This window comes from Scyliorhinus canicula, chromosome 27, assembly GCF_902713615.1.
Source record: "Scyliorhinus canicula chromosome 27, sScyCan1.1, whole genome shotgun sequence".
In the NCBI taxonomy this organism is placed as follows: Eukaryota; Metazoa; Chordata; class Chondrichthyes; order Carcharhiniformes; family Scyliorhinidae; genus Scyliorhinus; species Scyliorhinus canicula.
In genome coordinates this window covers 21,841,414-21,961,773 of record NC_052172.1, presented here as the reverse complement: position 1 = coordinate 21,961,773, position 120,360 = coordinate 21,841,414, and the positions used below count along the sequence as shown (strand labels likewise).

General features: G+C 46.2%; 1 protein-coding gene across 2 annotated transcripts; it reads left to right on the top strand.

The window, feature by feature from the left end:
- Positions 1 to 10,622: 10,622 nt before the first annotated feature.
- LOC119957835 (protein Smaug homolog 1) lies at positions 10,623 to 82,864 on the top strand. Of its 2 annotated transcripts, XM_038785974.1 has the most exons (12): positions 10,623 to 11,004; positions 36,939 to 37,454; positions 51,364 to 51,630; positions 59,817 to 59,926; positions 63,312 to 63,398; positions 64,785 to 65,094; positions 66,146 to 66,231; positions 68,020 to 68,135; positions 72,422 to 72,623; positions 74,971 to 75,097; positions 76,498 to 76,581; positions 81,933 to 82,864. In XM_038785974.1, the coding sequence occupies exons 1-12, from the start codon at positions 10,809 to 10,811 to the stop codon at positions 81,959 to 81,961; spliced, it is 2,130 nt and encodes a 709-aa protein (XP_038641902.1). In that variant the 5' UTR covers positions 10,623 to 10,808; the 3' UTR covers positions 81,962 to 82,864. The 2 variants fall into 2 exon arrangements, with proteins under 2 accessions (XP_038641902.1, XP_038641904.1); XM_038785976.1 differs by lacking the exon at positions 51,364 to 51,630.
- Positions 82,865 to 120,360: the final 37,496 nt, after the last annotated feature.

Below are 120,360 nucleotides of genomic sequence, written 5' to 3'. Positions count from 1 at the left end.
TGGGATGATGAGCAGCATTTATGTGGCTGATTTCTTCATCGCCCCTCGGCGAGGGAAGCAAAGACTAGCTGTAGTGCCATTATTGTCGCCTCCCGTTGCAATGGGCCAAGAAGATAATAAGCTTGGACGTTCTGCTTCTGTACGGCTTAGTTGCACAACAGGGCAGATTGCTGTAGCAGTTGACCTGACTTGGTTGCTTTGTGGGGCATGTCAGTCACGTTGTTTGTAGGCGAGGAGGTACTTAAAGGAAGTCTGATGTTTTGCTTGGAAATATTTTAAATCTCCCATGACGGCAGAATGCAGAAATGCAACAGGTTGCATGAAGCTGGAGTCATTTTTTTTAGTGTTATCTGATTCTTAAAGTGTGGTGGTAACCTATGTATACCCTATGATTCATGCCACAGTGCTCGTGTCATGCGCTAGGCTGTGTGGACGTGAATGGTTTTATTTCTGACCTGTGGTGATAGTGGATTCACTCCGGTTGGGCTGGATACCTCTGGATCATAGGAAGGAAAATATAAATTAGGTTTTCTGCTCCTGATCGTGATGCAGGAACTAACCCTTGCTGCAAAATGTGTGGAAACGGGTATGCTGTTGGTCCTGAAAGGTTGTCCAGTCTCTTGACGCAGACTGTCGTGGCTGGACCTTGGGCGAGGTTCCAGAGCTTGTTGGTGCTAGCGATTGTATTGCAGAAGAAAGAAAGACTTGCATTTGTAGAACACCTTTCACTACCGCCGGTCGCGTCAAAACTCTTTATGGTGTACTTTTGAAATGTAGTCACTCTTTAATGTAGGAAGCATGGCAGTTAAATTGTGGACAGCAAGCTCCTACCAAGAACAATGTGACCATCATCACGTAATCTTAATTTCAGCGATGTTGGTTGAGAGATAAATATTGACCAGGATTCAGCTCTTCTGAGGGTCAGTCTTTCTTCTCACCTGAGCATCTTATCTGAAATGTGGTACCCGAGTTAGTGCATTACCCCCTGGCATCGTACTGGGTGTGTGTCTGGATTTGGTCTCCAGTGTTGGGAGTGAAACTTGAATCTGCAACAACCCTCCGATTCAGAGAGTGTTACCCGCAGCTGAACTAGGAGTTGAATGGTATCATTGATGGTGAGAAACTGATTGTGGTTTGGTTTCCCTTGGTTAATAATCCAGGTTTGTAGACAGGCTGAAAAGGGACTGCAGTGGGGCAGATGAGGAAATTCCCGTTTCTAATTAGGGGTTCCAGAAAAGTATTTTGAAGTTAATTTAGCTGAAGGTGGTACTCATCCCATCTGATCTTGTGCACCTGGAACACCGATGCTATCATCTTCCCACCGTAAGCATCCAAATTGAGCCCGTAGGCCGAACCTGACCCTATGCCAGCTGTTAGTCACCCACGGCATGAAGAGCTACCAGGTGGCCTGTTTAAGATTTGCCCTATGTAAATGTGAAGTTGTGTCCTGCAGAGAGCAAACAGGGCCTCAGCACTAACCCCTAGCTTAGCCCACTCCGTGCTTCTTCCTCACACTCTTATGTAATTACATCTCCGCCTTGTGCAGTTGAAGGGTCTGAGTGAATTAGGGTATTACCACTATCTTGAAAACAAAAATGCTGGAAATGCAGCAGGTCAGTCGGCAGCTGCAGAGGACAGATCAATTAATGTTTTAGGTGTGTAGTCTACTTTGTTTTGAAGTAGATTTCACACCTGAAATATGAACTTCTCAGCCTTCTCCATTGATGCTGAGTGATCTTCTGTTTGTTTCAGGTTTTCATGTCTGCAGTATTTTGGACTTTTTCCACATTTATTCGCTGGCTTCCAGGAAGCGTTTAAGAACCCAATGAGGACCATTGCTGGTGCTTTCCCTCTCACAGGAGCACAACAGAGATTAGCAATTCAGTTGTGTTAACACTTTTACTTCGAGAAGGAGAGGCTCCAAGAGAAAATTGAAAGGGTTGCAGCTTCGTGAGCATCAGCAGCCCTGCGTCATCTAAGTGACCATTCTTGATCAGTATTGATGGTGAATGTTCGGCAGGAATAATGCTCACTCCTGCATTGTAACATCGGTCTCCCAAGGATCTTTTGTTGGCCCACCCTATTTTCTCAACCTTCTGCAGTCCTCGACGACAGCATCCAAAATCATGGCGTCAATTTCCGTATATATGCTGATGGCACCCGGCTCTGCCTGCTCTCCATCTCTCTTGACCTTCTGCTTCTGAATTGTCTGGCTGCTTGGGTGAGCAGAAATTTCCTCTGAACAAATATCAAGAAGACTGAGGCCCCCATCGTAAACTCCATTCCTTTAACTACTAATTCCATCGCTCCCCCTGACAGCTGCCTGAGACTGTTTGTAAACTTGGTGGGGTTTTTTTTTTGCCCCAAGATTTAAAAAAAAATTAGAGTACCCAATTCATTTTTTCCAATTAAGGGGTAATTTAGCGTGGCCAATCCACCTACCCTGCACATCTTTGGGTTGTGGGGGTGAGACCCACGCAGACACTGGGAGAATGTGCAAACTCCACACGGACAGTGACCCAGAGCCGGGATCGAACCCGGGTCCTCGGCGCTGTGAGGCAGCAATGCTCACCACTGTGCCACCGTTCCCCAAGATGAGCATTCTCTTGCACACCTAAACCATCACCAGAATACTTTTTTCTAGCTCTATAACATCGCTTGACTTTGCCTCGGCCTTTTAAAAAAAATAATCTTTATTAGTGTCACAAGTAGGCTTACATAGAACATAGAACAGTACAGCACAGAACAGGCCCTTCGGCCCTCAATGTTGTGCCGAGCCATGATCACCCTACTCAAACCCACGTATCCACCCTATACCCGTAACCCAACAACCCCCCCTTAACCTTACTTTTATTAGGACACTACGGGCAATTTAGCATGGCCAATCCACCTAACCCGCACATATTTGGACTGTGGGAGGAAACCGGAGCACCCGGAGGAAACCCACGCACACAGGGGGAGGACGTGCAGACTCCACACAGACAGTTACCCAGCCGGGAATCGAACCTGGGACCCTGGAGCTGTGAAGCATTTATGCTAACCACCATGCTACCCTGCTGCTTACATTAATTAATGCTGCAATTAAGTTACTGTGAAAATCCCCGAGTTGTCACATTCCGGTGCCTCCGGTACACTGAGGGAAAATTCAGAATGTCTAATTCACCTAACGAGCACATCTTTCGGGATTTGCGGGAGGAAACCAGAGCACCCGGAGGAAACCCACGCAGACACCCACGGAGAGCTTGCAGATAGTGACCCAAGCAGGAATCGAGCCCAGGTCCCTGGTGCTGTGAGGCAACAGTGCTAACCACTGTGATCCCATGCCGTTATGGAGCAGGCTGAATGGGCTGTATGGTCGTCTCCTATTTCTTGTCTGCTACTGAAATTCTCATTTATGCCGTTGTTACCTCCACCCTTCACTGTTCGAATGTACTAGCTTCTATCCTCTGTCTACTTGAGGTCATTCTAAACTCTGCTGCCTACATCCTAACTTGCACCAAGTCTCACTAACCATTTCCCTATGCTCGCTGATTTACATTGGCTCCTAGTCAAGCCACGCCTCGATTTTTCAAATTCCGATCTGACCTTTTCCCTTCCCTTTCTCTGGAATTATGTTCAGTCTTGCAACCAGCCTAGATCTCTGGGCTCCTTTGGGTCTGGCCTCTGGGGCAACCTGATTTTTGATTCCCTGCTTGGGTCACTCTGCGAAGTCTGCGTGGGTTTCCTCCCAGTGCTCTTGTTACCTCACACATGTACCGAAAGACATGCTTGTTAGGTGAATTGGACATTCTGAATTCTCCCTCAGTGTACCTGAGCAGGCGCCAGAGTATGGTGACTAGGGGTTTTTCACATTAACTGCAGCGTTAATGTAAGCCTGAAGATTATTACTATTTTAATTGCTCCACCATTGACAACTATGAGTTGAGCTGCCTCGACCCGAAACTCTGCAATTTCCACCTTGTATCTCCCTGCCTCTTCCTTTCTTATCTCCTTTAAGATACTTCTAAAAATATCCCTTTGACCAAACTATTGTTTTTCCGCCTTTCGATGTCTTTAAGCAGCTGTGTCACTTGTTAATATCATAGATTATCATAGAATTTACAGTGCAGAATATGTATGTATATATAATGCCTCTGCAGTATTTTGGGAGATTTTATTCTGTTATAGGTAAATGTGAATAGTTGTTATACGTATTCAGTGATGATTTAGATATTCTGCAAGTTCTGATATTGTTTTGTAGCTAATGAAACAAGTGACTTGTCTTTCAGTAAAAGGATTTTAACTGTCAATACTCTCCTCACCCCTCCTGAAAATGGTGACTTTTAGGGTCCGGTTTGCTCCTACTCACCCAAGTGCTAATTTACATATGAACCCAAGTGACAACAGGGTATTTAATCTTGGAGGACTTTATGCAGGAATCTTATCATCGCCTAATATCCACACCTTTTCCAAAAGGTGTTACTGGACCAAAAGGAGGAACTGTTTGGAATTTTCTCTCTTCTCTAGCCTATGGTCACTTGAGGTCATTTGTAGTGCTTCTTCCTCCATTCCCTGCTCAGACCAGGATCTAATGTCCAGCTGATCTGTGATTTAGTACCATACTTTGTGGTGCCATTGCCCATTGAACAATGAAGGTGACAGCCTACAGAGATCTATTAGGACTAATTGTATATTAAACGCTGTGAAATCATAGAATCTCTACAGTGCAGAAGGAGGCCCATCGAATCTGCACCGACCCTCCGAAAGAGCACCCTCCGAAAGAGCACCCCACCTCGGCCGACACCCCCGCTCAATCCCCGCAACCCCACCCAACATTTGGGGCAGTTTAGCACGCCCATCTACCTAACCTGCACATGTTCGGACTGTTTGTCATTTAGGTTGAGATGGAGGTTTTTGGTATTTTCTTTGTTTTGTTATCCTATAGAAATGTTTGAGCGTTTCTTGCCATTACTCCGACTTCTCTCCACCTATCACCGTCCATTAGCTGAGGGGGCAGGTAGACAGCATCCTTCCAGGTCCCTGCCATTCTCAATTTGGCCTTTTTTAGTACAGTTGAGCTTCACATCATAGTTCTGTGGGCCCTTAAGATCCCTAGTTAGAATTGTTGGTGGAGAGGTGTGTGTGGAAACGTTGAAGTCCTGAAATGGTTTCCTTGTCTCCTTTTTCAGTTTTGAAATGAGATACTTTGCAAAGCATCCTGCCATCCATGGTCCATGAAATAGGAGTGTTGAATGCCTTGGAGTTTCTTTTTTAAACTGTTTCTGTAAATTGACCAGGGGGAGGTATGCCCAAGTGTTTTTGGATAGTATCTCTCCTCGTGTGATTGAAATCTTGAGGTTGTATCGAAGCTATTCCATGGTTTGTCATTCTAATTTTTAATCCCTCCTTCCGTAAGGTCCTGTTGCATTGGTACCAGATATTCTCTTAATACTTTGATAGGTTTCTCTGCTTTCATGTATCCCCCTGCAGAGTCAGTAGGTTGCTTGACTGCAGGAGAAAATCGTAGCTGGGCCTAACCCTGTCTTTATTCCTTCTTGCCAGAAGGGTCATGATCAAGAATGGAAGACTTGACTTGCTGTCTTTGTCACGCCACCCTGCTCTCAGACAATGAAACCAATCATTGCACAGTGCTCTGATTGTGACCAGTGGCTTGGCATAGACCAAGGATCAAGCGTTGAATCTTTTGCTCAGTGGAACGCTGCTTGCCACCTTCACCATCTGAACCCTTGTGGATTATTTAGTTTTTTAAATCTATTTTAAAATTCACTTGGAAGTCCTAATTACAGCGAAATATACTCTAAAATTAAGCCAGGCACTTTCTCCTTCCAGTCAGATCTCTGAATGGCGAAAGTCCTGTTTCCTTTCAAGGCAACACTGTGGGCACGTAATTTGCAATGTGATTTTATACAGATTTCTCCCTCTCTCTGTATCCAGTGTGTGCCAACACTGAGTTGTACTCTTTGAATGCTAATGAATGCCAGATGTAGGTAGCTGAAAGAATGATGTCATATGCTGATGGAAGTTAACTTTTGGCTTAATAGCTGCTCCAGATGGGGGCTGGGGAGGGGGTAGGTGTGAGGTGGGGTGGGTGAAAAAATATTGTTTCATGGAAGAATTCTGTCTGCTGGCAGTTGTGTACACTCATTCAGGGGCGATTCACTGAGTTTGTTTTCTGTTGTCTTCCGTGTATATTCCTAAAGCTTGTTAACTCAACTGTTCAAAATTATTGATATGCTTGACACTGTATCTACACAGCTGATTCCTATTTATATAGAGCATTTTTTTTGCTTCGGTGCATTTTGTTATACCTAGATCTCTTTCTTGCATTGGGCCGCACGATAGCGTAGTGGTTATCACGTTTTCTTCACAGCTCCAGGGTCCCTGGTTTGATTCCCAGCTTGGGTCTGCACGTTCTCCCAGTGTCTGTGTAGGTTTCCTCCCACAGTCCAAAGATGTGCAGGTTAAGTGGATCAGACATACTAAATTGCCCATAATGTTCAAAAAGTTTAGGTGGGGTTACTGGGTTGTGGGGATAGGGTGGAGGTGTGGGCTTTGGTGGGTTGGTCTTTCTGGTGTGGACTCGATGGGCCAAATGGCCTTGTTCTGCACTGTAAATTCTAACATCCCCTTCACCACCCTCCGCCCCACCACCATCTCCCCTCAACAGACATGCTTCCTATTCTTGTTGAGGCCTTTGCTTAGTTGCACCCTATGATGTCCTGGGTGCAATGAAAAAAATTGTCATAAAGGGAATCGGTGATATAAATTGAAACCATCCAGGTTGCTCCCATTTTTTTTCAGTGGTATGTTGGATGTAATTATAGTTACAGTTGCAAAAAAATGGGCAATGCGTATTTTTGCGAGTAAGCGAGTAAAGTTCCAAATGCCTGAAAAGTCATGCTGACATTTCTACCAGTGTCAGTGGTGAAGTAAAGTATGGCTGCACCTGTGCCCATCCAGGTAGTGAACTGTGAATTTATGCCCACAATTCTCCGCGCAGCTGCTGCTGTCTATGTTAATACATGTTGTTATTGCAGGGCTGGTACCAGCAGAGTATGGGGAGTTATAAAAGCAAAACACAGTGATATTCAGCACATCAGTGAGTGGGCAACAAGATGACAGATGAGTATAATGTAGGGAGGTGTGAGGTTATTCACTTCGGTCGTAAGAATAGAAATACAGACTATTTTTAAAAAGGTGTAGACCTTGTAAGCGCTGATGTTCAAAGAGTCTTGGGTGTGCTTGCATGAGGAATGCAGGAAGTTGGCATCCAGGTGCAGCAAGCTATTAGCAAGGTAACTAGCTGGGCCTTCATTGTAAAGGGTTGGAGTGACAAGAAGACTGAAGTCTTTGCTTCAATTGTACAGGGTTTTGGTGAGACCACATCTGGAATATTGTTTGCAGTCTTGGCCTCCGTATTTAGAGTTCATTACTAAAGATGAGTTTGCGGAGTACTTGGAAGTGCATGATAAAATAGGACTGAGTCAGCACGGCTTTGTCAAGGGGAGGTCATGTCTGACGAAGCTGTTAAGAGTTCTTTGAGGAGGTAACAAGGAAGCTAGACAAAAGAGAACCAGTGGACGTGATTTCTTTTGATTACCAGACACCTTTGACAAGTGCCGCATAAGAGACTGTTAAATAAGTTAAGAGCCCATGGTGTTAAGGGTAAGATACTGACGTGGATAGAGGATTGGCTGACTGGCAGAAGACAGAGAGTGGGGATAAAGGATGGCAGCTGGTGACAAATGGTGTGACTCGGTCTGTGCAGGGACCACAACTTTTCACAATATACATTCGATCTGGGAGAAGTTTGCAGATGATACAAAGATATACAGAGGATAGGTAGTATTGACGAAGCAGGGGGGCTGCAGAAGGACTTGGACAGGCTAGGAGAGTGAGCAAAGAAGTGGCAGATGGAATACAATGTGGAAAAATGTGAGGTTATGCACTTTGGAAGGCGGAATGGAGACATAGACAATTTTCTAAATGGAAAAGGGCTAGGAAATCGGAAACACAAAGGGACAGAGGAGCCCTTGTTCAAGATTCTCTTAAGGTTAACGTGCAGGTCCAGTCGGCAGCTAGGAAAGCAAATGCAATGTTAGCATTCACGTCAAGAGGGCGAGAATACAAGAGCAGGGATGTACTTCTGAGGCTATATAAGGCTCTGGTCAGATCCCATTTGGAGTATTGTGAGCAGTTTTGGGCCCCGTATCTAAAGAAATGTGTTGGTCTTGGAAAGGGCCCAGAAGAGGTTCACAAGAATGATCCCTGGAATGAAGAGCTTGTCATATGAGGAGCGGTTGAGGATTCTGGATCTGTTTCAAGTTTAGAAGGATGAGGGGGGGATCTTTTGTTTTAAATATATTTTATTCTCCTTTTTCACATTTTCTCCCAAGTTTACACCCAACAATAAACAATAATAAGTAATGTAATGTCAATCCCCATATCAATAACAACGATCCCATCCTCCCACTAAACCCCAGACATTAGTCCGCATGATGAGAGGGGATCTTATTGAAACTTACAGCATGCTGCGAGGCCTAGATAGAGTGGATGTGGAGGATGTTTCCTCTTTTAGGAAAAACTAGAACCAGGGGACTCAATCTCTGACTAAAGGCATGATCCTTTAAAACAGAGATGAGGAGTAATTTCTTCAGCCAGAGGGCGGTGAATCTGTGGAACCCTTTGTCGCAGACGTCTGTGGAGGCAAAATCAGAGTGTCTTTAAGACAGAGATAGATAGGATATTGATTAATAAGGCGATCCGGGATTATGGGGAGAAGGCAGGAGAATGGGGATGAGAAACATATCAGCCATGATTGAATGGCAGAGCAGACTCGATGGGCTGAATTACATAATTCTGCTCCTATGTCTTATGGTCTTGTATTTAAGAAAGAGGAAATTTGCATTGGAGGTAGTGCAACACAGATCCCTGGGATGAAGGGGTTGTCCTATGATGAGAGGCTAAGTAAATTGGGTTTATAATCTCTGGAGTTTAGAAGAACGAGAGGGGATTTCATTGAATGCAACAAAATTCTAAAGGGGCTTGATGGGGTAGGTGCTGAGATTTCTTCCCCCGCAGGTCAGAGAGTATAAATCACGGGGGGCAGAGTCTCAGTACAAGGGGGCGATTATTTAGGATCAAGGAGGAGGAGAAATTGCATGACTCACAAGGATTATGAATCTTTGGAATTCTCAACCCCAGAGGGTTGTTGATGCTGCATCATTGAGAGGCTGAGATGGACAGACAGATCTCTGAGGAATTAAGAGATATGGGGAGCAGGCGGGAAAATGGAGTTGGTCAGCCATGTTTGTATTGAATCACGGAGCAGGGTAGGCGGGCTGAATGGGCTGCTCCTATTAAAAAAATTTAGGGTACCCAATTCTTTTGTTTCAATTCAGAGGCAATTTAGCGTGGCGGCCAATCCACCTACCCTGCACATCTTTAGGTTGTGGGGGTGACAAGGGGAGAATGTCTGTGTGGAGTTTGCACATTCTACGTTCATAGAGCGAGAAATGGTTAACATTTCAGATCGATGACCTTTCATGATGACTGAGAATAGTTAGAAATGTTTAAGTTTTAAACGAGTGAAAACGGGGGGTGGGGGTAAAAGAGAAAGGGAAGGCCGGTGATAGGTCAGTAGGACTGAAGAGATTAAATGAAAAAGGGTCCACAGCCAAAGGGAATGGTAAGTGACCCAAGGAAAGAAACAAAGATTGTCTAGAGGAGGTGTTGAATGGCAGACTGATGTACTGATGTCTTCTGAGAGCACAAACAAACGTTTGAGAGCAAGGTAGGGAATTAAACTGATCGGTGACTGGAAACCCCGGGTCATGTTTGTGGGCTGAAAGGAGTTGCTCCACAAAACGGCCATTCTTGTTTTGCTATTATGTGGTTAATCCCTGACTTTTCTTGGACTTTATTTCGTGATCTGCTGAGCATGTCCAACATGATCTGAATTTAATAAACTGGGGCGATGGTTTAGCACAGTGGGCTAAATAGCTGGCTTGTTATGCAGAACAATGCCAGCAGTGCGGGTTCAATTCCGTACCGGCCTCCCCGGAATGTGGCGACTAGGGGTTTTTCACAGTAATTTCATTGAAGCCTACTTGTGACAATAAGCGGTTATTATTATTAGTATTATTATTGTATGTGGGAAGTTGGTGGGCAAGAGGAAGCATGAGAGAAAGTGTTGGGAGGGACATCCAAATGTTCTCACTTTGTTGGTTTCCAATTTTAGTTGCAACACTTTAGGAAACGAGTAATTCTCAATTTATTGCTACATGGCTTATTCAGACCAGTTTCGGCAGGGACCCAAGAGTGGGGTGCACAGTACACTCTGTGGGCAAGAAGATGGGATTAAAGTGAATTGTAGAAAACTAGCTCAAAGGACTTCTTAGGAAATGTGTATTTTGTATATTCATATTTTAATAATTTTCTTGTTTTGTTTTCAACAGTGACGACATGAAACCCGAACTACAAGAAGAAAGGAAAATGAGCAAGTTCTGAGCTTTTAATAACCGATTGTCAGAAGTTGCTTGGTGTTGTTTCTCCCATTCAGTTGACAGTGTTTCTCCTGGACTGCTGTATCTGGGGGGGTGTGGGGGGGGGGGGGGGGGGGGGGAGGGGGGTGTTGGTGGAGGAAAAGGGAAAGGAGATATTGTATCACCCCAAAATGTTTGGACAGAAAAGACACCGGCTCTTGCAAAGTCGATAATCTTGCCACCCAGGCTGAAAACATGTGACGCTCTTCTGTCGTTCTGGAGCTCGAGGGAAAGAGGGACAGATAATCGTGCAGGCTTGCGATCATGATGTTTCGGGATCAAGTTGGCGTGCTAGCTGGGTGGTTTAAAGGGTGGAATGAATGTGAGCAAACGGTGGCCCTATTATCTCTGCTGAAGAGGGTCAGTCGGACCCAGGCTCGCTTCCTTCAGATCTGCTTAGAGCATTCGCTGGCCGACTGCACTGACATCCACATACTCGAGGGAGAAGCCAATGATGCTGGTGAGTCAGTTCACCCAACTTGGGCCTCAATCTTATGAAATTTATGATAATTAAAATAGTTGTCCTTTGATGTTTTAATGAGAGTTGGGTGTTTTGTGCCCTTGCATTTTGCAGCAGGATTACTGGGTAACAATTGGCAGTGGAAACTGCTCTAATCTGAGGACGTGGAGGCTCTGATTACCATATTCCCACTGGTGGTTCAGTGGGGAGCAGCTAGCCTAACACATTCTGTTCATCGAGCCTGGGACTTTCCTAAACCTGCTGACTCTGTTCCTCCTGGCTAGTGCATTTACTAGCTGAGTTGTTTGGAGCCGAGACTGCGTATTCGCATACCTTGACCTTTCCGTGTTTGTAGTTGAAAATGCATGCATTCTTTCGGTGCAGTGGGTTTTCACAACCCACCGCACCCCCCCAACCTCTGAGCTAGAAGTTCCAGGTTCAAGTCCCACTCCAGGCCTTGATGGCCAAGGAAGGTGTGACCATAATGCGGCCACTCGGGTTGAGTATCAACTTGTAAATCCGTCTGACACATGCCATGGCAGGTGGTAAAGCGGCCATCTATTAGAGGGAAAATTGGAGCCTTTTCCACCACCAAACATAACTCAGTTGGCTGGTTGGCTGCTGTGGGTCAGTTTGGTGCCTGGGGTGGATTAGGGACCTGCCTACTTGCCCTACCTGTGATGGAGGTGGCGCAATGTGGTTCAGACCTGCCTTCGGGCAGAGAACTGAAGAAGTCAAATACGCTGTTTAGCAGTAGTAACATGAAGATTTCAGACAATGGATTCTGGATTGAGTAGTGTTGTTAATTGTAGAATGTCTAATACAGAACAGAAATAACTTTAAAGAGCATGTGAAGTAGACAGTTGACACATTTGTGACTGAGCGTTAGTAATGAATACCGTGTATAGAAAATAGGAGCAGGAGGAGGCCATTTAGCCCTTCGAGCCTGCTCCATCATTCATTCTGATCATGGCTGATCATCCAACTCCATAATCCAGTCCTGTTTCTCTCTCTCTCTCTCTCTCTCTTCCCCCCCCCCCCCCCAAATCCTTTGATCCCTTCAGCCTCGAGATATATCTAACTCCTCGAAAGCGTACAATGTTTTGGCCTCAACTGCCCCCCCCCCCCCCCCCCCCAAACCATCGGGAACATCCTTCCTGCATCTACTGTGTCTAGTCCTGTTAGAATTTTATAGGTTTCTATGAAATCCCCCCCCCCCCCAGCAAATATATCCTAACTGACTCATACTTCAGTCCCGCCATCCCAGGAATTAAATCTTCCCTGCACTCTATAGCAAGAACCTCCTTCCTCCAATAAGGAGACCAAAACTGCACACTATCCCAGGTGTGGTCTTACCAAGGCCCGTTATAATTACAGCAAGACATCCCTGCTCCTGTAGTCTAAGCCTCTCTCTATGAAGGCCAACGCACCATTTGCCTTCCTTGCTGTCTACTGTACCTGCTCTTTCATTGACTGGTGTACAAGGACGCCCAAATCTCGTTGCACAATCCCTTTTCTCAATCTATAGCCATTCAGATAATCTGCCCTCCTGTTTTTGCCACCAAAGTATATGACCCCGCATTGATCCACATTATACTACATCCGCCATGCACTTGCCCACTCACTCAACTTGTCCAAACCACACAGAAGCATCTCTACATCCTCCTCACAGCTCACCCTCCCACCCAGCTTTAAATCATCTGCAAATTTGGAGATATTACATTTTGTTCCCTCATCTAAATCTCTGTCTCTCTCTTTCCCCCAACCCCACCCCACAAACCAACTGGGGCATCCAGGCTATCAAAAAACTTCCTCACGCCCTCATTCCCCACCGGAGGCTCTGAACTATACAGTCCCTGATAAAAGGCTTCAAGTACCCCATTCACTTCCACTGCCCCAGTGATCACCTCACACCCCTGAATCTTTCATCCACCCATCTCTGTTGCTGCGTAAGCATCCTGCTGGATTTTCCCCAATACTCATACATTGGCCCACAGCAGTTGCCCCACCGCCTTCCACGTAGACATCAACTCAAACTCCATTTGGGGCTTCTGCCTCTCCTTCAGCAACCCCTTCTGCGGCGGCGCCAGCTACCTCGGGTCCACCTCCAGAATGGCCTCCACCAATCTTTGTCTTTCTTCCCGCTCCACGTTCTCCCTGTGCGCCCTGGTTGAAATAAATTCTCCCCTGACTTCCCACAGCGAGACTTCATCACTCTTATTGTGCTTCAAATTGTTGCATATAGCCACCCCAATCTTTTCACAGACCACTTTATGGACCAACAACCCCACATCCAATCTCCACTGCGGCGCTGGGAACCCCCCTTTTCACATGAAGGTCCATCAGGTGCGATGCGTGATCCAACACATTTGCCAAATATTCCGTCCCAACAATCCCTGCCAGCAATTTCTATCCAGGACAAAAATATCGATCCGGGAATACATCTGGTGCACTTCCCAAAGTAAAAGAAAATTCCTTTGCCCTCGGCCTACCAAACCTCTACAGGCCCAACCCTCTCATCCACTCCATAACCCCAACAACTCTCTCGCCATCACTGACACCTTCAGAAACTTTGGACACGACCGATCCACCATAGGATCAAGAATCGTATTGAAGCCACCCCAAATAATCAGCTGGTGTGTGTCCAAGTCCGAGACCTCCACCAGCACCCTCTTCATGAAATCTGCATTGTCCCAATTGGGGACATATATATTCACCAGCACCATGGGTGCACCCGGCAAACCTCCCACTCACCGTTATGTATCCATAACCTCGGGGGAATGCCGGAGGTGATGAAGATTATCAGGGACTTTGGGGACTTCTCAGGGTATAAGCTCAACCTGGGTAAGAGCGAGCTGTTCATCGTGCACCCGGGGGACCAGGAGGAGGGGATTGGTAGGCTCCCACTAAAAAGGGTGGGGAGGAGCTTTAGGTAACTGGGAGTCCAGGTAGCCACGAGCTGGGGGGCCCTACACAAACTTAACCTTACAAGGCTGGTGGAGCAAATGGAGGAGGAGTTTAAAAGATGGGACATGTTGTCGCTGGCGGGCAGGGTGCAGTCAGTCAAGATGATGGTGCTCCCGAGGTTTTTGTTCCTGTTCCAGTGCCTCCCCCATCCTTATCCTGAAGGCCTTTTTTAGGAGGGTCAACAGGAGTATTACGGGATTTGTATGGGCGCACGGGACCCCGAGGGTGAGAAGGGTATTTTTGGAACGGGGCAGGGATAGGGGGGGGCTGGCGCTGCCCAACCTCTGTGGGTACTATTGGGCTGCCAACACAGCGATGGTGCATAAGTGGGTAATGGACGGGGAAGGGGCAGCATGGAAGAGGATGGAGATGGCGTCCTGTGTGGACACGAGCTTGGAGGCGCTTGTAACGGCGCCGTGGCCGCTCCCTCCAACGAGGTATACCACGAGCCCGGTGGTGGCGGCTATCCTCAAATTTTGGGGGCAATGGAGACGGCACAGGGGGGAGGTGGGGGTCTCGATGGGGTCCCCGATACGGGGGAACCACCAGTTTGTTCCAGGGAGAATCGATGGCGGGTTCCTGAGTTGGCACAGGGAAGGTGTTAGGAGGTTGAGGGACCTGTTTGTAGATGGGAAGTTTGTGAGCCTAGGTGAGTTAGAGGAGAATTTCGGGCTCCCCCCGGGGAACATTTTTAGGTATATGCAGGTAAGGGCGTTTGCCACGCGGCAGGTGGTGGGGTCCAGGACAGGGTGCTTTCGGGGGTGTGGGTTGGAGGGGGCAGGATTTCGGATATCTACCAAGTGATGCAGGAGGTAGACGAGGCCTCGGTGGAGGAGCTGAAGGGTAAATGGGAATAGGAGCTGGGTGAGGAGATTGAGGAGGGGACGTGGGCGGATGCTCTGGAAAGAGTGAACTCCTTCTCTTCATGTGCGAGGCTTAGCCTCATACAGTTCAAGGTGCTACATAGGGCTCATATGACCGGGACGAGGATGAGTAGGTTCTTTGGGGGCGAAGACAGGTGTACTAGGTGCTCGGGGAGCCCAGCGAACCATGCCCATATGTTCTGGGCATGCCCAGCGCTGGGGGAATTTTGGAAGGGGGTAGCAAGCACGGTGTCGAGGGTGGTAGGATCCAGGGGTCAAGCCAGGCTGGGGACCCGCAATATTTGGGGTTGCAGTGGAGCCGGGAGTGCAGGAGGCGAAAGAGGCCGGTGTTCTGGCCTTTGCGTCCCTAGTAGCCCGGTGGAGGATTCTTCTTCAGTGGAAGGATGCGAGGCCCCCAAGCGTGGAGGCCTGGATCAACGATATGGCGGGGTTCATCAAATTGCAGAGGGTGAAATTTGCCCTGAGAGGATCAGTACAGGGGTTTTGCAGGTGGTGGCAGCCTTTCCTGGATTTCCTGGCAGAACGGTAGGGAAAAAAAAGAGGCCAGCAGCAGCCCGGGGGTCGTTTCGGTGGGTTGGGTTGTTTCTTAATTGTTAATATTTTCTGTTATTGATATTTTGTGAAAATCTGAATAAAATTTATTTAAAAGAAATATATATATCCATAACCTCTGCCCACCATCACCCCCACACTTTAATGCCTCTCCAACAGTGCTCCCAATGCTGAGAGGGCAAAACCCCACAAAAAATTCCACTTTAGCACAAAAAAGCTAAATAGTGGATAATATACACAAAGCCAAACAATATATGTCTACGCCCACATATCTCCAATCTGCTTCACGGTGAATCTCCCCAAAATTCAATGTCCTCACAAGTCCCCCCAGTCTATGGTCTCTCCAGCGCTTACTCGTCTCCTCCAGCATATCGGTGGTGTAGGACTTGCTCCACCAAAAGCCATAAATGGTAGCTCAATTATTTCCTAGATAAGGATAGTGAGAGATATTCAGCCACGGTAGGTGAATGGAGTTAGGATACAGATCGGCCACATATCACTGAATGGTAGACCAGGTTAAAGGGTTGAATGGTCTTTCCTTGTGTATGCACCCAAAACAGTGGCCATTGTATCAATCGAGTCAAAACTGGCTGTACTATATAATTCACAAATAAAATCAACAAAGCATGATAGAAACCTAGTGTGATTATATAAATGAAGGGTGCATTGAGATCTAACGTTATGTATATATTTTATAGAGATAGATGTATTTTTAAAAGGTAATTGGATTGGATTTGTTTATTGTCACGTGTACCGAGGTACAGTGAAAAGTATTTTTCTGCGACCAGCTCAAACAGATCGTTTAGTACATGAAAAAAAAAACATAATAGGGCAACACCAGGTCCACAATGTAAATACCTAGACACCGGCATCGGGTGACGCGTGCAGTAGTGTAGTATTAATCAGATCAGTCCATAAGAGGGCCGTTTAGGAGTCTGGTAACAGCGAGGAAGAAGCTGTTCTTGAATCTGTTTGTACGTGTTTTCAGACTTTTGTATCTCTTGCCCTATGGAAGAAGTTGGAGAGTGAATAAGCTGGGTGGGAGGGGTCTTTGATTCTGCTGCCTGCTTTCCCCAGGCAGCGGGAGGTGTAGATAGAGTCAATGGATGGGAGGCGATCATGTGATGGCCTGGGCGCTGTTCATGACTCTCTGTAGTTTCTTTCGGTCTTGGGTCGAGCAGTTGCCATACCAGGCTGCGATGCAGCCAGATAGGATGCTTTCTATGGTGCACCTGTAAAAGTTTGTACATCAATATGGACATGCCAAATTTCCATAGTTTCTTGAGGAAGTATTAGGAGCTGTTGTGCTTTCTTGGTGGTAGCATCGATGTGGGTGGACCAGGACAGATTTTTGGTGATGTGCACACCTAGGAATTTGAAGCTGTCGACCATTTCCACCTCGGCCCCGTTGATGCAGACAGGGGTTGTGTACAGGGGTAATGCATCTTACACCATCGGCAATTTCAGCGAAAACCCGTTTCCCTGCGACAACCAGTTTTAGCTTTTGTGATGCAATTTCAAAAGTTATCCAACAACATCTGTTGGATTACTGGAGCCCTCAAAATATTGATTATTAATATTGTGGTAACTATGCAATATGCACAGCTGCTCTGACTTTGACAGTCATCTTTTGGCATTACGCAAGGACATTTTGCATCTTTAGTTTAGTGTTATTCTAATAGGTTAGTCTGTAAAACACCTGAAAGACCAGATTGAAGTGTCGACAGAGTACTCTGCTATTCTGGCTAATGTTTACAAGGTCCAGCATCGCTCTGATTTTAAGGGTAAATTCTGTTTTCCTCTACTTCCAGCGGACATTTAATCGCTGGACTGCCATTGTTTTGAGTCATCAAAATAATGATGGACTAGATGATCCAGGGAACAGATTGTCTGTTCTAATCTATCCACCTGCCAAAGCAGCCACTATTTGGCAAGATGATAGACACGCAATATTCACTACTGATGCTCAATCAAAAATGTGTGATGTATGTAGGGAGGAGGAAGAGTAAGTTCAATAGCCTATTGGAATCCTAAGAGGACAGTTTGATGAATAGCTAATCGTTGTACTGTTGATAAATGAGAGAGCAGTCTGGGTAGAGTTTGATGCAATAGATTATGTGTCCTGGTGGCATTTGGTTTGATCTAGAACAGGGGTGGGCAAACTTTTCCGTGCAAGGGCCACATTCAGAAATTCACAATTTTAAAGGGCCGCATAGTATATTAAGTAAAATAATTACTTCACCCGTTTATGATTCTGGGCGCCTCATGTAGAACATAGAACAGTACAGCACAGAACAGGCCCATCGGCCCTCGATGTTGTGCCGAGCAATGTCACCCTACTCAAGTCAACATATCCACCCTATACCAGTAAGTAACCCAACAGCCCCCCCCCCCCCCCCCCCCCCCATTAACCTTTTAATAAAATAAATAAATAAATTTGATCTTGGTGGGCCGCATAAAGACCTTTGGCGGGCCGCATGCGACCCTGTAAAAGCGCACCCGATCTAGCCCTATTTTCCACTCTATCCCCATAACCTCACCTAAACTGTACATCCATGGACATCCAAGAGCCAATTTCATCATTGCCAACCCACAGTCTTTGAACTGTGGGAGGAAACCAGAGCACCCGGAGGAAACCCACGCAGTCACTTGGTGAACGTGCAACTCCACAGTCATCCGAGGCCGGACTTGAACCCGGGTCATTGATGCTGTGAGGCAGCAGTGCTAGCCATTATGCCACTGTGCTGTCCCAGATCTAGTACCGGAGTATAGGGAAGAAGTGTTGTAGTCCACATTTTTGTCTAACCTGCCTGATGTTCTGGATTGGAATAATATCCCAGAAATCAAACTATCCTCACCTTCCATCCTACCAGCCTCTATATTCAACTGATCGCCTTCCATTATTTCTGATACGTCCAACATGACCCTACCACCAAACACTTGTTCTCCTTCCAACATTCTGAAGGGGCCATTCCCTGGTTCCTCCTCAATCATTCCCAATATCCTCTCCCCTTCTGTTTTTGGGAACACTTCTAATCAGTACACAGACTTGACCTTGAGCTTCTGGTGACATGAGATTTTAATTTTCCAATGTACTTTCACGCTGCCGCCATTCTTTGGCTTCTTGCAGTGTTCCAATGAAACTCAATACAAGTTTGAGCAACCGTACCTGATCTTTCAATTAGTCAGGCTACAGACCTCTGGACTCAACATTGAATTCAACAATGTCACGCTCAACATTGAATTCAACAATTTCACGCTCAACAATGAATTCAACAATTTCACGCTCAAAATTGAATTCAACAATGTCACGCTCAACATTGAATTCAACAATTTCACGCTCAACATTGAATTCAACAATTTCACGCTCAACATTGAATTCAACAATCTTACGCTCAACATTGAATTCAACAGTTTCACACAGTAATCGCTACCCCGTATAGTTTCCTTTTGATTTGTTGGTTTTGCGCGTTTTGCTTTCCGGTGGCAGCTATTCATCATTTTGCCATTCACACCTCTTCCAGACATGTTTTTTTTTGTTTCTGGTTCCATTATTAGTCCCTTCGGCCTTGCACCACCAACTCTTCCATAATGGGTGGCACGGTAGCACACTGGTTCGCACTGTTGCTTCACAGCGCCAGGGTCCCAGGTTCGATTCCCTGCTTGGGCCACTGTTTGTGCGGTGTCTGCACGTTCTACCTGTGTCTGCATGGGTTTCCTCCGGGTGCTCCGATTTCCTCCCACAGTCCCGAAAGACGTGCTTGTTAGGTGAATTGGACATTCTGAATTTTCCCTCTGTGTACCCGAACAGGTGCCGGAGTGTGGTGACTAGGGGCTTTTCACAGTAACTTCATTGCAGTGTTACAATAAAGATTATTATATTAATTGTGGAAGGAAATCTGCCGTCCTTACCCAGTCTGGCCTGCATATGACTCCAGACCCACAGCGACGTGGCTGGCTCTTTGAAATGGCTGAAGAAGACATTCATGCCAAGGGCAATGCTGACCCAGCCCAGCGAAGCCCAGATCCCACTTACAAATAAAACAGCCTAATTGTGGCGACCAAGGGATTTTCACAGTAACTTCATTGCAGTGTTAATGTCAACCTACTTGTGACAATAATAAAGATGATAATTATTATTTAATCTCTTCTCTCTTTCACCCTGTCACAGCTCTCCCCCTCTGCTCTTTTTCCCATTCTCCCATCTTTCACTTTCATAAAAGCTATTAACATTTCTAACTTTTCCCAGTTCTGATAAAAGGCCGTTGACATGAAACGTTAACTCTGTTTCGGCCTCCGTGGGTACTGCCTGACCCTGAATAGATTCAACATTTCCTGTTCTTACTTCAAATTACCAGCATCTGCAGTATTTGCTTTTGTATCCGAGAATTCTGAATTGATTGCTCAGCTGTTACTTTTTCGATTTAGCTTGAGTCTATGGAAAGAAACTTGAAGTTTGCCCAAAGTATTGAAGACTCGGTGACACGAATTTGAGCCTGCAGTCTCTGATACGACACAACTAAATGTGTTCAGCAACCTAGAGTACTTGACATGTAATGTTGCCTTTGGTTATAAATAATTTTAATGACCTTTCTGACATTGATGCGAACAGTGCGCTGGAAGTTTAAATTCGAAATGTACCACCATCTTGGTGTGTGTGAACTGCTGTCCGGTTTCTGGACAGTAAAACGGAAGCTTATTATTCTTGTATATGTAAATGATCTTGATATCTGCTTTCAAAGCCACCTGGTCAAACATTCCTCATTAGTTTCTTTATTGTCATGGATTTAATTGTACTAAAAGTCTCAAAGGTATCTCTTCCCAGGACCGTAATCAATCAGTCTGGCCTATGCGTTTCCACTGAATACACAAATGCATTTTGTTCCATTGTCTTGTAAGGTGTGTGTAGATTCATGAGGGGTGACACGGGAAGAATAGGATGGTGTGGGCGAGATGATGGAATTGGTTGTGTGTGGCTCTCTGTCACGCGCTGTCTCTCTCGTGCATTGTCTGGCTCGCGCGGTCTCTCCTCTCCCTCCCTACCCAAAGAAGAGCGAGGCGAAAGAAATTGCAGATTGAAAAGATTGCAGATTGAAACATTGTACCATTCAGCAGATCGCTCCTCAGTCCATAAATAAATATCACAGTACATGGAATAGAGGAATTATATGGAATTAGGGGAGTATTTTCATTCAGTATTGCAATTGCCGGAAGGAATTTGTGACCCCTTCTGGAAACTGCTTTTGAGATTTGGTCAGTTTTGCCATTACAGGGTGGCATGCGGAGCAGTGGTTAGCACTGGGACTGCGGCGCTGAGGACCCTGGTTCAAATCCCGGCCCTGGGTTACTGTGCGTGTGGAGGTTGCAGATTTTCCTAATGTCTGCGTGGGTTTCATCCCCACAACCCAAAGGTATGCAGGGTAGGTGGATTGGCCACGCTAAATTGTCCCTTAATTGTTAAAAAAAAATAATAATTGAGTACTCTAAATTCAAAAAAAAAGTCTTGCCATTTACTGGGCATAGTATTAGCTTGTTAACCCACTGAGCATTTTGATGATCTCCGATCTTGGTGTTGGGTTGTATCAAAAGGTTTTGAGTTCCAACTCTCCTTCCCCACCCTGTGTCTTCATTTCAGCACTTTGTCTAGGTTGGCTATTCAGTGCAATACTGAGGGAGGGTTGAGCTGACCAAGATGTTGCAATTTCAATATATTATCCATGCTGGAGTTTTTGTACTGTCAGCCACTGATAGGGGGTTCACCATTCTCCCCTTCCCTCCGCTAGAGTGAAATATTTAGTTTTGACTCCATAACTTCCACTGGCCCAGCCACCTCGGAACTTTTCTGAATCCTATACATAGCCTTCACAACCTTGATGAAACGTCTGTTTCGTTCATCCCTTTCCTTTGGGAATAGAGAAAGCGGCAGAACGATGGAGATTAACATGGAAAAGATTGAATTGTAAAATGTTGGGAAGAAAAGACGAACAGTATGTGGTTTCATTGCGGGTTTTCATTTTTCTGTTCCTCTGATTCTTGCTTCATTCCCCTCTTAATTCTCAAACTGTCAAGACTCTTGACGTTGCAGTGACACTCTGCAACTGCGTAGCTCAACTGTTGTGGTGTTCTCCACTGGCCCACTGCACCCATGGGCATATTGTTGTTTGTGATTTCATAGTACAGCAGATGGCTGCTAATTCTGATAAGTTGTCAGTCGCATGTTCCTCTGCAATTGGCTGATTTTCAATCTTGTATTATGTAAGTATCACCTTTGTTAATTATCTGTTGCCATTCTGATAAATACATTAAGTATTGTTCAGGTGACAGGTTTGGAGTGGGGGGAGATGAGCCATAGTTCTTTGTGCTTCCATTGTTTTCCAGTGCTGTGTGAACTTTCAAGCTTTGTAACTTGAATTCATGCTTTTCAATTTGAATTCTTAAAAATTAATTTTGCCGAACCATCCATGGTTGCTTTTCCGTGAAGGTGGCAACAGTAACTGAAATGCAGATTTATAAGCCCTAGCAATTCTTTCTGCCTCCTTCGAAAGGCCATTCTTTGTGTGCATCCCGAAAGAAAAATCAGAATTAGTGTGACGATGAGAGAAAACTAGAAAGTGCAGGGGAATGAAGTTTGACTAGGGCTGTCAGTTGCAGCTCAGTGGGAAGAATTCTTGCTTCTGAGTCAGAAGGTTGTGTGTTCAAGATGCACTCCAGAGACTTCAGCACGCGATCTTGTCTAACGCTCCAGTACATTAATGAGGGTACTGCACTGTCGGCGGTGCCATCTTTGGATGACACATTAAATGAGGCCCAACCTGCCTCCCTGAGGTGGATGTGTGCGATCCATCAGCATTGGGGTGGCACGGTAGCACAACGATTAGCACTGTTGCTGAACAGCGGCAGGGACTCTGGTTCGATTCCCGGCTTGGGTCACTGTGTGCGGAGTCTGCACGTTCTCCCCGTGTCTGCGTGCGTTTTCTCCGGGGTGCTCCGGTTTCCTCCCACAAGTCGCGAAAGACGTGCTTGTTAGGTGGATTAGACATTCTGAATTCTCCATCTGTGTACCCGAACAGGCGCCGGAATGTGGCGACTAGAGGATTTTTACAGTAACTTCATTGCAGTGTTAATGTAAGCCTACGTGTGACACTAATAAAGATCATTATTATTAATAATTGAAGAGCAGGTGAGTTCTTCCTGGTCTCTGGTTTATCGCTTGACCAACATTTTTGAAGCAGATTTTCTCCTCATCATCATGTTGATGTGTGTGGGAGCTTGCTGTGTGCAAAATGGCTTCCAAGTTTCCCATGTCACAATAGTGGTACACTTCAAATGTCCTTTGACAATAAATTGATTTGAGTGTCGTTAGACCAGGAAAATGCTGAAGAAATGCAAGTTTGTTCCTTCGAAAAATAAAAGCTGATTAGATTTTATCCACAAAGGTCTGGCGGAAGATTGTCCTCCAGCAAGGTGCTGTTGTGTATGTTGACAATGTACACTTTCACTGTCACACGGATCTGAAATAAAGGAAGTTCAATCTGCAGATCTATACACGTTTTCAGAACTGATTCAAGAGCTTAACCCTAATGAGGAATTCTTGGAGAATCTGGAATTTTGTTACTGCCTTTTTATTCAACACATCTTTTTGGAATGCTTGATATGTTTGTCGGGTTTAAATACCCTCCAGTGTTAGAGCAAGGCTGAATGTTCTAGACTTCTCTTTCTTTCGGTAACTATGCGATAGTAACTGGTACTGAATTATAAAATGATCACTTTGATCCTCTCTCCAGAAATAAAAATCCCCAGTGAATGAATGTAGCTGCTTGCTGATTGAACCCCTTGCATGTTGGAACTCAGTCTATTTAGCATATTGGTGGCAATAAGCCGTAGGGAGAATTGCTTCAGCCAATATGTTTTTTGTGATATTCTTTAATTCATCATCTCAAATTTCTGCCAGCACTGCATTAAGTGATAAACTTGTAACCACTAATACTTGATAATATTGCTTAGCTCTAATTGCACAATCTATAAGCTAACTGTACAGCTGGATGTATCACTGGTTCACATACACTTTTAAATTGATCATTAAAATCTTTATAGTAGCATAAAGTGTTCTGTAAATTCCTTGCCTGAAATTCCAAGGGCTGGATAGTCCATCCCGCTGCGCCAGATTTCTGGTTCGGCACGCCAGTGGGTGCTCCGTTTCGCCGGCTGCTCAATGGGGTTTCCCATTGTGGGGCAGTCCCACGCCGCCAGGAAATCCCCGGGCTGCCGGCAAAATGGAGAATCCCAATGGCGGAGAATCCAGCCCCGTATCTTTATGCTAGGTATAATTTATCTTTCTGGTAGGAGAGAGTTAATATTTAAAAAGCCATATGGCAAATTTAAAATACTGGTGCTATTTAATTGAAGTGACTTGAGGAGTAATTCTCTTTATGAAAAATTTGACGCACAGGTTTTTGTAACCACGTTTCATGACCTCTGAAGCAAACCTAAGCACTTTACTGCCAACAAAATACCTTTGAATTGCAGTTACTGTTTTGACGTGATTGAATGTAGCTACACAGCAAGAGCCCATAAACAGTATTGCGATAAATGACCAGCTAATTGTTTCAGTGGTATTGATTAAATAATAAATGTTGGCTGAGACATTCAAATGGTTTGAGCGCACTCTTTAGACTGTGTCCTTCCAGTCATGCAAATAATCTTTCAGAAATCCACAGACATGGCTGAGTTTTCCATACTGCTCAGTCTTGTGATGGAAAGAATGTTCATTTCATAATGCTAGTTGATCAACTGACAGTGAATGAGGGTTTCGGTGAAATATAATGGGTCTGCAGAATGTTAACAGTCTCAGCTCAATGCAACTCTCCACTTTATAATGTCTTTGTGGGTGCAAATTATAAACATTTAGGAGGTTGTCATTTAGAACCTAAGCTGTGACTTGACCTGTCAGTAATATTTTTGAGACTGGCGCACAAGATCAGGTTTTGATTATTCAGCCCCTTGAGCCTGTTGCGCCAGTCAGTTAGATTCTCGTTGACCTGTACAGCAGCTTTATTTACCTGCTTTCTTCCACATCCTGAGATGCAAATTTGAAAAATATTCTCTCCATCTTGCTCTTGAAAATTTTAATGTATTTACTATTGTCACCTCCTACATGGCTGCTGGTAAAGCAATAATATCGAGTTAGTTTTACTACCAGCATGGCACTGTTCCAGATCAGTGCACCTGGGATTGCAGACAAATCACTTCAGAATTTTTTTCCCACCACCCCTGATCACTCCTGCTCAAAAATAAATGGGTACCAGGTGAAGATATAATAATACTCTTGTCACAAGTAGGCTTACATTAACACTGCAGTGAAGTTACTGTGAAAAGCCCCTAGTCGCCACATTCCGGCGTCTGTTCGGGTACACAGAGGGAGAATTCAGAATGTCCAATTCACCGAACAGCATGTCTTTCAAGACTTATGGGAGGAAACCGGAGCACCCGGAGGAAACCCACGCAGACACGGGGAGAACGTGCAGACTCCACACAGACAGTGACCCAAGTCGGGAATCGAACCTGGGACCCTGGCGCTGTGAAGCAAAAGTGCTACCAATGTGCTACCGTGCCGCATTATATACCCAGAATGTAACTGTGGTTCTACAATCTCGTAGTTAATTTTTCATTTTACTGCTGTAAACTAAGTATTTTTGATTCTTCACATAAAACCACCTCTCCCAGTCCAAAGATCTGAGTAACCTTACAGGAAGTTTCAAGGACAACGGGACCTAGGAATGTTTGCCAATAGATCTGAAGGCAGAAGGGCAGGTTAATAGGGTGGTGAAAAAAGGCATATGGGACTGTTGCCTTTATCAATTGAGGCATAGATTACAAAAGCGGGGAGGTCATGTTGGAGTTGTATAGAACTTTGGTGAGGCCACAGTTGGAGTACTGTGTGCAATTCTGGTCGCCACATTATAAGATGATGTGATCGCACTGGAGGGAGTGCAGAGGTGATTCACCAGGATGTTGCCTGGGGTGGAACATTTAAGTTATCATAGAATTTGAATTTACAGTGCAGAAGGAGGCCATTCGGCCCATTGGGTCTGCACCGGCTCTTGGAAAGAGCACCCTACTCAAGCCCACACCTCCACCCTATTCTTGCAACCCAGTAACCCCACCCAACCTTTTTGGACACTAAGGGTAATTTAGCATGGCCAATCCACCTAACCCACACATCTTTGGACTGTGGGAGGAAACCGAAGTACCCGGAGGAAACGCACGCAGGCATGGGGAGAACGTGCAGACTCCAAGCTGGGAATCGAACCTGGGACCCTGGAGCTGCTAGCGACTGTGCTACCGTGTGTGCTGCCCGTAAAGAGAGGTTGGATAGGCTTGGGTTGTTTTCGCTAGAGCACAAAAGGTTGAAGGGCGAACTGGTCGTGGTGTACAAGATTATGAGGGGCATGAACAGGGTGGATAGGGAGCAGCTGTTCCCCTTATTTGAAGGGTCAGTTACGAGGGGACACAACTAACCCTAGTTGTAGGGACACTAGATAAAATCTCTTCACCCAGAGATTGGTGACGGTCTGGGACGCACTGACCTGGAGAATGGTAGTGGTAGATTACCTCACATCCTTTAAAAAGTACCTCGATGAGCACTTGGCACATCTTAACATTCAAGGCTATGGGCCAAGTGCTGGCAAATGGGATTCGGTCGACAGGTCAGGTGTTTTTCATCCATAGGTGCAGATTTGATGTGCCAAAGGACCTCTTCTGCACTATATTATTCTGTGAGTCTGAATTAAGCTGGAGGAGTTCATTGTCTCTTTGGTATGGTAAATAGCCACATGTGTTCAATTTCTAACCCAAGGTGGATTGCTACTCTCCCACATTGTAACTCAGTTTGATGTTTACTGCAATGGGTTTGTGCTTCATGTGACATGTCATGGTTGGTGATGGAACCCAAATGATGCCATTCTGTCGCAGGAGCTGATTTAATTTTTCATCTGGAGATACTAATTTCAGATTGGGTACAGCCTCCATGAATAAGTACACGTGTAGGGATTTGTTTAGGAGCTTGTTTCATATTCAAATCTGATTATTATTCCTTTTTTTTTTTGTGCCTTTCTGCACATTTTTCCCTCCAAGGTGGTTCTACCCACATTTCCTGCCCTCCGATGTCTTGTTGCTTTCCTTTGTGGAAAGTTTTGCAGCTGCTTTTTTCATAGACATTTATTGATTTCCGAAGATATTATAGTTTGTACGATATCTTTGTCTCCATTATTCAGTACTGTATAGATAGTAATGTCTCTGTTGTCTGGCCCTGATATTTGTCACTGAAGATAGCTCGAAACATGGGCTTCCTTCCCTATTGTGTTTTATTTTAGACCAGAAATAGGGAGCATTTCTAATTGTTCATCTGTCTGTGCTTAAGCAAAAGCCCCAGTGCAGTGTTGGACTTGATTGATTGATTGTCACATGTACCGAAGTACAGTGAAAAGTATTTTTCTGCGGCCAAGGGGACGTACGCAGTAGTCGACAAAGTACATTGGCAAATAAGTACGTGGTTCATAGTGCGGAATAAGGGCCAAACAAAGCAAATACATGAGCAAGAGCACCATAGGACGTCGTGAATAGTGTCTTGCAGGGAGCAGATCAGTCTGAGATGAGACTCATTGAGGAGTCTAGTAGCTGTGGGGAAGAAGCTGTTTCTATGTCTGGATGTGCAGGTCTTCAGATTTGTGCATTTTCTGCCTGATGGAAGGGTCTGGAAAAGGGCAAAACCTGGGTGTGATGGGTCTCTGACAATACTGTCTGCCATCCTGAGGCAGTGGGAGGTGTAGACAGAATCAATACGAGGGTGGCAAGCTTGTGTAATGTGTTGGAATGAGTTCACCACACTCTGCAGTTTCTTGCGATCTTGGGCCAAGCAGTTGCCATTCCAAGCTGTGACGCAGTCGGATAGGATGCTCTCTATGGCGCATCTGTAGATGTTTGTGAGAGTCGATGCAGACATGCTGAATTTCTTCAGCTTCCGTAGGAAGTAATGATGTTGGGCTTTCTTGACTGTTGTATCAACGTGAGTGGACCAGGAAAGACTGTTGATGGTGACCCGCAGGAACCTAAAGCTATCGACCATCTCTACTTCGGAACGATTTATGTAGATGGGGCCGTGTGTCGTACTGCGCTTCGATGATCAGTTCCTTGGTTTTGCTGACATTTAGAGAGAGGTTTTTTTCGGTCCACTGTGCATCCAAGTGATTATCTCCACTGATCTTCAAGCAAAGACTACTGACAAATTTAACACTTGTCCCTAATTTCAAGAGGGCTAATTTTACAAATCTGTTCAAGATTTTTAAGTTATGCTAAGGAGAAATTGATAATATGCTGATGGTGAAACAGCAGTGCACTAAATATGTGCAAGAACAAAAGTTGTTAAACTAAAAATATTTTAATAGGGCAGCACGGTGGCGCAGTGGGTTAGCCCTGCTGCCTCAGTCCCAGGTTCGATGCCGGCTCTGGGTCACTGTCTGTGTGGAGTTTGCACATTCCTCCTCCCTCCCTCCCCCCACCCTGTGATTGCGTGGGTTTTGCCCCCACAACCCAAAGATGTGCAGGTTAGCTGGATTGGCCAGGCTAAATTCCCCGTTATTTGAAAAAAATGAATTTAAAAAACAAAAAAATATTTTAATAGATTAAATAAATTATGGGGCTGGTTTAGCACAGGGCTTTCAAAGCAGACCAAGGCAGGCCAGCAGCACGGTTCAATTCCCGTACCAGCCTCCCGAACAGGCGCCAGAATGCGACGACTAGGGGCTTTTCACAGTAACTTCATTTGAAGCCTACTTGTGACAATAAGCGATTTTCTTTTCATTTCATTTCATTTCAAATATAATTCTCCAGAGAATAGGAGCCAATATTGTCCACAATTAAGCTGCAGCACTGTAAAATAGTTAATTCCCTCGCTGCGCTGCTGGGGGAGATTGTCATGGTTTCTGCTGACGAGGCATATTCTCTAGAAGCAGGTAACCCAATGGGTTGAACCAGTTGGGAGGATTCGCTGAATCTGACCTTGTAAACATAGAACATACCGTGCAGAAGGAGGCCATTCGGCCCATCAAGTCTGCGTCGACCCACTTAAGCCCTCACTTCCACCCTATCCCCGTAACCCAATAACCCCTCCTAACCTTTTTGGTCACTAAGGGCAATTTATCATGGCCAATCCACCTAACCTGCACGACTTTGGACTGTGGGAGGAAACCGGAGCACCCGGAGGAAACCCACGGGGAGAACGTGCAGACTCCGCACACACACTGACCCAGTGGTGAATCGAACTTGGGACCCTGGTGCTGTGAAGCCATGGTGCTATCCACTTGTGCTACCGTGCTGCCCACGAAACATTTTCAGCTTCAGTTCCGTAGTCTGATTCTCGTTGTCTTGTTCAACCTCCCCTCCAAGCCGATTTCTCTTACAGTGTCAGTGCACAAGCAACCAGTGCAGATCGTGTCTCTGCCCATAGGGCTAGTAAACGTGGGTGCCATCGTCTTGCATTCCAACTGTTGGTTGAAGAGCAGCTTTGGAGTCAGTGTGCGAAATGGTTAGTAAAATAGGGCACTACCTTGAGAACTGCAAAAAAAAGTGTGCACGCACTTTTAAACTAAATATGTCAGCATTTCTGCCACTTCTCATGTGGATGACACTTATTAAACTTGATTTGTGATTTTGTGGCTTGTGGTGACTACCACTCAAATGTATATTTGTGATTATTTTTAGTCCCAGCCTACAGACCTAAATATATTGCATCATAGTACTTCAAATTTAAGGCTGTGCTTTGCACAGTGCTCTCTTTATGTTTAAAATTTGGCTATTGAGTAATATATAATTACATTTCACTCAAGCATGTGATTGTGGTCCATATGTCGGAGTTCAGCTATTTTTACCTTTGACCGTGGCGCATGACAGAATTTTATATAGTATTTTTACAGGTGCCTACTTTATTGCATAATCCTTTTGTGAATTTCTGTTGTCAGAATGTTGGTTTCCTGGTTTCCTTTATGCTGCGTTTCTTTTAATCCTCTCGTGCTGTTTTGCCGGGGGCTTGAGTTTCAAACTCTCTCCATTTTGCCTGATGCTCTGACTCCCCAGGCATTGCTACTTTATTTTTTTGGTTTATGCTCTTGTGTATTGAGCTGCAAGGAATGGTTAGGATGGACAGACTTGAGCGCTCATTCTCTGTAACCAGGGTATCTAAGGATAGGGAGGAACATTAGTACATCAGGTAATTTGGGCAATGGATATGATTAGCTGGAGTCGATATGGTTTCATGATGGAAACTTAGAACAGTACAGCACAGAACAGGCCCTTCGGCCCTCGAGGTTGTGCCGAGCAATGAAACGGTGTACTTTTTTTTGAAGCTGTAACTGGAAGCATAGATAAAGGAAACCATGTTTGGATTTTGAGAAGGAACTTGATAAGGTACCGCGTCAGAGGTTGTTACAGAAGATTAGAACTCATGGGATTGAGAGTAATAAAGCAACTTGGATTAAAGATTGGAATAAATGTTTTATATTTAGGATTGCGAGTGCCACAGGGATCAGTGTTTAGGGCTCGGATATTTACAGCTTGTGTCGCTGATTTAGATAAGGGGACTGAATGCAAATTATTATAGTTTACTGACAGGTTGGGAAAGCATGCTGTCTGGATGCAGAAAGGCTGGAAAGGGATATAGACCAGTGAAGGTGGCAGATGGAGTATAATTTGTCTACATTGGTAGATTGGAAAGCAGAGTAGTTTTTAAAAAATAATAATTTGCTTCTTGTCACAAGTAGGCTTCAATGAAGTTACTGTCAAAAGCCCCTAGTCGCCACATTCTGGCGCCTGTTTAGGGAGGCCGGTATGGGAATTGAACCCACGCTGCTGGCCTTGTTCTGCATTACAAGCCAACTGTTTAGCCCACTGTGCTAAACCAGCCCCAAAGGTGACAGATCTGTAAATGTTGGTGTTCAGAGGGATTTGGCTATCCTTATCCTTGAAATATAGGTACAGCTAGCAATTAGGAATGGACAAGGGGGTTAGAGTATAAGTGTAAGGATATCTTGCAGTTTTATGGGGCTGTGAGACAACATTTGGAATGTAATTTATACACTGTATAATTCTCCCACCTAAGGAAGGATATATTTTCCTTCGAGGGGGTGCATTGAAGATTCATTAGATTGAATCTTCTACAAAGAGATTGATTAGGATGGAGTTCAGAAGAATGAGAGGGCATTTGATTTCAGACCTACACTTACTTAAGGGGTAAGCAGGGTAAATGTTGGATGCTGTTTGAACTAGCTGCAGAGTATAGAATTGAGAGCGGGAGAAGGAAAAATGTTGTCTTTCAGAAGGTTGTGAATGATGAAGGCTATAGATGAGTATATTCAAGACTGAGAGCACTGGTTTTCGGAGTGGGCGGATACTAAGGGAATTGAGGGAAATGGGATAGGGTGTAGAAGTTCAACCATCTAACAGAATGACAGCAGGCTCTGATTCACTGCTCCCATGTCTTATGTTCAGATCTATTAAGGGTAGTAAAAAGAATTATACGAAGTTCAGTGTGGATGCACCAATCTTTGTTAAACTAAAAGATGTTTTAAACTAGGGAGATTTTTAATTTCTATTGTTCAATAAATAGTAAAGATGCAAATGCCAAGTTTAGAGAAAATTTAGTATTTATTTTTGCTTGATAACTCTGCCATTTGAAATGCATGCTTTCCAGAATCAGAGACTTTCTTGTCTTGATCGGTCCCATGTGTGTGGAGGGTGTGCCCAGTACCTCATCCATTCCTCTTGTATAAGTCTGGGCAGTGGGTAAAGGCAGGCTGCTTGACTGGAGGAGTAAAGTGATATAGCCCAGCAAATTTGGAGAATGAATTGATATTAGCCAGGTTATTTTCACAACTGTTGCCTATCATTTTGTTCCCATTGTCCTGCCTTTGGTGTGCAGTCACATTCTGGGGTTATGCCTGTATGTGCCTCTGACTTGCCCAAGGGCCTATTGTTATGTGTGCCTAGGGTTCAAGTATTGGACTGTTTCTGTTGTCGCTAAAGCCAATTGTACGGGCCCCTTTTTACTGCTCCACCTGAGTTCAGTTAAGTCTGCCCAGGGGATTAGATTTGTGACACTGCTCTGTACAACTTTCATTTGCCCTATTCAACACTTGAGGGAACTTTCCCCATTCAAACAATCCTGAGTACTGTATTGACTTCAATCCTTTTAAATTTACTCTCAACAGCAAGTAAATGCATTCTGTCTTGTGACGCTGTTACATTTTATCACCTTGTTTTGATTCAAACTGTTGAGCTGTTCTACAATTAAGCTGTTACGGGTTTGAAACAATTCACTCAATATGTGCGGAGATGTGAATGTTCTGACCTTGACCATGCTGATGTGATTGGGAGGGTTGTTGGTGAGATTAGGCTCGATATTTGGATACAGAATTTCCTTTGAAATCTACCCAGAACAATCTTTGGTCTTCTATCATTTCCTTTTGTTTTAATGAGATTTTCAAATTGAAACCTTATGGTACAGAATATCTGAATGGAGTTGCAGATCAGGACTGTAGTTAAGCTTGGTATGCTTGATACAGCCATGATGCTTTTTAAGTTTTGGCCCATGTGTAATGCAATTGCAACATAGTTTAGAAAATAAAATGCTGTTTAAATCGAAAGTCTGCAACTGCTGCTATGCATTTACAACAAGGTCATTTCTTTCTGTTCCCTTCACTTTATTTTCATCCCTTTTGAAAAATACTGACCTCTGTTGAGAGACGGTTTAAAAGATGTTGATGGCTGGAAGGTACCATTCCAGGGCAGGGGGGATGGGCGCGATGGCTTTCAAAGGAGGGTAGGTGGGGGGGGGGCTGTATGGGAGAGGAGGCGGAGGGGAAAGGGGACATCCTTGGATTGTGGAAAGGGGGGGGGGGGGGGAAATGACATAGGCAGATGCTGTGAGAGTAATGGATATAGCATCAGTGATCACATGGGGAGGATGTAATGGCAATGGATCAAGTACTATTGTAGTAAAAATACTAATTTTGCTACATATGTGATGTGGGTCTCCCAAGTTTAAACCATGGAGGTGTCACTATTTCATTTATTTGTTTTCAAATAAAGACCCGCGTCAGTTTGTGGCTTCATGTTTGGAGCTTGTTGTTTTTGTGTCATCGCCCTGCACCTCGCATCTTATCCGGACAAGAGAGAGACTGCTTTAGATTGCTGCCTGCACGTCAAGTAGCACTTCAGTTGTCTGTCTCACTGATTAGTTTTGTGCTTTTATTTAAGTCTGCTTCTGGAGGGAATGCGCCAGGCCTCCTTATGTCAATCTTAATGAGACTAAAAGACTCCCTTCATATAGAGTGCAGTGCCAGCATATTATTCATTCCTTGGTACAACATGTTTGAATTCAACAGCACCATTACGTAATTTGCAGTTGTTCCAAACCTAATTTTAATTTGTGCTTTTTCTTTTTTTGCTCACATCTGTAATAGAACATACAGTGCAGAAGGAAGCCATTTGGCCCATCGGGTCGGCACCGACCCACTTAAGCCCTCACTTCCACCCTACCCCGTAATCCAATAACTCCTCCTAACCTTTTTGGTCACTAAGGGCAATTTATCATGGCCAATCCACCTAGCCTGCATGTCTTTGGACTGTGGGAGGAAACTGGAGCACCCGGAGGAAACACACGCAAACATGAGGAGAACGTGTGGACTCCACACAGACAGTGACCCAGTGGTGAATCGAACCTGGGACCCTGGTGCTGTAAAGCCACAGTGCTAACCACTTGTGCTACCGTGCTGCCCAACTTGAGTAGTCAGCAATGGAGTGCATCAACTTGCATTATTATGACATGAAGCTGACTGAGATGCTCCTTTGTAGGAGGTAATTAAAACAGTGACCATATTTAGTTTCTTTGCTTTCCCCTTAAGTTTGTTGGGATTTTGCTCTCCCCCCCCCCCCCCCCCCCCCCCCCCCCCAATTCTAATGCAAAGTCTGTTGTCCCAATTACTACTTAACCCAGACATGCAAGTGTAAAAATTATTGAGCAGAATTGACTGGGCTGCTTGGACCTAACAAGGTATGGTATCTATAGAGGGAACATAGTCCGGCACAGCTGGAAATTCCCCAGGAAGGAAGAGGTAATGACCTGGGAATTGTGTGACACATAATGGGGAAACTGCTGGAATGAGGAAAAGGCAAAAAACCTCATAACTGGAGAACAAAAGTGAACCTCTAAATTTGTAATCCAATAATTTCATACAGCACGGGTCATTCAGCCCATCATTATTGTCAGGTCTTTGAAGGAGCTATAAAAAGAGGCCCGCTCCCATGTCCCTATGATCTATGCTTTGCACCAGTATTTCACATTACCTTGTAAATTAAAATACCAATGGTGACAGGTCTGTGATGGAGAATTGTGGGAGAAAATGAAGAGGATGAGCTACACATTGCCTCAAGAAGTATATTAGCACATTGAACTATACTGGTTTAAGTGTAATTTCCTAACAGTATTTTGATACCAGTATGTTGAACTGGTCTAATAACAATGCGTCACTTGTGTGTAGGTTTTTTCTTTTATAAATTTACAGTACCCACCTAATTCTTTCCAATTAAGGGGCAATTTAGCGTGGCCAGTCCTCCACCTAACCTGCACATCTTTGGGTTGTGGGGGCGAAACCCACGCAAACACAGGGAGAATGTGCAAACTCCACACAGACAGTGACCCAGAGCCGGGATCGAACCTGGGACCTCGGCACCGTGAGGCGGCAGTGCTATCCACTGCGCCACTTCGCTGCCTCATTGTCTGTAGGTTTCTATAGGCATAAAAATAGTAAAAGGACGGTAAAAAGGGGGAGTGAGGCCAATTAGAACCACGTGTGGAGGCAGAGGACATGACTTGAGGTACTGAGTACTTTGCATCAGTAGCGAGGAACAATCATAGTGGAAGAGGAAGTAGTTCAGACACTGGAAGGGCTAATGTTTAATCAGGAGATATTGGATCTTTGGGTGCATAAATGTTGATTAAGAACCAGGACTGCATGAGACCTGCCTGAGGATATTGGGGGAAGTAAGGTCAAGAATTGCAAAAGTACTAGGTTTTGATCCCTCCAGGGTGGTGCCAGTTGACTGGAAAATTCTAAATGTCCCAAAAAAACCAATCTGTTTTATTAATGATGTGGAGGTGCCGACGTTGGACTGGGGTGGGCACAGTAAGAAGTCTTAGAACACTAGGTTAAAGTCCAACAGGTTTGTTTTGAATCTCTAGCTTTCAGAGCATAGCTCCTTCATCAGGTAAGTCACTCACCTGAGGAAGCAACTGCACTCTGAAAGCTAGTGATTCGAAGCAAACCTGTTGGACTTTAACCTGGTGTAGTAAGACAGTTTTATTTTAGTGGTGGGAACGTTTTTAGAAACGATAATTCAGGACAAAACTAACAGCCACTTGGATGAATGTAGATTAAGTCTAGAAAGCCAGCACAGATTTCTTAACGGCAAATTATGCTCAACTAACTTGAATTTCTTGATGAGTTAACAAAGCGTTGACGAAGGTAATGTGGCTGATGGAGTGTATGTGATATTCCAAAAGTTGTTTGATAAAGTTTTACATAGCAGGCTTGTCGGAAGCCAAACTCCATGGAATAAAAGGGAAAGTGGCAGCTTAAATATGATATTGGTTGAATGACCGGAAACCATGGTGGTGACTGTGGTTTTCAGACTGGAGAAAGATATAGCGTGAAGTTCCCCAGGGGCCGGTACAACGGCCACCGCTTTTCTTGATATATATTAATGGCTAAGACTTGGGTGAGCAAGGCACAATTTCAAAATGTGATATGACACATGTGATTTGAATATCTTGAACTGTGAGGAGGGTAGCGATGGACATAAAGAGAAACAGGTGGGAATGGGTGGACAAGGTGGCAGATGAAATTTAATGCTAAAGCATTATGCTGAACCTTTATAAAACACTGGAGTAGTGTGTCCAATTCTAGCGTTTCAATTTCGGAAGGATATGATGGTATTGAAGATGGTGCAGAAGCAATTTGCAAGAATGGATCTAGGGGTGAGGAACATCCGTTGCCTTGACAGATTGGAAAAGCTGGAGCTGTTCTTTCAGCAGAGAGGGTTAGGAGGAAACTGGATAGAGGTGTTCACAATTATTAGGGATCTTGACAGTGCAGTCCAAGCAATTGTTAGGAAACGGAGGACACTAATTGCAGATGAATGGAAAGAGAATCAAAGGTGATGTGAAAATATTTCTGACCCTGTGTGGTTAGATATAACTCTTGCAGAGAGCCAGCATGGGCTTGACCAGTCAAATAGCTGCCTCTTGGGCTGTGGCGATTCAGTCATTCTATATCGTTAAAATCCCTTTTGGGGCAGCATGGTGGCACAGTGGTTAGCACTGGGACTGCAGTGCTGAGGACCCGGGTTCGAATCCTGGCTCCTGGTGTGGGGTTTGCACATTCTCCCCGTGTCTGCATGGGTTTCACCCCCACAACCCAAATATGTACAGAGTAGGTGGATTGGCCACGCTGATTTGCCCCTTAATTGGAAAAATAATAATTGGGTACACTAAATTTATTTTAAAAAATTAAAATCACTTTTGACAGTTAACAAATATGCAAGTCCCAAACGACATTCACTGCTCAAAAAGGCAGTAGAGTGGCACAGTGATTGGCACTGCTGCCTCACGCCAGAGACCTGCGTTCGATTCCGGCCTTGGGTGACTGATTAATACAGCCGTGATTAATACGTGGATAGAGTGGGGAGTGGGCCTTGGTAGAGTGCTCTTTCGGAGGGTTAGAGCAGACTGTAGGGTTTCTATGGATTATCATAGAATTTACAATGCAGAAGGAGGCCATTCAGCCCATCGAGTCTGCCCCGGCTCTTGGAAAGAGCACCCTACCCAAGGTTAACGCCTTCACCCTATCCCCATAACCCAGTAACCCCACCCAACACTAAGGGCAATTTAGATCTTTGGACTGTGGGAGGAAACCGGAGCACCCGGAGGAAACCCACCCACACACTGGGAGGATGTGCAGACTCCGCACAGACAGTGACCCAATCCGGAATCGAACCTGGGACCTTGGAGCTGTGAAGCGATTGTGCTCTCCACAATGCTACCGTGCTGCCCAAATAATGAATGGTCAAGGCATATTTAGCTCCCATTGAACATTGTTGAATACTAAATTACAGCTGTGTTTTTGTGTCCATTCCACCTTGTGCCATCCAATGTTTAGTTGATAGTTGAGAGGTTTTCTAGGCTTGGCTGCATTGCATTTCCCACCTTGCCCAAAATAAAAAGCTGGATGTTTAGGTTTCTGCTTGGCAGGTGATTGATCCAAAATCTCCCATTATTCATATGTTGAACTTGAATTTGTGTTTTCAGGTAAATGACTGTTCAGGTGGGCTAATGTTGCATGTAATTATGACGCTTATGAAAACTTAGGAAGAGGACAAAGCTTTATTTCCGGAGGTTTGAATTGTACTTTGTTCGTTTTGCAGCTTTCATCAGTCAATGGCACCAGGACCCGAAGGAAAAGGTTGTTCTGCAGTTGCTTTCCCATCTTCCTTTACTTCAGCCTGGGAACGTGGAGGCAAAGTCTGAGTATATGAAACTGCTGCAGAAGGTGCTGGCCTATTCCATTGATAGCAATCTGTTCATCGAGGAGAGTAGACAGCTGTTATCCTATGCACTAATCCACCCTGCCACCTCACTGGATGACCGGAGTTCTCTGGCCTTATGGCTAACCCACTTGGAGGAGCGCATGTCGAGCAACTACAGTTCACAAAATGTGGGGCCGGCAGACTCTATTTACACAGGAGTGTACAACCAAAATCAACGGCAGAATGTCGAAGACAAGCTAAATGAATGGCAAAATCGAGTGGATAGCAGCATGTGTGTCACTGTCCCTGCTTGGCAGGACAAGCCAATGACCTGTGAGAATGGACATCTGCCTTTGCAAACGTCTGCATCGGTGCCATCTGCCATGAACAACATTGGAAGCAATGCAAGTACAGGTAAGGAAGATGTTTGATTTATCAAGTTTGAACATCAGTGGTGGCTCACGCTTGAAGCTTTGTGCTGAATGTTTCTGGCATCATTGCGGGACATTTTGTCAGTGTGGTTGTTGAAGACCTATTTGTTGGCCAGAGTGGCCGCATCACCAAAGTGGACTTTGCATTCATCCTATTCTCTTCTACAAGTACTATCTTCACTGGCCAATACACAAGATTTTTTGGCATTAAAAATGTTTAAAGATACTTTCCCTGCCACTGGATAAAAGCAGCGCTCGTTTTGATCCATGGTAATCCACACCTATCAGAATGTCTAGGACTCGCTTCTTAATATTAGTATGTAAATCTAGACCATCAATGATGGTAGGCAGCCTGATCATGGAAGACCTTAGGGGTTTACCTGATCAATCCGTGCTTGATAACCTTACAGCAGACGTTCTTGGACATTATTTGTGATCAGTAAAACTGGTTGAATGTTTAAAATTACCTCTACTCCGGAGTTGCTTTTACATACAAAATAATGAACAAACTAAGTTTAAACGTCGGGCTGAATTGGTGGTTCGCGAACCGTAGAAATTGCAGCATACTTGGAGGCTGTTCGACCCTTAGTAATTATGGTGGTACTAGATGTTCAGTTATCAACTCTGATTACACTTTAATCAGAACTGCAGTTTTTTTTCCAGACGATTAAAGTCTGCCAGCAAGCTCTTGTGGATGAGCATTTTATACTCTAATTTTAAAATTCTCGTCCGTGGTTTTTCAAATCTCCCAATATCCTCGTTCCTCCCTAGTTGTGTCACATCCTCCAGCACTCCCAAGATTTCTGGCCTCTTGCATACCCCTAATTTTAATTGTGCCACCATTGGCTGCCAAAACTCTGAAATCTCCTCCCAAAATCTCTGCACCTTTCTACTACTCTCCCTTCCTTCTCCTTAAAACCTACCTTTTTGACCAAGCTTTTCGTCACCTGCCCTAATCTCTTTATGCGGCTCAGTGCAAGGTTTTGCTGATGCTCCCTGTGAAGCTCTTGGGACATGTGCAACATTTTCTGTACAAATACAAGTTATTGTTGACTTTCCCTTTATTCGTCCAATGATCTGGAATTTCCCCCCCACCCACACACACACACATACACATATGCACACAGTTCTCAATTCACCAGTTACTGCAACAAATTTACGGGCAGCATGGTAGCACAGTGGTTAGCACTGTTGCTTCACAGCGGCAGGGTCCCAAGATCAATTTCCGGCTTGGGTCACTGTGCGGAGTCTGCACGCTCTCCCCGTGTCTGTGTGGGTTTCCTCCGGGTTCTCTGGTTTCCTCCCACAAGTTCCGAAAGACATGCTTGTTAGGTGAATTGAACATTCTGAATTCTCCCTCAGTGTACCCGAACAGGTGCCGGAATGTGGTGACTAGGGGCTTTTCACAGTACTTCATTGCAGTGTTAATGTAAGCCTACTTATGACAATAATAAAGATTATTATATCTTGCTGTTCACCTTTTCATTGTAATGTGCATTAAGATATAGGTGCTGAACCCGTTAACCCTCCCTGGTCCAATAGAACATGGTCCACTTTCTACCAGAAAAACAATTTTTTTTCTTCAAACCATCAATCAAACCAACAGAAAAACTTGCAGTTTGACACCTTTTATACCCTCTGTCTCAAAGCACTTCATATCCAATTAATTATTTTTGAAATGTTAGTCATAGTTATGGTTGATTAGTAGCGTTGTAAAGTGAATCAATGCCTGCGGTACATGCTAATGCTGACCTCTGCTTATACCAAAGTTTATCTCGTTCAAAATGGCACTGGGTAACGATTACAATTTAGCCAAGTGGTTCTGCTTCTGTTGAGCGATGAAAGCAATCTTTTGTCAGATTTGAAGTTTAATAATGCATTATGTAATTGTTTGTATTCAGTTAGTGGTTTGCATGATTTTTACGTAGCTGTACAATTCTATTGGCGTGAAGGAAGACCTAAAAAGTCCTTTTCACAGGTGTGCGAGTAATTTGCATGTGGCAGTTTGCTGTGAGTTGGTTGTTTTCCACATTCAACACTACCTGTTGAATAAATTCGAGTTGTTGGTTAAAAGCTGTAGTCGGGTACTCTCTCCAAAGATACTAGACCAAAATTCATTTTGCTACAAGTGTAAGATCTCATCTTGCATGGCACTGCATCGAAATGTTCAGTAGTACCCCGAAACATTCAGTTGGTAAATACACTCACCTTGTGAAAACAGCCAGGATGCTCTTCTGTTAGACTCCTGTGGCGGAATTCTCCGACCCCCTGGGAAGTCGGAGAATCGCCCGGGGCCGGCGTCAATCCCGGCCCTCTGTGTCCTGAATTCTCCGCCCCCTGAGATTCGGCGTGGGCGGGAATCGCGGCGGGCCCCCCCGCGGCGATTCTCCGGCCCGCGATGGGCCGAAGTCCCACCGCTGACAGGCCTCTCCCGCCGGCTGGAATCAAAACACCTACCGGATTGGCGGGGCGATCTGACCCTGGGGGGGTGCCCCCGCGGTGGCCTGGCGTGCGATCGGGGCCCACCGATCGGCGGGCGGGCCTGCGCCGTGGGGGCACTCTTTTTCTTTCGCCCCGCCTTAGCCTTCACCGTGGCAGGGACGGAAGAGACCCCCTCCCCTGCACATGCGCTGGTATGATGTCAACAGACGCTGATGCACCGGCGCATGCGTGGACTTCCGCTGGCCGGCGAAGGCCTTTTGGCCCCAGCTGGTGGGGCGCCAAAGGCCGTTCACACCGGCCGGCGGAGCGGGAACTACTCCGGCGTGGGCCTAGCCCCTCAACGTGAGGGCTTGGCCCCTCTCCGCACCTTTGGGGAGGCCCGACACCGGAGTATTTCACGCCACTCTGTCCCGGCGGGACCTCCCGCCCCGCCGGGTAGGGGAGAATCCCGGCCCTGGCTCTGCAAAGTTAGCTGGTGATAATGATGTGCTGGAATTGATGCTAATATTCTTTGACTGGGAAAGGCTGGCGAAGGTTTCTTTCATGTCCAGTGGCTGCAACCAGCAGTGCAGCGCTCCCCCAGTGCTGCACTGGAGTGTCAGCTTGCACACTGTTTGGAAATTGCTAAAATCCATCCAAAATCTCTGCTGAGGTCGGCAGTCACTGTCCTTTGCTATTCATGCACTGTGACATTGATAACCATATGAGAATATGGACATGGTACAGAGTGATATCATGTCCTGTTGATCCCTGAATGTGGAAAATTGTTTCATACCCTCGCAAACCTAATAGATGTGGCACTTTGCACTGAGCTAACTATGTATTTCAGCGCTAGAGTAACTTGCCATTCCGATTTTTCTGGATTCTGTACGAATGTTAAACACAAGGGGAGAATTTTAAGTACGGTGAAGAAATATTTTGTCTGTGTGTGCAGTAGAACTTCCAGAAAGAAGGTAACTATTTGGCTAAGGAGTGCCAAACTTAATATGAGCAGAGAAAAGGTTTTGGCGAAACCTCTGGGTCTAAAATCCAACAGATGCCTATGACTTGATGGCCTACTGCCAGAGACGGTGGATGCACTGAGTGTAGTTTTCCAAAATGTATTTGATTCTAGAACTGTCCCAGTGGATTGGCGGTTAGAAAATGCAGCTCTGCTATTTAAGAAAGGAGGGAGAGAGCAAATGGGGAACTGCAGACCGGTTAGCCTGAGATCATCTGGCATATATTATTAAGGAAGTCTTTAACAAAGCATTTAGAAAATCACGATGTAATCAGAGAGTTGGTATGGATTTAAGAAAGGGAAATTGTGTTTGACAAAATTGTTAGAATTTATTTTGGGATGTCATCAGTAGGGTAGATAAAGGGGAACCAGTCTATGTGATATACTTGGTTTTCCAAAAAGCATTCGGTAAGAACTCAAAACCACGGTATGCACCTCCTGCTCTATGTGGGCAGCCGGGCACATTTCCAGTCTCTGGGACCAGCATGTGTGCAGGAAATGTGTTGAGCTTCAGGAAGCTCTGGTTTCAGCGGTGGAATTGTGACTGGGGCCACTGGAGCATCCATGAGTCAGAGCCTCAAGGAGTGTGCGTTTAGAGAGGTGTTCCCACTGCAGCTGGGGGAATTTGTTTTTCTTTTTTTTTTAATTTAGAGTACCCAATTATTTTTGTCCAATTAAGAGGCAATTTAGCGTGGCCAATCCACCTAACGAGCACATCTTTGGGTTGTGGGGGCGAAACCCATGCAAACACGGGGAGAATGTGTAAACTCCACATGGACAGTGACCCACGGCCGGGATTCGAACCCGGATCCTCAGTGCCGTAGGCAGCAATGCTAACCACTGTGCCGCCGTGCTGCCCCAAGCTGGGGGAATTTGAAGAAGCAGGCAGTTGGGTGACCGGACAGTCCTGGAGAGACAGTCAGGTAGTTCAGGAGTTCCCTAGGATCCAGCTCGCAAATCTCTATTCCCTTTTGGAGGCTGATGTTCCACCAGGAAGTGCAGACAGAGCCAAGCTTCTGTCACCTCAAGCAGCCTGTCTCTGCAGGAGTGGAAGGGGGGGGGGGGGGGGTCTGGATGTCACTGAACGGCTGCAGGACATCCTGAAGGGGGAGGGTGATAAGGCAGAGGTTGTAGTACCATGTTGATACCAATGACATAGGCAGAAAGAGGGATGAGGCCCTTAAGAATTCCGGAAGCTAGGCAGTAGACTTAAAAAGCAGGACCTCTCTGACTGTAATCTCTGCATCACTCCCAGTGCCATGTGCTAGCAAGCACAGAAATAAGAGAATAGTTTAGATTAATGCATGGCTTTAGAGTTGGTGCAGGAGGGATTCCTGGATTACTGGGACTTATCCTGGGGAAGGTAAAACCTGTACAAGCGGGATAGTCTACATCTGAACCAGAATGGGACTAATGTCCTTGCATGTGGGTTTGCCAGGGCTGTTGAATGGAATTTTAAACTAATTTGGCAGGGTTGGGGGGGGGGGGGGGGGGGGGGGGTGTACACAGACTGTTAGCAGAATAAAGTCACAGCATAATAACAGAAAAACAATCAAGTCCGAAGTAGTATTAAGTTTCAAGGAAGTAAAACAAGGCTGGATGGCCTCTAATTTACTGGCAGTAGCATTACAGGTAAAACGGATGAGTTAAGGGCGAGGATTGACGCGTGAAATAGTGATATAGTCGCCATTACAGAGGCGTGGTTGTGGCGGGCAAGATTGATAGCTCAACATTCCGGGATATAGAATCTTCAGGTGAGATGGGGAGGGGGTTATAGAGGAGGCATTGCATTATTAGTTAAGCAGTCAGTTACTGGAGTAAGGAGAGATGATATCTTGGTGGGGCCATCGAATGAAGCTTTGTGGGTAGAGTTTAGGAATAAAAAGGGGACAGCCAAATTGATAGGTGTTTATTATAGAGCCCTGTATAGTTGGCGGGAAATTGAGGAGCAACTATGTGTACAATACGCAGAGGTGTGTAAAAATAACAATCATGTCATGTGAGAGTACCTTTTAAGAAATGGGTGTTTATCGGTGATGTCAGAGTGTGGGTGGAGCTGGGCTGTCTGTCAGCTTTTTACTTTCGTTTTAGGCTGTTTGCTGCAGGGTGTCTTTTAGTTTTGTTTTCAGTGTTGGAGCTGAAGCCAGACCAAGCAGGTGTACTGCTGTTCTCTGCCATCAAAAGACTATCTTTTGATCATTTGGTGAATTCAGAATTATAAATGTTCTCAGTAGTGAATGTAAACCTAATGTGCTTCTGTTTAAAGGTGTTTATTTTGTCTTCTGGATGTTGTTTGGCATAACAATAGTGTAATTCTGTTAGGTGATTTCAACTTTCCCAACATTAATTGGGATAGTTATTGTGTTAAGGGCTTAGATAGTGGATTTTATTTAAATGTTTACAGGAGAACCTTTCAGATCAATATGTAGAGTGTCCAACAAAGGTTGGCACAGTGCTGATCCTAAATCTGGGGAATGAAGCCAGACAGGTGGTTGAGGTGGTGGCGGGGAGAGTTTGAGTGATAGTACTGCACCATAGTACAATTTAAGCTTGTTATAGACAAAGCAATAAACAAGTTGCAAAAAAAACTTTTGAGGGGGAGAGCAGATTTTAGTGAAATAAGGCAAGATCTGGCGAAGGTAGACTGGGAAGAGCTACTTGTGAGAAAATCTACAGAAGAGCAGTGGGAGGGGATGTTCCAGAAAGAATTGGGGAGGGTACAAGCCCAACATGTTCCCTCAAAGGTGATGGGAAGGAAAACAAGCCCAGAGAACCATGGATGACCAGAGATATTCAGGATACGATGAGAAGGAAAAGAGAGACTTTTAGCAAGTACAAGAAGCGAAGCAGTGGAGGCATTAATGGAGTACAGAAAATACAGGATGGAGCTTATGAAAGCAATTAGGAGAGCAAAGAGGGGATATGAGAAAGCTCTGGCTGGTAAAAGTAGGGAAACTCAAGATAGTCTATAAGTTTATCAACGGGATGAGGATAACCAGGGAAAGAATAGGGCTCATTAGGGACCAATGGGGCAATCTGTGGGTGGAGCCAGAGGACATTGGTAGGGTGTTGAATGAATACTTCACATCCAACTTCACCCAAGAGAATGAGGATGCAGGTATGGAACTTGTGGAGAGAGAGAGACTATGAAGCTCTTGGGTAAATTGACATAGGGAGTGACAAGGTAATGGAAGTGTTGGCAAGCTTAAAAGTGGACAAATCTCCAGGTCGGGATGAATTGTGTCCCAGTCTGCTGTGGGAGGTGAGAGGAGATTGCAGTGGCTCTTACTCAAATGTTTTAATTCCTCTCTGGCCCACTGGGGAGGTGTCACTTTTCATGTTTGGCTTTAAGGTTTTATATTTTGAGTTAAATTTTATTTGTACTCTGAAACTTCTATATTGCACAGAAATATTTGCAAAACTGCTAAATGCAACTCCTTACAAAGGCCCAGTGGTGGAGGCCCTGCTGACTTGTTCCAAGGTGCAACCCTTGGCTTGTGTTTAGTTGGGGAGCACGACCGCACAATAAGTAAGATGTTACGGTTGTCCTCAGCACCCCAGTCTGGGAAGCTATCAAGAATAGCTATCAGTGACTTCTATTGGAGAGGAAATTGGTGAGAAAATAATTTGTACTGGCCTGATGTTCTATATAGTTGAAAAGTCTGTCACTGCTCTTGGCTCTTCTACTAAAGGATGTGCCGTATCTGTGGAATAGCTTCTCAACAATAGAGCCTTTGGAAGATGGAAGGGAAAGGTTACAATTTGCTTTTGCGCAAAGTACACTTTAAAGCTAGAAATCTTTGACTGCAGTGCCATATTTTAAGAATCATTCACTTCTTCCATCCACTCCTCTCCAGAGTATTTTAACAGTAGAAATATTTAGGCAGTTCAGTGAGTTGTTCCGGAAAACTGCCATAGGATAGATTACGAACTTTCACCACAAGTTTCAGAACATGGCTCCACAGCTTGGAATGGGGGAAGGGGAAAGAAAGGGAGAGCAGTACTTCCTCTGAAAGATAAAATAGCCTAGAAAGTCACCAGGCTGTCGCATGCATCTGGTTTTGGATTGACTGGCATTGGCTTAGGCCTGGGAGTATTTTGGTTGTCCACCCTCTTGCTGAAGGGCAAAACATAGTCCAGGAAGGGGGTCCTAAAGGAAAGAGAAAATAACTTATTAAAACAATTCCGAAAATGTCCGTTGCAGATGTTACATAATCGAAAACATGTGCGTTATAAAAGCTACAGAGAACATTCAGTACTCAACCGTGCCAGTGGTGTCAGTCTATATATAGCTTGGAACAAAAATGCCTGAAGGCAGTACATATCTACAGCTGTTTTTCTCCTCTGTGCAGTCAACTAAAATTAAGCATCTCAGGCTTTCTCTGAATGATATACAAGTGAAACCAGAAGAAATTAATGATCAACTTCAATCAGCTGTGATGACATATCACTGCTGAAAACATATTGACAGCCGTCCAGTTCTGATTAGTTTTATTCTAGAATATGGCTAGTTCTGTACTCTGTTATATTGAGGTACACGAGGGTGTTTTTTGCTGCCTTCTGCAGATGTTTAAATGCCAGTGTGAGGCGACTACTGATATCTGTTGTCTGCTCTCTCATTCTTGCTATCATAGGCCAGTAATGCAGTTTTGACACTGCTTGCTTGTTGGGATCTTTCCTGGTGAGCCTGAAGATCTGTATTCGGGTTGAGCGAGTCGCTAAGATGGCGGCATAAAGCCATATGGCAGATGCTGTATTACCCAATTTACTGCATATCCTAATTGGGCAAATTTGGCGAGATAGAAGTTGACAACCGGCCCTGTTGTGGTTCATCTGCAGTGATTGGGGACAATCGGTTGTTAGTCAGCTGTTGGCTGCCACAAGAACACGTGTGCACTCTAATCTTTTTTTGGTGCCAGCGGGAAATGTGAAGCAATGATCAGCTGATTTGCCAGTGTATTTTCTTAGTGTACCATTGGCAGTTATGGAGTATAAACACCAGCATGGACCTGTTGAGCCAAATGGCTCTTTTCTAAGCTGTAAATACTATCATCATGCTCCCTTATACGGCGGAAACCTGGTATTTTCTATAGTAGCAGTCTGTGTGAAATGTACTGCAGACTGTTAGACTAAAAGACAATTGTGCTCGTGTGGCTCTTGACTTTTTCTTTGTTCCTTCAGTTTCGATTTAGGGAAAACATCCACGTTGTACATTATTCCCTAGCTATGAGTTCACCCAGGCAATTAATGTTCCGGACAGCAGCCAACAGTACCGTAAGCATTCTGCTAGGACTACCTTGCTGCTCATATCTTGTATTTTTTTGCTGCAATAACACGCCCCAGGCTGGTGAGGCTGGGCATTGAAAGACCCCTTTCTACGATCAGAGAATGATGAACGTGAACACACACGCTCATCGCTTCTTCTCTTCAGTGCTCTGGAGCTATGCTGGGTCACTTTGGTCCAAATGCACGTTTTAAAGAAATGTCGATCGATTTTAAAAAAAATTATTAGAAAGCTGTCTCGATGGCGGCAGATAAATCTTTATTGGTTCAGGAGACCTCCATTTCCCCCCTTTTTAAAAAAAAAAAAAAAAAAATTAAAATGCTTATGAACTATTAATATCTCCTCTGACTAACCTATATGTTAATGCAGTAGCTTCATCCCAAACAAATGTTACCATCATGTTCATCTGTTTTCACTAACTGAGGTTTGTGTAAAGAGTTTACATATTTAGCATACTTGTGTGATCTCTGCCTATCCAAACTGTGTTTGCATACCTCAGGAAATGTGCCTAGTTTGTTAACTTGGTTTTCTAGTGTATCACTGGGACTTTTTAATATGCTGTGTTCTTCTGTATGAAGAAATTTTATTTTTCTTGTAAATTTAGAGTACCCAATTCTCTTTTTCCAATTAAGGGGCAATTTAGCATGGTCAATCCACCTAGCCTGCACATCTTTGGGTTGTGGGGGCGAAACCCACGCAAACTCCACATGGACAGTGACCCATGGCCGGGATTTAACCTGGGATCTCGGTGCCGTGAGGCAGCAGTGCTAACCACTGCACCACCGTGCTGCCCTCCATTAGCTCTTTATCTGTACCCAACTCTTTTATGACTTCTTAATTACAGCTCCAGCAGACACACAGTCTGAGTAACTCAACCTGGGTTCTTTAATAATATTAATGCAACAAATATAGACCTTAATCCAGGCCTTTAATAACATTACTGCTACAGTCTCTGTCTCTCTGTGTCTGTCTCTCTCTCGCTCGCTCTCTTTCTCTCTCGCGCTCTCTCTCTCTCTCTCTCTCGTGCCCCTCCCCCCGAGGAGGTAAACAACAAAATGTGAGAAATTTAGAGAATGAGAAAAGCTCCCTTATCACCTTGATTTAAATCTTGTAATCCACTCCTTTCTGTTAAAATTACTCATCCGCTCTCCCAATGATTCCTTTTGATATTCACTGTGTGTCACTAAAGTATTTTGCCAAGAAAGCTCCCAGAGGTTGATCATACAGGGTTTTTATTATGTGTGCAGATCCCTACTGAATAGAAAATTAATCCAGCTGCTGCTTTGAGCAATAATGTGCCTATTTTCAGCAATCTGAGTGGGAGACGGTGTTTACTATTTAATAGGGGGAAAAACGGAGTGGGAGACTGCAGTGTAGAAACAACAACTCTAGTGAAAGAAGCCATAGACATGCCTCCCTCTCCCCATCCCAAGGCGAAGTCCGGAATGTAGTAGGAAAAGATGATGGGCCAATTTCCTCTCCTGCACTGATTCACAGCCTAACCTTTTGTGACTGAGTGAAAATTCTCCGAAGCAGTGCGTGGCTTCTGCTTAGTAGCCCGATTTTAAGTTTGTGAATGTTCATATTTAAATCTAGTTTAATTAGGTAATTCTGCTTTTTGGATGAGCTTTTAATTACAAAAGAGGTCTCCCCTGTGCTGCTTGCTGCCATAAGTTGAGATTTCATAAATCTTGAATATTAAAAGCTTGTGGCAGTCAATTGATGTTTGACAACAGCAACTTGGATGAATGTGATAAAACACCCCAAAGCACTACTCAGCAGCCTTGCAAAGCAAAGTCTAATGGGGGCCACATGGAAATGTTAGGGCAGATAGGTCAGAGATCTGTTTTGAAGGACATCTTAAAAGAGGAAAGAGTTTTGGGAAGGGAATTTGAGAGTTTAAAGCCCTGGCAGCTGAAGGTACAGTCACCAGTGGTGGAGCAATAACTAAAGGGGATCAGGAAAGATACCACCTTTCAGAAGACAGCTCAGTCTGATTCCTCATTTATGTGATTCATTATATTGTCTCCCAGTCATTTTCCCCAAATTTTACTAATGCTCTCTATTTGAGCAACACACTCAAACCATTTAAAAAGGCATTGAAGGAAAATAGAATATTAAAACTTATTATTCTCTGCCATTTGAAGCATCCCATGCACTTCCATTTGGGCAGTAATAGTTGCGCACATTTTAAATTTGGTGTTCTGGCGTTTGGCACAGTAGCACAATGGTTAGCACTGTAGCTCCGCAGCACGGGGTCCCAAGTTCGATTCCCGGCTTGGGTCTCTGTCTGTGTGGAGTCTGCACGTTCTCCCCGTGTCTACGTGGGTTTCCTCCAGGTGCTCCGGTTTCCTCCCACAAGTCCCGAAAGACGTGATTGTTAGGTGAATTGGACATTCTGAATTCTCCCTCTGTGTACCCGAACAGGCGCCGGAATGTGGCAACTAGGGGATTTTCACAGTAACTTCATTGCAGTGTTAATGTCAGCCTACTTGTGACATAATAAAGATTATTGTTATTATTATTATATACTCTAGTGTACATGTCCCTAATTGTGGTCTCTTGAACATATTGTAAATGCTGTACCTTTGCTAACAGGTCATTAGCACATAGCATCTCGTATTTCTAAAACAACATTCATTTTAACTTCAGTTCATTTCCCTCAACCGAACAGACTCGTGGCTACATCTGATTACTACGACAGCAAACATTTAGGCCTCTGCCATTAGATACATGACAGTGGTGCAGGATGGCTTGTTATAAATGCCACCCTACCCAATGAGAAAGTTCCAAACCCCTCTTTTAGTGCTCCTAGATCAACTGAAATGAAATGAAAATCGCTTATTGTCACGAGTAGGCTTCAATGAAGCTACTGTGAAAAGCCCCTAGTCGCCACATTCCGGCGCCTGTCCAGGGAGGCTGGTACGGGAATCGAACCGTGCTGCTGACCTGCTTGGTCTGCTTTAAAAGCCAGTGATTTAGCCCAGTGAGCTAAACCAGGACCATCACACAGAGAGTTAACATAAAATGGCATTTGGAAGGACAACAAAAAGCTAAACAGCAAGTCGGAAGAGAACTTCTAAGATTTGATGCTATAATTACAAGAATTGATGCTTCTAATTAAACTGCACAAGTTGAAGGGAGCTCCTGTAAGCATTTGGAATCATTGTATGCAGTTCATGTCAATCCAATTAGAGCATGCAGAACTGTAAGCCAATATCTTGAACCTTGTACAAAAAATGTCGAGTGCCCCAGTATCTGTTGGTAGCTACTATTCAATGGAAAACTACAATACAGACGAAGCATTGAATAAGCTGGATTGATGAGTGAATTATTATTGACCTCCATACGCATGGCCTAGGGAGATGAAAAATTAGTAAGATTACTGACTCCAGTGGCGTTGGTAGAAAAATGAGAACATGCTTTTACCATTGTGATGAGTGGGAAAACCTAGGCAGAACAAGAAAAGGGATTTTCAAAAAAGTAACGCAGGGCTTGCCTCATGCATTGGGGTGTGTCAATGAGACTAGTCAATCTGAGCTGATCTCAATCAAGGCAGCAGCAGCTGGTCTGAACTAGGAGGTGGAAAATCTATCAGTGCTGCTGCTCCTGATCATTATCCATTAACTCCTGTAGGAACCTGCATGCATGATTGTTTGGTCAGGATGCATTGTGGCTCTATCAATAGTTATTGTCAAAGCAATCCGATGAGTAAGAGATCCACCCTAAGATAAGCAGCATCCATTGACCAGTAACCCAGAAAAGTTGGAGCTGGGAAATTGGCAAAATAAATTTAGTATACTTTTGTGTGACTAAGATCAGATGATTACCATTTATTTGAGAGGGCTGTTTAAAGTTGTGTTTCTCGATTTTGGTAGTAGGATGTCTTTTTCCAATGATTTAATAATCACAGATTCCCCCATCTACATTATATCATCTTAATATGAAAGTGCTACGTGAGTGTTTTAATATTGCTTTTAAGAAAACAGGCATTTACTTAAAGGTAAATACTGCAGAGTCTGTCTATCCTTGGCAGGAGAAAGGATGGCCCAGACAGCGAGTACAGGGAAAGGAAAGCAAGAATATGCCTCCGGCCACTTTTCGCTCATTCTTGACTACTACCTGAAACACTGCCTGTTTCCAACACCCTTTGGAATGTCTCTCTACAGACCCTATTTTGAGAGCTACTGTTTTATGAAACTAGGCCAATAAAGTTTCTAGTCTGTACACACAATGTATCTTTTTTGGAATAATCTTGCCCACTTGAGCCTTTGCAAATGTTAATTGGTGTTTAGTTTTCCCCCTTTACAATCCAGTATTTATGAGCAACCCTTGGTTCTAATGTAGTTGAGTATTTGTTAAAATCTCATCCATAGTTGGAGTCGCTGTTTAGGCATTAACCATCGTCTTCGTGGTGGAAGGATGCATTTTCCTATTTCCAACATTCTAATTCTGGGATATTAAAAATGCAAAAGAAAGCATGTGCTTTATAATAGATATATTGTACATCTGTTTATCATTTGACACGTTTGAACCTTCGGAATCAGCATTTATTTGTATGTGTGTGGAATGTTTCTGCCTTGAGTCATACTTGTCAGATCTCCGTGCAGATCTGTTGAGATTCTTAGAGAGTCCTCTGTTTTAAATCACGCTACACAAACTGCTCTGCTTTGGGTCTCCAGTTAACCAACATTTGGAGGAGAACATTAGAGATGGTGTTTGTAGGGTTGGAGTACAATGTGGTTAGATCTAGAGCAATCAAGAGCATTCGGTATTTATCGTTTTGGCACGAGACCCTTCAGTTGGGAGGAGTGGAGGTAGTTCAGGAAGAGGGCTCTGGATGCAGGTAGAGCCCATCCACCACCAGTTCAGACTACCCAGTCCCTTTTCGTGTTCACATAGTAGATAATGATTTTAAAATATTTAATAGTGAGATGCACAGCAATGCAAATTATTAACCAAGAAAGAAAGATTTAACATTTTACAATTCGGCTCAGGCTAGGGAGCTAGTTACTCTTTTGCAGGACTGAGCAGGACTGAACTCCTGAACCCTATCTTTTAAGTATTTTTTTTTGGTTTTGCCCACTATTTGTTGCAGGACGGAGCAAGTTTCTTCATTTAACTTTTTTTTTAAAAATAAATTAATGTGCCGTTTTTAATTTTCAGTTCTCCAAGGCCAAACCCAAACCAACCACAGTCCTCTGAAGCGCTCAGTTTCCCTCACCCCACCGATCAATATGACAAACCAGTCTGTGGTCAGCGAGTGGATGTCTCCAGATGACCTGCGTACCAGGGCAGTCTACGCCCCATCAGACCATGCACCGCTCTCCCCGCAGAGCAGCATAGCCTCCTCTGGGAGTGGCGGCAGTGAGCAGACAGAGGAACAGGGGTCAAGTCGCAACACATTTCAGGAGGAGGGGAGTGGCATGAAAGGTAAGAGACAATGACCAGGTTATTGGCTCAGAAATTGTGATTGAACGACACAAGAGTTTAGGCTGAAAGTCTGCATAAAGGTTAGGCGGTTAGGTGTAGGCTTGAGGGATAGGTGGAAACCTTTCACTCAGATTTGTTGACATAGTTATCAGGAAGGGCACTGCAGTGGAGAATAAAATTAGGATTGTTACGAACCCGACAGCTGGTCCGAGTGAATGTGATTGAGGTTGGTCTTTTGTGTTGGGATCCGACAGTGCTATAATCAAGATAAAGACAACTGTGATGAGGTGGATAGTTGGGTTTGGTCTGTGAAAGATCTTGTCAGTGTCACATTGAACATATTTCTATGAAAGGGGGTACTATTGCTTGAGCCATATTCATTCTGTAACTGGTCCTTGTGCCTTGATCACATACAGATCTTATTTTATCTAACCCACCCGTCTGCAGGAAAGGCAGTAACATGTACATAATTTGATCAGTAACTCAGAAAACATCTTAGAATACATTCCAGTAATTTGTTGATCTCTTTTCTCTTTTTATTTTTCCTGTGTATTGTTTGGTAGGGGGAGCCTTTCGAATGTTTTTTTCCAGAAGGGTAAAATGGAAGCATCAGCGGGTGCTGATGAACTTTATCGAAGCTAGGAGCTCAGGCTTCTGTACTGGACCAAATAGAATTCTTTATTGTTCAGATTTTTTCTTTCAAGTGAGCCTATAAACAGAATGCTTTTGAAGATGAAGTTATTTACATAGCATCTCATCACATTTCCAAAAAATATGTTTCTGTGCTCGCCTCCAATAAATTATTTGGAATTCCAATGATTGTTCTGCGGATAGATGTGACGGCCAATAAAATTCCGCAGGCAGCTGAGATAAGTGGCCTTTTTCTTCTATCCTAGAAGGCATTGGTTGAGCGAAGAATGTTGCCGGGGAACTGGGAGAACTCTGTTCCTTAAATATTCCACTGGAACAAGCAGTTTGGCCTTTAAGTAACTTGCCATCTAAAAGCTGAATCTATTGCATTTTAATACCCGGAAGGTGACGACTGGATGTCAGTTACCCTCCGCTATTCGCCTGAATAGTTACCTCGGCTCGTGCTGAAAAAGGGTGTTTACGGGCTGTTTGACCAAGAGAGAGTGAAAAACCACAGATCCAGAACTTCTTTCCAGCGGTGGCCATTGAATAATTATCAGGGGCACCATGTGATTGTTGTCTCTAGTTTGTATTTAGAATTGTTTTAAGTTTTCGGTATTTAGCAATTGAAAAACCGCAAGTGACATGCGTAGCTTTCATGGGGTGTTTTGTTTGCATCCTACGCAGGGCTTTTCACACTTGACAGACACTATTGCATCGGTCGAGGGTGGGAGAAAAAGCTCTTCTATCTTTTGGGGGTATTTGGACGTCGGATAATTATCCCAATTGAGCAGCTTTTTCCACTCCCTCAAATGTGTTGATTTATACTGTGGTTGCTACCTCGGCTGAGTGCCTGTTCTCAAAGCAGATAGTGCTCAGGTGATGAGTAAGGTTATGGTACAACAGGTGAGATCTGGGAGGGTGTGACTAATTAAACAGGATGTGCATCAGTAACACTATTTTCCAATATCTGACAGGAATACCTGAAATTTGAGTTGGACTCGTATAGTTCCATTTTAGTTCCTCTGTCTACATTTCCCCCTCTGCGGATGCTTTTGCTGTCTGATAACAGTAGATGCCTGAGGTGTTATAAGATAGTAACCCATCCGTCTGTTGCGATGACATTCATAAATTTCTGGAGCCTCACATGCTTGCTTTAAGAAGCAATTTAAAACTGGAATAGTTGCCTTTTAACATGACTCGGAAAATGGGTGCTTCTAATATGAACCACATCCTGTGATTTTTATCCACCCACTCTACTGTCTCAGACCTGCAGAATTGAATTTCCTTTCCAAGCTTAGTAATATTTATAGTGATCTCTGTATGTGCATGTACATAATGGGGTAATGTGTAATCAGTAGCACCAGATGATCACTAGAGGGCCGGACCAACAGGGGTATAAAAGAAACCACATTGGGTCTCTCTCGCTCTCTTTTAGATGTACTGTGACCAGGAGAGGGGTATCAGATTAGCAAAGATGGTTAGTGTAGTTACGCATAGTGTAGTTAGATCTTGTTAACCTTATCACTAGTATCAATGTTAAAGTAAAGAACTCACGCAATTATTGTTATAGTTACTCAATAAACCTTTTGTTACTACTGGACGAGTTAGTCTTCTTCACGAGATTCAGAAAACCTCATCAGTTACCAAGGTTTGAGTAACACATATTACACTCCGTAGTATATCAAAACACAAAAAGAAGTGTAATAAAAGATAATACAGGAATGTAATAAAAAATATTACTAATATCAACATACAGTCACTTGCATCTCTGATTCCTCAAGGTGTGTTAGGAATTCTCTGAAATGCAGACGGTAGTTTGGGTGAAACTTCATTCTCAGCGTAGGAAATATCAGGATTTTAACCTCGTCATTCCATGAGCAAAAGTGCTGAAGAGATAAAACCTGAACAAAACCAGACTTAATTTAATGTAATTATCTTTATTGTCACAAACTGTGTGGAGTCTGCACGTCCTCCCCGTGTGCGCGTGGGTTTCCTCCGGGTGCTCCGGTTTCCTCCCACAGTCCAAAGATGTGCGGGTTAGGTGGATTGGCCATGCTAAATTGCCCGTAGTGTAAGGTTAATGAGGGGATTGTTGGGTTACGGGTTACGTGGGTTTAAGTGGGGTGATCATTGTTCGGCACAACATCGAGGGCCGAAGGGCCTGTTCTGTGCTGTACTGTTCTATGTTCTATGTTCTAAGTAGGCTTACATTAACACTGCAATGAAGTTACTGTGAAAAGCCCCTAGTCGCCACACTCCGGCGCCTGTTCGGGTACACAGAGGGTGAATTCAGAATGTCCAAATTACCTGACAGCACGTCTTTCAGGACATGTGGGAGGAAACCCACACAGACACGGGGAGAACATGCAGACGCCACACAGATGGTGACCCAATCTGGGAATCGAACCTGGGACACTGGAGCTGTGAAGAAACAGTGCTGGCCACTGTACTACCGTGCTGCTCACTCTATTCCTTGCTCAACCCGCCCAGTGTCATCAGGATGCTTTTTTCATGGATTGGTGCCAATATATTACAAGTAAGACTCTGAATTAAGCCAGTCTACGGTGTGCTCTTAAATCATCATATCCAAATTATTTGCGTCAGAGGAATAGATCTCCTTATAGTGCTATTCAGATCCAAATGCTTTCTTCAGACATGAGCCTGGTTTGGACGGATGCATTCTAGAATTGTACTGATTTATTTTTGATTTATTTCCCTCAGTTCAGATGAAGAGTTCATGCACCCAACATTACACATTTCTGAAACCGTACCAATGATACTGCCTCCGCCAGCAAATCATGGTGATCGAGGTGTTCAGAATAAAGAAGTTGGTTTTAAGAGTTTCTCAACCAACCGTGTTGCTCTATGTTGTTTGTTTCTCTCACCGTCAGTTTTTGTTTGCACAGCACCCATTCTCCACCCTAAAATTGAATTGCTGTCAGGCTTCTGTCATTGCTTCTATCTGGTCAGAGTTGGGTGGTGTTCGAGAGTAGTCCGTGTAGCTTACTTGCATAGATTTTCTTATATGTGGAAATGCAATATCGTTTTGACTTTGATATATTTTAGTTATTTGGCTCTCAATCCAATAATTAGTTTTAAATGTTAAGTGTTGCAGCAACTACCATTTTGATGACATTAGTCAAAAATAGAAATTGGTGACCATATTTGGAAGGTGCATTTCAACACTGCAAAATCAGTTTTTTTTTTTTTGAAAATATGTAATGAATATGTTGATGTATTAGTTGGGTAACTGGGAGATTGGAATACCAATGGGTTGGTGTGTAGGGTTTTAATTCCTCGTTAACTAGTCACTTTTATCCCCCCCCCCCCCCCCCCCCCCCCGTCTCAAACTCAAATGGATAGGTATCTCCTACAATTGTTCTTTCTCTTCTCTTCCCCTTTATCATGCGGAAGGAGAAAAATCAAAAGGTTAGTTACGCCAGAACGCTTTTTCTTTTCTCCTCTTTGTAGATGATTGCAGACTGGCATCAAGTGACCTCTAGGCAGGTGTGCCTGTATGGCTCTGAAATCAATGAATGCTATATATTGGAATTGTAGAAAACACTGGTGAAGCCACAACTGGAGTATTGTGTGCAGTTCTGGTCACCACATTACAGGAAGGACGTAATTGCCCTGGGGCGAGTGTAGAGGAGGTTTACAAGAATGTTGCCAGGGCAGGAAAATGTGCCTACGAGGAGAGATGGGATAGGTTGGGGTTATTTTCCTTGGAACGAGGAAGGTCAAGGGGTGACTTAATTGAGGTGTACAGAATTATGAGGGGAAGAGATAGTGAACAGGATCAAATTGTTTCCCTTGGTGGAAAATTTTCGAACCAGGGAACATAGATTCAACGTAGGTGGCAGAAGGTGTAGAGGGGACATGAGGAGGGACTTTTTACGCAGAGGGTAGTGGGAGCCTGGAATTCGCTGCCCGAGTTGGTGGTGGAGGCAGAGACGCTAAATTCTTTTTTAAAGGACCTTGATTGTAAGATACAGGGCTATGGACTGGGTGCAGGAAGGTGCACCTAGGTGTCCCAGGTTGGCATGGACAAGATGGGTCAAATGGCCTCTTTGTGCTGTAACGTTTCTATGATTCTGTTCTATGATGATGGATGTTACACGGTTACAAGAAAGTCTTTGTCTTTGAATAATATTTTAGTTCCTTGTGGACGATGAGAGGAACAGGAGGAGGCTGTTCTTGGTAAAATTAATTGATCCCTGTTTCCTGACAGCTAATTAATAAAAATATGAATCAGTCTTGACCCCAGATTTTGATGGCCTTTTGGAAGAGGAAAATCCAGATTTCCACTCCCTTTGTGAAGAAGTAGATGATGATTTCAATCTTACATATCCTTATCTTTAATTTTAAGATTGTGCCCCCTTGTTCTAGATTCTTCCACCAGAGGAAATCATTTCTCTGTATCTACCTTGTCAAATCCCTTCATCGCATTAATCACCTCAGTTAAATCCCCTCCAGCATCTAGAATTGTGGGAATGCAAGCTAACTTTAGGCAAGCAGTCCTCTTCGGAATCATTCTGGTTTGTCTGCCCTGTACCCCTTCTACGAACAGTTTTGATGTGTGGCACCCAAAAGCGAATGTGGCACTCCAGATGGGATGTAGCCAGGACCCTTAAAAAAAAAAATAATAATAATAATTGCAGGCGAACTTCCTTCCCTTTTTATATTTCAGCTTCCTCGATATAAAGGCACTCTATTGGCCACAAGTGCCATCAATGTGTCTGAAGAGATTTAGGGTGATTACTTGGGTAAATCCATCCAAAATAGCCCGGTTCATTTGACGCTAATAGCCCTTGATGTTGCCTGCAGCTTAACTCTCTTCAGTGCCTGTTTATACATCACCCCTGTGCTTGCTGACCTGTGTTGGCTCCCAGGGTGGGAATGCCTTAATTTAACAAAAAAAAATCCTCATTCTTGTTTTCAAGAATGTTTGACCCGTCCTGTCTCTAACCTCCTTCACGCCCCCTGAGATCGCTTGTCCGATTTTGGCCTCTTCGATGTCCCTGATTTTTCTTTTTACCGCTCCATCATTGGCAATCGTGCTTTCGCCTATGAAGCCCAAGATTTTAACTTTTCCCTATCAACTTGTCCAGTCCCCTAAATGTGTTACCTGTCCGAATATCTCTCTCTTTTTAAATATAAGGGGCGTCACGGTAGCATAGTGGTTAGCACTGTTGCTTCACAGCGCCAGGGACCCGGGTTCGATTCCTGGCTTGGATCACTGCCCGTGCGGAGTCTGCACGTTCTTCCTGTGCCTGCGTGAGTTTCCTCCGGGTGCTTCCAAAGATGTGCGGGTCAGGTGGATTGGCCACGCTAAATTACCCTGTAGTGTCCAAAGGTTAGTAGGGGTTACGGGGACAGGGTGGAGGTGTGGGCTTAAAGTAGGGTGCTCTTTCAAGGGCTGATGTTGACTCGATGGGACGAATGGCCTCCTGCTCTGTAAATTTGATGATTCTCTAAGATGGCTCGGTGTCAAATTCTGTTCCATAATGCTCCTGTGAAGCGCCTTGAAATGTTTTATTACATAAATTGTCATGCATTAGTGTTTGATGATCTGTATACATGCATGCCCTTCCAAACCTCTCGCCAAATATTCAATTTTTGTCTGTCTTGGTTTCAAAATAGATTACCCCTCATTTCCTCACATTGCGCTGCACCTGCCACAATTTTACCAGCTCAATAAAACTTGCTGTTTCCTGCCACATGATTTGATCTACCTTCTAACTTAATAAAGATTATCTATAATTATCATGTACTTTTTATATTACAGTGAGTTTGTGTGTATAGTGTTTAATCTTGGGTAGGAAGTGGTTGAAGTTAAGGAATGTATTACTATCAGAATAGAGTGTTGCTGTTAAGAATCCATTGTCTTAACATTCAGGTAGAAGCCAGGAGAAGGTTTGCTGGGTTCAGCTGTCGTGAGCAGCAATGATTTAAATTGAGAAAAGTTAAAATAAGTAAGTTTGGTTTCTTTGAAAAGTAGAGAGTTTAACATGAGCCATCTTAAATTTGTGAGATATGAAGGAGGTTCACTTTAGCTGATCCAGGAAATTTATTCCTTATGAAGGTTTCTAATCCCAAGGAAAGTTGGTTTAAAAATGAGGGAGGGTGGGAATTTAAGGGGAACTTTTTTACTGAAGAAGCAGTCACGTTGTGGACTAAGTTATGTGGAGGATATCAATGTGTTTGAAGAGATAGAGGGAAAAGGTGAAAAAGTAGGTAAATCCATCCAAAATAGCCTGTTTCCTTTGGCGCTAATAGCCTTTTCCTGAGCATTTTTTATTCCTACTGAATCTCGTGCCATTGTTCATGATGAATCGGGAGATGTGTTTTCTCTCTGGCCTGCCTTGTGTTTCTGATGGTTGGATTAAACTATTACAAGTTAATGACATAACAGCCTAGGAGCGTCAGGAGAAGTGATCGAACTAGTTTGAATTAAAACCCAGCTAGATCATGGGGCATAGCAAGAGAGTAGAAGGCAAATCCAGGTATAGGTTTCTTGAGCAAACTAAGCAAAAATACTGCAGATGCTGGCCACCAAAAATTAAAAACCCAAAATGCTGGAAATACTTGGGTCTGGCAGCATCGGTGGAGAGAGACACATTTAACATTTCAGGCATACCGCTTCAGATTTATCATTCTGGTCATCAAACTGAAATGTTAACACAGTGAACTGTCCTTAAATAGGCTTCCAAGTGGAGATAAATGGTTGCTGTGATGGTGACTATGAAAGATGAATTAGGCTAAATTGCCTGCCCTCACCTCTACTTTTCTGTTCATCTTTCTGGGTTCTATTAGTTGTTCTGCGATTGCATTCCGTGGGGAACTTGAAGGCACTGAATTGGAAGTAATGAACTTATTTCGGCTCTCGAGGCCTGGCTTCATAACCCACACCTCTTGTTTTCTTTCTCTCTCTCATTTTCTTGTTTTGCTTCCCCACGCACTCCAGACCATGAGCTGTACTTTCTCTGCCCTGTCATTGAGTCTATGGGAGGTGCCTTGGGTGACTCATTTTTCACAGGAGGGAGAGAGAAAATGGGAAAGAGTCAGACTTGTGTTGGGTGGCTGCTCCAGTGGCACATTTAAGATTCAAACGTTGACATTTTCCAGCTGGAAATACCTCAGAATTTTTGGAACCGGTTGCAATTTATGGCTCCGTTGTTTTTTTTTAAAAAGATGCAAAACTTTTTCTGGGGGACGATGTCAATAAAAAATGGTTACTTTTGGAGGTGAACGGCAGTGTTATACTGTAGTGTGTAGCATTTGGATTGATGGTGACTGTGGCTGTTGATGGATAACGGTGAACTCCTTGCTGAATGTGACTACGCAATAGGTTGACAATCATGACCACTGCAAGTCTATTGAACAGTATTGGCATTTGTAAGTCTGTTTTAAGACTATAATTGTCATATTATGCAATGTGTAACTAATTGAAATCTTTGTTATAGAATGTCTGTCACTGGCATGTTGTACATAAAGCAGATCAGTGAATTGACGCTTTTCTGTAACTAACTCAGTTTCTCTTTTCTTTGCAGATGTACCCACGTGGTTAAAAAGTCTTCGGCTACACAAGTACGCATCGCTTTTCTCTCAGCTAACCTACGAAGAGATGATGACTCTGACTGAACATCAGCTGGAATCTCAGGTTTGTCTTTGGTCCGTGTCTCGTAGATATGTTGATAAATGGCAGGTTTGGAAATTCATAGTTATGGGAGATAGAACAGTACAGCACCGAAAGCTGGCGATCAGAATGACATGGCTATTGCTGAAAGAATGTTTCCCCTTGTGGGAGAGACCAGAACTAGGGGATGCAGTTTTAAAATAAGGGATCTTAAGATGGAGGTGAGAAGAATTTTGTTTTCTGGGTGCTGTGAGTCTGTGGAGCTCACTTCCCCAGAGCGGAGTGGAGGCTTGGGTCAATGAATATCGTTAAGGCAGTGACAGATTCTTGACTTAACAAGATTATCGGCGGTAGAATCATAGAATCTCTTAACTTTCAGGGATCTATGTACATGGACACCGAGATCTCTCTGCTCATCCACACTACCAAGAATCTTACCATGAGCCCAGTACTCTGTATTCCTGTTACTCCTTCCAAAATGAATCACCTCACACTCTATTAAACTCCATTTGCCACCTCTCAGCCCAGCTCTGCAGCTTATCTATGTCCCTCGAGGTAGGTTCTTTACTCGGCGAGTAGTAACGACGTGGAATGCCCTTCCTGCAACAGTAGTGGACTCGCCAACACTAAGGGCATTTAAATGGTCATTGGATAAACATATGGATGATAAGGGAATAGTGTAGATGGGCTTTCGAGTGGGCCGAAGGGCCTGTACTGCGCTGTAATGTTCTATGTTCTTACAGTGCAGAAAGATGCCATTTGGCCTATCGAGTCTGCACCAACCCTTGGAAAGAATACCCCACCTAGGCCCACGCCCCAACCCTATCCCTTTAACCCAGTAACTCCAGCTAACCCTTTGGATACCAAGGGGCAATTTGGCATGGCCAATCCACCAACCCTGCATATCTTTGGACTGTGGGAGTGTGACGTTGAGGCCACGATCGGAGCAGCCATGATCTTAATGAATGGCAGAACAGACCAGAGGGGCCGAACGGTGTACTCGTGCTCCTAATATGCATGTTTGCAAACTTCATACGTTGGAGTCAAGGGGTTACTGTTATGTTTTACAGTAACTTGACAATTATCAAAATTGTGTTAGTGCTCATTTTTTTTGTCATAGAAACCAGGGAAACGTAGTAAATCCCAGATTTTTACAGTGGGCTACCAGTTATTTTGTGTAGTTTTCATTATTGTCCTTTGTCAATACTGAAGCTCATAAGTACCCTATAAGCTATGGGGTAGAGAGAGATTTTCTACTGTAATTGTGCGCTCTCCAAGGTGAGATGCTAATGTTGGCGCCTGGAACTCTTGGTGTCAACATCAGATTTCATTTGCAATTTAAAAAAATAAATTTAGAGTACCCAATTCATTTTTTCCAATTAAGGGGCAATTTAGCATGGCCAATCCACCTACCCTGCACATCTTTGGGTTGTGGGGGTGAGACCCATGCAGACATGGGAGAATGTGCAGACACCACATGGACAGTGACCCAGAGCCGGGATCGAACCTGGGACCTCACCGTCCTGAGGCAGCAGTGCCAACCACTACGCCACCGTGCTGCCCCTTTTGCAAACTTAAGAAAAGGTGGCTACCTGGGAGTGGATATAGAATTGCAATGTAAAGGAGAGTTTTGGATGGTCTATAACAATAACTTGCATTTATTTAGTTTCTTTTAAAGGGGGTGAAAGTTGTGAAAAGTACACCTAACTTGTCCTTTGATGATGAGGGGTAGGGGTTTGGCTTTTGAAAGCAGAGAATGAATTAGAGGGAAGGATTGTGGCAAAAAGGCTGGTGTGATTGAAGGATTTGCCATTGGTAGTGAGGAGATGTGCAGCATTCAGAGTCTGGTATCGGAAAGGTACAAGAGGAACAATAAGGTTAGAGATAGGGTGAAGTGAGCCTGTAAAATATATATATTTTTTTTTTACAAGTATTTTTATTCAACAAATTTTCAACAGTTTGACAATACAAAACAGCCCCAAAAAACCGTCTAGTCCACCCTTCACAAACCTGCATCATCACAATTGGGGCCATATGCACTTGGCAGCGCCACTAACCTCCCCTCCAACGCATCCGTCACTAACACGTACTTGCCACCCTCATCAGCCACCACCTTCTCCATCTGAAACTTCACCCTCTTGCCCAATAGGGGATTTTCACAGTAACTTCATTGCAGTGTTAATGTAAGCCTACTTGTGACACTGATAAAGATCATTATTCTTAGTAGGGCTTGTGGGGGGGAGGGGGGAGCGATATTAGCCCTACTAATAATAAGAATCTTTATCAGTGTCACAAGTAGGCTTACATTAACACTTCAATGAAGTTACCGTGAAAAGACCCTAGTCGCCACATTCCGACACCTGTTCGGGCATTCAGAATGTCCAATTCACCTAAAAGCATTTTCAGGACTTGTGGGAGGAAACTGGAGCACCCGGAGGAAACTCATGCAGACACGGGGAGAAGGTGCAGACTCCACACAGACAGTGACCCAAGCCGGGAATCGAACCCCGGTCCCTGGTGCTGCGAACCCACTGTTTTACCTTCGAACCCCACTGAAAATGAATTCAGAACTGAGGATTTTAAATGCTTTAGACAGCAATTGTGTTGACCAGGCAGGGTGGACAGCTAGAGAAAAATAACCTTGTGGGAGGCTGCAGGTAGGACTGATTAGACAAAAGCTATTAGAAATATCATGTCAGTTAGCATTGCTGCCTACGGTGCTGAGGACCTGGATTCGAATCCCGGCCCTGGGTCACTGTCCGTGTGGAACATAGAACATTACAGCGCAGTGCAGGCCCTTCGGCCCACGATGTTGCGCCGTCCTGTGAAACCCCTCTAAAGTCCTCTAGAGTTTGCACCTTCTCCCCGTGTCTGTGTGGGTTTCGCCCCCACAACCCAAAGATGTGCAGGGTAGGCGGATTGGCCACGCTAAATTGCCCCTTAATTGGGAAAAATAATTGGGTACTGTGAATTTATTTAAAAATTAAAATTAAAAAAAAAAAAGAAATATCATGTCATCTAGCCTTGTGCCTTTTGAAGTTTGTGTGAAATGTGTCCGTGCAGATGTATTGTGCTCTTCTCACAGCTGAGAAATACAGTGGTGACTGTCAGTAGTGTACAGCTCCATGCCGTGTTCTACAGATGCTGGCTTATCCTCCAATAACCTCAGTCAGGTGGCATATTTGTGTGATCCCAGATGCTGCCACTGGGAGGTGTTGTACATGAGCCTAATTCCGCCCTTTGCCGACTGCTACGCTATTGGGCTTCTGAAGAGGGGATATTAGATGGGAATCAGGAGTAGGGCATCTTATTTAATTCTTTCTTTCTTCTTCCTGTTTTCTTCACTGCCTTCTTCTCCTCCCACCCCCACCCAACTCATTAAATGTACTTTTTAAATTTTGTTATGCAGAATGTCACAAAGGGGGCAAGGCACAAAATAGCCCTGAGCATTCAGAAGTTACGCGAGCGACAGGGTGTGCTGAAATCCTTGGAAAAGGTGAGCTATGGGGAGTTTTTCTTTTGCTTGCGCGCCTTCTGAAGGTATCGAGCATAAATTCATACCTACGATCAGGCCTCTGATATTTCGCCCAAATGGCCGGTTGTCGCACGTGAACGCAGGCTGTGAATGTTGGCGGCATACTCTGTCGTGGGTGGTGCTGTTCTTGAGCCTGTTCACGTGCACCTTTCTGCGAGAGTCACTAGATCATGGTCCACAGTAGGCCCCGTAATGTCCACAGCAGGCCCTGTAATTGTAAGCTTGGCTCCCATCAGGCATTCCAGATTGACGCACTGTGGGGGAAACCAGGTTTGATTTTAGAAATAAAACTTGAACAGTGCTGCACAGTTCCTCCATCTGTTTAAAATCGGCTTATTTAGTCCTAATGCGCAAAAGTTTCTAATATTCTGTAAGTACCCTATTAGGAATCTCTCTAACAGAAGAGTTTATTGCTTTGAAAATTGTTATCCGTGAAGTTGAATGTATTGTTATCCAACACCCTAGTAGACCCAGCTACGCAACATTAAATCAAATTCCACAAGTACACCAGTTATTAACAAGAAACGGGGTATGGTAACATTTCTGAAACCTGGAAGTTTGTGTCAGAGATATTTTTTTTGATGTCCTAAATGTACACGTTCTGTTATGTACCATGTCCTGCTGATCCCTCATTTATGAGAATCTTCAAATTAAATGATAAATTTTACCGCTTTTCCTACAAATACTGATTCTTGCTGACATACAGTGCCGCAGACTCGCAGCATTGTTTTGTAAACTAGGCTAAAATTCACACAAAGCAGGAATGAATCCTGGAACCTTTAGATCTGTAAAGCTTGGAGTCTTCATATATTGTGCCAAAGGAGGAGTAGTTAATAGTCGTGTTTAAAGATGGATGATGGAGTTTTGTCAATATTAGCTCTTGGGTTCTGAACTTGAATTACTCTGTAACTTTGGAAAGTTTTGGCAAGTAATGGAAGTTTTAAAAAGACTTCAGGCCCTGTTGGTCGTGGTTGGGGTATGGGTAAATAGGTCAAAGTGGGGCATTGCTTTGCTCTTCGGCAATTGGGACCTGGGTTTGGATCTAGCCTAGTCTGCTGATGGTGGAAGTCTACTCTCTGTGCCTGTGTGACCTCACCTGTGAGGCTCCCGGGTGAAGTGATCCTCAGCCCTACGTCTTGATGGACTCCAGGACCATAGCATAGAACTTTGATTCTGTGTAAATTTAGCTTTAAGCTGTCCCGATCTCATTCGCAGAAGTCATGTGGATGGATTACATGAGAAAATGAACAATATGGTCACTGAACCAACTATTAACATGTGTGAAAATCATTCCTGTACATAATGCATGGAGCCTGGTGATTAAAGCAATTGCTATACTTCCAACAGGACATTCTCGAGGGAGGAAACTTGCGAAATGCTCTTCAGGAGCTGCAGCAGATGATTATAACCCCGATCAAAGCTTACACCCCACCTCAAATGCTCCCCAAAGAGGGACACGACACCGACCCCAATGGCTCCACCAATGCTATACCTGGACTGGGCACAGACAGTCGAACAACCAAAGCAGCTGCTGAAAAGGAGTCTACGTCTGATGGCTTTCAGTCACAGAGTGTCTCAACATGCGACGGAGAGTCGGCAGCAGCCCCTGTTTCTGAGGGCGACATTCCTGGACAGTTCACCAGAGTCATGGGCAAAGGTTGGTTCATACCCTGTTAATCATGGCCGGGGGTGGGGGGTGGGTGGAGTTAAAGGGTGCTTTTTGCCTTCGAGTTAACTCAGTTTCTGAAATTAACGGGACAAATGTAGAAACGGAAATTGAAAATACTTTGGTTTGTGCTTGAATTACAAACTGCAGCAGCCTTTTTTTTGTTTGTTTCCGCAGTCTCTGTACGGTCTCTTAATTCTTGACACTGGCTCCCTCCTGGTACCTCATGCCCTTGCTGCCTTGTTGCCTTGACTGTATTGGAGAAGGTTGTAGGTTATGGAGATTGCCAAGCTTTGCTGGAGAGTGATCACAGCACAGGCTGTCTTTATCTTCAATTATCAACAAGTCTGCATTTGGACTATTCCGCGCAGTCTTAATCATGCCCTCAAGAAAAATCCATGCCAGAGGGTTTGCAAGGAGCAAGACCAGGGTCTCTTGACACTTTGTGGGGGGTATTAAAAATAGAACATTTAGCCAATTGAAAAGTTTTTTTATGATAATTGGCTCCTTTTGAATGTTGGATTTTGGAAACCTTTGTACGCATTACCGTAAGTGCGGCACCATGGAAACAATTACATGCATCTTAAGGGACAGTCTAAAAGATATTAATTGTACCTGCACCGTCTCCTTTTCGTCATCAGTGTGTTGGAAACAAAACTCTTTGCTCCGATACCTACTCCAACTCATTCTTTCACAGGAGCTCCAAAATGTAGCAGGCCTCTGTTCCCTTAATCTTTCGCTTCTTCTTGCAATACTTTTTTTAAAAATCAGCAGCTAATCATTGCTTCCTAATGGATATCATTTTCTTTCATGATGCATTTGGCTTAGCTCACTCAATAAAGGCCTTGTCCCTTTGTCTTGATGGCCTTCTGGCAGAGAGCAGGTTACGGGCAGGTGACCTTGTACATTGCTACAGTGTGCCGTAGGCTCTGCGATGGTGGATATTTTGTAGGAGAGGGCGAGAGAATGGAAATGTTTTTTTGTTTGGTTGTCCGTATAATTTATTCCAGCGAGGACATTAATCTGCTTCTGTTTCCTACAGTTTGCACCCAGCTGTTGGTGTCCAGGCCAGATGAAGAAAATATAAGCTCTTACTTGCAACTCCTAGAGAAGTGCCTCGCTCATGAGGTGGGTACTTGCATGTGATAGCGGGCAGCTCCATCCTGTGGTGCTGGTGTGGGATGAGGAATGCCATGGGGACTGATTGCCATTCTGTGGTAATGTGGCCTTGAAAACGTAATCCCCTTCCAGCTGCTGAACCTGTTTCCTGCAGGACTGAGCAATTCTTCTGAGAAGGGAAGAGGCTCACGGGTCTGGATTGCGTGCTCCTGTTCCCATGTTCCATTCTGAGCCCAAACCACACAACAGTGGAGAATCTGAAAAGTAAAAAATACTGTTGGTCCCAAATGTAATTTTTCTTTTTTCAATCCTGCCCCTTCTTGGGGTGTCAAGGAACCAGTTTTTATGTTGCATCTTTTGGAACGTGACAAAGTGATTTCAGTCGCAGGTGTGTTTCAGTGCTGAAGGGCGGCTGTGTGGCCCATCATGTCTGCAACGACTCTCCAAATGAGCAACTCTCCTCGTGCACCCCTAGTGTCTCCCTGTGACCCCGCATATTATTACTTTTCTGATAACACTCCGTTGCATTTTAAATGAGACTGCCTCCATCACAACCCAGCACTTTCAGGCCCTAACCACTGGCTGCATGATAAATATTTCACCGTTGCGCAGTGGTTAGCATTGTAGTGGGGCTTAATGCCATAACCATCAGACTGAAAAGTGAGAATGCTACCAGTGAGCTGAACTGGCAGATGCAGATATGAGCGTTGCTGGAGTATGACCTCTAAGAGCCAAGAACTCTGCAGTGTGTCACCCAACTGGCGGCATGGTAGCAGAGTGGTTAGCACTGTGGCTCCATAGCGCCAGGGTCCCAGGTTCGATTCCCGGTGGGTCACTGTCTGTGCGGAGTCTGCACTTCCTCCGGGTGCCCCGGTTTCCTCTCAAGTCCCGAAATGCGTGTTTGTTAGGTGAATTGGACATTCGGAATTCTTCCTCACTGTACCTGAACAGGTGCCGGAATGTGGCAACTAGGGGCTTTCCACAGTGACTTAATTGCAGTTTTAATGTAAGCCTACTTGTGACAATAATAAAGATTATTATTATTAACCGGCCATTCCTTATCAATCGAATTAGACTGTGGGTGGATCGCAGCCAACTCGAACCTGTTCTCACCAGTGTCCACGTTTACACTTGCCAGTGAGTCACAGGATAGTGATGGGGAGCATAAGCTGAGGCCTGCTCATCCGCCTCAGACAGGACTTTCTCTTTGAAAAATTCTGAATTTCGTCATTGTTGCTGTCTGACACACAAGTGTGATTAAACATCAAAACATAGCTTGAGCTGATTAAACTGACGTTATCTGGCAAGCTCTGAATTGTCAATTTAGTGCAGTTTTCTCATAGCTGCCAGTTGTTACCTGGGAGTTGCATCTTTTCATTTTGTTTTTAGAAAATAAATAGACTCCTCTTCCACACCGCCCCTAGAGGAATAGGTATGTTGCACTAGGGCACATGTTGCTTTTCGGCACCAGTGATTGCTGTGTATGGTTCCCCATCCTGATGGAGAAAGTGTCATTCATCACGGCTCCTCCTTGCAATACTTACCGTGCAAATTAAATGTTGGTGCACAAAATGTGACCACCTTTAACTGGTTACTTTTCCTGATGTGTATATTTATAGCAGCACTGACCTACTCCAAATGTTGCAGCAGAATGCAAACAATACATATTCTGTTATACAAGGAACAACAGAATGAAGCCGTCTGGAATGCAAAATGGTTTTCACTTAAATCAGCGGCAGGTAAATTGCACAAACTCTCTCCTGGCTGTGGATCACATTTGTCTGTAATTGATTTCAGGCATTTACTGAAACACAGAAGAAAAGGCTATTCTCGTGGAAGCAGCAAGTGTTTAAGCTGCTGAGGTCTTTTCCGAGAAAGGCCCTACTAGAGATGCCAGGTGTTCGCCAGAGAAGGTGAGTTATCTGCGACATGCGTGTGATCCGGTCAGAGCGCAATCCTTTGTGCTGGAAATCTGCATGAAGGCTTCACAGCAAGGCTTGCAACATCGGGAACATAGTCAGTACTTTGGGAGGTCGCTTCTGATGAAACATTTATTTTTAAATTAGATTCTTGCCTACCTGCTTTGCATTTCATAGAATTTACAGTGCGGAAGGAGGCCATTCAGTCCACCAGCCCTTGGAACGAGCACCCCATTTAAGGCCACGCCTCCACCCTATTCCAGTAATCCCAGTAACCCCACCTGACCTTTTTAGACACTTTAGGCAATTTAGCGTGGCCAATCCACCTAACCTGCACATCTTTGGACTGTGGGAGGAAACCGGAGCACCCGGAGGAAACCCACGCGGACGCGGGGAAAATGTGCAGACTCCACACAGACAGTGGCCCAAGACGTGAATCGAACCTGGGATTCTGGAGCTGTGAAGCATCTGTGCTAACCACTGTGCTACCGTGCTGCCCCTGTGAGATTTGTTGAGATTTACGCCAGCGCTGTGACTCAGTCTGACTTTCCCTCCTGAGCACACTCTTGTAGCTCTCCACTCTGCAACCTCTTGGCTATTCCAACTATCCCACCTGTTCCCTTTTCAGGCTTTCCATTCCAGGATGAGAATAACGAATAAGGGAATAACAGAGGGGAGTAGGTGCAACGGGAAGCCGCGCTGAAGGTCAGCTCCAATGGGAGTCGAGAGGCACAGGCTAGCTCGGAAAGTCAGAGCTGAGTAGTTATCGAGCTTCCAACATCTCCAAATATACATTCAGAAAGTACAAAGAGCACCGGCAAACTTAGGGCTGGCAGCATATATGTGGTGGGAGCGCAATGCGGAGAAGCTCCTAGCCCTCGAATGGCCGCTGGGGAGCCAGTTGGGCCGGTTAAACGGAGGCTGTGGCGCACCCACCCCTGCCAGCGAAGGTGGTGTGGGTGGAACCCATGACCGTCCATGTGCCACACAGTTCGTCTACTTTCTTCACACTGGGTCTTGCCCAGGCTGAGTGAAATGTGGAGGGGGGTGAAATGCTGTGCTGGATGAGGGAGAACACGCTCTGGATCAAGACCCCGGATTAGGTTGGTAGATAGGTTTCGGGGAAATTGCAGTGTGAATGGGATGTCATGTTTTTTATGCCATTTAATTTGTTTGTCAGTCTGTTTAGGGGGTGAAGAACTGTCATGGCTCCAGCACGTTGCAGAAAATGATGTTGACATGTATCTGTGACTGAAATAAGCAAGAGATAATCCGAGATAATACAATACAATAGTTCTGGTAGACACTGTTTGGTAGTCTAATCTTACTGATGGCATAGCGATCTCTGGTTCTGCGATCCAGTTGGGAAGAAATTGTGCGAGACATTGAAAAGTTTTTTTAATATTGGCATAGTTCTGGGCACCATGATGGCGCAGTGGGTTAGCCCTGTTGCCTCACGGCGCCGAGGTCCCAGTTTCGATCCCGGCTCTGGGTCACTGTCCATGTGGAGTTTGCACATTCTCCCCGTGTTTGCGTGGATTTCGCCCCCACAACCCAAAGATGTACAGGGTAGATGGATTGGCCACGCTAAATTGCCCCTTAATTGGAAAAAATGAATTGGGTACTCTTTTTTTTTTTTAATTTTAAAAGAAAAAAAATATTGGCATAGTTCTGCACAAACCCCGAACTTGCCACATTTAGCTGCTTTTGTTTTGGACTTGAATTCTGATCCTGGCCAAATGATATATCTGAGGCAGTTGAATACCAGATGCTGGCTCCTCGATGGAGGCAGCTTTTAAAACAGCTGTATAAAAGACCCCATATTTGCAGCAGTAAGTCTGATTGATGTACAGAGCATGGAGATTAGTGGGTGGTGGAGACTAGTGAAATCTGTGGGTGGTGGAGACTAGTGAAATATTAACAGGTTTTTTTTTGTCCCAGCAAATTTTAAACTTTGCACCGGCTTGGGCGGCACAGTGGTTAGCACTGCTGCCTCACAACGCCGGGGATCTGAATTTGATCCCAGCCTTGGGAGACTGTGGATTTTGCACGTTCTCCCCGTGTCTGCGTGGGTTTCCTCCGGGTGCTCCAGTTTCCTACCACAGTCCAAAGATGTGCAGGTTAGATGGAGTGGCTGTGATCAATGCGCTGAGATGATGGGATAGGGCGGGGGAGTGGACCTAGATGCAATGCTCTTTCGGAGGGTCGATGCAGACTCGATGGGCCGAATAGCCTCCTGCACCGTCGGAATTCTATGAAACCTTCTGAGCAAAGGGGAGAAACGCAGCCGCTGTCTGCAGTCATTCACCTTTAGGGCTTATTGTTCACTGGACACTCCAGAATGCTGCTGTTAGACCCCCAAACATATTGGTAATCAAAGATTCAGTTCCAGCAAGCTGCATATATAGCACTGCTGGATCTATGCCAACTGTTGGGCTTTAAACCCGTACATCTCCATCACACCTATATCATTCATTATCTGATGGTCGTCAAGGAGGATGAACACTAGAGTTTGTTACTATATATAGATGGTTGGCAACAAGTAACAAAGGATGTATTCAGTGGAGTGATTTTTATCAGAATCAGCAGAACTTCTGAGCTTTAATTACTGTATTAAACTCCCTGCCATCCTATTTATTATCACTAAAATGTACAGTGTAAGCCACTTGTAGCAGATTTATCTCTGCCAATTTGATTTATCTAGAATGCCTCCTGACCAGAATAAATCAGTCCATGGTATGTGGAAGACGAAATCTATCAGTATGCCCTATCTCCTCAATTTCAGTATTGTATTCTGAGTGGCAATCAGGAGCGCAGTGGGAAAACTCTCCTATAAATGGCATTTCATGATCTCTACATAAATATGTTTTTTTTTTTGTTTAAAGCAAAGCAGTGCTGGAGAATGACTTTCTAACCCCGAGAGCAATGCATCTATTGTTTGTGGGTCACAACAAACCAATGGAGTCTGCACGTTCTCCCCGTGTCTGCGTGGGTTTCCTCCGGGTGCTCCGGTTTCTTCCCACAAGTCCCGAAAGACGTGCTTGTTAGGTGAATTGGACATTCTGAATTCTCCCTCTGTGTACCCGAACAGGCGCCGGAATGTGGCGACTAGGGGCTTTTCACAGTAACTTCATTGCTGTGTTTAATGTAAGCCTACTTGTGACAATAATAAAGATTATTATAATGCGCGCTCTTATAGAATTTACAGTATAGAAGGAGGCAATTCGGCCCATTGAGTCTACACCGGCTCTTGGAAAGAGCACCCTACCCAGGCCCACATCTCCACCCTATCCCCTTAACCCAGTAACCCCACCCAACACTACGGGCAATTTTGGACACTTAAGGGCAATTTAGCATGGCCAGTCCACCTAACCTGCACATCTTTGGACTGTGGGGTGGGAAACCGGAGCACCCGGAGAAACCCTTGCGCACACGGGGAGAACGTGCAGACTCCGCGCAGACAGTGACCCAAGCTGGGAATCGAACCTGGGACCCTGGAGCTGTGAAGCAATTGTGCCAACCACTATGCTACCATGCTGCCCTTAGTTTTAATTCATTTGGTTCAGGTGGGCTCTATTTGTCCAAATTACTTGAATGTCCATACACGTCAACTCTGCAATAAGTAAGAGCGTACTGTGTAATACAGAAAATAGACTGCATTAATACAGTGCCTTCAATAAACTCCGGATGACCCTACGTGCTTCACAGTTAAAGTGTACATTCTACAGAATGTAGAAGAATTACAAATTTGTGCACAGCTAAGGACCCTCAATATTGTGTAAGTGACTCAGTGATGTATTAGTTAATAATAATCTTTATTATTGTCACAAGTAGGCCTACATTAACACTGCAGTGAAGTTACTGTGAAAAGCCCCTAGTCGCCACATTCCGGCGCCTGTTCGGGTACACAGAGGGAGCATTCAAAATTTCCAATTCAGCATGACTTTCGGGAGGAAACCGGAACACCCGGAGGAAACCCAGGCAGACACTAGGAGAACGTGCAGGCTCCGCACAGTGCCCTAAGTCGGGAATCGTGGGTCCTTTAATAATATTGATCAAAGGAAGCTCAGCTCCTCTTCATGTGAACAGTGCCATGGGATCTTTTACACCCAGCTAAGAGGTTTGAGCTGGGTATCGCTCATGGGCATAAGTAAAATAGATGTGGAGCCAGCAGGAGTCTAAAGGTTTGGGAGAGGGTAAATGATGTGTAAAGTGTCATTGATGTTTCTTGTCCTCTGGTTTATACTGGAATTAATAAGATCTGTTTTTTGTTTTCCCAGCTGGGGTTTCAGTCAGTCCAGTTCGCTGCCCACAGCCGGTTCTGTGGTTGGCGGGCTAGGCAGACGAGGCCAACGGCCGTTCCAGGTACCTCCGCGGGGTCTGTCTGCAAATCGCATGGGTCTGATTGGCACTTCTGCAGCTAGTCTGGGTGGTGTTTCTCCAAGGCATACACTTAATCCATTGACAAGCCAAGGCAGGCAGGTGAGTACATATTGCCTGTAGTACAAGTGTCAGGGAACAAAATATGGAGGGTGTTTTATTCATCGTTTTTAATACAAGTGCCTTCAGAAGTGGCTAAGTCAGGAGACGGGAGAATGCAGCATTGTTTCTTGTATGCTGACTTCAACCTGGAGTGAAAGGATAAGAACCATCTCTTGTTTCTTAACTCCATCCTTGAAACAATATTGGGCAATCTCTCTGCCGCTCCTCGTGGGCACAGGGCATGAAATGGTACTATTAGCCCGTCGGCAGTGTGCCTTGTTAAGAGAAATGGACATGTCACACTGTTGCAATGTTAAACTGCACTTGTTGATGGAGTCTGAATGTTGATGGTCTATTCTCCGGCAGTGACTTCCATCACTGAGTAATTTAATCTAAATTGATATTTGGAATTTTATAGTCTGCCGCCTCTCTGGTGTAAAATGGCGAAAGCAGCAGCTGTTGGCTGTGCAGGTGTTTGTATTGTTTACGAGCCACAGTTTTGGCATAAACTAAGTCAGGCATAATGCAATAAAATTTTACCTTTTGTTTATATCCAAGAATTGAGGGAATTATGAGCTTCCTATCCTTTTTCTCTGTGTTCAATATTTTGGGGGAGAAAGCCAGTATTTAGAAAAAAACTGCTGTGCTTTTTTAGAAAAAGATGGTGAAAGTAAACATTGAAAATGCTGTATTGCTAGGGCAGCGCGGTGGCGCAGTGGGTTAGCATTGCTGCCTCACGGCGCCGAGGTTCCAGGTTCGATCCCGGCTCTGGGTCACTGTCCGTGTGGAGTTTGCACATTCTCCCAGTGTCTGCGTGGGTCTCACCCCCACAACCCAAAGATGTGCAGGGTAGGGGGATTGGCCATGCTAAATTGCCCCTTAATTGGAAAAAATTAATTGCGTACTCTAAATTTAAAAAATAAAGGAATTGCTGGTGGTGGTGGTGGGGAACATGAATTTGGCCTCTATTTTTAATGACTAAATGTGGACCAAGAGTCATCCAAACTGGAAACGTTAGCTCCCTTCTCTCTCCGCAGATGCTGTCGGACCTGCTGAGATTGTCCAGTACTTTCTGTTTGTTTCAGATTCCAGCATCCGCAATCATTTGCTTTGATATTATCGTGGTATATTCAACCTTGCCCTTCTCTTCATTGTTAGCCACTAGCCTGCCCTCTGGCACAACCTGCCCAGTCTCATCCGCCCTTCTGTAACGTTCTGCGATTCCCACTTGCTGAGTGTCACAGTCTTGTACTCCTAATGCAGATGGGTCAACAAAAGTGTGGTTTTTGTTACTCTGGCTTTTCATGATTTGAGCCGCCTTCATATTCCTCTCCTTATTTTCCACTCTCCCTCCTCGGGTTTGAGTGTAAATTAAAAATCAGAAAGGCTAAGATGTTCAGGTGCCTGTTTAGAGAGTGGATATGAACTTTGAGTGAAAGTTGCATCCAGTATGTGATAGAACATAGAACAGTACAGCACAGAACAGGCCCTTCGGCCTTCAATGTTGTGCCGAGCTATGATCACCCTACTCAAACCCACGTATCCACCCTATACCCTATATACTGATTGTCAGGGTATGTGGGCATCACTGACAAAGCATTTACTCCCCATACCTATGCAGCTAAATGACTTTCTGCTAGGCCATTTCAGAGGGCAGTTAAGAATCAGCTATATTGCTATGTGTCTGACATCACGTACAGGGCAGACTGGGTAACCAGTTTCCTTCTGGTAAAGGCAATAGTGAATTTAGTGGGGGCTTTTGTAACAATTCAGTCCTTTTCACCGTCCCCATTCCGGATTTATCTGATCAACCAAATTTAAATTGCTGACCTTCCGTGTTTGGAGTTGAACTCGTGTCTCCCAGTACATTAGTCCAGTGATAAAATCACTGTACTGTGCCACCGTACGATCTCGCCACCCTTGAGTTAGGAAAGAGGAAATCAGCCAGCTTTCCTGCCCTGACCACTATTCAGCAAACCCTGCTGGAAAGTGGGGGCCTTGGGCAAGGAGAGGTCGAGGTTAGTTCTCTTGCCTTCCACAATCGGCTTGTCTGCCAGCAGCAACTGTCTCCTCTCGCATTGGAGAGGTGTTTCTTGAATGAAGAAACAAAGAGCTGTTCCATACCAATGGAATTGTAATCCAAGTGTCAGCACCCTAAGCAAAGAGGGTGGAAAGAAAAACATCAACAAGTTCTCATTAGCATCTCTGTATTTGTGTCCCTGACTATGAGGATGGTGGAAGGAGAATGGACAGCAATTCTTAATATTCCTAGTATTAAAAGACGGAAAATAAATCAAACTATGAAACACCACCTGTGAGATTAACATGTTTTCCTTTATTCCTGCAGAACCTATGGTTTGCAAACCCAGGTGGCAGTAATAGCATGCCGAGTCAAAGTCGCAGCTCTGTGCAACGGACATACTCACTACCTGTGCACACCTCCCCACAAGCCATCCTGATGTTCCAGCAGCCAGGTTTGTCTAGTTCCAGCTCCACACCATTTTCCCCAATCCAACCTGAAGTGGTTCAGTCTTCCCCTCAAGTGTGGGGAAGGTTTGCTGTGATAGTAATTAGATGCAGTCTTGTTGCAAGACATTTTTGAGTGTTTTCCCCATGCCTATTATTGACTTAACCACTTTAAGTGTCTGAAAATGATCCTCGCTATTTTTACTGACCGTATGGAAGAAACTGAGGTATGCTGGAAATATTTTTAAACCGACCACTTGGCAATCCTCATTGAATTTTAAATTGCACTGGGAGCATTCCTTTTCCATCCTGCCCTCCAGCATTACTTGGCATAGTAAATAAACGCTCTGCACATTGTGATACTGAGGCACACCGATGAAAAGGTTCTCGATCCGTGCTGGGAAAGTTCACCTTCAAGGGGAAATTTGCAGAGCGAAAGAGAACGGACTATTTGGATAGCTCTCAAAATTCTGGGTATGGGCGCAATAGGCCAGATGGCCTCCTGTGCTCCATCTTTGATTCAACTTGAACTGTTAGAATTGATCTCTAACCTTTCTGGGGGAGGGTGTTGGTGAGCGGAAAGGGATGAGGGTCTCTGCTGTTGATTACTGTCCAGTGACTCCTAGAAAACGCATGCCTGTGGGAGATGAGAGTACACGATCTGACGCCACTTTGGTGTCCTTATTAGTGAGCAGCTTGGTAATGCTATCGATGTTCACACATGAAGGGCAGTCCCTCAGGAACGAGGAGATGGGGGACCATGGAATCAAGAGAGAACTTGGGGGGTGGAGTTCCCTTCCCCTTTCCCCAATCCTTGATTGTCGGGTGACAGGCTGCTTTACACAATTTGCCAATTGCCTGGATGCCACATGGGGCCCAATAACAGTTGGGGGCTTCTCCAGGTGGGGAAGTGAGAAGTCCTAACAGCAGCCAGCTAACTGGCTGGTTGACATTCAATTCTAACTGGATCCTGAACAATGGCTGCGGTGGGGATGACCCAACTTCCGTGCCTTTGGATGGGGCCACTGCTGTAGCCACTAAATTCAGAAGAATGACAGTGGCACAGTGGTTAGCACTGCTGCCTCATGGCGCTAATGACCGGGTCACTGTCCGTGTGGAGTTTGCACATTCTCCCGTGTCTGCATGGGTCTCAACCCCACAAACCCAAACCTGTGCAGGGTAGGTGGATTGACCACGCTTAATTGCCCCTTGATTGGATAGAAAAACAAATGGGGTACTTTCTGGATACTCGAGGGGCTGCTAATAGCAGTCGAAGCAAATGTTAGACGCAGTAAGCACCTTTTTGAGGAAAGGGAAAGTTGGAAGAGCGAAAGAAGCTACATTGGGACAGAAGGGTTGGCCATGTGTCCAATTAAAGTTGATGTGACGCTTTGTGTTGTTTTACCAGAATGTCAAGTGCCAGTGACAGAACCGGAGATTAATACCAGACTGGAATCTCTGTGTCTCAGTATGACCGAGCACGCCTTAGGAGGTAAGCAAATGCAGTCACGGGTTAAACGGGTGAATTTCGATGTTTATGAAGCGCGGTTACTTTCCAATTCGAAGTAGGAACATTCAGCATGATAGGAAAATATTTGTGGGAGAAACATGGAATCCTCCAGCAGATTAATGGTGATTTATTTACCTCTCGTCGGGTATTAAATTCCACCTCGATCAAAGCCTCTGTGTGCCACTCATCCTGTGAGGATTTTTTTTAAAAAAGTGAATGTATTTTATCCATTGTCCCTGTTTGGGTAAGACCACGCCTCTATGCCTCATTTGAACATTGTTCACCCTGGTGGGATGAGAAGTTTAATCTCTGAGCAACATTCGACTCCATGCGACTTGTGCTCAACCAGGAGTCCCCTGGTGATCAACTGAAGTATTACTGGCTAACTTTCATATTCCTGCCTCTGGAGACGGGTACCATTGGGCAACCGAATAGTCCCTCCTCTTCTACCCTTTCCACAATCAGTGCAGATCATGAATCCTCATCAAACAATCCCTTGTGCCTCTATCTCAGTGGATTTTTAATTTGGCATGGCACTCAGCTTTTCTGCCATTGTCTCAGTGCCCACCTCTTCAGCTAGAAGTCTCCCTCGCGCACAGTGGCCCCATCTCCAATATCCTCCCTCCACCTCAACCCCTCCCGCTGGCCTCTTACCTTCTCTAGATCTTTTCATTGAGAACAGCTGGTGTGACATCAGCTGCCTGAAGTTCTCTGCTCCCCCACCCCCCGTCCTGCTCATCTCCGTCTGAACTTGCTGCACTGTCTGAGTGGTTGCAGGACATGCTGAAGGTGGAAGGTGAACAGCCAGTGGTCGTGATACACTTTGGTACAAATGACATAGGTTAAAAAAAGGAGGATGAGGTCCTAAAAGCAGAATATTGGCAGCTAGGAAGCAAGTTGAAAAGAAGGACCTCAAAGGTCTCCGGTATACTGCCAGTGCCACATGCTAGTCAGAGCAGAAACAACAGGATATATGGGATGAAAGTGGCTGAAAAGATGATGTGAGTAGGAGGGCTTCCGATTCCTGGAGCATTGGGACCGGTTCTGGGGGAGATAGGAGCAGTAAAACTGGATGGGGTACACCTGGGCAAGACTGGTACTGATGCCCTTGTGGGAGGTACTTGCTAGGGTGGTTGGGAAGGGTTTAAAATAATATGACAGAGAATGGAAACCTAGTAAGGATTCCGAGCAGGGGGAATCGAGAACAAGAGGAAAAGACAGCAATGAGACTAGGAAAAGTAATAGGCAGAGAAATCAAGGGCCAGAATCCGGTAAGGACACAGTTTTAAAAATAGTAGGAAAGGGAAAAGGAACATTAAAAGGACAAGCCTCAAGGGTCTCATACCTGAATGCTCAGGGCATTCGAAATAAAATGGATGAATTAGTTGCGCAGATAGATGCAAAGGGGTATGACATAATTGGGATTATGGAGACATGGCTCCAAGGTGACCAAGGATAGGAACTAAACATTGAGGGCTATACAGTGTTTAGAAAGGACAGACAGAAAGGAAAAGGAGGTCAGTTGTATTGTTAATTGAAGAAGATATTGAGTGAAGATATTAGCACAGGCGATGTGGAATCTGAATGTGTCGAGTTAAGAAGCACCAAGGGGCAAAGAGGAAGAATTTCTGGAGTGTATACGGGATATTTTCTGGACCAATACGTTGAGGAACCAATAAGGGAGCAGGCCATCTTGGACTGGCTGTTGTGCAATTAGAAAGGATTAGTTGGCAATGTAGTTGTGAGAGAACCCTTGGGGATGAGTGACCATAATATGATAGAATTCTTTATCAAGGTGGATAGTGAAGTAGTTGATTCTGAGACCATGGTCCTGAACCTCAATAAAAGTTACAATAATCAGAGCGGCACGGTGGCACAGTGGTTAGCACTGCTGCCTCACGGCGCCGAGGTCCCGGGTTCGATCCCGGCTCTGGGTCACTGTCCGTGTGGAGTTTACACATTCTCCCAGTGTTTGCGTAGGCCTCACACCCACAACCCAAAGATGTGCAGGGTAGGTGGATTGGCCACGCTAGATTGCCCCTTAATTTGAAACAAAAAAAGAATTGGGTACTCTTTTTTTTTTTTAAATAATAAAAATTAACGGTTAATATGATGGTATGAGGCATGAGCTGGCTATGATAGACTGGGAAACATCACTGAAAGGAAGGACAGCAGACAGGCAACAGCAGGCATTTAAGGAACAAATCGGTTAACTCAAAAGGGAACTGTGGCCAAACCAAAGTTTACAAGGGAAATTGGAGATAGTATTAGATTCAAAGAAGAAGTATATAAATTAGCAAGAAAAAGCAATAAGAGCTGAGGATTGGGAACTGTTTAAAATTCAGCAAAGGCAGACCAAGGGATTGATTAAAAAGGGGAAAATACAATATGAAAGTAAGGTAGCGGGTAACATAAAAACTGACTAAAAGTTTCTCATAGAATTTACAGTGCAGAAGGAGGCCATTCGGCCCATCGAGTGTGCACCACTTACTTACATAGAACATAGAACAGTACAGCACAGAACAGGCCCTTCGGCCCTCGATGTTGTGCCGAGCAATGATCACCCTACTTTAACCCGTATACCCGAAACCCAACAATCCCCCCATTAACATAGAACAGCACAGAACAGGCCCTTCGGCCCTCAATGTTGTGCCGAGCCATGATCACCCTACTCAAACCCACGTAACCCGTATACACGTAACCCAACAATCCCCCCCATTAACCTTACACTACGGGCAATTTAGCATGGCCAATCCACCTAACCCGCACATCTTTGGACTGTGGGAGGAAACCGGAGCACCCGGAGGAAACCCACGCACACAGGGGGAGGACGTGCAGACTCCACACAGACAGTGACCCAGCCGGGAATCGAACCTGGGACCCTGGAGCTGTGAAGCATTTATGCTAACCACCATGCTACCCTGCTGCCCCTTACACTACGGGCAATTTAGCATGGCCAATCCACCTAACCCGCACATCTTTGGACTTTGGGTTGTGGGTGTGAGGCTTACGCCCATGACTCCACCCTATCCCCGTAAACCAGTAACCCCAGCTAACCTAAGGACTATTTTAGCATGGCCAATCCACCTAACCTGCACATCTTTGGACTGTGGGAGGAAACCGGAGCACCCGGAGGAAACCCACGCACACACGGGGAGAACGTGCAGACTCCGCACAGACAGTGCCAGACCCAAGCCGGGAATCGAACCTGGGACCCTAGAGCTGTGAAGCAACTGTGCTAACTGTTGTGCTACCGTGCTGCCCACGCATCATCTGTAGATATGTAAAGAGAAAAAGATTGCCAAAAACTAATGTAGGCCCCTTAAAGTCAGAAATGGGGGAATTCATATCTGGGAACAAAGAAATGGCTGAGGAACTAAATTTGTGCTTTTCTTCTGTCTTCACAAAGGAAGACATGAATAATGTACCGGAAGTTCTGAGAAACACAAGTTTTAGTGAGCAGCTGAAGGAAATTGGTATAGTGGGGAAATTAATGGGACTGAAAGCCGATAAATCTCCAGGGCCTGATGATCTTCATCCCAGAGTACTTGAGGAAGTAGCCTTCCAAATAGTAGATTCATTGCTGGTCATTTTCTAAAATTCTTTAGACTCTGGAATGGTTCCAGACTCTGGAATGGTTCCCTACTACCCTAGGGTAGTAGGGAAGTTGCTGGAGTCCATTATCAAGGATTTCGTAGCACAGAATTTGGAAAGCAGTGGTGTAATCAGACAAAGTCAGCATGGATTTACAAAAAAGAAATCATGCTTGACAAATCTACTGGAATTCTTTGAAGATGTAATTAGTAGAATTGACCAGGGAGAACCGGTGGATGTGGTTTATTTAGACTTTGAGGCTTTCAACAAAGTTCCACATAGCAGATTAATATGTAAAGTTAAAGCACATATGAATAGTGTCTTGAGATGGACAGAAAGCTGGTTAGCAGACAGGAAGTAAAGAGTTGGAGTAAATAGGTATTTTTCCGATTGGCAGGCAGTGACTAATGGGTTACCACAGGGATCTGTGATAGGACCTCAACTGTTCACATTATATATATTAATGATTTGGAAATGCGAACTAGATATATTATCTCCAAATTAGCAGATGATACAAAGTTGGGTGGGAGGGTGAGCTGTGAGGAGGATGCAGAGATCCTTCAGTGTGATTTGGACAGGCTGAGTGAGTGGGCACATGCGTGGCAGAGGCAGTATAATGTGGATCAATGTGAGGTCATCCACTTCAGTAGAAATGGGAAGGCGAGACCTTGGTGTCCTCGCGCATCAATCGCTGAAAGTAAACATGCAGGCAATAAAGGAGGTCTTCATAGTGAGGGTATTTGAGTATAAGAATTGGGATGTTAAATAGGTGGTTGGTGAGTATTGTGGGCAGTTTTGGTGTCATTATCTGAGGAAGGATGTTCTTGCTCTGGAGGGAGCGCCACAAATATTTACCAGGCTGATTCCTGGAATGGCGGGACTGTCATATGAGGAGAGACTATATAAGTCAGATAGGGTTATATTCATTGGAGTTTATAAGAGGGGATCTCATTGAAATTTATAAAATTCTAACAGGATTAGACAGGGTAGATTCAGAAAGAATGTTCCCGATGGTGTGGGGAGTCCAGAACTAGGGATCATAGTTTGAGTGTAAGGGGTAAACCTTTTGGACTGAGGTGAGGAGAAATTTCTTCTCACCCAGAGAGTGGTGAATCTGTGGAATTGACTACCGCAGAAAGTAGTTGAGGCCAAAACGTTGTGTAATTTCAAGAAGGAATTAGATATAGCTCTTGGGGCTAAAGGGATCGAGGAATATTGGGGGGGAAAGGTACTGATTTTGATGATCAGTCATGATCATGGATGGCAAAGCAGGCTTGAAGGGCCGAATGGCCTCTTCCTTCTATTTTCTATCTATGTTTCTATATATGTTCTGTTGGGCCAATCCCGAACATTGTCATCATACCTCCCAACAAGGGATGATGCCATTGTCGTCCATCAAACTGTCCTCTACTTTGCAGAAGCCGAACGCTAAATCTCTGCCATTTCATCCCACCTTGACCATGACCCACCACACCAGCAAACATCAAACCATCGTCTCCAGGACTCTCACTGATCTCCTCTCCAGAAGTAAAGAATTTCATCGCTCTCTAAGTCTTGTACAGGAGATGGTGGAATGAACCTTTATTTCAAGACAATCAGAATCCAGAGAGATTAAGTGTTGTACGATGGCATATTTGGGGTGTAGCAGGGAGAGATAAAAACTTGAGGGGAGCGCTGATGATAACGGCCATGCCCTTGATCGGCGCTTCACTGAAATAATTTTATTTTTATTTTAACAGATGGAGTGGACAAGACATCGACAATTTAGTACGCTGTACTTAGCTTGTGAACACTTATTGAGAGACTGACATTACACAGCAGCTGCAGGAAATGCCACTGAAGTTTGAGGGTCACTACACCTTACAATGTATATCTTCGCTGATCTTTATTTAACCTTTGGGTGGGAAATTGACCGGTACCCAAACTACATCCGGTCTGTTTTCCAATATATTTTTGTTTTAACTTTTTTTCAGTACCCATCTGGTAAAAGGTTCTGAACCGGTACAAATAAATCTTATAGCTCAAAACTTAATTTAAAAGAAAACCTGGGAACTAACATAAAATTAGTGATTGACAGTGCAAGGTGGTGAGCAGTGCTCATGACAGTAAGAGAGGAGACAGGGTCTCTTGGCTGATATTACAATGGTCTTAACAGAAGCCTGTATGTGCTGTGCTGTCATATAGGTCTGGTACCCAGTGCATGCAGTACTTGGCAGTAATACAGGTCTGGCTTTTGTACCTGTCCATCACTAATTTAACCTAAAAACCTCTGATCAACTGTCCAAGTGATGCGTACAAGTTAACCCTTAAGAAAGTTTTAAAATATAAAAGAGGTGTTCTGTTCTGAAGCCCACATTACTTAATAAAAAACAAAATCTGGTTGCATTATTTAATTTCCAGCTAAGGGCCGGCAAAGAAAATTAATCAGCGCTGTGAGCAAAATGGGGCAGCAACTGACTTTTTTTTAACCTTGTGTTCCTGTGTCACTTGCATTCATCTGTGTACTTGTGCTTGTATCGACAGCAGAAAAACATCTGCGAACAGGCTCCAAAATAGCGCAGTTTGGACTAAATTCTCTCTCTCTTGCTTTGTGGTTGATGCTTTTGGCCGTTTCGCAACAGCTATGGATTTATGGCAGGAGGCACCTACCCAGATGTTGTCCCCACCCTCCCATCCCTATCCAAAAATCTTGTAACGATGAAGCGCCCCATCCCAGCCCCTTTTTAACTTGCGAATGACTGGGTTCTTGAAGGAGCCTAAATGCCTCATTTGGTTGTGGGTCAGTGTGATGTTTGCTCTTTTTGACAGTGCAATTTCATGGATGGCAACTTGATCTTCAGGGAATTTGGAGGAATGTAAGTTGACAGACTGCGAGCACTGGCGATGTATGAAGAGCTTGGGGTGGTGGGAGTTCGAAGCGGTGCGATTACTACTCTTGACACAGATTTTGGGAAGGTCGAAATACAAGGCCTGGAAGAGTCTTGTTACAGCACCACTTCTGAGCAGTGATAAAAAAACACACCTCCAGGAGCTGCGATTTCCAATGCTTAACAGGCTTTATCTAAAGACTGTTTGTGATACTGGACCCTGGACATTAGAAACTAGGCTCTGATTTTCCAGCCTCCAGTAAGGATAGATTATAAATCGTCCCCTCCACCACCATTTCCTTCATTAATGTATAATGCTTACAGTTGCACAGTAATCTGTGAACCCAGAGTAGAACATTCTCTGCCTCCCTCTCTCTCGCCCTCCCTCTCTCTCTCTCTCTCTCGCCCTCCCTCTCTCTCTCTCTCGCCCTCCCTCTCTCTCTCTCTCTCTCTCGCCCTCCCTCTCTCTCTCTCGCCCTCCCTCTCTCTCTCTCGCCCTCCCTCTCTCTCTCTCGCCCCCTCCCTCTCTCTCTCTCGCCCTCCCTCTCTCTCTCTCGCCCCTCCCTCTCTCTCTCTCTCTCTCTCTCTCTCTCGCCCTCCCTCTCTCTCTCTCTCGCCCCTCCCTCTCTCTCTCTCTCGCCCTCTCCTCTCTCTCTCTCTCGCGCTCCCTCTCTCTCTCTCTCTCTCTCGCCCTCCCTCTCTCTCTCTCTCCCTCCCTCTCTCTCTCTCTCTCGCCCTCCTGGTTTAGGTCACAAGGCTAAATCGCTGGCTTTTAAAGCAGGCCAGCAGCAAGGTTCGATTCCCGTACCAGCCTCCCCGGACAGGCGCCGGAATGTGGCGACTAGGGGCTTTTCACAGTAACTTCATTGAAGCCTACTCGTGACAATAAGTGATTTTTATTTCATTTTCTCTCTCGCCCCCTCCCTCTCTCTCTCGCCCCCCTCCCTCTCTCTCTCGCCCTCCTCTCTCTCTCTCTCGCCCTCCCTCCTCTCTCTCTCTCGCCCATGCCCTCCTCTCTCTCTCGCCCATCCCTCTCTCTCTCGTCGCCCTCCTCTCTCTCTCTCCTCGCCCCGCCCCCTTCTCTCTCTCCTCGCCCTCACCTCTCTCTCTCTCGAGTCTCTCTCCCCCTCCTCTCGCCCGATCCCTCTCTCTCTCTCTCTCTCGCCCTCCCTCTCCCTGTCGCTCGCCGCCCTCTCTCTCGCCCTCCCTCTCTCTCGCCCTCCCTCTCTCTCGCCCTCCTCCTCTCGCCCTCCCTCCGCCTCTCTCTCGCCCTCCCTCTCTCTCTCTCTCCGCCCGTCACCTCCCCTCTCTCTCTCTCTCGCCCTCCCTCTCTCTCTCTCTCTCTCGCCCTCCCTCTCCCTGTCTCTCGCCCTCCCTCTCTCTCGCCCTCCCTCTCTCTCTCGCCCTCCCTCTCTCTCGCCCTCCTCTCTCTCGCCCTCCCTCTCTCTCTCGCCTTCCCCTCTCTACCCCTCACTCTCTCTCTCGCCCTCACTCTCTCTCTCGCCCTCACCTCTCTCTCGCCCTCACTCTCTCTCTCGCCCTCACTCTCTCTCTCGCCCTCACTCTCTCTCTCGCCCTCACTCTCTCTCTCGCCTCACTCTCATCTCTCGCCCTCACCTCTCTCCTCGCCCTCACTCTCTCTCTTCGCCCTCACTCTCTCTCTCGCCCTCACTCTCTACTCTCAGCCCTCACTCTCTCTCTCGCCCTCACTCTCTCTCTCGCACTCACTCTCTCTCTCGCCCTCACTCTTCTCTCGCCCCTCACTCTCTCTCTCGCCTCACTCTCTCTCTCGCCTCACTCACTCTCCTCTCTCGACCTCACTCTCTCTCTCGCCCTCACTCTCTCTCTCGCCCTCACTCTCTCTCTCTCTCGCCCTCACTCTCTCTCTCGCCCTCACTCTCTCTCTCGCCCTCACTCTCTCTCTCGCCCTCACTCTCTCTCTCGCCCCCTCACTCTCTCTCTCGCCCTCACTCTCTCTCTCGCCCTCACTCTCTCTCTCGCCCTCACTCTCTCTCTCGCCCTCACTCACTCTCTCGCCCTCACTCTCTCGCCCTCACTCTCTCTCTCGCCCTCCCTCTCTCTATCGCTCTCTCCCCCTCCCTCTCTCTCTCTCTCCCCTCCTTCTCTCTCTCCTCCCTCTCTCTCTCCCCTTCCCTCTCCCCCTTGCCCTCCCTCGCCCCCTCTCCCCCTCACCCTCCCCTCCCTCTTTCTCTCTCCCCCTCCCCCTCTCTCTCTTTCTCTCGTCTGTCTGTCTCTCTCTCTATCTCCCTTCCTCTGTCTGTGTCTCTCTATCTCTCCTCCTCTGTCTCTCTATCTCTCTTTCTTCTTCTTCTCCCCCCCCCCCCCCCCCCTCCACCACCACCAAAGCAGTTTCTGGGACCAGAGCAGCTGAGAGTGTTGCTGAAGACATTCTGAGGCTTCCAACCCCAGGGAAATCCCTGCCCTGCAGTGTTGTAGGATGCAATTCAAGGTCTATCCTGATGCTTAATGCTGGTTGCATCAGTCATGACATCGCCAAATCAGACCTGTTGGACCGTGTTTAGCTTTCGGGGTGGTCTGGGAGGCAGGGGGAGTGGGGCAGGAACGTGTGAATCAGTCTGCTGCAGGGGCATTCCAGCTTGACTATTGAGCAGTGGCAGAGCAGGAAAGACCCATGTTGGCTTCATTTAAACAGCAAATAAATCTGTCTCTGGAAGAGATCAGACGTTCACAATGTTGCTGCATACTGAGGAATCTGGTTTCTGTGTTTTCTGTCCAAATGCCTTTTGGCGCCAAGAGGTGTCCCACTACTCTCGAGCATCGTTGCTTTTCATGTCACCTTCGTTTGATAGGAGGCAATATCTGAACGTAAATACGCAGCTACTCGATTGCACCAAAAAAAAACAACCAGTGCCCTGCCTCTACTTGAGGGGATGCAGGTGGGGGACGGAAAGAGCCCAGTGTCTTTCTTAACTAGTTCCAATTGCAACATCAATGACGACAACACGAAACAAATACTATTTTCTGCAGTTTTGTAATGTTGTCGCTTTCAGAACACAATATTTCTTTTTGTAATGACGTAAGAAAGGTAACCTTTTTTTTCTGAAAAACTTTAACCGGAGAAGCAAGAAATCGGGGAGATGTGTATTTGCATTAACCCTTCCCGATCACTCACAGTTGCATTTAAAGAGAGTTCATAGGTCATAATTTTCTAGCATGAGGCACAGAATGGGAGGGGAGGGGAGGGTGGGGGGGGAGAGGGGGGGAGGGAGGGGGGGGGGGATGTGTATGTTCAAAGAAGAGTTTTGTGTGTATATAGTAAATGTATGTATGGAAAAGTGAGATTAATTCTCAAAAGGGTATCAGTTATATAAGGGCCTGTTTATATGAATCACATTTTGTTTTTGGAGTCTTGTGGCTTCAGGAAAGAAGTTTTATGGTGTTTACATTTTAGGAGGGGGGCATGTACAACACAGGTATGACTTTAAATGACTTTGGATTTTTTTTTTTTTAACGGTCCCGCCACTTGGGGAACAGATGCGTTCTAAACTTGTCTCAATGCTGTTCTAGCTGTCGTCTTGAAGAGGCGAATACAGGGGTAGAATGTCGGTCACTCCCTCCCACACCAGACGCAGAGAGCGGTCTGCAGTTACCCCGTACGTGGAATTACCTGATCCCGGAAACTCCCTTTCTTTCTTTTTTAAAAAATGTCCATTCCTCAAATATGACGATTGCTGAGCAGCTTGTCCTAACCGCGACAGGGGTATGGGCGCCTGGTCATCCAGCTCCTGAAAACCATCAGATAAATCTGTAAAGTTTGGCTTTTATCCTTTACAAAGCCAATTGCATTTGGTGTGAATTTCTCTATTGTAGTGAAATTGGAAATGCGGCCGGTTCTTGTGCAAGCCCAATGTGTATCCTGAAAAAACTCTAATAATCTGCTCCATACTGAAAGGGTGATAGCAGACACCACCATACTGTACAGCCAGCAATTTGATTGTTTCTCTCACCCCCCCCCCCCCCCCCCCCCCAAGCTATTTGCTTCCCAGTTAGCTGGAATGCAGGACCATTGCCACAACCCCAGATTGTACATGTGCCAATATGGTGATGCGGTCATATACTTGGCCCCTTGATCACCATATTCTTTGTTTTCTCAGCCCCAACCCAGTCCTGTCCCTCTTTCTACTCATCTGAACTCTGAATCAGTTGGAGTGCAGCCACTAGTGCATGGCTCAGCTTGTGAAGTTCACTCCCCACAGGATGCCTCTGCTATGTTGGTGAAAGGCTAACGTTTGACTAACTGGGAACACTGTCACAAGCTGTAAGACCATCATTGCTGCTAGAATTAAATGATACAAAAGATGAAGACAGCTGCCCCAAAAGTCTCTAAATTCTTTCCAGTCTTCTGTTAAAATATAGATTTTTGTTGAATAGATTTAGTGAATTTCCTTTCTGCTGGAAGTCGAGCTTGTTGATTTATAGCAGTGCTGTAAATGCTGTCAGTCACAGCAAGTCCAGATGGGTTTAATATGTTAAATACTTTCTCCTTCCCTGTAGGGAAAGCCTTATTTTGCAAGGGGTCAACTAGGGAGGGAAGTTGGGGGGGGGGGGGGGGGGGGGCATTGTATATAGCTGGACTGCCAGAATATGTGCTAGCAGCTAATTCACCCTTTCTCTCCCCGCCACCCTTTTCTTCATGTGAGGAAATGCAGAATGTGTAAATATCCTGCATCGCCACTCCGTCATTGATTTTTTTTTTTATTGCACCGTTAAGTTCAGGCCTGTGACAGTTGCGTTGCTTTTCTTTCTTGAGAATAATTCCTATTTCATTTTAGTAAATTTGAATCACTTGTCTGTCATGTAGGCACACTACAATTTCTGCTGGACTGGTTTAAATGAAAAAAGCAGTTAGTCACTGTGCTGATGAATATTGCTTTCAAAGGCAGTCTGAGGCTTAATCTCGCACAGCACAAAATGCAGTTATGCAGAAATTTCAATTTGCTGTCTTCATTCTTTTATATTCAGCCAATATAACGAACAGTCATTCAGTGCTCAGCCACTTAAGGAATCTTCCCTTCTCCCTCCCCACCGACCAAGTAAAATACGATTTGGGTTTTATAAATATCCCACTTTCCCACCCTTGGGTGTATTGGTCTGTTTTAGAGATTTCTGTTTTTGGTATCCATAGTTGTACAGCTGCCCAGTCAGTACATTATCATAGCAGCAGTTTCCTGTTTCAGAATAACACTTGAAATTAGAGGCTTGAGCTAGGTAGGAGAGGGGCAGTGCCCTGTAAGGCTCGACCCTGTTCCTATCCAGACATCTGTACAGCATAAGACGCAGCCTTGTGTACTTTGTGCCGAGTGATTGTACAGTGCTATTGTGAGGTATGTAAATCACAGGGTTAATTGACGAAAACCAAACAACTACTTCTGTTTCTATTTAAAACCTTGAGTGGATAATTTGTGCCATCAATTAGACCCTATTTAACTGACCTTTTTAAAAGGCAATATTCATTTAGGAACATGCAGACATTAAAAAATTAAAGCTTCGTACATGTCCTAATGAGGTTTTGTATTTTCAACTTTTATAACTTTTTTTTCAAATCTAGGAACTGGAAAAAAGTTGATCTTGCAGGGTCTTGTCCCATGTTTACGTAGGTTATGTTACAACTTAATTCAGGGTTTCCTGAATCCTCCTGCCCTTTTCACCTCTCGTTTATATATCACTGAGTCTGACTTGGAAATCTGCACTGCATAGAAGTTTTATGCCATGGATTCTGATTTTTAAAACACTATTCAAACAACGATTGAGAACCCGCTTTAAGAAAGGTCAGTGGGATTAAGCATTTTGAAGCTTCAGGCTTTCAAATCAGCTCCTCTCAATATTGGCGTTGGATCTAGAGCTGAATTTGAAATTTATCTACTGCTAGTTATCTGTACAGCTCAGGAAAGGGCAGGATCCTTTAATAGAATACACTCTCGTTCTTAAAATTGCACAGAAGCACCCAGCTTAGTTTTCAATAAAATGAAGGAGAAAGCCTTTTTTTTCCCTTGGAGCCTCACAACCCTGTTGCACCCTGCCTCAGTGTAGCAGGGCGTAAGTAATGCAGGATGGCTGGCTAACTACGCGAGCTGTTTTTAGGAGCTTGCCAAGGTCTGGAATGGATCAAACTGGATTGGGATCGAAACCAAAGTCATTTAAAGTTCATTGTGTTTGAAGGTTCACTCCCGCCTTTTTACAAGCTACGATACATGTTTAAAACGCAAGTTAAGTTACCCTTTTTCTATTATACAATTATTATTTTTAAAAGCCTTTGCAGCAGGTTTGCTTCCTCATGTAAAAGGGAAGTTGTACTTCTCAAGACGGAATTAGAGAGGGCTTTGGGAGGGGGGAGGGTTTGGAGTATGGAAGAATCGAAGAGGATTGCTGAAGCAGTGTTGGAGCTGGTGTTGAAATGTTTCAAGTCTGTAGCAGCTGGGTTTGTGCTGCTGTGGGGAGGGGGGGGGGGGGGGGGGATTTAATAGCCAAACTTCGGAATATGCCTGTTCCTTAAATATTTTGCTTTTCCAAGGCCAGAACAGACTCATTCCTGGTTTCTTAAAAGTTTCATTTCACATTCTTTCAGCACCTTGGCTGGAGCATATCCATTTCTCGGAGCACGTTAACTGATGGTGTGGCCCTTCATTTGGGTCGGGCACAACTTTTTAAAGTTCCAGTTAATGGATTGAAGGTTGTTTCGTTTTGGTGTAGCCATTAATGTACCTCACGGTCCTGGCATTAATCTGGACACAGCATAATGGAGTCCTGACTAAAGACATTTGTTTACGTTGAGCAGTTGTCTCATTTGGGAAGTATCAAAAAGATCTGTTGGCAACTGCACCCTACCCAGTATGGTACCGAACATTCTGAACTGTCCCAGGTTCAATATCTGGCTGGTGCTCATGTCCAGGGGCTGGCAGTAAATGTCCCTGAGGAGGGGGATGAAGTCTAACAGTTTTTCCAGGCTTGACAGCAAACTCTTTTCTCTTTTCCCCACCACAAAAAATCCTGGGAAGTACATGGGGGATGTTGGGTGAGAATGCAATTGGACTTGGCTGTGCCAACTCCACATCCAACCAACCAACATGTCAACACACTTTGGTTTCCTGATGGGAGTAATTGGGCTGCTTTAATTGGCTCCTCGGGGAGGGAAACAAAAATCAGCACTGTACCACCACTGGGTCTGGAGTCGCAAATCCTAAAAGGACAGCTTTCGTACAGATGCACTGGGAGAAATGGATTTAGATTCCAAAAGCCCCTCCGTGCTATTGAGGTTTCTTTACACTCCTTTCCCCATTTGCTCATTAAAGCACTCTGTACTCGAGTGATTAATACCCACAGTAACACAGTAGGATTTCTTCCCCATCCTCAAGATTCCAGATTTGGCCCATTCATCAATCCATTTACTAAACTTCAATTGAAAGAAACCTACCCCACAGTGAAGCTTCTTAAGAAACCAGGGATCTCTGCTCTCCTGTTAAGTTAGGACATCCCTTTGTGTTCTGTCTGACGCCAGGAAAATAATTTTCTTACTAAACAATAAATATCCAAAAGTGCTTAAAAGTTGGAACTCTTTTTTTCCTGCCCTGGATTGTGCTACTTATTACAAAAAGCATGGTGATGGAGGTGATCAGCTTTATCAGCTGAATTCCAAGTAATTGCTGATTTCAGATCCAAATATACCTTCCCCCCCCCCCCCCCCCCCCTCTCGCATGCACCCTCCTTTCTGCACTTCAACTTCTCTTGAAGACACTGGAGTGGAGAGTGGTGCTAGTATTGGTGCACTGGAGGGGGAGAGACAGAAGGTACATGTGTCTTTTCAAAAGCCATATTTGGTGGGCATATTTGGTTTTCTTCCATTAAAAATGAAACTGCAAGGGAAACATTTAAAAGTGCTATATACATATAAGTTGAAATTTGCACCAGCTAATTTGTGTGAATATATTTAACGTTATTGAGTGAAAATAGGTACCACGTTCTGGTACACAGTGGTGGGAGCGATGCTGATGAGTTGTGACTGCGGAATTGGATGTGACAACAAAGGGTGGGGGGTCAGTGAAAATTGTGGAAGCATTGAAGAAGAGTGGCACAGTGATTAGCCCTGTTGCTTCACAGCCCCACGGTCCCAGGTTCGATTCCCACTTGGGTCACTGTCTGCACGGTCTCCCCGTGTCTGCGTGGGTTTCCTCCAGGTGCTCCGGCTTCCTCCCACAAGTCCCGAATGACGCGCTGTTAGATAATTTGGACATTCTGAATTCTCCCTCTGTGTACACGAACAGACGCCAGAGTATGGCGACTAGGGGATTTTCACAGTAACTTCATTGCAATGTTAATGTAAGCCTACTTGTGACAATAAAGATTATTATTATAAGAAAGTAACTAAGAGATAGAAATGGAATGGTCTTCTATTGTGGAAAGATAGAGGACATGTAATGAGACAAGTGATGGCAATGGGACTCCCAGGATGGGAGGATGCTGTGACGTGAGACCGTGCTGGAAGAAGAAGAGGCGACTTGACAGGAGGAGGTGGAGGAGCGAGATCAACTAGTATTGGAGTGACCCTCCAGTAAAATAGGAGAAGCTGGAAGATCATTGGATGGGAAGATAAACTGAAAGTGCAACAAAACAAAATCAATCTATGCGCCAAAGAAAGTCAAAACCTGCAAAAATGTTCCTTTAAAATTAATTACTGTGGGCGGAACAGTGGCGTAGTGGGTTAGCAGTGCTCCCTCACGGCGCCAAGGGCCCAGGTTCGATACCCGGGTCACTGTCCCTCTGGAGTTTGCACATTCTCCCCGTGTTTGTGTGTGGGTTTCACCCCCATAACCCAAAAATGGGTGGATTGGCCACGCAAAATTGCCCCTTAATTGGGGGGGAGGGAGAGAATTAATTGGGTACTTTGACTTTTTCTGTGCTCTTTGAAGTTGTCTGCTGATGAGCATTGGGTGTCCTGCACAATTGGGGATGATAAAACTCACTCTGAGCTATTCAGGAATCTTCAGTCTTGTTTTGCAGTAGTCCTGCATCGGAATGTTTAATTTCCATTCCAAAGCAATCGGCACAATGCCTCTTGTCTGTTTGAATTATTACGTCTCACTTCAATTTACTGCTTGTGTTAAAATAATGTTCTATTTTAATTGGTTTGATGGAAGTGTGAAAGCCTCTGTCATGATCCATCTCTTTAACTTCACAAATAACTATGAGGAGGTTCCTTTGACGGTGAGTATTCTGGAGCCTGCCACTTGCATCTCTCCGAGTCCTGGGCCTCCAAACCCTTCCAGTAGCACATGTTTTCCAGCTGATCGTGACTTTGATTTGATCTGAAAATTACTCCCTTACCTGGCCCTCATCTTGCGCCCTCCTTGGGAGACTTTTTACGTTAGTGAAACACGCTCATGTGGCATTGAGCGCTACAGATCTGTAAATCCCAACCCACTGCCGGTACCTGGGTTAAGCTGATCTTGAAACTTGCATTCTGGGCTCTGCACCATCAGAGGTGGTCGTTGACGTTACCCCAAAGTGCCACTTGTCAATGGCGGTGGATGTGAAAGAACCTGTGGTGTATTTGGAGGAAAAGCAAGAGAAATACCCACCTGTGCCGTGGCCAATATCCTTCCCTCACACCATCACAGAAACAGATCTTTATCCGTTGCTATTTGTGGGGCTGGTGTGCACGAAATGCCTGCTGGGTATCCTATATTGCAACAGTGACTACTACACTTCCAAAAAAAAGTACCTTATTTGGTGTAAAGTGCTGTGAGACGCCTGGTAGTTGCGCACATTTTTCTCTCCCCCCCCCCCCCCCCCCCCCCGAAATTGGCTGCCATAAAATGCCACTTGTACAGTTTTGGTGTTGAATTTGCTGGTCCCTACCTGGGTGATGGTATAGGATTTAATTCAGCCTCACTCCTTCAAGGAGACAATCGAGGGGTTCCTGCTCCTCATCTCTATCCAGTGGCCTTAGGAAAAAGTGTTTTTTATTTTAATACGTGCATGGAATGAGAACTGGGCTCAGCTGTATTGTGTCCGCCACCAAAGAGTCTATCAACACTCGCTGTCTGGACCCTTGAGACTGACCACTTTAATGAGGCATTGGAGAGGAGTCGATGAGTTACACAGGCAGTTAAGATTCAGTGGCCTTAAACAGACTGGCCGAGGGGTTGATTTTGGAAGATAAAGTTCAGGTTTGATAGCAGACACAAACTTCTGGAATGAGTGGAGGGCGAGTAACCATATGGACAACCGTGGCAGAACTCTGTTTCACATATTTCTGTATGAACACTTTTCAGTTAAAGGCTCTCGTCCATTTTGCCACAAAGACTGTTTACTGATCACAGCAGGACTTAGTGGCTCACTTGCTCTCATAGTGAAGGCCTTTGTGCATCTTCGGAGCAGAGGGTAGGCTTTGTCGATTTGCTCCAGAGTATTAAAAAGAAGGAGCCATGTGTAAGCATAGAAAGGAGAATGCGAGCTGGGAGGCTGCAACAGTGGAGTGAGCGAAAAAAATATTTATGGTTAACAAAATAAAGTTAATGTTGATCCTGGTTGTGTGTAAGATGTACATAGCCAGCTGTGGAATTGCTTGGTGAAAAGCCAATGTAATAAGAGACTGGAAAATATTTCAGCAGCAACCTTTTTGTTCTGCCAAGGGAGAATTCCTGTGGTGATTGAAAACTGATGTTTAATAGGTTTGTTTTATTTTAAATATTTATCCTTCATATGATACATAAGGCTGTAAGGAAAATGGCACGCCTTGAAATATTTGTCTGAACATTCTAGAATGGCTTGAATATTTACGCAACCCAAATTGTGGAAACTCTCAGAAGGCGGGTTTCCGATTGCTCCTGGCATACACAGAGATGTTAGTGACACTTGTGTTATTCATTACCGACCGGTGTAGTTTGGTGGTTGTGGGGACCATCCTCTCTGCTTAGAGTCAGAGATGTTTACAGGACACGGGTGTCTGCTTCAGTATCTCTTCAGTCCAGAACCAAACCCCAGTCCCATCTCTCATTTTAACCCCAGTTCTTCAGCCTTGACAAACGCCTCCACCGTCTCAAAGCGGATTTTCACAGTAACTTCATTGCAGTGTTAATGTAAGCCTACTTGTGACACAAATAAAGATTATTATTATTATTATTGTTATTAAGTAGAAGTTTCTAGAGTTATAGGTCGCCACAGCAAACCTCATATTTTCTATAATGTGTCCTTTAACCCAACCAAAGCCTGCCCGCCTTCTCGCCAGCTCCACAATTAAGTCCTGGTGTATATGGATACCAGCTCCTTCCCACTGCACTCACCCCTTTGTTCAGCCCAACTCGGGACCATCTCCTTAATATGGAATTTGTGCAAACAAATTATGACTGCCCTTGGGGTCTCATTTGTCTTTGGCTTGGGCCTGTGCGACTGATGCGCCCTTTCCAGTTCATACAGGGAGTGTTCTTCCCCCTCCCCCAGCAACTCCGCCAACATCTTCACAAAGTACTCAGTCGGCCTTGGGCCCTCCACCCCCTCAGGTAAGCCCACAATTCTGACATTCTGCCACCTTGACCTGTTCTTCAGGTCCTCCACCTAGGCTCAGAGCCCTTTGTTGGCCTCAATCACCCTCCGCAGCTCCTCACCCATCGAGGTGAACTGGTCACTGTGTTGCAACAGAGCTTCCTGTACTCCCTTGAACTTTTCTCCTTGCTCGCATATCTCGGCCGATGTCTTCAATACTGCCACCTTCACTGGGGCCATCGCCTCCGCCACCAGCTCCTTCATCGCAGCCATCATCTTAAGCATCACCTCCATGTGTTTGGCGAACTGCCTCTCAAGCTGTCCAGCCATCACCTCGGTCAAGAGTTTCCACTGTGAAGGGTGCGGCCCCACCCCACGATCCAACTTCCGCCATCATTCTTGCTGCTGGACTGAGCCGTTCAGTTGAACTTTCACTCACCCCCTTCTTCCCACCTTCCTTATGTCTTCGTGCACCAGCTTATCCAAAAGCTGCCCCTGGAACCAGGCATTGAACTCCCAAAATCAGAGTCCCCAGCAGGAGCTACCCAACGTGTGACTTGCACCTACATAACGGAAGTCCCCCGAAGGGAACTAATGATTGCAAAGCTGGGTGACTCTTTGTCAATAAGATGAGCCAGTCCACTTTCTGAAGGGAAATATGGTAGCACACTTTCACCTTGAGTGTGATTTTCACATGAAGGGTTGGATGCACAAAGATGCCTTCAAGCCGGCGTCAGGCGATTGTGTTCTTGGCTTCAATAGGATCACGAGAGAAATGGAATCCGTTAACTCCTCGGAGGGGTAACCATTAAGACGTTCCCATATCCAAGATCCTGTTGAGAGGATGGTAATAAATTACACTGAGATGTCTTGAGGTGGGTGAGTGGCTTCTGCTGCATCATTCGCGAAGGAATTTTCCATAGTTTACGGTACGTTTGCAACCTACCTACATGGGAATACCTTTCTCTGCGTACATTGTAGCTAGTTTCAACTAGGCTGCAATTGGAACAATGCAATTGAAGTGGCTGGAGAAAATTGCACAGGATATCTGCTCCTGCTCCCATGCAGTGAATCGCACGTACATGCATTCGTGCGACTGTTGGTATCAGTTAGAATTGAATTGAGCTTAGTGCACTATTGGTCCTATTGCCTGCTGAAGAATTAAAGTGAGATAGGTCAGACCAGCAATGGTTGTTTTATTGAACTAGTTCCCTCATTGCTATGATTCCCATACAGACCAATAACTTTTTAAAGAAATTCAAACGTGGTAATAGTAGAACAGATATATTTTTCACAGTTTAAAACATTTAGCGTAACAAACAAACCATCAGCACTATTGACTAAATACTATTTTTGTAGGTAACTAACAGAACTTTTAACACAACTAAGAAAACTCACTATTTTAGGTATACTTTATGCTATCCTTTAAGTAGACATTCAATTTTCCCACAATCAGTCCAAATTCATTCTTGGTTTCTGAGGGTTTATTTCTGCTCTATTACCTGGTAGTTCCTAACCCCAGAACTTTCATTAACATCAAGAATGTTATTAGGGATAGGCGTATATTTCAGACTCGTTTTAACTCCTCTCCCTCCCTCACTCTGATATTTGTGAACATTTAGGAAAACCACAGTGGCTTCCTTTGTACTCTTCACATCTCAAAGCCCATTACCAGGGCAATACACTGCCTCACGGAGCTAAATGAACAGTTTAAAGCACAGCTGTTTACAACCCGACTTTCTCAACACTTTTCTGGGACTTTGGAGACTTTAAATCTATCCACTCTATCCACTATATCTATCCACTTTAAATCTAGGGGCAGCAGGGTAGCATGGTGGTTAGCATAAATGCTTCACAGCTCCAGGGTCCCAGGTTCGATTCCCGGCTGGGTCCCTGTCTGTGTGGAGTCTGCACGTCCTCCCCCTTTGTGCGTGGGTTTCCTCCGGGTGCTCCGGTTTCCTCCCACAGTCCAAAGATGTGCGGGTTAGGTGGATTGGCCATGCTAAATTGCCCGTAGTGTCCTAAAAAGTAAGGTTAAGGGGGGAGGGTTGTTGGGTTACGGGTATAGGGTGGATACGTGGGTTTGAGTAGGGTGATCATTGCTCGGCACAACATCGAGGGCCGAAGGGCCTGTTCTGTGCTGTACTGTTCTATGTTCTATGTTCTAATACTCCAAATGGGGTCTGACCACAGCTTTATTCAGCCTCAGAAATACATCCCTGGTCTTGTATTCTAGTCATCTTGACATGAAATCAGACATTGTATTTGCCTTCTTAACTGCCGACTGAACCTGCTCATTAACCTTAAGAGAATCGTGAACAAGGACTCCCAAGTCCCTTTGTGCTTCTGATTTCCGAAGTATTTCCCCATTTTGAAAATAGCCTGCCTAGATTCTTCCTTCCAAAGTGCATAACCTCACACTTTTTCACATTGTATTTCATTTGCCACTTCATTGCCCACTCTCCTAGCTTGTCCAAGTCCTTCTGCAGCCCCCTTGCTTCCTCAATACTACCTGTCCCTCTACAGATCTTTGTATCATCTGCAAACTTAGCAACAGTGCCTTCAGTACCTTCTTCCAGATCATTACTGTATATTGTGAAAAGTTGTGGTCTCAGCACAGACCCCCGAGGCACACCACTAGTCACCGGCTGCCATCCTGAAAAAGACCCCTTTATCCCCACTCTCTGCCTTCTACCAGTCAGCCAATCCTCTATCCATGCCAGGATCTTACCCTGAACACCATGAGCTCTTAACTTATTTAACAGTCTCCTAGGCGGCACCTTGTCAAAAGCCTTCTGGAAATCTAAATAAATCACGTCCACTGTTCTCTTTGTCTAACTTACTAGTTAACTCCTGAAAGAACAGATTTGTCAGACACGACCTCCTTTGACAAAGCCGTGCTGACTCAGTCCTATTTTACCCAAGCACTTCCAAGTGCTTCGTGATCTCATCTTTAATAACAAACTCTAAAATCTTACCAATGACCGAAGTCAAGCTAACCGGCCTATAATTTCCCGTCTTCTGCCTCCCTCCCTTCTTAAACAGGGGTGTTACATTAGCCACTTTCCAGTCCTCTGGGACCCTTCTTGCCTCCTGTGATTCCTGAAAGATCATCACTAATGCCTCCACAATTTCCTCAACTACCTTTTTTAGGACACTGGGGTCCATCCAGTCCAGGTGACGTATCCACCTTCAGACCGATCAGTTTCCCCAGAACCTTCTCCTTAGTGATGGTCACTGCACTCACCTGTGCCCCCTGGTTCTCCTGGAGCTCTGGCATCCCACTTCCACCGTGAAGGGACCATGTGGACACATTGTCTACCATTGTCTCTGCATGTAAATGCCTTGCGCTTCCCAGTACAGTAAAGTAATCTGCACCCCCTTTAATCTCTCTGTTTTAGGACTGTCTTTAAATTTAATCTTTTAAATCTCTCGCTTATTATAATAATAACAGTAACAACATCTTCCTTCCTTCCCACACAAACTGGCTGCTTCAAACGGATAATAAACAGACCAATCTCCAGGTTGGAGCTTCCCAATGATCTTTAGCCAATAGCAAATGTACAATTTGTGTGAGTGTCAAGAGATACTGTCCAGCCGTACTGATTTGCTTCTGGATGAATCAATTAGATCATCCTGAGGGTGGTGGTGGGGGGGGGCGTGACCAGGCTAGTAATGTTCTTGGAATGAAATAGTCTGATGTAACTAGGAATTTAAATTTTGCCTTCCATTTCCACCCACTCTCTCCCGAGAGGAGCGTATATTTGGACCTGGTATTCTTGCATTCGCCACATTACCATGATTCATCCTTCATTGCTAACAACAAAAAAATTCCAATAGGGTTTGATTGGATCTTGTGAAGAAAAGGTTGAACCTTCAACTGGGCAAAGTAATAGGAAGTACATCTTGAGTTTGGATGGTTTGGGAAAGGACATGAATTTGGGGAGGGGTGGGGGGGGGTGGGTGGGGGGGTGGTGAGGAGTGAGACTGGGGAGGGGTGAGGGGGGGTGGTGAGGAGTGAGACTGGGGAGGGGGGGGGGGTGGTGAGGAGTGAGACTGGGGATGGCCAGAGCCAATAGAATTGAGAGAGCTCACCAGTGAATGGGAAAATTGAGTGAGAGCACTATCTTACAGTACAGTGGTTAGCACTGCTGCCTCACAGCGCCAGGCACCCAGGTTCAATTCCAGCCTCGGGTCACTGTCTGTGTGGAGTCTGCACGTTCTCCCCGTGTCTGCGTGGGTTTCCTCCGGGTGCTCCGGTTTCCTCCCACAGTCCAAAGATGTGCAGGTTGGGTGGATTGGCCATGATAAATTGTCCTTAGTGTCCAAGAATGGGCAGATTAGGTGGGGTTACAGGGATAGGGTGGGCGAGTGAGCCTAGGTAGGGTGCTCTTTCAGAGAGTCGGAGCAGTTTCTTTGGAAAAGGTGGATTTCGGCACACAAAAGTGTCATGCTGTTTCAATTCAATAAAGTTGCAGTAGATTCTAGATTCTTACCTATGCGTGCCAAAGATCTAAAAATAATGTTTTTTATTTGACACGGAGCACACCCCAGAATAAACATAGTTGAACATTGAGTGTTTTGCCTACGTTTGGAAAGTGCCCACCAGACTTGAAGCTGCTATCAAAGAATCAGATGAGTGAAGAAACCTGAGCCAGAATTTTAACACCAAGCAATGATCTTAAATATCGGTGGTCTCTCCCTTTTAAAGCTGATGCTCGGTATCTGCTGTGGGGAAGTAAGTAGTCCAAATAGTTTCTGAGGCAATTGGGAAATCTATGATTATTAAAGAATAAAATTAGTTCCACTCCAGGAGGAAGCTGGGACAATGCAGAAACATTTCACTCCTGAAACGTATGGGTCGAACACAATAATCAGTGGCCTATTAGATGGTTGTGAACTGTACTAATGCTTGGTCTAGACCAGGCATTGTCAAACTCAGGGGCACGACCCGAGGGTGGGTCGCGGGCGGGTGTCGGGAGGGTTAATAACACCGGTTGCAAGCGGCCTTCAAAGTGGCCGTGTATGTAGCTGCACTGCGCATGCGTTCCAGATCATTGGTGCACATGCGCGAAACTATGCGCATGCGTGCCGATGATCGGGCACGCATGCACAGTGCGGCAGCTTTTTTTTTAAACGGTCGCAGCTTTTTACAAGTTCGGGAGTGGGGGGGGGGGGTTTATTCATTTTATTTGTTCAAGTTTTATTTATTTTTTTCATTTATTTTATTCATTTTTTTTTACAAGTTCGGGAGGTTTTATTTGATAACGTTTTACAGGAAAAAAATACAGAATTTTGGACAAATGGAGACTCCACTCCGACCGGAGGCTTCACCTTCATCCAACAGGTTCCATTGGACAAGGGCCAAAGGGACCCAAAACCATTTCCTCCACTTTTGTCAGCAGCAAACAAGATAAGAGAAAATGGTGGGTCACAAAGGTCGGCCGGCGTGGGTCGCGAAGGTCGGCCAGCGTGGGTCGCGAAGGTCGGCCGACGTGGGTCCCGAAGGTTGGCTGTTTGGTAAAAATGGGTCCCCGGAAAAAAAGTTTGAAGAACACTGGTCTACACTCGTCTGTGAAGTAGCCAATGATGTCACAGACTATCCTGTGACTCAACTCTTAAAGGGGCCATGCAACAGCACAATATCAATCCGCATCTATAACATTTCTCGCCCCTTTCTAGGATCCAACACAACTAATAACTATAATATCATTAATATATATGTACAAGGGCAGGTATTACATTATTACACAGTAGTAATACAGTCAATAGGAAAGACGATCTGGTATTTCACACTAGTTGCATTTGCACTTCAGGGATTTCATTTGTTCTTGACCTTAAATCTATTCTTGGGTTTAATCTGTGGAAGTCTCGACCCAGGAAGGCGTTACAGTCTCTTTTGCAGATAGAAGACTGATAGCAGCAGGGGATTCTTCGGCAATCTCAGGAGATTAACCCGAAGTCGCAGCCATACGATCTAGCTGTGTGTATGGTGTTCCCATTTGAGGTAGTTCTGTTGTACATGGTACTGGCACATCAATACGTGTAGATAGCAGCTGATCAGCATGACGTCTCCACACTATCTCGTCTCCTGTCTGCACGGTATTAAGAGATTGGGCCAGTTTGAGCTAATACAGTTGCAGGAATGTTATTGGTATAGCTGCATGCCAACACTCGTCCTCCTTGTTTAAACAAGCATCTTCTCACATTGTCTTCTCTCCTCATGGTCTGCGACGTGCTGATTGCATTCTAAAGACGTCTCCTGCAGTCAGAGTAAATCAAAGGTAGTTTCAGTTTCCACTTCATTAGTTTAGATGTTTTTTTCATAGAATTTACAGTGCAGAAGGAGGCCATTCGGCCCATCGAGTCTGCACCGACCCCTGGAAAGAGCACCCTACCCAAGGCCAACACCTCCACCTTATCCCCATAACCCAGTAACCCCACCCAACACCAAGGGCAATTTTGGACACTAAGGGCAATTTATCACGGCCAATCCACCTAACCTGCACATCTTTGGACTGTGGGAGGAAACCGGAGCACCCGGAGGAAACCCACGCACACACGGGGAGGATGTGCAGACTCCGCACACAGTGACCCAAGCCGGAATCGAACCTGGGACCCTGGAGCTGTGAAGCAATTGTGCTATCCACAATGCTACCGTGCTGCCCACTTTCTTCAATGGTTTGCTCTAAGGTTGATTTCAGCAAAACCACCTCAGGTCACTTGGAATGTGCTCCAGTACGAACATGTGCCCCTTATATGGATGTTGCCAAGGCATTTTACGCCACTCTCAAAGATGCAATGGGGACAACGGCGATATGTTCCTTACCCCCACACATGACAGGCACATCCTGCTTTTTCCTCTCTCTAGATATCAATTCTTGACCAAAAGTAACTCTGTGCAAGTTCCTTCGTTCAAACTATACCTGGGTGTCCTTCATGTAATTGTTCCGATACTCATTATCGCAAATCTGGAGGAATTATTAGTCTCATCCCTCACAACATCCACCCTACACTGTCAACTCGAGTTGCCTGGAAATATACATCTTTAATTCAGGATGTGTTCCCACTATCTTCCCGTTTAACACCATTTTCAGTACCTTCCCCATCATGGGATAATATCTGGTCTGTTGTTGGACTTGAATTGCAGTCACTGGAACATGTTCTCTCTGAGCACGATAGAAGATATTTTCATTACTGAGCGTTAAGCTGGCCACAGGCAAAGGCAAACGTGACATTGCATCAGCATCGGCATAGCTCTCTGACTGCTGGTATTCAATCTCCTATGAATGTGCGGGAAAAAAATCAAAGACCATCATTGCTGCCAATGAAGGAATACCTCTGTGTGGCACAAAAATATCTGTTAAGAGCCTGTGACCTGTCAACAACATGAAGTGATGACCATTTGGTATTGGTGAAATTCTCTCACACCAAATATAATACTCAGTGCTTCCTCCAACTGAGCATAGTTTGATTCAGCCCTTGTGAAGGTAGGTGATGCAAAAGCTATTGGTCTTTCTTCCTCTCAAGGTAGCATATGTGACAACACCGCTCCAACACTGTACGGTGAAGCATCATGGGCAAGTTGAAATGGTAACTTTGGGTTGAAATGTACCAAAACTTCTTTTTTTGTTTTTTTTTTTAATTTAGAGTACCCAATTAATTTCTTTCCAATTAAGGGGCAATTTAGCGTGGCCAATCCACCTAGCCTGCACATAATGTACCAACACTTCTGACTTCTTCAGTGCTTGTATAGCTGACTGATGTGATGTAACTTTGCCAATTCATGCACAATAAGGAAGGTAACGGTTTGAGTAGGGTTGCACGATTTGGGATGGATTTCCCATAGTAGCTAATTAACCTGAGGAATGACCTTCACTGTTACATTTATTATGATGTGGAGATGCCGGCGTTGGACTGGGGGGAGCACAATAAGAAGTCTTACAACACCAGGGTTAAAGTCCAACAGGTGCTAGTGATTTGAAACAAACCTGTTGGACTTTAACCTGGTGCTGTAAGACTTCTTACTGTGTTACATTTGTTGACCATGGAGCCCCCATCCAGCTTCTTGGGTGTCTTGTCTAAACCCTTGCTATTGATTACATAGCCTGGATCTTTCCTCACACGAAGACCCTGCATCTGAAGGCATTTCAATGTACCTTCTAAGTTACATAAGTGTTCTTGTTCATTGGTACCAGTAATTAGATGATCATCAAGGCAACACTGAACCCCCTGTGAAACACGAAGGATCTGGTCCATGGGTCCATGGATCGTTGAAATAAAGCAGGTGCTGGCATTATTCCAAAAGGCAACCTCTTGTAACGGAACAAGCCTTTTATGTGTGATAATGGTGAGCGGTGTTGCGATTCAGTTGCAACATTCATTTGCAGGTCGGTTTTGTGATGGGTCAATCTTGCTGAACTGCTGTCCCCCTGCTAGTTTGGTGAACAAATCCTCAATCAATGGTAGCGGTTGTTGATCCGTGTATAGAATCAGATTCATGATTGTTTTAAAATCTCCGCAGATGCAAATTGTTCCATCTTGCTTCATTACAGGCACAATAGGGGTTGCCCGGTCACTGGCAGTGATGGATTCGAAGATTCCATTACCCATCCATGAATCTTGATATTGTAGGGTACTGCTCTGGCCTTGAGACATGTCGACTGGCTGTTTTGCTTGATGTTAAAGACATGTGTGCTCCTTTCATGGATGCACCCCCCCCCCCCTCTCCCCCAGTAATACACTGCTGTATTTTTCCAGGACAGTCTGTAAATCGCTCTTTGCATCAACTAAGCTATTTACTGCACTGCAGTTTAATTTGATCTTTTCCAACCAAGAGCGGCAAAAGAAAGCTGGAAAATCTCTTTGCACGACAGGAAATGGCAGCTCCACAGTTTTTCAACTTTTTAAAAAAGTAATTTATTCCAAATTTTCACCTTTTTACATTTTACAAAGGTAATAAACCCACCCACCACATTAAACACCTCACTCCCCCATATCTCCCCCTCTCTCAGCAGTCAACGGTAACCAACTCTCCAAAATCAGAATGAACAAGCCCCAACTTCTGTAGAACCCATCAGACATCCTCCACCCCCTCACAACCTGGCTCATCCTTGACTTTGTCAGGTGTGCCCTGTACACTACCTTCAGCTGTATCAGTCCTAGTCTAGCGCAGGAGGTCGAGACATTCATCCTCCACATAACCTCGCACCACAACCCCTCCTCCAACGCCACCCCATCTCCTCCTCCCACTTCGCCTTATCCTCCTCCAAAATCCTCCCATAAATCGCCGGGACGAACCCCTTGCCCCCTGACAGACCCCCTCCAACAACAAAGAGGCAGGTGCCAGTGGGAAGACCTTCCTCACAAACCCCCGCACCTGTATGAACCGGAAACTCTCCTCCCATACCAACCCACCCAGCTCCTCCAAGCTCACAAACCGCCTGCCCAGAAACAAATCCTTCATCTCCCTGATCCCCCTCTCCTCCCATCCCCTGTACCCTTGCATCCTTCCCCACTCAAATTGATGATTGGCATCACCCTCGATCCTGCTCCCAGCTTAAAATGTTGCTGAAACGGCCTCCAAATCTTCAGCCTGGCCACCACCACCGGACATCCCGAATACTTCCCTGGGGCCATCGGGAGCAGCGCCGTTGCCAGCGCCCCCAACCCCCTCCCCCTACACCAACCCGCCTCCATTCTTACCCACCAAGCCCCGCCTCCCTATTCCATCCCTGAACCCCTTCTCCGCATTCGCTGCCCAGTAATAGTTCATCAAATTCGGGAGGCCCAACACGCCCGACTTCGGTCCCCTCTGCAGCGTCACCTTCCTCACCCTGGCCACCTTCCCCACCTTCCCCACCCTGGCCACCTTCCCCACCCTGACCACCTTCCCCACCCTGACCACCTTCCCCACCCTGACCACCTTCCCCACCCTGACCACCTTCCCCACCCTGGCCACCTTCCCCACCCTGGCCACCTTCCCCACCCTGGCCACCTTCCCCACCCTGGCCACCTTCCCCACCCTGACCACCTTCCCCACCCTGGCCACCTTCCCCACCCTGGCCACCTTCCCCACCCTGGCCACCTTCCCCACCCTGGCCACCTTCCCCACCCTGGCCACCTTCCCCACCCTGGTCACCTTCCCCACCCTGACCACCTTCCCCACCCTGGCCACCTTCCCCACCCTGGTCACCTTCCTCACCCTGGCCACCTACCCCACCCTGGCCACCTACCCCACCCTGGCCACCTTCCCCGTCCCCTCTGCAGTGTCACCTTCCCCACCCTGGCCACCTTCCCCACCCTGGCCACCTTCCCCACCCTGGCCACCTTCCCCACCCTGGCCACCTTCCCCACCCTGGCCACCTTCCCCGCTCAGACAAACAAGGAGATCAGCCTGAACAACCCCTTGGAAAAGACTGGCAGGAACTGAAATAAAAACAGAAACCACAGTAAAACGTTCATCTTCACCGCCCGCACCCGGCCCGCCAGCGACAGAGGGAGATTGCCGCACCTCTACAAATCAGCCTTCAACCTCCCCACCAGGCTAGAGAAATTCAACTTCCAAAAACCTACCTGGTCCCGGGACACCTGCACCCCCAAATACCTGAAGTGGGAAACCGCCACAAGGAATGGCAACCGGGGGATTTAAAAATACTCCGAATTCATATAATTCATGCGTACGCTCGTCATCGGCTCCTTATACAGCAACTTCAGCCCAAATCCAAACTTCCTGCAATCTGATAATTCCACTCCACCCGATCAAGCGCCTTCTCCACATTTAACGCCACCACCACCTCCGTCTCCCCTCTCCCAGTGAAAGCACCACATTCAGCATGAGCCTCACATTCGATTACAAAATCCTGCCCTTAACGAACCCCGTCTGGTTCCCCCCAATCACCATCGGAAGTCACAACTGCAACCTTAAAACAAACACCTTCGCCAATATCTTGGCGTCTACATTCAGCAGAGATATGGGCCCATACGACCCACACTTATCCTTCTTGCCCCTTCGTTTTCAGTAAGACCCTCCTGACCATCACATCCTCGAACATTTCCACCAACAGCGATGCCAGCTTATCCTTAAATTTCTTGTGAATTCCACCAACTCCTCCAGCCCCACCTTCTACATGTCACCCAACCTCGGCACTCCAACCCATAAGACCATAAGACGTAGGAGGAGAATTAGGCCACTCAGCAATTCGAGTGAGCTCCGTCATTCAATCATGGCTGATATTTTCTCATCCTCATTCTCCTGCCTTCTCCCCATAACCCCTGATCCCCTTATTAATTAAGAACCTATCTATCTGTCTTAAAGACACTCAGTGAATTGGCCTCCACAGCCTTCTGTGGCAAAGAGTTCCACAGATTCCCCACCCTCTGGCTGAAGAAATTCCTCCTCATCTCTGTTTTAAAGGATTGTCCCTTTAATCTGAGATTGTGTCCGCTGCTTCTAGTTTTTCCTACAATTGGAAACATCCTCTCCACGTCCACTCTATCCAGGCCTCGCAGTATCCTGTAAGTTTCAATAAGATCCCCCTCATCCTTCTAAACTCCAACGAGTACAGACCCAGAGTCCTCAACTGTTCCTCCTACAACAAGCTCTTCCTTCCAGGGATCATTCTTGTGAACCTCCTCTGGACCCTTTCCAAGGCCAGCACATCCTTCCTTAGATATGGGGCCCAAAACTGCTCACAATACTCCAAATGGGGTCTGACTAGAGCCTTATACAGCCTCAGAAGTACATCTCTGGTCTTGTATTCTAGCCCTCTTGACATGAATGCTAACATTGCATTTGCCTTTTTAAGAAGGATAAGGACGCTCAGGAACCCCCTCATCTCCCGCTTCTGGTTGCTCCGAGTCATGCAAGTCCCCATAAAACTCCACAAACACCTTGTTAATCCGCTCCCGGTCCACCACCAACTCCCCCGTCCTATCCCAAACCCGAATTATCTTCCTCGCTGCAGCCCGCTTATGAAGCCGACCTGCCAACATACAACCCATCTTCTCCCCATACTCAGAGACAGCCACTCTCCCCCTTCTCAGCTGATGCACCTTTTCCCCGTGGACAACAGGCCGAATCTCGCCTTCAGCTCCTTCCTTTTTGCCAGGATTTTTGCTGGATTGCCCCATCCAGCTCCAAAATCTCTTCTATGAACCAGTGACGTTTCTACCTCCTCTCTATCCACCTTAGCCTTAAACGAGATCACTATCGCCCTTACCACTGCTTTCAGAGCCTCCCAGACCACTGGTCGTGACACCTCCCCGTGCAATTAAACTCCACCTACTCCTCAATCACCTTCCCTATAATGGCAGAAACTCCGGTCTGCCTACAGCTCCACATCCATCCTCCACCCCGGCTTCTGGCCTGCCGCTTCTCCAAAACCACGTCGGTCCAATATGGAGCGAGGTCCGAGATCACAATTGCCGAATACTCCGACCTCTTGACCCCAGCCAACAGCGCCTTCCCCACCACATAAATGTCAATCCTCGAAAACACCTTGTGTACCAAGGAGAAAGACAAATATTCCTGATCCCTCGGGTGTAAAATTCTTCACAGGTCAACCCCCCCCCCCCCCCCGAATCTCCCCCATAAGCCCTTCGCCCCCCCCCCCCCCCCCCCCCCCCCCCGGCCGGGTCAGCGAGAATGGCTGAGTCCTGTCCACCCTCAGCTCCCAGTTTTCCAACATACCTACTTTGACAGGGATGCATTCTCTATTTAGTGCAGGTCCTCAGGTTGGCCTCTGCTGGTCGCATTGGGAAGTGATTCAGTTTCTGTTCACAGGCAGCCTCTGGAATTAAAGAGACGGCAGCCCCAGTATCGACATCAATTTTTACAGGTCCAGTCAGTTTTGGAATTACCAAGAATCGAGGCAATTCACCTTCCGTAGAATTATTCATAGAATTTACAGTGCAGAAGGAGGCCATTCAGCCCATTGGTCTGCACTGGCCCTTGGAAAGAGCGCCCTACTTAAGCCCACGCCTCCACCCTATCCCTGTAACCCCGCCTAACCTTTTGGTCACTAAGGGCAATTGATCATGCCCAATCCACCGAACCTGCACATCTTTGGACTGTGGGAGGAAACCGGAGCACCCAGAGGAAACCCACGCAGACACGGGGAGAACGTGCAAACCCCGCACAATCACCTGAGATCGGAATTGAACCTGGGATCCTGGCGCTGTGAGGCAACAGTGCTAACCACTGTGCCACCGTGCCACACCTTGTACAGATGGTGCACCCAACGTCATCAGAACCATGTGCTGTATTTTCATTGTTCTTATTTTCCACATTGTGAATTTTACCGTTGAGTTAATTTTATTTCTTTTACAAGTGCCCTGTATTTTATTTTTCTTGAACGTTCTTCTCTGGAGAGACTTTTACTCCAGCAAACTCTTGCTGTGTGGCCAGTTCTGCCGTGGTTTTCACATTGACTGTCCTTGCTTCCACATGGACAGGGGCCGGGATCAAACCCAGGTCCTCGGCAGGGGGGGGGGGGGGGGGGGGGTGGTCCAATCCGAGTTAAGCCAGATAAGGAAGATAAACTTCTTTACTTGAAGACTGTCAGTGAACCAGTTGAGTTTTTGCAATAACTGATCATGGTTTATTGGTCACTATTCCAAACATTCCAAATTTATTGATTGAATTTTAATTCCACCAGCTGTCGTAGTGGGGATTGAACCTGTGTCCCCCAGAATGGAGCCTAGGTCTGTATATTACTGGTTCAGTGATCTTCTCACCGAGCCACAATCTCTCCCAGTGTATTATGGAATCATAGTGCCCGTGTACCATCACGGTGAGAGGGTGAACTGTGACGAGGATGCAGGAATCCTACAGCAAGATCTGGACGGGTTGGGCCAGTGGGCAAATCAATGGCAGATGCAGTATAATTTGGATAAGTGTGAGGTTATTCATTTTGGAAGCAAAAACAGGAAGGCAGATTACTACCTAAATGGTTGTAAATTGGGAGAGGGGACCTGGTGTCCTTGTGCACCAGTCACTGAAGGTAAGCTTGCAGGTGCAGCAGGCGGTAAAGAAGGCTAATGGTATGTTGGCCTTCATTGCGAGAGGTTTCGAGTATAGAAACAGGGATGCGTTGCTGCAATTGTACAGGGCCTTGGTGAGGCCACACCTGGAGTACTGTGTGCAGTTTTGGTCTCCTTCTCTGAGGAAGGATGTTCTTGCTCTCGAGGGAGTGCAGTGAAGGTTTACCAGACTGATTCCAGGGATGGCGGGACTGTCATATGAGGATAGATTGACTAGGTTGGGATTGTTCTCGCTGGAGTTCAGAAGAATGAGGGGGCATTTCATAGAGACGTATAAAATTCTAACAGGACTAGACAGGGTAAATGCAGGAAGATGATACCAATGGTGGGTGTGTCCAGAACCAGGGGTCACAGCCTGAGGATTCAGGGTAAACCATTTCGGACAGAGATAAGGAGATATTTCTTCACACAAAGAGTGGTGAGCCTGTGGAATTCATTACCACAGGAAGTAGTTGATGCTAAAACTTTGAATATATTCAAGAGGCGGCTGGACATAGCACTTGGGGCGAATGGGATGAAAGGCTATGGGGAGAAAGCAGGATTAGGCTATTGATTTGGATGATCAGCCATGATCGTGATGAATGGCAGAGCAGGCTCGAAGGGCCAAAAGGCCTCCTCCTGCTCCTATCTTCTATGTATCCATGTACCGCACTGTGGCCCTAACTTTGTTTGAGCAGAAGGTCGAGGGTTCCATAATCACAGATCAAAGAATCCTGTTCTTCCAGGCTGGCTGTAACATGCTATTGCCCACTGCCACAACCACCCCTGACATTACAATAGCAACTTCTATATGTCATTAATATCGAAAAATGTCCCAAGTGTGATATTGAGCCACAGGCGATATGAGGACATGTGAACGAAGGCTTGGTTAAGGAGCTAAGACTGTCTTGGAGGAGGAGGAAAAGATTTCCAGAGAGAACTCCTGAGCTTCGGGCTCAGACAGCTGAACGGGAGGCTCCCCAATGGTGGAGCAATTAAAATAGGCGAAGCAGAGGAGGCCAGATCCGGAGTAGGGCAGAGAACGTGAGGAGGAGGATGAGATTCCAGAGGGGGAGGAGGGGAGAGAACATGGAAGAATTGGAAAAGGTTTAAAATGGACGTGCTGCTGGATAAGGAGACAACATAGGTCAGTGAGTAGCAGGCTGGTGGATGAGCAAGACGTGGTGTGTTAGGGTATATCTGTGGGGTGGAGTACAGGAGGGAGGCCGGGAGAGCAGAGAATTGTCAAGTCTGGACGCAACAGGAATGGACCAGGAGTGCAACAGCTGAGGAACTAAAGCAGGAGGCGGGTAAGGCAACGTTAAGGAGGTGGAGATTGGCGGATAAGGTGATGGGGTGGATAGAGAATCTCTACAGTGCAGAAGGAGGCTATTCGGCCCATCGAGTCTACACTGACCGACCCTCTGATATGGATTGAGGGACTCATCTCGGGGTCGAAGGGAGGAGGGATGCTGCTGATGGCTAAGGTGGGGAGTTTGGGGCTGAAGATAATGAATCGCCAGTAATTCACTTGGAGTTGATCATACTCAGCATGTCGCACCTTCCCTTGTAATAAGCTGGACTGGTGCCTCTGCCCACTGTGTGACAGGGGAACACTTTAACACAGAAAACATTTAGTGTTGTGGTCAGAAGGTGCAGAGCGTTCCCTCACAGTCAAGTAAATAAAGAAAGATTGCAACGGTACCCCTTTACATTGCCGTGGAAACAGACAACACGAGTCAGTTCTGTCTCGATCTGTGATCCCTCGAGGAACTGTCTCCAGGAGTAAAATTCTGAAATAAAAAAGCATATGTTTCTGTGTTTGATTAATTGTAATAAATACCTTCAAACTGCAGCAAAACGCAACAGTTTGTTTTGAAAGCTACCAGATATTGCTACTGCTTCAGGTGCAAGTGACTCCACCCAGAGAGCAGGTTCAAACCCCTTGTTAGAAGCTTGACTGACCACATGATTGAGGCTGGACAGTCCGAGATTCCAGCACTGGGGCAGGAACCATCTTAACATCAAACCGAGCTCCTTCACAACACAATCTCCAGACCAGCAGGGAGTTCTCTTACTCCATGTTTATCTCTCAACCAATGTCACAAAAAATCAGGTGAATTAGTCATTATCAGTAATGTAAAGTCATCATAGTCCCTGGTGACCCTCGGTGGTGGTTTAAACCTGACAATCACCACACCTCAGGCTAGGGTGAGAAAGTGGAGCCTCGTGAATAACCTCAGTTAGTGTGTGAGGGACCCGTACCCCAGTGAGAGTCAGTGTGTGAGGGACCCGTACCCCAGTGAGAGTCAGTGTGTGTGGGACCCCAGTGAGAGTCAGTGTGCGTGGGACCCGTACCCCAGTGAGAGTCAGTGTGTGTGGGACCCGTACCCCAGTGAGAGTCAGTGTGTGTGGGACCCCAGTGAGAGTCAGTGTGTGTGGGACCCGTACCCCAGTGAGAGTCAGTGTGCGTGGGACACGTACCCCAGTGAGAGTCAGTGTGTGTGGGACCCGTACCCCAGTGAGAGTCAGTGTGTGTGGGACCCCTACCCCAGTGAGAGTCAGTGTGTGTGGGACCCGTACCCCAGTGAGAGTCAGTGTGTGTGGGACCCGTACCCCAGTGAGAGTCAGTGTGTGTGGGACCCCAGTGAGAGTCAGTGTGTGTGGGACCCGTACCCCAGTGAGAGTCAGTGTGTGTGGGACCCCTACCCCAGTGAGAGTCAGTGTGTGTGGGACCCGTACCCCAGTGAGAGTCAGTGTGTGTGGGACCCCAGTGAGAGTCAGTGTGCGTGGGACCCCTACCCCAGTGAGAGTCAGTGTGTGTGGGACCCGTACCCCAGTGTGAGTCAGTGTGTCGGATCTGTACCCCAGTGAGAGCCAGTGTGTGTGGGACCCGTACCCCAGCGAGAGTCAGTGTGTGTGGGACCCGTACCCCAGTGAGAGTCAGTGTGTGTGGGATCCGTACCCCAGTGAGAGTCAGTGTGTCGGATCTGTACCCCAGTGAGAGTCAGTGTGTCGGATCTGTACCCCAGTGAGAGTCAGTGTGTCGGATCTGTACCCCAGTGAGAGTCAGTGTGTGTGGAACCCGTACCCCAGTGAGAGTCAGTGTGTCGGATCTGTACCCCAGTGAGAGTCAGTGTGTGTGGGACCCCAGTGAGAGTCAGTGTGTGTGGGACCCGTACCCCAGTGAGAGTCAGTGTGTGTGGGACCCATACCCCAGTGAGAGTCAGTGTGTGTGGGACCCGTACCCCAGTGAGAGTCAGTGTGTCGGATCTGTACCCCAGTGAGAGTCAGTGTGTGTGGGACCCGTACCCCAGTGTGAGTCAGTGTGTGTGGGACCCGTACCCCAGTGAGAGTCAGTGTGTGTGGGACCCGTACCCCAGTGAGAGTCAGTGTGTGTGGGACCCGTACCCCAGTGAGAGTCAGTGTGTCGGATCTGTACCCCAATGAGAGTCAGTACTGGGCGCGATTCTCCACAAATGCGGAGAGTCGTAAAGGCTGCCGTGAAACTGGCCGTGTTTCACGGCAGCCTCCGCGCCCCCTCCCGGGACCCGATTCTCCCCCCCGGGCGGGGCTAGCAGCGCGGCCCCGTGAAGAACGGCATCGCGGGCTTAGCGACGGTCGCTAAGCCCGCGCGCCAAGGGTCACGGCGGCTGACGCGCACGATGACGTCAGCCGCACGTGCGCGGATTGGACGGCTCCAACCCGCGCATGCGCAGATGACGTCATCACGCATATGCGTCAAACCCGCGCATGCGCGGGCCGTCATGCCCCTCAGCCGCCCCGCGGAACAAAGAGTGCGCAGGTATAGGACCCGCTGCCCGCGATCGGTGGGCACCGATCGTGGGCCCATGCCACCTTTGGCACGGCCGCGGTGCGGCCGTGCCAATTGGTGCCATGGTTGTCGGGAACGGCACTTTGCGGTGAGAGCAGGTGTGTTTGCGTTTGTGAAAACGGCCCTAAAGGCCTGGGAACTCGGCCCATCGGCTTGGGGAGAATCGCTGTTCGCCGTAAAAAACGGCGAGCAGCGATTCGTGTCATGGGGCGGCCGTGGGGGGGGGGGGGGGGGGGAGAATAGCGGGAGGTCGGGAAAAATGTCGGGAAGGCCCTCCCGCTATTCTCCGGCCCGTCGTGGAGAATTGCGCCCAGTGTGTGTGGGACCCAGAGAAGGTCAGGCATTGAGTCATAAAGTCATGCAGCACAGAATAGGCCCCTCGGTCCACCAAGTCTTTGCTGGTCAGGGCAGCACGGTGGCGCAGTGGGTTAGCCCTGCAGCCTCACGGCGCTGAGGTCCCAGGTTCGATCCCAGCTCTGGGTCACTGTCCTTGTGGAGTTTGCACATTCTCCCCGTGTCTGCGTGGGTTTCACCCCCTGTGGTGAATTATATACCTAGTAATTCACACTGTTGTATTACATGTACTTGTGTCCTCGTGGGCTCTGTATGTGAGCCGTTGCACGGCTCTGCCCATAGGGGGGAGATGAGGAGTTTGTACTGGGCACCACCCTTGGCTCCACCCATGGCTCCTCCCACTAACCAGAAGTATAAAGCACTGCAGTCGTAAGCCTGCTCTCAGTTCATCTCGTCGCAGGCAGGCTCTGTTGTAAGACTATTAAAACCACTGTTCACTTCCAATCACGTGTCTTGTGAATTGATGGTCACATCTATTTAATAGTCTTAGAAAACTTGAAGAAAACTACTATGGAATCAGCCCTCAAACCTGACCGACTAGAACTCGACCCGCAGGCTGCAGAGGCGCAATAAATCTTTCTACACTGGCTCAGATGTTTCAAGGCCTACCTGGCTGAATCAAGCACTCAGAAACTACAGAGGAGCAGAAACTCAGCCTACTGCACGTACGGGTGAGCCATCGTATCTCTACTCAACTTAACAGTACTACCTTGTATACGGAGGCTCTGGCCATGCTCGACCGAATGTACGTGCGGCCCATCAACAAGGTCTACGCGGGCCACATTTTTACGACCCACCGCCAGCGCCCCGCGGAGTCGCTGGAAGACTTTCTGAGCGATTTAAAAACCCTAGCTCAGGACTGCAATTATCAAGCTGTAACAGCCGCTCAACACATGGAGCTCGCTGTCCGGGATGTATACGTGGCAGGGCTCAGGTCCAACTATGTGCGCCAGCGATTGCTTGAGAAAGGGGCCCAGAACTTGGAGGACACTGTAGAGATAGCTACAACCATGGAGGTCTCATTCCGCAGCCTCACCTCGTTCCCCGCGGACCAAGAGACCCCATCATGGGCCCCCCACCAGCGACTGCTCCAGGACTGCACCGTGCGGCCACCCAGCCACTATGCAACACCAGTGTGCCATTTTTGTGGGCAGCCCCAACACCCACGGCAGCGCTGCCCGGCCCGCAACGCGACCTGCAGCAGCTGCGGTCGCAAAGGACACTATGCCCGAGTCTGCCTGGCAAAGAAATCCCCCTCTCCAAACTCTCCCGCAGCCCAGAGCACTCGCTTCCCAAACTCACAGGCCCGCAGGCCCCGTAATGCTGCAGCCTGTATGCCGACTCCGCCCCCACCCGACGTGCGACTCATGGGGGCCGCCACCTTGGCAACCCTACTCCACGCGGCCGGCCACGTGTGACTCATGGGGGCCACCATCTTGGATGCCATCTTCCTCGCCTCCCGCCACGTGCGAACCACGGGGGCCGCCATCTTGGGCTCCATCCTCTCCAGCCTCTGAACCTCATCTCGACGATTATGACCTCAGCGGACAGTCATCACGGGGCCACTCCAGCACAGCTGATCGAGCCGCCGACTACCCGCAACTCAGCGCGGTCACGTTGGACCAGTCGCGTCTGAAACACCTCCGGAACTCTATGATGACCGTTAAAATCAACGGGTACAGTACACCGTGCCTCTTCGACTCCGGAGGCACCAAGAGCTTCGTACACCCAGATCTGGTAAGACGCTGTTCGCTCCCTATTTTCCCTGCACGGCAAACTATCTCCCTCGCCTCGGGCTCACACTCTGTTCACATCCAAGGGCGCACCGTCGCGACCCTAATGATTCAGGGCGCCAGCTACTCGAACTTCCAGCTGTACGTACTCCCCGAACTCTGCGCCCCACTCTTACTGGGACTTGACTTCCAGTGTAACCTCAAAAGCCTCACACTCAGCTTCGGCGGACCCCTACCTCCACTCACTATCTGCAGTCTAGCAACGCTAAAAATCGACCCCCCTCCACTCTTTACTAACCTCACTCCGGACTGCAAACCCGTAGCCACTCGTAGCAGGCGGGATAGCCTGCAGGACAGGGTGTTTATCAGAACCGAGATCCAGAGGCTCCTACGTGAGGGGGTCATGGAGGCCAGTAACAGCCCCTGGGGAGCTCAGGTGGTGGTCGTCAAGACCGGGGAAAAATTCCGAATGGTAGTGGACTATAGCCAAACCATTAACCGGTTCACGCTCCTCGATGCGTACCCCCTCCCTAGGACTGCAGACATAGTGAATCAGATCGCACAGTACCGCATCTTCTCCACGGTGAATCTGAAGTCTGCATACCACCAGCTCCCAATCCGCCCGGAGGACCGCCACTACACGGCATTCGAGGCTGATGGCCGCCTCTTCCATTTCCTCCGGGTTCCCTTTGGCGTCACGAATGGGGTCTCGGTGTTCCAACGAGCAATGGACCGAATGGTGGACCAGTACGGGCTGCGGGCCACGTTCCCGTACTTGGATAACGTCACCATCTGCGGCTATGATCAGCAGGACCACGACGCCAACCTCCATCGATTTCTCCAAACTGCCCAGAAACTTAACCTCACGTATAACACGGAGAAATGCGTTTTCCGCACTACCAGGCTAGCCATCCTCGGCTATGTCGTGGAAAACGGAGTCCTGGGCCCCGACCCGGACCGTATGCGCCCCCTCTTACAACTCCCTCTCCCTCATTGTCCCAGGGCCTCGAGAGGTACCAGGGACCTGTACCCCACTGAGAGCCAGTGGGTCCCTCAGTATGCGGACAAAGCCCGCCCACAATTTAAGGCCACACTCTTTCCTCTGCCAGCTGAGGCTCGCCAGGCCTTCACCTGCATCAAGGAGACATCGCCAAAGCGGCCATGCGGGCGGTGGATGAATCCGTCCCCTCCCAGGTGGAGAGCGACGCCTCAGAGGTTGCTCTCGCAGCCACACTAAATCAGGCAGGGAGATCAGTCACCTTTTCTCCCGAACCCTCTCCGCTTCGGAACTTCGACATTCCTCGGTCGAAAAAGAAGCACAAGCCATTGTGGAGGCCGTACGGCACTGGAGGCACTACCTCGCAGGTAGGAGGTTCACCCTCATCACCGACCAAAGATCGGTTACCTTCATGTTTGACAACTCACAAAGGGGCCAAATTAAAAATGATAAAATCCTGCGGTGGAGGATCGAACTCCCCACCTACAAGTACGATATTATGTATCGACCGGGAAAGCTCAACGAGCCCCCAGATGCCCTGTCCCGCGGAACGTGCGTCAGCGCGCAAGACGACCGCCTGAAAGCTATCCACAATGACCTCTGCCACCCGGGGACACCTGGCTCGCCCTCTACGTCAAAGCCCGAAATCTGCCTTTCTCCACCGAGGAGGTAAAAGCCATCACCAGGGATTGCCCGATCTGCGCGGAGTGCAAACCGCACTTCTATAGATCAGACAAGGCCCACCTGGTAAAGGCCTCCCGGCCCTTTGAACGCCTGAGCATCGATTTCAAAGGGCCACTCCCCTCGACCAATCGAAACGTGTACTTTCTGAACGTCATCGATGAGTTCTCCCGCTTCCCGTTTGCCATCCCGTGCCCCGCTATGACCTCCCACACAGTCATTAGGGCCCTGCACAGTGTCTTCATCCTGTTCGGTTTCCCCAGCTACGTACACAGCGACAGGGGTTCGTCCTTTATGAGCGACGAGCTGCGTCAGTACCTGCTCGGCAAGGGCATCGCCTCGGTCAGGACTACCAGCTACAACCCCGGGGGAACGGGCAGGTGGAGAGGGAGAACACGACGGTCTGGAAGACCGTCCTACTGACCCTCCGGTCCAGGAATCTCCCGACCTCCCATTGGCAGGAGGTCCTCCCCGACGCGCTCCATGCTATTAGGTCCCTCCTCTGCACCGCCAACAACCAGACCCCTCACGAGCGGCTATTTGTTTTTTCTAGGGGCACTACCACGGGGGTTTCGCTGCCAGCTTGGTTGAAGACACCACGTTGCGCTCCACGTCGCCCGTCGCACCAGTCGGGTAAGAAGCTCGGACCGAATCACCCCCGGAGTCCACCATTGTACCCTCGCCGACCGCCCCCACCCAGCCACCCGCAGAGGCTGCAATCCCGGTGCTCCGCCGATCCCAAAGGACGACTCGGCCACCGGACCGGCTCAACCTGTCGACCCGTCAGCCCCGCCGGACTTGATTTTTTTTTACAGGGGGTGAATGTGGTGAATTATATACCTAGTAATTCACACTGTGTTGTATTACATGTGTTGTGTCCTTGTGGACTCTGTATGTGAGCCGTTGCGCGGCTCTGCCCATAGGGGGAGATAAGGAGTTTGTACTGGGCTCCACCCTTGGCTCCGCCCATGGCTCTGCCCATGGCTCCTCCCACTAACCAGAAGTATAAAGCACTGCAGTCGTAAGCCTGCTCTCAGTTCATCTCGTCGCAGGCAGGCTGTGTTGTAAGACTATTAAAACCACTGTTTACTTCCAATCACGTGTCTTGTGAATTGATGGTGACATCACCCCCACAACGCAAAGATGCGCTGCGTCGGTGGATTGGCCACGCTAAATTGTCCCTTAGTTGAAAAACAAATGAATTGGGTACTCTAAATTTTTTTTTAAAAGTCTGCGCTGGTCAAAAACAACCACCTAACTATTCAAATCCCATTTCCCAGCACTTGGCCCACAGCCGTGTCTGCTCTGGGATCACAAGCGCACATCTAAATACTCCTTCAATGTCATGAGGGTCTCTGCCTCCACCACCCTTTCAGGCAGCGAGTTCCAGACTCCCACCCCCCTCTGGGTGAAAAGGTTTTTCCTCAAATCCCCTCTAAACCTCCTGCCCCTAACCTTAAATCTCTGCCCCCTGTTCACTGACCCCTCCACCAAGGGGAAAGGTTTCTTCCTGTCTACTCTATCTGTGCCACTCATAATTTTATACATCTCAATAATGTCCCCCCTCCTCTGCTCCAAGGAAAACATAAACAAGTCTACTCAATCTCTCTTCCTAATTAAAACTCTCGAGCCCATCAACGTCCTGGTAAATCCCTGATTTGGCAGTAAGCTAAAGAAGTTTGGCATGTCTGCATTGACTCTCACAAACTTCTACAGATGTGCGATAGAGAGCATCGCATCTGGCTGCATCACAGCCTGGTATGGCAACTGCTCGGCCCAGGACCGCAAGAAACTGCAGCGTGTGGTGAACTCAGCCCAACGCATCACACAAGCTTGCCACCCTCGCATTGATTCTGTCTACACCTCCCGCTGCCTCAGGAAGGCAGACAGCATTGTCAGAGACCCCTCCCACCCAGGTATTGCCTTCTTCCAGACCCTTCCATCAGGCAAAAGATACAGAAGTCTGAAGACTCTCACATCCAGACACAGGAACAGCTTCTTCCCCACAGCTACTAGACTCCTCAACGACTCCCCCTCAGACTGATCTGTTGCCTGTAAGAACACTATTCACGACATGTCTGTTCCCCTTACAAGTGAATCCTTGACCACTATAGCCCTGATATTCTTCCTCCACCTTCCTTGTGCAGCAAACCCACCCATGGCGCCCTGAAGTTGGCTGCCACTGCTTTCCCCGACAGTCATCGCCCCCAATAGTATTCAGAAAGGTCTATCTGTTAGAAACGGGGATGGTCACAGGGGACTTCTGCACTACCTGCCTTCCTCTACTCTGCCTGGTGGGCACCCATGCCCTTTCTGCCTGTTCAATCCTCACCTGTGGTGCGACCACCTCACTGAATGTGCTGCCCACGCCCTGCTCAGCATGGCGGATGCTTCACATGAATCCACCCTCAGCTCCAGCTCTGAAACGTGGTTAGTCAGTAGCTGCTGTTGGACACACTTCCTGCACACGTGGTCACCAGGGACAACTGAAGCTGCCATGATCCGACACATAGATCAGGAGCATATCACGGGTGCGAGCCCTCCTGACATGGCTACGCTTAAACCCCTTATTTACACCCTTTTTAAACAAAATAATTATACATGTTTAAGATTGCTGTTAACTTACCTCCCTTAAGCCAACTTTAATTCCCTGGGGGCAGCACGGTTGCACAGTGGGTTAGCCCTGCAGCCTCACGACACCGAGGTCCCAGGTTCGATCCCGGCTCTGGGTCACTGTCTGTGTGGAGTTTGCACATTCTCCCCGTGTCTGCGTGGGTTTCACCCCCACAACCCAAAGATGTGCAGGATAGGTGGATTGGCCACGCTAAATTGCTCCTTAATTGGAAAAAATGAATTGGGTACTCTAAATTTATTTTTTTTAAACCACTTTACTTCCCTGACCCTATTTTGTTTAATTATATGACTTTATTATACTGACCCAGACTTTCATTTGCATTGTTTCTCAGTTAATCCCTTCCTTCAAATATAAAACACTTTTTATACTCACGACTGCTTCTCTGGGACAGTGACAGTGAAGACACCGTTCCCAGACAGTGTGTTTGACCCAGTGAGGGTGGGATCCAGTGAGGGTCAGTGTGTGTGGGATCCAGTGAGGGTCAGTGTGTGTGGGATCCAGTGAGGGTCAGTGTGTGTGGGATCCAGTGAGGGTCAGTGTGTGTGGGATCCAGTGAGGGTCAGTGTGTGTGGGATCCAGTGAGGGTCAGTGTGTTTGGGATCCAGTGAGGGTCAGTGTGTGTGGGATCCAGTGAGGGTCAGTGTGTGTGGGATCCAGTGAGGGTCAGTGTGTTTGGGATCCAGTGAGGATCAGTGTGTGTGGGATCCAGTGAGGGTCAGTGTATGTGGGATCCAGTGAGGGTCAGTGTGTGTGGGATCCAGTGAGGATCAGTGTGTGTGGGATCCAGTGAGGATCAGTGTGTGTGGGATCCAGTGAGGGTCAGTGTATGTGGGATCCAGTGAGGGTCAGTGTGTGTGGGATCCAGTGAGGATCAATGTGTGTGGGATCCAGTGAGGGTCAGTGTGTGTGGGATCCAGTGAGGGTCAGTGTGTGTGGGATCCAGTGAGGGTCAGTGTGTTTGGGATCCAGTGAGGATCAGTGTGTGTGTGGGATCCAGTGAGGGTCAGTGTATGTGGGATCCAGTGAGGGTCAGTGTGTGTGGGATCCAGTGAGGATCAGTGTGTGTGGGATCCAGTGAGGATCAGTGTGTGTGGGATCCAGTGAGGGTCAGTGTATGTGGGATCCAGTGAGGGTCAGTGTGTGTGGGATCCAGTGAGGATCAATGTGTGTGGGATCCAGTGAGGGTCAGTGTGTGTGGGATCCAGTGAGGATCAATGTGTGTGGGATCCAGTGAGGGTCAGTGTGTGTCGGATCCAGTGAGGGTCAGTGTGTGTCGGATCCAGTGAGGGTCAATGTGTGTGGGATCCAGTGAGGATCAATGTGTGTGGGATCCAGTGAGGATCAATGTGTGTGGGATCCAGTGATGGTCAGTGTGTGTGGGATCCAGTGAGGGTCAGTGTATGTGGGACCCAGTGAGGGTCAGTGTGTTTGGGATCCAGTGAGGGCCAGTGTGTTTGGGATCCAGTGAAGATCAATGTGTGTGGGATCCAGTGATGGTCAGTGTGTGTGGGATCCAGTGAGGG

Coding starts and splice junctions, on each gene's coding strand:
- LOC119957835 (XM_038785974.1), top strand. CDS start 10,809: ATGATGTTTCGGGATCAAGTTGGCGTGCTAGCTGGGTGGTTTAAAGGG. Junction 68,136..72,421: donor CCAGGTGTTCGCCAGAGAAG/GTGAGTTATCTG, acceptor TTGTTTTCCCAG/CTGGGGTTTCAGTCAGTCCA. Junction 75,098..76,497: donor CCTGATGTTCCAGCAGCCAG/GTTTGTCTAGTT, acceptor TTGTTTTACCAG/AATGTCAAGTGCCAGTGACA.